The 144,179-nt window shown below is 41.4% G+C and overlaps 1 protein-coding gene and 1 long non-coding RNA gene across 5 annotated transcripts; one reads left to right on the top strand and one right to left on the bottom strand.

Annotated features, from left to right (window-relative positions):
• Nucleotides 1–43,829: 43,829 nt before the first annotated feature.
• LOC126272154 (uncharacterized) lies at nt 43,830–44,660 on the bottom strand. The gene is made up of 3 exons (XR_007549186.1): nt 44,449–44,660; nt 44,181–44,291; nt 43,830–44,002 (listed from the first exon to the last, which is right to left on the bottom strand). It is a non-coding gene; the product is annotated as an uncharacterized LOC126272154 (long non-coding RNA).
• A 1,080-nt stretch (nt 44,661–45,740) lies between these two features.
• On the top strand, nt 45,741–133,480 carry LOC126272153 (transcription factor MafB-like). 4 transcript variants are annotated; one of them, XM_049974779.1, is made up of 5 exons: nt 45,741–46,058; nt 48,224–48,316; nt 76,861–76,953; nt 101,918–102,010; nt 131,399–133,480. In XM_049974779.1, exons 2-5 carry the CDS (start codon nt 48,245–48,247, stop codon nt 132,506–132,508), a joined length of 1,368 nt encoding a protein of 455 aa, XP_049830736.1. In that variant the 5' UTR covers nt 45,741–46,058; nt 48,224–48,244; the 3' UTR covers nt 132,509–133,480. The 4 variants fall into 4 exon arrangements, with proteins under 4 accessions (XP_049830736.1, XP_049830739.1, XP_049830737.1 ...); XM_049974780.1 differs by lacking the exon at nt 45,741–46,058 and adding an exon at nt 46,141–46,357; XM_049974781.1 differs by lacking the exon at nt 45,741–46,058 and adding an exon at nt 46,364–46,447.
• The last annotated feature ends 10,699 nt before the right edge of the window (nt 133,481–144,179 follow it).

The raw sequence follows: 144,179 nt of genomic DNA, 5'->3' as shown, positions 1-144,179 counted from the left end.
GGAGATGAAGAAGCTTGCACAGGATAGAGTAGCATGGAGAGCTGCATCAAACCAGTCTCAGGACTGAAGACCACAACAACATTTCATTGAAGGAATTCTTAATGGTAGGATGTGCAACACATTCCGGCAAGAAACATTAAGTCTGTTATCGGAAGAAATACCTTTAGGAAAAAGGAACAGAATGTGGTATCAACACGATTGGTGTCCAGCACATTTTTCCCTGATGGCTAGAAATGAGTTGCAAGGACCATTCCCAAATCGTTGGATTGGACGCGGAGGAGATGTGTCGTGGCCGGCTCGTTCGCCAGACTTGACACCTCTGGATTTTTTCTTGTGGGGATTCGTAAAAGACATTGTTTATAAAGATGTTCCAACTACACCTGAAGATATGTGAGAGAGAGTTGTCAGAGCATGTGCTTCGATAAGTGCCGAAGTGATAAGGAATACCACTCAATCCATGATAAGAAGAATGCAGCACTGCATTGATACCAATGGTCATCACTTCGAACACCTTCTGTAAATCGACGTTCATGCCACTTTTGTGACCTTCGTTGACCTTCAAAGACCTTACTGTTACACATCATTGCGTTCGTCTCGATAGCTGCTATCGGAAAATAAGTACTACACTATAGAATCCCATTAAAAAAAAACAAAGTTGCCCTTCATATCTCTGAAGCGACCCGACCTAGCAACAAAAAACCAACGTCCTATTATGACCTCTGTTGCCCCAAGCAACTTTTGCCCCATAAACGTTTTAACTCCTATCGTACATTCGGAGTTATTCTTGGTGGCAATAGTTAGTGACTCATCCCGTATATTCAATGATGCTGATTTCACTGTCTCCACTGTCAATGACTGGAATACTTTTTGCAACATGAGGGCTATCAAAGCACCACCGCAGTCTCAGCTCTCGCAACATCTGAAGATGTCCAGAGGATTAAATTTGTTCCCCCTGTCACAGAAGTAGCTTACATAGAGGTTGTGGGAGGTCTTATATTTCAACACAAGTCACGCAATGCATTAAAGCATGTTACTATTCTAGATTTGAGCCTAACCAGTCTTATTCTATCAGATATATTGACACCCACTTCCCAAGATATGTGGTAAGTAGCTCCACTCATTGCACCCCACTCTACAAATAACAGCAATTCCTGAATGAGTGGGATGTATGCAGTTACACAGTTAATGGTGAGATACCAGCAGCAACTTTCTGGTCATTCATTAACTCGCCATCAAATGACTATAACATTATTACACAACTTTGGAATGTGCTGTCAACAACAGACAGGAGCAAGATGCAACATTTATCAGTCCAATCCTTTTCTCTCCAGCACTATGTAAGTCCCTGGCAATAACACACTTAACAACTAAACGCTTCTCACCCATTGGCTGTAGAAATCTCAATTAACAGCTGCAAGTAATTACTCCCTTAACAAACTGAAAATAGCCTCATTGTATAAACACGAGCTCAGTGAAGTTATCTTGCCTATTTGCATAAAAGAAGTGGACAGGAAATGCTAGAGAGGTTAGTCTGTCCATAAACTTAAAGGGAGCAGCACTTGTGGTGAAGGAAGTAGCCTTTCTCGGAAAAGCGCTACAGCTGCCGTACAAGGTGACTAAGAACCAATTTTCCCTCTAGCAGTGTAGAACAGTGTGTTGGGATTTGCGTAGCATCTGTCCATGTGCGTTTCTGGCGTCAGTAACATTAGTAACTCATATGTGTATTCCATGCAGCGTTCGCTCACTTCGTGGAAAACAGCACCCACCCCACATGTCTGCATACTATATCACCATTGACATAGTATGAGCTGCAGGACGGCCAGTATAACTTTTTGAAACATCCTGTAGTGGCTTTTTGTGACGTAGTGCGGCAGAGAAACTGGGGATTCGCATGCTCACTCTTCAATTCGCAGATCTATGAAGGAGGGAAGTGCATGACCACAATCTGGCGACCTACTTTGCCCATGACACATCTATCTTACGCCACCCCATTCCGTCCAACCCGTCACGCTCTCAGAACACAATTTATCCCTTAATAAGGTTCACCTACACTTACATGAGGACTACTAGGAAAGTAAGGTACGAAGTGGAAATCACAGTCAAAATCCGATGAAGCTTTGCACAGATGTATTTGCAGTGCCTCTAGCATGCCTGTCGATCGCGTCACATAGCTCTTTTCGGTTCTGAATGCACTGTGAGCATGTAAAGATGTCTAGAACAACAGTGTCTCCCGCCAAGTATGAGGGCCTGGTTAGATATTTCGCCTGATGCCATGCATCCCACATAACACAACTGTCATGCGCTTACTTCCTCATGACAATTCTCGACAGCATACTGCAGGGGCAACGAAGACACTTCCGCAGCGTTTTCGATGGGAAGTCTTTGCTTGACCACCATGCACCCCCGTCTTACCTCCCTCTGACGTTCGTCTCTACTCACATGAGCAGCTGGCTATGAAGACAACGTTCTGGCACAGACAACGAGCTGTAGATCAGCATAGAAAATTGGCAGAAAGCAAAGGTGGCGTCCTTCTGTGACAAGGGTATAGAAAAGTTGGTACAACTGTACGACAAATGTCTAAATCGGAGCGGCGACTACGTAGAGAAGTAGCTGGAAGGTGTAGCTGGTAGTTGCAAAGAAAACAGTGGTTTCCATTTTGCTATCGATCGGACCTTATTTTCCGAATAGCCGTTGTATGTGGTAGTAAACGCATGTTAGACTTGTTCTTAGCCCATTTAATTTAAAAACAAGCATTAATGTTATATTCTTAAAGCAATATTATCAATAACGCGATTTTTCCATCCCCTGCAACTGGGAAACTATTTGTCCTTGGAAAAAAATTATTTTATAGGAAATTTAATGCATTTTAATTTTGTACTGGGAAACATTTTAGCTAGGAGATTCGGCTTTCGAGTTATTCAAGAAACACGTAAGAAACTTACCTTTTAACGCCCCCAAGCCCCACGTTCACATCCAACTGGTGAGAATTTTTAGCATGTTCTTCGTGGCACTAGCCCTACATCTGCACAAAAATTTGCAGCTACACTAATTTTTGCCTTTTCGACCATTTTACGATTCTGTACCTCAGTTTCTAAAAACGGATCTCTTTAAAGGATCACTTTGTTATCTGTCTGCCTGTCTACTAGTCTGTACGTCCTACTGTTAAAAACCCTTTTTCTCAGGAACGCGGAGACGTATGAAGATGAGATTTAGTTGCATACTAAGGTCTATTATACTCCCTTGGCAGTGTGATAAAAGTAAGTTTCTAAGTCAATGAAATCAAAAGATACGATCATTTATGTTACATATTTTGATACTCGCAGACTCACTCACCAACGTCTAAAGGGTACTCCCTCTTACCTTAAAAAGAAAAAAAAAACACACTCCGTCTACAGGCCACAAGTGGCCCGTCGGGACCGTCCGACCGCCGTGTCATCCTCAGAGGAAGATGCGGATAGGAGGTCAGCACACCGCTCTCCCGGTCGTTATGATGGTATTCTTGACCGAAGCCGCTACTATTCTGTCGAGTAGCTCCTCAATTGGCATCACGAGGCTGAGTGCACCCCCTAAAATGGCAACAGCGCATGGAGGCCTGGATGATCGCCCGTCCAAATGCTGACCACGCCCGACAGCGCTTAACTTCGTTGATCTCACGGGAACCGGTGTGTCCATTGCGGCATGGACGTTGCCCCACTTACCTAGAACACTGAAATTATGTAAGAATCCAAATTTAACAGTACAAGTACAGGGAAAAATTCACAATTATAGTTGAAACATTCTCGAAAGTCTTAAGTCTTGGGATTCACGCGATCGGTGTATTGCCAGTACCCATGTCGATAACGCTAAAACTGTCGAGATTATCGATTTCGGGAATGGATGAACTGTCTGTATACATAACCAAGTTGGTATGGAACCCTGAGTGCCGGAGTCCTAGTGGAACCAGACCATTTGTTTGGTTAAAGAAAATGGTTCAAATGGCTCTGAGCACTATGGGACTTAACAATTTGTTTGGTATTCGTTGACTGGGCTAACAGAGCAGAAAGACACAAAACGCTTCTGTGGAGCGCAGATAGTTCAGAATGCAAAGCTACGTGGTAGGACAATGCAGAGACCCTTCCTTGAGCAGTCTACAAGGCTACCGACAGAGGGTAGCATGCGCAGTGACAGTTACGAATTTTTACGCACAGCACAAGAAAGACTCAGGCGCCAACAGCTGCTACTCGAGTCCTATGCAGGCTCTGCCCACGATTTGTTAAGCTTTATAACAATGATGAAAGAAAACAGCTTCTGTTACAAATCATTTTATTCTCTCACTAAATACCCACTTTTGCAAGTGTCCAAGCAAACTGTGGTAACGTATTGCCCACTCTCTTGTTGGTATACCAAAGGCATGATTTTTGAAAGGCTTCAGCAGCTTCTTGAGGTGATGAAAATCGAAGTCCACGGACATTTTTGGTTGACACAGGGAATCAAAAAGATGTCGTTAGGCTATAAAACAGGTGAATAGGGGCAATGAGACATTAATTTGCAATTTTTCCCGATCAAATAATCATTAGGTCGACGCACTGTCTGAGAATAGGCATTGCTGTGGTAAAGCATGATGCGACGTTTTCGATTATTTCTCCTGGTTTCATAGATGAATTGTGACAAATCCACTGTTTTATACCATGTAGTATGAACTGGGTTTGGCCCTCTTAGGCAATGGCCGTGATATATCCAGCGTAATCAAAGAAACTTTTGTTGGTTTCAGTTGAACTTGGAACATTCAAACAGTTGACTGCAGCTTCCTCTCTGTGTCTTAGGACTGCATTACAAGTTTTGTTTCCATTTACAGTGTTGTGTATGTATTTTGCATTTCCACAACTGAATTTTATGTCAACTGACACTTGTGACAGCAGCTCGTGGTGCACTACCGACACCACCTCGATAGAAGGCATTGCCACCATGCCGTGAAAACTTAAGAAAGCTCAGAGCACAACCTTTACATTCTTGTGTTTATATGGATATATCCATACAAGTATATAGTTCTGGCAATACCAGCCATGACTTTCTGCTTCTGTGTGGGTGCACACATATTACCCGAACTCTTACGGGACTTGGTAAGAATGTCTTCCACGAGTAATGAGTGTGTTGAGTGGGGACACTGCGAATGTAGTATGTGGACATATGTCAGAATGTGGGTCTTGCGAGGGGCGTGAGTAGGATACTTCCTGCAGTCGCACAATTGTCTGTGCCCTCGGTGGCTCAAATGGATAAAGCGTCTGCCATGTAAGCATGAGATCCTGGGTTCAGGTACCGTTCGGGGTACAAATTTTCACCTGTACCTGTTGAGATATATCAACGCCCGTCATCAGCTGAAGGTTGTCGTTGTTGTAGTCTTCAGTCCAAAGACTGGTTTGATGCAGCTCTCCATGCTACTCTATCCTGTGCAAACTTATTCATCTCCCAGTAAGTACTGCAACCTACATCCTTCTGAATCTGTTTAGTGTATTCATCTCTTGGTCTCCCTCTACGATTTTTACCCTCCACGAGGCCTCCAATGCTAAATTTGTGATCCCTTGATGCCTCAGAACATGTCCTACCAACCGGTCCCTTTTTCTTGTCAAGTTGTGCCACAAACTCCTCCCCAATTCTGTTCAGTACCTCCTCATTAGTTATGTGATCTACCCATACAATCTTCAGCATTCTTCTATAGCACCACATTTCGAAAGCTTCTATTCTCTTCTTGTCTAAACTATTTATCGTCCACTTCAATACATGGCTACACTCCTTACAAATATTTTCAGAAACGACTTCGTGACAATTAAATCTATACTCAATGGTAACAAATTTCTCTTCGTCAGAAACGCTTTCCTTGCCATTGCCAGTCTACATTTTATATCCTCTCTACTGCGACCATCATCATTTATTTTGCTCCCCAAATAGCAAAACTCATTTACTACTTTCAGCGTCTCATTTCCTAAACTAATTCCCGCAGCAACACCCGATTTAATTCGAATACATTCCATTATCCTCGTTTTGCTTTTTTGATGTCCATCTTATATCCTCCTTTCAAGACACTGTCCATTCCGTTAGTTACTCTTCCAGGTCCTTTGCTGTCTCTGACAGAATTACAATGTCATCGGCCAACCTCTAAGTTTTTATTTCTTCTCCGTGGATTTTAATTCCTACTCCGAATTTTTCTATTGTTTCCTTTACTGCTTGCTCAATATACAGATTGAATAACATCGGGGATAGGCTACAACCCTGTCTCACTCCCTTCCCAACCACTGCTTCCCTGTACAAATTGTAAATAGCCTTTCGCTCCTTGTATTTTACCCCTGCCACTTTCAGAATTTGAAAGAGAGTATTCCAGTCAACATTGTCAAAAGAATTCTCTAAGTCTACAAATGCTTAGAAACGTAGGTTTGCCTTTCCTTAATCTTTCTTCTAAGATAAGTCGTAAAGTCAGTATTGCCTCACGTGTTCCAATATTTCTAAGGAATCCCAACTGATCTTCCCCGAGGTCGCCTTCTACCAGTTTTTCCATTCGTCTGTAAAGAATTCGTGTTAGGTTTTTGCAGCCGTGGCTTATTAAACTGATAGTTCGGTAATTTTCACATCTGTCAACACCTGCTTTCTTTGCTGAAGGTATTAATATAAAATTCTAATACGTTTACATTTGGCCGAACTTGTCGGGCTGTAATCGCCCTTGTGTTCCGGGTTCCGGAATGCTTCCACTAGGACGATTGGGACTTGATACCCTGAACCCATGTTCCTCACCTGCCATGGCAAGTATCAGTAGTTCTCGGCTGCCCAGAATCTGGGAAATCTCGAACATGTTTATACTGAAAGAAGGGCAAGACGAAGTCCTAGCAGAACCGAAATCTTAACAGGCCGATTTATTTGCTGAATGATCTAGTCAGAGCACAGGAAAACCTTCTGTGCCGCCGGCTGAGGGACCACCGACAGGTAGTAAGCATGAGCCTCATGCAGTGTGGTTTCAGGAAGGGGAAATCCACAGAGGATGCGATAAATCGCGCAACGAATATTGTGAACATTTCAGACGACAGGTATGTTATAGGCATAATGATTGATATAGTTGGGACATTTGATAATTTGTGGTGCCCTGCCCTGTTTAAATGATAGAAAAAGACTGACAGTCCCAGGTTTCCCCATAATAATCTACGAGATTATTATACAAATAGGTAGGTGCTATTAGAATGTCCTGGAAATAAAATTGTGATAAACATCACCAAAGGCTGCCCGCAGGCTTCTGTTTGTGATCCAGAGCTCTGGGATGTAGGCGTAGAGCCATTAGTGAACCAGCTGCATAGTATAACAAACACTAGTACCGGCATCGCCTACGTGGATGATCTGCTACTTACAGTATTTGCCAACACAAGGGCTAAATTAGCGTAAAATATTAGGGCAGTTCTTGGAAGAGTAAGTAAGTCGTGTGTGGAAAGTAAACTAACGGTTTATATGAAGCTTCCTGGCAGATTAAAACTGTGTGCCGGACCGAGACTCGAACTCGGGACCTTTGCCTTTCGCGGGCAAGTGCTCTACCATCTGAGCTACCCAAGTACGACCACGCCCCGTCCTCGCAGCTTCACTTCTGCCGCTATCTCGTCTCCTACCTTCCAATCTTCACAGAAGCTCTTCTGCGAACCTTGCAGAACTAGCACTCCGGGAAGGTAGGAGACGAGCTACTGGCAGAACTGAAGCTGTGAGGACGGGGCTTGAGTCGTGCTTGGGTATCTCAGATGGTAGAGCACTTGCTCGCGAAAGGCAAAGGTCCCGAGTTCGAGTCTCGGTACGGCACACAGTTTTAATCTGCCAGGAAGCTTCATATCAGCTCACACTCCGCTGCAGAGTGAAAATCTCATTCTGGTACCGGTTTATATGTTACTAAAAGGAACATTACCAGGAACGAGAAATCCCACCATCAGAATTAATTACCAACCTTTAAAAAGAAAAGGCGTATAAAGATACTCTGGAATTAACATCAAAGAAAAGCAAAACTTTCATGCACATGTAGCAATATTTTTGTCAGAGAGACATTAAAATTCTAAATTAAATAGTAACAATTGGCCAAAGAAGTTTTTAGTTGTCACTAACTGCGACAAAAACGTACCACAACGCAACTTTCCTACCTACTATGGGCTGCGGCTCGAGCGTTTTGCCTCACCGAGCAGAAAGGTAAGGACAGCGCAGGCTCTACGGCGAGCACAGGGAAGTGTGGTCCTGTGGCTGACAGGCGCCTATAGAACAACATCGACTGAGGCGCTGATGGTGATATTAGGCTTCCTAATTCTAGACCTAGCAGTAAGGAAGAGAGGTGCACAATGTTGACGCGAAAAGCACCAATACGATAAGGTATTGGCACAAGATCCGTATTGAACAAGGAAATAAAGGCGTGGGTCGACGGAGATGCAATAAATCTGGGACAGGACAGAAACTGGGAGGAGAATCTACCAATTCTCTCCTAACATAAAAGAGGAAACAAGAATAACATACTTCCTTCCGACCAAGAGAGCTATACACTACCTGCCAGACATGGTCCATACCCCAGTTATTTGGTAAATGGTTCAAATGGCCCTGAGCACTATGGGACTTAACATCTGAGGTCACCAGTCCCCTAGAACTTAGAACTACTTAAAACTGACTAACCTAAGGACATCACACACATCCTGGCCTGAGGCAGGATTCGAACCTGCGACCGTAGCGGTCGCGCGGTTCCAGACTGTAACGCCTAGAACCGCTCGGCCACTTCGGCAGGCTAGTTATTGCTAAAAATACGATGTCGCCCCACAGAAAATTGTGAATGTGGACCAATCGGCACCCCAATTCATATCGTGTAGGAATGTTCCATTAGACAATCTGTTGCAAATCAGGACAGGAACGCATTTCGTAGTGCAATAGTCTATGGTACAATAAGGTATGAGGAACTTCGGCATGAGCTGAACTCTCTCACAACTAAAATATCAGTTCAAGAACTGCAAACCTTCATGGCTTTAAGACAACCAAGAAGAGACCATACATCATGATAACGAGACGCTCACGGCAGAACATCCACCTACAAGGACCGTCTGGAAGCAGTGAGGAGACGAGCCTCGGGGAGGACCAGGAAAGTTTTCCTGAAAATCTGATAGCCGTCTTCCAGTCCCCACACCTTGGGTGGAACAGCAGCGCAGCCCTGCGAATCCTGAGCGCACTGGGGGGTAGTAGCCAGACAAATTAGAAATCCATCTTGGTTATGATACCAAGTACAGCATTTCACTGTAGTGTTGTGTAGTGTAGTGCTGTGTAGAGTAGCGATGTATGGAAGTGTAGTTCAGAGTTATAAATTACAAAAATCTTTAATCTACCAAGGTTGCATAGTGTAACATATCGGTATTGTGTGCTTTCTGGGTTCCAAATGAAGAGGTATCTGTGGGCCGGGTGGCCAAACGCTAGATTGTAGACTATTTTGTTATTATTATTATTATTATTAGGTAGATTTGTCCCCCGTAAACAGGATAATGCTTAGTTATTAGTGATACATTTGAAATTATATTAAAATATTATATGCTATATTCCTGCCAATTCATATGCAACATTCTGTCTATTCTTTTATATAGATAACAGACTGGAAGAAAACAGCAAATAAATAAATAAAATATCAGTAGTTCAGAAGTTGATTTCATCTAGCGACTCCTAAGCAACTTCCATTTGCCACAGTTTTTGTTCCAAATTCAACAGTTTCGGAAACAATATTGTCGTCACACACTTCTTACGCAATAGATCCGAAAAAAATTGAAGGCACGAGGCAAGTGATACATACCAGTGTCATCAGCGATTTCTGTGGCTGTGCTTAGGTGATGGTTCGTAGTCATGTCTTCCGCTTTTTCTACTATTTCATCAGTTGATGACGTGCTGGAACGTCCAGGGAGCTCGTCACCTTGAGTGCCTTCACGGTCTTCTTACCAATTTTGATACCAGTCGTAAACATTCGTTTCACTCACAGTAGCCTCACCAAGACAAAATTTAACATTTCTCAAATTTGCTGCACTTCATTCCGTTTTTATACCGAAATTTAGTACACATTCTCTGGTCTGTTTTTATACTAAATGCATAGTCACTGATATTACCAAGACACACGTAACCCTTTCTAAAACTGTCAACAGAATAAACGTACTATATGAGTAACACTGTCTAGGTTGTCTTCGGACATGTTTATCAACACAACGAAAAACTAGCGCGAATCTGATTAATTCAGCACTGAAATTACAACATTACTGTTACTTTCTGAAAACATCTAGTTTTGGTCACTTTATGAGCTGCCATTCGTTTACCAGTAAGAAACGACAAATTTTCAAACAACACTGAAGCCACATCTCTGTAGCAGCTAATGGTAGCCTTCAAAAGCTTAAAATACGGTGTTGGTGTTTCTGATTGTGTTTACCATCTCTTTAAACATTCTGTTTACAGGCCTCAGGTCAACCAGAGGAAAAAGATGACAAATGGAAAAACGGAACGCCTCGAAACTGCTGCCCACAAGGGAGAAGCCAAACTGGTGGGTCAAATCGAACGGAGAGGGGACGCGCCATCTTGGGAAGGAGCCACAGTCGATTTTCCTGAATTACATATAAAAATTGTAATCAATTAAAAATAACAAGTGACTCATTTATAGTTATATTTCAGTGGTACAAACGCCGAATGAAAGGAAAAAAACTTGCAACACCTGACTACAACAGCTCAGCCTCTCTTTTGTGAACTCATAAATACATTACAATGGCAAGATTGAGACGGTTACAGGCTGTTCTCTAAATCTGTTTTGCATCACCTCGGTTCCGATAGTTTCGGAACCTGTACAAAAAATTGGGAATAGAGATCAACATCAACATCAATTCCGCCCTTTTTATTGCTCATTAAAACCACACATTGCATGTATTACCACCATACAGCGAGACCTTCAGAGGTGTTTGTCCGGATTGCTGTACACACTGGTACTTCTAATATCCAGTAGCACGTCCTCTCGCATTGATGCAAGCCTGTATTTGTCCTGGCGTACTATCCACAAGTTCATCAAGTCAGATTGTCCCTCTCCCCAACGGAGATTCGGAGTAGATCCCTCAGAGTGGTTGGTGGGTCACGTCGTACATAAACAGCCCTTTTCAATCTTTCCCAGGCATGTTCGATAGGGTTCATGTCTGGAGAACGTGCTGGCCACCCTAGTCGAGAGATCTCGTTCCCCTGAAGGAAGTCATTCACAAGATGTCCACGATGAGGGCGCGAATTGTCGTCCATGAAGATGAATGCCTCGCCAATATGATGCCGATATGCAGGAGGATGGCATTCACGTATCGTACAGCAGTTCCGGCGCCTTCCATGACCGCCAGTGACGTACGTCGGCCCCACATAATGCCACCCCAAAACAGCAGAGAACCTCCTCCTTGCTGCCCTCACTGAACAATGTGTCTAAGGCCTGACCGGGTTACCTCCAAACACGTTTCCGATGATTGTCTGGTTGAAGGCATATGCGACACTCGTTGGTGAAGAGAACGTGAAGCCAATCCTAAGCGGTGAATGCACGTTGTTGGGCCTATCTGTACCGCGCTGCATGGTGTCGTGGTTGCAAAGATGGACCTCGCCATGGACGTCGGAAGTGAAGTTGCGCATCGTGCAGCCTATTGTGCACAGTTTAAGTGGTAACACGACGTCCTGTGGCTGCACGAAAAGCATTATTCAACACGGTGCCGTTGCTGTCAGGGTTTCTCCGAGCCATAATCCGTAGGTAGCGCTCATCCACTACAGTAATAGCACTTGGGTGGCCTAAGCGAGGCATTTTATCGACAGTTCCCGTCTCTCTGTATCTCCTCCATGTCCGAACAACATCGCTTTGGTTCTCTCCGAGACGCCTGGACACTTCCCATGCTGAGACCCCTTCCTGGCACAAAGTAACTGCGGTAATGCCCGTCTAGGCATGGTTGAACTACAGACAACACGAGCCGTGTACCTCCTTCCTGGCGGAATGACGAACTGATCGACATCGGACCCCCTCCGTCTAATAGGCGCTGCTCATGCGTGGTTGTTTACATCTTTGGACGGTTTTAGTGACATCTCTGAACAGTCAAAGGGACTGTGCCTGTGATACTATATCCACAGTCAACGTATAACTTCAGGAGTTCTGGGAACTTGGGTGATGAAAAACTTTTTATATATCAAAAAATGTATTATTCCTTGGGGTCAAATTCCGTGATAAGTTAAAACTGAGTCAACACATAGATAAACTAGCCAAGAAGTTCAGTTCACCATGTTTTTCCCTGAGATGGATCCCTTACTGTGCTGACCTAAAGAAAAGTGTGTTGAATTATATGACTTATTTTACGTCCTCCACTTATGAAATTATGTTTTGAGGCAGAGCACCTCAAGTTCAATCAGCAGAAGCAAGCACTAATAATATTGTGTGTAGTGGATAAGTGTATGTCTTGTAAAATGTGTCGGCTGAACTGTGAATTACGGTCACAACAGAAGACGTCTGGTATGAACGTATTCAACAAGTTACGATCTAAAATTACCCATTTCAAAAGAATATTGAAAACATACCTCACTTGTCACTCCTTGTACAAATTACCTAGTCAAGTGCATAGTAAAGCTGTGTAACAATTAGTTATGTACTGTAAACAGGACTCAGTATTTACAATCATAGGTAATTACTTTCTCCGAAAATCATCAATGATTTCAACCACATACTGAGCTACCAGTAGGAGATAAATAGTATGTGTTTAATATAACTGAGGATGCAGTAGCTTTTTAAAAATGTCAGATTCTTTTCTAATTTACTTGATTAAATTTAACTGGCAGGAGCATGAATAATATAATACAGTATTTTTGTGTTACTTAATTGTTAATACAGTATATAGACTTAAATTTCTATGATTTGCGTATGTTTTGATAATGTACAAATACCTTGAGTCATTCCATATTCCTGAAGGTTCTCATTCTTGATGGTGTCTACAGAACATGATGAATGAATAAATGAATGAATGGGTAAACCAGTTGCATGCTAACTAACACAGACGGTTACAGTCACAGATTGGTACATGCTCTCAATATCTGATACCTGATCTTGTGTCAGTCTATTTGTGTTGCAATCAGCCGCCAAATGTCATCCAAGGAGGACTGCGTACATTGCTTGAGACATCATCTGCGGGGTATGAATGCGAATTCAGCAATTACCAACAGTAGTTGTTGGAGGACCACAGTGAACACATCGCTAGTCAGCTTTGTCTCATACATAATTGACGTCTAACATATGAGAAGGTAGTGGCACCCTTTGCTCATCAGAGATTTCATGCACATTCCTTACAGTGAGTGTCCTGTCAACATATGGCATCAGGAGATGCGGCAACAGGGCAGTATCTTGAGCTCTGGGACGTGCCTGATCGACATCTACATTTACACATTGAAGACCACTTTAAAAGTGTGTGGCAGAGGGTACTTCTGGTACCAATGTCATTTCCCCCATCCCCTGTTCCATTATTGAGAGGTACGTGGGAACAATTATAGTAGGTAAATCACCATATTAGCTCTTAATTCCTTGCATTTTCTCATTGTGACAATTTCACGAGACAGATGTGGAAAGAAGCAGTATGTTCCTCGATGATTCTTCTAACATACGCTCTCTGAATTTCATCAGTAAATGTCTCCATGTTGTAGTTGTCAAATAAGCTAGAATCTTTTCTGAAATTCCTCTTCCTGCCTGTTTGCAGCCCTTGAAATAACAAAGTCAGGCGTCTCCAGCTGAATCATCCATGCTTGGTGAGATGCTTGTGGAAGAGCTGGATATTCAGATAGATCCCACGAATGGGAAGTTAATGGAACTGGACTCTGGAATTCCATACACATAAAAGTTTCAGATCTCTTCATCTGACAGAGATAAGTGCAGCACTTTCCATATAAATTTATCCAGTACAATTTTACGCTCCTCTTCTCATTGTCCTAGAATGTACGAGTTATAATGCATATCAGTTGGGACTAGAATTAGTTACTGCTTAGCATTCATAACAACGGGATTACTGTCTTCAAAGGAACACATTAACATTTTGAGTAGAATGCTCACACTAAAGAAGTTATCTATCCATCCATCAATGAAGCATCCGGCGTTCTGTAGGGCATTCAGATGCGATGTTGATGCAGAGATGCATGTCTTGAGACTGGAGGTGATCCTAATGTTTCTGGTGCGGTCTATTTCAATACCATTAAGTTCGTATCCTTTTTTTGTATCAGAAAGGCGAATGAATTGTGTGTAAGGTGCGACTTCACTGTTGTTGCTGCTTCTAAACTCTTCTTAAATATAAATACCCATTCCCAATATAGGAAGCTCCTGCTTGGAAATGTCAGTCCATGTTGATGCTCAATAATAATTCACATCTCATCTTTATTATTAAACATTGCTGAGGCAATCGGTTCGTAGGAGTAATATTCCTGGCCTGTGACATGCTTGTCATACTGAAATGACGTGTTACATTGAGTGACATCAATGTAAAGCATCAATTCACGTATTTAATAAACTCGTAATTTTCTCTGTGCTGCCATGTTCTGCTTCCACTGAAAATCGGTCTTCTGATGATTGAGTATGCCATATTTATACTTAATATCCACAATGCTCCTCCAGATGGCGATGTACTATACTTTCCTCACCACAAAAATCGACTAGCTTCGCATTTTGATCTATGATGTTCAGTTCGAGATGGTGTAATGTCTCAACAGTCACAGGGAGATATGCTGGATTACTGGGAACATCTGTAGTTTTATAACATGAACTCACTGTAGGGAGAAAGGCCTATATAGTATTGACTAATCTGTCGTTAAAGTGTGAATCATATTAACTGGCAGTAAATCCACCGACTGATTCAACTCCACCACTTGACCGCTCAAGAAATCTAGCAGCGATCCCACTGAACCTTTGTAGTTAAGTCCTCTGTATCTCCTGCTGTTTCTTCTCTCTGTTTTTAATATGTTAACATTTGCACGTTACACTTGACTCTTGCTAATCCGGCAATTCCTGGCACGTATATGTGCCGGATTAGTGGAAGTGCCGAATTATTGAGTGTCTGAAATTTATTTTATTAATTTATTTTGTTTTTTATTTATTTTAAAAATATTGGGGATATGGTGTACTGTACTTTATTAAACCGATGGATACAATTTTAAAACACAGAGGATATACTTTATTAAATACAAAAATACATTGATTTTCAAAGAAGCCTTAGACCTTGAGTGTAAGTATACAGTCACTGGGGAAAGTCGCTCAGCTAACGATAAGGATGCTGATGAGTTTGTAAGCAAGATACAGAAGATAATAGAGGAAGAAGATTTAACTGCTGATGCCTTGTACAATGCTGGTGAAGCAGGACTCTTTTACAAGATGCTTCCTTCAAAAACGTTAGCTGCCAAGAAAGAGAAGAATGCTCCTGGTTACAAACAACAGAAACAGTGGGTAATATTAATGGCGTGTTGTACTGCAAATTGGACTCATAAACTAGCGCTTATGGTGATTGGTAAATAATATAGTCGTACCACTCACTATGAGACTGTTTCAATGATGTTACCCAACGGTGGCATGCTTTATCACGCGACCGCTTTACAAGCATTACATTGGTACTGCAAGTATCTGGTTGTTGCATAATATACTCCAGGAAGACCTCGGCAGCTTCAGCAGCAACAGTGTGAGAAATCTGCATGCTCTCTCCTCCTGTGTCCTCTTCTTCATCGCTTTCATCATTACTTTCAGCACGCTTTTTATTATTTGTTCATCTGTTAAAGTTTGGTCCGTATCACAGTTTTCCTCATTCAGCCGCTTGAGGCGTAGCGCCGTATAACGATCCTGCCTTGGAGGCGGTTAAGTGGGAGATATGTCTCAGAGCTGGATAGTGACAGATGGTAACGCGAGACTGGATGCGCACGTAGTTTCTGTATCAGCCGATAGAGGACAATACTGCGATTTTAGTTTCGATTGTGCCCACTAGAGTGCACTAAAGTAATAGAATGTTTTTCATAAACAGTATTTTCATAAAGTGTTATTACTTCTTTTTGTGTATGTAAAACGTTATAAATGTGTTTTAGCAGTATGAACGATGCGTGAGTGTGGTTTAACGTTAATATGAAGATAATTGTTTAACGAGTTATGTAATAGGATTCAGTGTGGGAACATTTCGAAGATGTATGGCTATGAACAAAGGGGATTTTTGTAGAACAGATTTGTAAAGTAAGTTTATGGTAAACGGAAAGTTAATTGAGGTATAAATAACAACAGTAAATAACTTTATGCATAAACAAAACTTTAGCATATTAGATAATTATGTCGGTAAAAAGTGCAGTCACTAGGTTTATTATTTTGCGATTGGTTGTTGATGAAAAACGCGGATTGACGCGGGAGAATGTTGTTTTGCTGTTGGCTGTTGAGTAAATTGACCAATGGTAAAGCAATATTCCTCGCGCGCCTTTCTCTACTGGTAGAGTATTCTAGAGAGAAGAGTGGGAGCCTAGCCATGAAACAGTTCGGACCTGTGTAGTGGTAGTTCCGATGGAAACGATAAGTTGCCGGATCTAGCAGTGTTTCATACATCAAAAGTGTTGGAAAGTGACGGCATAATTATTCCGATGTGTGTGTGGAAATTTCGGAATTTCTAAGTGAATTTTGAGACGAGAAAAGACATAAATTCCGCGTGGCGTATTGAGCAGATCTGTGGCTAAAAACTGTGACTGCATTTGGTACCGACAGACTTAACATTTGGCGAGCATTATCGATCTAAAACAATCAGTATTTTTGTAGCTATTACGTTTCCGGGAAATACAACACCATAAATCTGCTAATGTGAGTCAAAGGGATTGTGAGTGACTTTGTTACGACTAGCACTGGCTTGGCAGTGATACTTGTGCACCTAAGTTTCAGAATATATTAACTGAGGACAAAGTTTCCAACCTTTCATTTCATATGAAAACTTTCTCCCGAAACGTAGATTAGTGACTTTAATTGCAGCCAGGTTCACGTCGAAGTTCAGGACGTTTCACTCGGCTTCTCTACTGATGATCTGCTGAGACAATGTTCACAGGTCCGTCGTAAAGGGACGGAAAGAACCGGGGCGCCCCACACTTAGTAACAGTTTCATCATCAATTTCCTGTCCTCCTGGAAGGTTGTGGAACATGTCAGTGTACAAAGTAATTGATAATTCCGAATTGACTGGCTCGTCATTGTCACTCACTACTGGTTCCAACTCGGTGTCAATGGATGGCCACAATTTTCTCCAGCTCTTCATTGTGGTAGCGCTATCCACTTTATCCTATGCTTCGGTTGCTTGGAAAACAACATCACATATGTTCATTGCATTCCACGACTTCAGCATAGTCTCGATAGAGTCGTTTCCACTTTCGTTCAGAAAGGAGACTAGAAGCGAATGTCGATAATGGCATTTAATTGATTCCAATATACCCTGGTCCATGGACTGATTTAGGGCTGTCACAATGAATGGGAGAAAGAGTGATTGTACATGTATACCATCGGAATTTAAGAAACATCCGAAGGATGATTGGGAGCATTGTCAGTTATCATGATAGCTTTCAGTAGAAGCTTTTTCTTCTTTAGCCCTTTTCTCACTGCTGGTACAAACGTTTCATGGAACCATCCACGCTTTCTTCTGAGCGCAATACCCCACTGGTAGAGTATTTATGTCAGTGTGTTGAAAACAAGGTGGATGTTGAGGTTTTCCAATTACCATAAGCGCTAGTTTATGACTCCGATTTGCATTACAACACGCCATCAATGTTACGCACTGTTTCTGTTATTTGTAACCATGATCTTTCTTCTCGTTATTGGCAGCTAATGTTTTTGAAGGAAGCATCTTGTAAAAGAGTCTGTTTCATCAGCATTTTACAAGGCATCAGCAGTTAAATCTTCTTCCTCTATTATTTTCCGAATCTTGCTTACAAACTCATCAGCATCCTTATCGTTAGCTGAGCGACTTTCCCCAGTAACTGTCAGCTGCCGAATGCCACGTCGTTTTTTTTTTTCAGTTTGGTAGCCAACCTTCACTCACGGCAAACAAGTTACTAATGCCAAGTTGTTTGTTAAATGCAGCTGCTTTTTCCTATATAATCGGGCCACTGACTGGAATTCTTTTACTGTGGTATTGTATGAACCATCTATAAACAGCTATGTCCAGTTCTTCATTCTCACTCATTCGCGTTACCTTACGTTTTCCCAACTCACTATCCACTTGTTTTGAGTATTTCGAATGATATTTTCCTTCTATTTGATGTCATAAATAGCTATAGAGGACGCCGTTATCAGGAGAAAGAAAACTGGCGTCCTACGGATCGGAGCGTGGAATGTCAGGTCCCTTAAACGGGCAGGTAGGTTAGAAAATTTAAAAAGGGAAAAGGATAGGTTAAAGTTATATATAGTGGGAATTAGTGAAGTTCGGTCGCAGGAGGAACAAGACTTTTGGTCAGGTGAATACAGGGTTATAAATGCAAAATCAAATAGGGGTAATGCAGGAGTCGGTTTAATAATGAATAAAAAAACAGGAGTGCTGGTAAGCTACTGCAAACAGCATAGTGAACGTATTATTGTGGCCAAGATAGACACGAAGCCTACACCTACTACAGTAGTACAAGTTTATATGCCAACTAGCTCTGCAGATGATGAAGAAACTTGAAGAAATGTATGATGAGATAAATTATTGAGGTAGTGAAGATAGACGAAAATTTAACTCTCATGGGTGACTGGAATTCGAGAGTAGCAGAAGGGAGAGAAGGAAACATAGTAGGTGAATATGGATTGGGGATAAGAAATGAAAGAGGAAGCCGTCTGGTAGAATTTTGCACAGAGCATAACTTAATCATAGGTAACACTTGGTTCAAGAATCATAAAAGAAGGTTGTATACATGGAAGAATCCCGGAGATACTAAAAGGTATTAGATAGATTATATAATGGTAAGACAGAGATTTAGGAACCAGGTTTTAAATTGTAAGACATTTCCAGGGGCAGATGTGGACTCTGACCACAATCTATTGGTTATGAACTGTAGATTAAAACTGAAGAAACTGCAACAAAGTGGAAATTTAAGGAGATGGGACCTGGATAAACTGACTAAACCAGAGGTTGTACAGAGTTTCAGGGAGAGCATAAGGGAACAATTGACAGGAATGGGGGAAAGAAATACAGTAGAAGAAGAACGGGTAGCTCTGAGGGATGAAGTAGTGAAGGCAGCAAAGGATCAAGTAGGTAAAAAGACGAGGGCTAGTAGAAATCCTTGGGTAACAGAAGAAATATTGAATTTAATTGATGAAAGGAGAAAATATAAAAATGCAGTAAATGAAGCAGGCAAAAAGGAATACAAACGTCTCAAAAATGAGATCGACAGTAAGTGGAAAATGGCTAAGCAGGGATGGCTAGAGGACAAATGTAAGGATGTAGAGGCTTATCTCACTAGGGGTAAGATAGATACTGCCTACAGGAAAATTAAAGAGACCTTTGGAGTAAAGAGAACCACTTGTATGAAATTCAAGAGCTCAGATGGAAACCCAGTTCTAAGCAAAGAAGGGAAAGCAGAAAGGTGGAAGGAGTATATAGACAGTCTATACAAGGGCGATGTACTTGAGGAAAATATTATGGAAATGGAAGAGAACGTAGATGAAGATGAAATGGGAGATACGATACTGCGTGAAAAGTTTGACAGAGCACTGAAAGACCTGAGTCGAAACAGGGCCCCGGGAGTAGACAACATTCCATTAGAACTACTGACGGCCTTGGGAGAGCCAGTCCTGACAAAACTCTGCCATTTGGTGATCAAGATGTATGAGACAGGCGAAATACCCTCAGACTTCAAGAAGAATATAATAATGCCAATCCCAAAGAAAGCAGGTGTTGACAGGTGTGAAAATTACCGAACTATCAGTTTAAAAAGTCACAGTTGCAAAATACTAACCCGAATTCTTTACAGACGAATGGAAAAACTGGTAGAAGGCGACCTTGGGGAAGATCCCGTGGAAATATTGGAACACATGAGGAAATACTGACTTTACGACTTATCTTAGAAGAAAGATTAAGGAAAGGCCAACTTACGTTTCTAGCATTTGTACACTTAGATAAAGCTTTTGAAAATGTTGAGTGGAATACTGTCTTTCAAATTCTAAAGGGGACAGGGGTAAAATACAGGGAGCGAAAGGCTATTTACAATTGTACGGAAACCAGATGGCAGTTATAAGAGTCAGGGGGCACGAAAGGGAAGCAGTGGTTGGGAAGGGAGTGAGACAGAGTTGTAGCCTCTCCCCGATGTTATTCAATCTGTATATTGTGCAAGCTGTAAAGGAAACAAAAGAAACATTTGGAGTAGGTATTAAAATCCATGGAGAAGAAATAAAAACTTTGAAGTTCGCCGATGACATTGTAATTCTGTCAGAGAAAGCAAAGGACTTGGAAGAGCAGTTGAACGGAATGGACAGTGTCTTGAAAGGAGGATATAAGATGAACATCAACAAAAGCAAAACGAGGATAATGGAATGCAGTCGAATTAAATCGGGTGATGCTAAGGGAATTAGATTAGGAAATGAGACACTTAAAGTAGTAAAGGAATTTTGCTATTTGGGGAGCAAAATAACTGATGATGGTCGAAGTAGAGAAGATATAAAATGTAGACTGGCAATGGCAAGAAAAGCGTTTCTGAAGAAGAGAAATTTGTTAACATCGAGTATAGATTTAAGTGTCAGGAAGTCGTTTCTGAAAGTATTTGTATGGAGTGTAGCCATGTATGCAAGTGAAACATGGATGATAAATAGTTTGGACAAGAAGAGAATAGAAGCTTTCGAAATGTGGTGCTACAGAAGAATGCTGAAGATTGTATGGGTAGATCACATAACTAATGAGGAAGTATTGAACAGAATTGGGGAGAAGAGGAGTTTGTGGCACAACTTGACAAGAAGAACAAAATAGTTGCTCGTCCAACATTGAACTCAGCAGAAATGGCTTTCTGCAAAGAACCTCGATTTAACTTATCTAAAATTTCGAGTTTCTGCTTTAGAAGACGTGATTCCGAAATGTAAAGAAAGCTACAATTTCAAATACAGTATATAAAGTGTTGTGTAACTAACCATTTTTGCATACGATAATTCATTGTACGCGTGTTTTTTTAATGCTCGCCAGATTACTGAGAAGCCAGACTACTAAGGGCCGGATTATCGAGAGTCTAGTGTACTTAAATCCTTTTACAAACCATTTTATATACGCATTTAAATTGTCGATGTGGTAGGAGCCAGGAGGTATTACCACAAATTCCCCACTTCATAGATGCTGTTTAAAATTTGCCTCTGGGACATTCCTTATGCTGTTGTAAGTACCCAGACCAATGACTGCAAAACTCCATCCCCCCTTGTTGTGAATTTTCAGGTTTTGGCGGCGCAAAGGCTGTCCCATTAAGTTTCGGGTGTGCAGCCGCAAGAAAGAAGAAGAAGGAGATTTCTTGTGGCTGCACACCCGAAACTTGATGGGACAATCCATCCCCCATTGTTTGGATGTGTTGGAGAATAGTTCGATTTTAATGTTGACGAACGGTCTTTTAGATATAGAGTGTGTGACATCGCATCTTGACCTCAAATGATGCAATGATATGCATACTGTTATTTTTATCCAAAATTCAGGAGAAACATTAGACAGAAATGTACACAGACAGATGAAATCACCATTATGACTCAAAGTAGCAGATGTTATTTCAGTTTTTCAGCATATTCAAAAAATAATAAGTTCCACGCTCCCTCACAATATCTAAATTGACAATCCCACGTTTTTTGGACTTCCATATCGTCTTGGGCAATATATCCTGCATAAACACACTTCAAAATGGGCTTTCGAGTTTTCTGACGAGTTTAAGTAGATCATTTTTGTAAGCGGTCTACCTGGTAGTATCGCTATGAGCTTTTTCTATGCACAGCCCAAAGCCTTCGTGATCTTTTGGCCTCCTGTAGTTGTTTCTCTGCATTTAGAGCATGTTTTACTGCCCGAGTTGTGGCAGAGGCGTCCCTGAGTGATGAACCAATGGCTGACACTCCAGAAAATGCGGAGATTAAAAACTGAATTATTGCATCAGATGTCTTAAATGCCCAATGCCCTTTCCGTCACTCACACCTTTGATTGGATGCAATTTTTGAAACGTTCTACAGATTTTGTCTTCTTCTTTAGTGTGTGATGAGCTGCATCCAGAATTTGCTTGATGTTTATTTCAGCACCCAATTTAAGTTTGAGTTGCATTTCCTTATCGACCACGAATGTAGTGTCCTTTGTCTCATGTGTCTATCTTTGTCAGCTAATATTTGGTCTGCTGTGCGATGATTTTTATTTGTAGTGTAAGCGATATCATGTTCCTTCCATGCATCGCCTAGTGTATTAATTCCCTTACCGCCTCACGAGACACTTTTTCAACTTCGTGTCAGGTCCACAAAAACTGTATCTATGGATATGATGCTCTAGTGGTAGGCTCTCGAGAGTACAGTCCCCATCTCTGTTGATAAGGTTCCTAGCATTCATGTCACGCTACTGTGTAGTTTGAGGTTTGATTGTCCTATCATATACCAAACTGCGAACATTCACTCAGCGGTTACCTTTGGATGAGAAGCCAAGTCATTTCGCTAGTGTGTTACTCCATCGACGTCTTATGATCCACTCTACAACCAACACATCTGGTTCACAGTTTTTCTGTAGTTCCTTTGCGTAAAACCTCCCCGCAATTTCTTCGTCACCACTGTACTTTAAGAAGTAAGTTCTTGGCTATGTGTGCTGCACCTTGGAAACTTTCTGTCTGCTTGAATCCACCATCTTAACACCATTATATACTTTATTTAGAAGCCCATTATCATCAACATCAATAGGTTTCTTCTCAATTGTATGATGAGTAGTGTAATTATACTCATCCATGATTTGTAGTAGAAAGTTTAGACATTTTTAAGACCACACTGAAGATTAAATTTCTTCAACATCTCTCTGTTCAACCGTTAAACAATACTATCTTTCAAATGGGAGAATGTCAAGTAGTGGCTTAATCAATATTCTTCCATTATCACTTTGAAATGTTTATTGTAAAATTTATTTCCATGACTGGTTAGAAGGTTTTCAATACAGAAATTCATTCCAGTCTGCAGCAGCTGTTCAAAAACTTCTGCTATTTTCTTCCCCATCTTTACCTTTACAGGTAGAGCCCAAGTAAATTAGCAATATGTATCTATAACCACTAGAATGCATTTGAAACCTTTATTCGACTTAGAAATTCTCATATAGCTATGAGATCAGCCTGTCATAAATCATCGAATCCTCATATTATCACTTGTCTGCACGGGAATGGCGTGTGTGCTGGCCTGTAAAGCTCATGAACAACCATTTCCGAAATTAGTCAATCATTCATCTTTCTTGAAGCTCTAGTATGATTTATATAAATTGGTTCATGTGACCTGTATTCCCTGTTGCAGCTGACGTTGTAGGAAGTCGTAATCAGTCTATAATTTCTGTCGGCTCGATAGGTTATATATACTCCAGAGGTAGACTGTGCAGTCTTTTACACCGAACTTCAACACGTTTGCCTGTGCTTTGTAAAGCTATTCTTGAATTTGTCACTACTTCAGGTTTTCACTCGTCCTTTTGAGGTCCTAGGCACATTATTCTTGCGTAATATTTTTCCATACACTTTTCTCCTTTTTTCCTTCGACGTTTTTAAGAATGCTAGCCCTAATAAACCGCACATTCTTTCAAATTCCTTATTGCCAACTCATGTCGGATTCTCAGTTAAATATATTGGGTGTTTACCTAATATATATGGTTTTATCCTTTGGCCCCATACGTTTTGTCTAACTCAGCATTACTGTAACGATTAATGAAGTCGGTAATAGAATATACTTCTTTGCCTTCTTCTTCCTCTTCTTCTTGCCAGTTTCCAACCACAGTGTGTGACACCCTTTTCAGACTGTTGGTTACTGGCTTAAGGGTGTATAACTGAGTTCTGCTGCTCTCACAACTCCAGTCAAGTTGATCAATTACTTCCAAAACTGTTAAGCCTCAGCGATTATCAGTCGACTATTGTCTGCAAAAGTAAACAGAGACATATCTTAGTAACTAGTTACTGACATATTACTCATGGAATTCGTTGAAAAAAGTACTAGTAATAATGGTAAAATAATACAGGGTGTTACAAAAAGGTACGGCCAAACTTTCAGGAAACATTCCTCACACACTAAGAAAGAAAATATGTTATGTGGACATGAGTCCGGAAACGCTTACTTTCCATGTTAGAGCTCATTTTATTACTTCTCTTCAAATCACATTAATCATGGAATGGAAACACACAGCAACAGAACGTACCAGTGTGACTTCAAACACATTGTTACAGGAAATGTTCAAAATGTCCTCCATTAGCGAGGATACATGCATCCACCGTCCGTCGCATGGAATCCCTGATGAGATGATGCAGCCCTAGGGAATGGCGTATTGTATCACAGCCGTCCGCAATACGAGCACGAAGAGTGTCTACATTTGGTACCGGGGTTTCGTAGACAAGAGCTTTCAAATGCCCCCATAAATGAAAGTCAAGAGGGTTGAGGTCAGGAGAGCGTGGAGGCCATGGAATTGGTCCGCCTCTACCAATCCATCGGTCACCGAATCTGTTGTTGAGAAGCGTACGAACACTTCGACTGAAATGTGCAAGAGCTCCATCGTGCATGAACCACATGTTGTGTCGTACTTGTAAAGGGACATGTTCTAGCACCACAGGTAGAGTATACCATATGAAATCGTGATAACGTGCTCCCTTGGGCGTAGGTGGAAGAACGAAACTAAAATGAGCTCTAACATGGAAATTAAGCGTTCCTGGACACATGTCCATATAACATCTTTTCTTTATTTGTGTTTGAGCAATGTTTCCTGAAAGTTTGGCCGTACCTTTTTGTAACACTCTGTATATTTGCGTGATCAGCGGAATCTAAGCAGTTTGCAATACGACAATAACGAAAAGAATCCTCAGATACTTAACCTGTAGCGTAATTCAAATTTATATGAGAGAAAGATTTTATCCTGACAGAGTCACAAAATCCGTTTTGTGACATATTATTTTTATTTTTGCGAAGCATTAAGTACCTGTATTGCTTCTGCAAAAACGAACACCCATTTACAGAAGACAATTAGTTGCTAATAAAACAACTGCAATTTTTGTATTTCTCAGAGTGCACAGTTGCGGAGATAGCAATAATACAGTTGTGCAGGTGTAGCTTGTAAATTTCAGATGCTTGCTTTGAAAAAAGAGTCTTAGCGTTACACTGCATTCAAAACTATCATACAAGGGTATTTCGGAAAGTAAAGAGACACCATACGCCAGAGGAACAAAAGAGTTTTGGCGAGCAAGTTGGCAACACTGGTTTTAACCTTGAAGCGTTCGCTTTCTCCTCGCGGTCGTTCGGCAGTTGAACGTTCCTTCTGGTTGGAGTAGGTCGTGTTTAAAATGGCTGCGCCGATTCAGAATCCTGCCAAATGCGAAGTGCACTGCACCATACGTTTTCCTCATGCAAAAGGTCAGCGACCAGCGGATATTCACAAAGAAATTGTTTCTGTTTATGGGAACATTATGAATCGACAAAATGTAACGAAATGATGTCGTTATTTCTCTGTGGGTAGGACCGATGTTCAAGGCGAACAAAGAACAGGTCGGCCATCTGTGATCTCTGATGTCCTTCTTCGGAGAATGGATGAAGCAATTCGTGCGAATAGACGTCTCACATTGAAAGAATTGCATCAGATCATACTGGACGTGTCAATGACAACTCTTTATGACGTTGTGACTGTCAAGTTAGGGTACAGGAAATTGTGTGCACGCTGGATTCCAAAACTGTTAACGGAAGAACACAAAAAGAAAAGGATGGGCTTTGCACTCGACTTCCTCACACGCTATGCTGAAGTAGGTGATGAGATCCTTGATCGCATTGTGACAGGTGACGAGGTGTGGGTTTATCACCATACACTTGAATCCAAGCAACAATCAATGCAATGGCGCCATTAGAATTCACCAAAAGCCAAGAAATGCAAAACGTCAATTTCAGCGAAAAAAATCATGGTTTCGGTTTATTGGGACAGACAAGGCATTCTTCTGTTGGAATTTATGCCTCCTGGAACGACACTTAATGCTGCTGCATATTGCCAGACTTTGAAACGTCTTCGAAGGGTAATTCAAAACAAACGCAGGGGAATGGTGACAAGTGGAGTCCGCTTGCTTCATGACAACGCTCGGCCTCACACAGTGCTCATAATCAAAGCACTACTCAAAACAATTCAGATGGGACATATTGGATCATCCGCCATACAGCCCGGACCTTGCGACCACCAACTTCCATGTCTTCCGTTACCTGAAGTCACGTCTTGGTGGAAAATCATTCCATGATGATGAAGAGATCAAAGATGAAGTTGAAATGTGGTTCCAACAACAGGCTGAACCTTCTATGACTGTAGGATAAAAAAGCTTGTGCACCGACTTAACAAATGTTTGGATAACGGGGGTGATTATGTCGAAAAATAACAAATAATCCAGTTAATAAGATGTAACTGACGTTTTCTAAATAAATGTTCTATTTAAGGACTGCGAGCCCTTGTATCTTTACTTTTCGAAATGCCCTCGTAGTACGCTATATAAGATGCTTAATTCGTTGTAGGTGGTAAACGTAAGCCATGCAACTCATATTTTTTACAGATATTTTTAACATAGTTTGCTCACATGGTTCAATGCCAGCTTAGACAATCTCTTTTTTTTGTAGTATGGTTGTTAGTTACTGGTCACTGGCTTAATGCAAAAGTCAATGAATGATAAAAGCAGATGAAAGTAGCTCTTTATTCCCTTCCCCCCCCCCCCCCTCTCTCTCTCTCTCTCTCTCTCTCTCTCTCTCTCTCTCTCTCTCTCTGTCTGTCTGTGTGTGTGTGTGTGTGTGTGTGTGTGTGTGTGTGTGTGTGTGTGTGCGTGCGTGTGCATGTGTGTGTGTGTGTGTGTGTGTGTGTGTGTGTGTGCGTGTGTTTTTATACACTGCCTGACAAAAGAAAGTGAAGTACCCTGAAGATATGGTCAGATGTCAAAGTAACTTCGCCCATGTACACACCACCAATGGCTATATAAACGATTGAGAGTACCATTTCTCTGTAAAAGGCAGAAAAGCCACCAGAGTGCATTAGTGTTGCTTGTGTTTCGTGTTGTTACTAGCCTTAACAGGGTATATAAGGGGCATGAACAGAGTCAGACGTTGCGTGATTACTGTAAACAGCGCAGAGATCCTGAATACTTGTATGAGACAGAGTCATCAGCGTGTGAAGAAGTTTTGAAAGGAGCCTCATTGTGGATCTCCATTTGGCTAACTGATCAGGTCACGCATTATCCAGAATTGTAGCGCATTTGGATGTGACAGTGACCCGATTTTGCACTGAAAGGGAGCATGAGGCAGGCGCACTCGTTGTCAAGATTCTGGTTGACCATGTCTGACCACCACAAAGAAGGATCATCATACCGTGCACCAAGCACTTCGTACCCACTCCACATGTGCATCTGTCAGGTAATAGACTCCTTGCAACACTGTGTGTCGTCCTGTGGCGGTACGCCACATAACGTGATAAAAACGATACTGAATAACTTCGCAAATATACCTAAATTGACGTCGTAGCGAAATAAATACTATCACAGAAAAATAACAGACTCTATAATGAATTAATATGATCTGCGAATTTAATTGCAATCTCTGTTCTTTTTTCAAAAAGATCGCTCCCTCTTCCCTTTTGTCTCTTCGTAGTGTGAAAGCTATTTTGTGACGAGGCACGGAAACGTGTACGTTTCATGTAATATTTCGCCTAAATATAATCAAATATTGCTTAAAAGTGTGGTTAATGTTTTTCTGTACCAGCTCCTATATTCATGAAATGATAGATTTAAATACTTTATGCAAATTTTATAGGGGAACATTGGTGCAGAGGTCAGCGTTATTGTTCTAAATGATATAGGCCCAGAGTCGTAATAAATATCTTAGTATTCCCTAATTTTGCCAAGTAAAAATAACTACAAATGTAGGACATTTCTCTTGTTTAGCGGTTCTTCCTTTGAAACAGTAGAAGTAGACAGTTTTTTCCAATAATGAATCACATTTGAGTAAGGTAAGTTCGTTAAATTTGGATCCCGCTTAACGACATTGCGGTCTTCCAACATAACAACACCGTGTCGGATAACCTAACTGCGAGAATACTACAACTGAGTAACGGACGTAAATAAACTTCCAGTTATGAAGCAGGCATAATAACACTACTCCAACTTTTCATAATATATAAAAACCAAAACATAAAAAAACCAATACACAAAGAACCACCACAGTCCCATCCCATTTTTCAGAGACTGGCTGTAGTCAGACTATGTAATTACCACGCCAGGCATAGGCTGCTGTAAACAGCATACTGTAATATAAACGGTTCTGTTTGGAGTGATATCTTGTCTGGGAAGTATGGACTGTTGATGGGTGCCATCACATTGTGTTTTCTATCGATGAATGTAGACTGGGGAGAGGTCCCAATCTTACAATGTTTTGGGGAGACCCAGTGATGTTACTCGCATCATGATGTGGGGAGACATAGGGTATGACTTCATAACATGACTGTTAATTATTTCTTTCATTTCCTTAAATTTATTTTACCTTTCTTGTGACTTGTAAAATCTATTTTATCATCATATTTGAGATTCTTCAATAACTATGTATATCGCTACAGATACTTTCACAAACTCCTTTTTCAAAGAAAGTCAATCATTTGCAATGCAGTATAGAACTTCGGGAGTGTTGTGTTCTGTGCCTGGTAGCAGGGGTATTTTCCAGATAGCATGCTGCTCTGATTAATTCACCGTTGTTTTACAGAGCACCAAGTTGTTGAAAAGTATTTCATACACGCAAGATGTCTGGTAAGATCAATCCCATATATTTTCAGTTTTAAAATATGTTTTTTGTGTGAGGTTAGCCGAGTTTATCAGCATTGCTCTGCGTACTAGTAATCACTAGTCACACGCTTATGCACAGTAGAATAGGTCAGAAGAGATTGCAAACTTATAATTACCTGAATGCCGTTCACTGCACCATCTGTAACTTCGTTTCATTCTGTACTATCTTAAATTCTTCAGTGTTAACTGGTCAAGGAGCGTAAGGTTGCTTTTATACCGATGGTTTTGGATTACGTTTGCAACAAAACTGCGTTGGTTTTGTAATGGGAAGTGTGGGTTATATTGCCACTATGAGATTGCAAATAATGTCAGTTGCTTTTAAAAGCCAATAAATCATTAACCGAAATTAAGTATTGTGAACTTATTTACTAGAAATGAATTCTCCTGCATACAAACTTTACTTAAATGTGCCATGTTGCTGCGGCACCATCTTGGATTCCTTTGAAATACAAGGGTGGTCTTCCCAGTGACTTTCATGAACTGGAATTCAACTAAAGAAGGAGCACTGATTAGTATTATTAAGAAATACAACATCTTTGCACACTAGGTTTCAGTCATTGAATAAAGTAAGACTAAGCGTAATCCTGCTTCACTGAGCTCTGATATGAGAAATGGTAGCAATGTGTCACTGAATCGTTACCATAGATCATCTAATGAAAACTTAAGTTCCTATTAAATGATCTTTCAGACAGTTAACTGTTTGTTACTTACTGAATTTACGTGCACACAAACAGAGAGATGATCCAGTTGAATATGCGGACAGTAACCTACTGCGTTTGCTGAACTATTCATTCATGTACTATTTGATATTGTAAGATATGCAAGCCCTTGTTATTTTTCCATTGCAATCGATTTATGAAAGTGTGTGCTGTGTGATTGCTTCATACATGTTTCTTTCAGTCAGAGAGTGTTGTAAACTTATTCTTCAGGCATTATATTTTCATTCTGCATATCACTAAAAATGTCAGAGCGGATGTGTCACCATCTTGAGAGTATTGAATGCTTCTTTACAAATATGTGTGCAGATCTTTCATTATTTGGTCGACACTGCCTGGATATAAAATTTGGGTCTTTCTGGTTGTAGTCAACAACAATTTCTTTCGTTTACTGATTTGCATCAGGTGTCCCAACTTTCATTTTGGCGTATCATAACTAAAAAATTTAGTATTTTAGATCTTTCTGATCACTTACTAGCCACAAAGTTCTTCTTTCAGCATTTTCAGATCACTGTTGTCCATAAAAATTTTGGTTTACCTTCACAGTATTTCTTTTTCTTGTAAATTCAGATTCCTTTTACATATAGATTATTTCATGTATTTGAAATATCTAGTGACATTCATGTTTGGTATCTTGATTAGTGCAATAAGTAAATTGGTATCTTGACTAATGCAATAAGTAAAACTGAAGAGGTTGTACTAATACGGTTCACTGATGCCAAAGTTGATTTATTTGTTGATCTCATTGGAGAATACAGGTTATTCGTGGCCAGTTTTGATGTGGTTCGATATAGTGCAAAAGTCTGACAGAACCAACAGAAAAATGCTCCTATCAGAGCATAAAAAAGCCGAGCATTCTCCTATTCAAAAGACTCTAACCGAAAAGTGGGGTACTAGTTGTCTCATTCTACCTTCCTCAACACCTCTAAAAATTTTAACATGTCAACATATCCACACGCTGTTTAACATGCAACTCACCTCCCACTCGCAGAAGGTTCTCCAACTGCAACTCGCTCACACCCACTAGTCCATTGCTATAAGCCGCTCATACGCATCCACTCCTGTTTGCCAGTTCTCATTCACTCATTCTGCCCAACTCATTGTCATTATCTCTTTGTGTCTAATCATCACTGTCTCCTGCCTCACAGCCACAGTCTCCTTCTTTCTGTCCTACTGCAACCGTCTCCTCTCATTATCACTGGTTCCCTCTTGCTCTCTCTTAATGCTACTATCTCTTTCATTCCTTCCCACTGTTGCTCCGTCTTCTCGCTGTCAATATTTCTCTCCTCTTCGTTCTCATTGGCATAGACTCCGTCTCTCATTATCGCTGACTCTCAAAGATTTCCACTTTCTACTTCTCTTTACTCCCCTCTTGCTGGCATTATCTCCTTCACTCTTTTGCTAGTACTGTTATGTCACTGTGAACTATGTTCCACTGCCACTGTGCCCCTCTCTTTCTCTCACACCGTTATTATCTCCTTCGCCCTTTCTATACCACAACCACTGCCTACTATCTTCCACTATTTATTACTTTTCAATCTCTTTCTCACTGCCACTGTCGCCTCCCCTCTCAACATAAAATTGAGCGAATATGTCTGCATGCTAAACTTTTGCAAAAATTAGTAAAGGTGCTGAAGAAGGTGTAATGAGGAGGCTGGTACCCCATTTCTGAATCAGTCTTTTAGACAGCAGCGTTTCGCCTTTTTTGTGCTCCTAAAGGGGCATTTTTCCGCTGGCTTCCTTTCTTCCTTGCCATAGCAGGGCTTGTCATTCATATGAACAGACCTTTGTGTCAATAAAATTTTGGTACTTATATGAAATTGAAATAATGTAAAACTAATTTTACACCTCGGATCCGATTCTACGTGCACAAAAATTTTGCAACATGGGGTTCCAGAACACTTCTGATGACACACTTTACAGCATAGTTACGGCACTCTATAAGCTACGTTTTCGCCTCACTCCGGATTTTACGTGTGTGTTTCATGTGAACAAGGAGGGTAACTTTCCACCCCTGTACCTCGGTAACGGATAACGGTATCAAGAAAACTTTCAGGACGTTCGAGATCGGGATCTTAGGAATACATCGTAAGAATTTCAGCCATTTTTGTGCTTACTCGTGTTGGAAGCCACGGATCAGTTTGGTGCGAAAGAATGGTAAAAAGCGCTTTTTGGGCTTTCTAAGAAACTATCTATGAATTAATAAAGATTTTCGGTATTGGGGAGATGGTGCTTCTAGACAATTGCCTAAAGTATATACCGTTAAATTTGGAACAATTTCCTGCGGTTATTTATTATTTAGATTTTCCCTGATACCGGATTATATGTGCCTATTTTACATGTATAAGAAGGATAACTTTGAACCTCTTTGTCTAGTAAACAGAGAAATACATCAAGAAAAGTTTCAAGCTTATTCGAGATCGGGATCTTAGGAACATATCGTAAAGATTTCAACCATTTACTGTGCACAGCCGTCTTGGAATCTGCGACTCGGTTTTGGTAAGAAAAAACGGTAAGAAACTTTCTTAGGGGTTTTCTAAGGAACCGACCATGAATTAACGGTGCCCCCATAAGCCCCTTAAGGCGAACAATAGACATCAAATGCAAAAAGAACCAACCGGTTCGCTCCAGTTGCCTAAGCAGGATCAAGTGTGTAATACACATCCTTTGACCCTGTGCTGTAGAATAGTGATACTAAGACGATCCTTCTACTGAGTTTACAAATGGTCCGTAGCCCAAGAACACCTGCCCATACCTTTCTATCACCAACAGAAACCGATGTGTAAGACCTCGAATACCCTGTTTTTATGCGCGGCGTTTTGGACCATATCAGACGGTGCATGTTGTCGCATCAGTAGTGATAGTGTCAAGCATACAGTGTAAAGTTATCTTTTATTTCGAGAAACATTAAGGAAGATATTGTCTTATGAACAGGAAAATATTTTTTCAGTTTTGTGGAGTGAATTGATGACTTTTTTTAAAATTTTTAACGCTGCTGTTACATTTCCGCTGTAACTTGGGGGAAAAAAGGCATTGCCAATGAGGAAGCTGAAGGTGGATAGAATAACCTAGTGATACTTTGTCTAAGAATACCACACTTTATTGTCACTATTATGCACCGGTGAGATACAGAGCACGTTACCAGAAAACACACAACTCAGGAAGAGAGTGGTTCAAATGGCTCTGAGCACTATGCGACTTAACATCTCTGGTCATCAGTCGCCTAGAACTTAGAACTAATTAAACCTAACTAACCTAAGGACATCACACACATCCATGCCCGAGGCAGGACTCGAACCTGCGACAGGAAGAGAGTGGTAACAGCCATAACAGAGATCGTTATTTAGTTTAAAGATAAAAACATGTTCGTGGTTGCCACAGACGATATGTCAGACAAAGTTGACCCTGACAGTAGATGTCACCACACCGATGTAGGATTTCTTATACAGCGTTGATGGTTTTTTTTTCCTTTCTTTTACATATTTTATGTCATTTGGAAGCTGTGTTTTCATACTTTTGTGTTAAAACTCATACATGTGTCGTAATGGTGCAGTGTAACAGGACGTTGTATCAACTATCCTGTTCCACTGTTGGTATTTGTACCAGCTAAAGACGATCGTGACGGCGGATTTTGCTAACAGGCGTCCAAGAAGTATCTGGGATCCTTAAATCCAGTTCTATTATTTATAACACCAGTACATATTCATCTTCTAATTGCGGACGCATCGTCAAGCTGTTCGAGATCATCATCTAATTTAATAAGTTTTCCTAGTGGTTTAGTCATTATAATAACGCTGCATAAGAAATGCGTAGATATTGTGCGCCCCGGTCTGTGTTTGTTCAGAGGGTGCGTTCGCCACAGCATGAGGGGCAGTAGCGAGCAGTCGCATCATGTGCGGCCTTTACTTGCTCTACGAAGCTATACACCGATGAGCCAAAACAGTGTGTTTGATAGCGTGTTGTTCCACTTTTCAGACACAGTCCAACAGAGATACTGCTTGGCATGGATTCTACAAGTCCTCGATAGGATTCCAAAAGCATGTGGCACCAGATGTTCTACGCACAAGCTAAGCAATTCCCGCAAATTACGGGATGATGGTTTAAAGGCACGCAGCTCGCGCCCGACTTGTGTTCCAATGGGTACATATCAGGCACGTTTACTGGCCAAGACATCAATGTGAGTTCACTACAGTGCCCCTCAAACCACTGTAGACCTTGCAACACAGACACTGGAAGATGTCACCGCCGCAGCGGGAGACTGCAAGCACGAAGCGAAGCAGTTGGTCCACAATAATGTTCACATTGTTCACTGCTGTCATGCTGCCTTCGATTACCACAACAGATCCCTTGGAAGCCCAATTCAATGTAACTCATTGCACAGTTCTGCCCTCAACGACCTGCGTCTGTGATGTGGTGCATGTTCAGTAAAGCCATTCTCCTGAATGACGGTGTGTAAGGATCCAACCATCGGCCTAGCGTAAGAACAAATGCGATTCATTCGTCAGTCGACGTGTTTTTACTGATCTGCGGTGAAAACTTGAAGTGATGCTGAGCCCCTGTGCCCTCTGCAATCATGACTGACGATGTCGTTGAGTCAACACAGGAACACGTAGGGTCGTGTGATGCGGAGCTCCATGTTCAACAATGGCGCGTTCCGAAACACGTGTACCTGCACCATCATTGTACTCTGTCGTAAAAGATCTGCCACGAATTGCTGCCTGTCCTGGATTACACATTAGGGGATCCTCCGACCTCTACGTTTTGATGTGAGGTGGACGCCCAATATCGTACGGCCTATTCGGCATTTCACCATCCTTCAACCACTTTCCATAGGTGTTCAGGACAGCAGTACGCCAACGGGCACACAGCTTACCCGTTTCAGAGATTCTCGTTTCCAGCCGCAGCGTCGCAACAATGGCGTCACAACAATCCTTTGTCAGAACCGCTTATATCAGTGGATTTTCGCATTTGCGGCCCGAATCTCCAGTATAATTACTGCCCATTCGTCTCTCTTCCGCTTACGATCTTTCCTTACTGCGTCACGTGCCCGCAACACCATCAAGAAGTATTCAACCTCGCGGTGGACAGTGGTCGAAATGTTTTGGCTCATCAGTGTATGTATACTTTGACACTCCGAGTTGGCGATATCATGGACGGCTTAGGGTAAGAGGGCCGCCGACAATGTCAAAAGGGGGCCCAAAACAAATGAATCACTTTTATGTAATTAAGAACTTTGATGTACGACCAAAGTGTTAGACGTCATGAATCAGAATGTGTTAATGTTTGGTTAAACTATTTTGAGTTGCTATCACCGAAATCCGTCATTGTGAGACTGGAAGACTTTGAAAACAGAGAAGTCCAAACGAGAGTTCAGAATTTATTCAGAAACTCGAAGTAGTCGTCGTGATCTCACATTTCAGCATCAGCCAGCAAGGATCAAAGTCCAGAAAAAAGGAAATTCTCATACGGCAGTGGGACGGGTAGCTGGACCACCAGAACAATTTCTAAAGACGACCGCTCATCATCGAGATTTATAACAGGTAACTGACAGATCTCACATGGCGAGAACATACCAAGTGCAGACAGCAGCTGAAGAACAGCACAGCAAACCCATCATTTTCATTGTAATGTTGAAAAGGTGCTAGGAACTGTGGTGTAATTCATTCAGTTTCTAACGGAGAGATATCAGGAAAGGGAGACATGCCTGCAAACACCAGGCTTAACACAGAGATTTAGGCTCATATTGTTAGGAAGTAATTTGAGTGTAATTTTCCTGCGAAAACGAAAATTTTATTACTGAAATAGACTTAGAAAAATTTCAAAGCCTCCTCCCACCCCCCCGGTCGCCCAGCCTTCACTCTATAGTTACTTGTTGTGAAGGATTAGAGCTCCATCAACTGAGCAGGCATTTCCATATACACTGAAGAGCCAAATTAACTGATATAGGCAAACTTATTCAAATACAGAGATACATAAACAGGCAGAATGCCGCGCTGCGGCCGCAACGCATATATATAAGGTAAGTATCTGACGCAGTTGTTGGGCCGGTTACTTCTGCTACAATGGCAGGTTATCAACATTTAAGTGAGTTTGAATGCGGTTTATAGCCGGCGCACGAGCAATGGGACACAGCATCCCCGAAGTAGTGATGAGGTGGGGAATTTTTCCGTATCACCATTTCACGAGTGTACCGTGAATATAAGGAATCGGGCAAAACATCAAATCTTCCCGCTGCGCCCAGAAAAATATCCTGCAAGAACGGGACCAACGACGACGGAAGAGAATTGTTCAATGTGACAGAAGTGCAACCCTTCCGAAAATTGCTGCAGATTTCAAGGCTGGGCCATCAACAAGTGTCAGCGTGCGATCCATTCAACGAAACATCATCGATACAAGCTTTCGGAGCCGAAGGTCCAGTCGGCTATCCTTAATGACTTCACGACACAATACTTTAAGCCTCGCTTGGGCTCGTCAACAACGACATTGGACTGTTGATGACTGGAAACATGTTGTCTAGTCGGACGAGTTTCGCTTCAAATTGTATCGAGCGGATGTGCGCGCACGGGTTGGAGACTACCTCATGAATTCATGAGCCCTGCATTTCAGCAGGGAACTATTCAAGCTGGTGCAGGCTCTGTAATGGTATGGGGAGTGTGCAGCTGGAGTGAGATGGGACCCCTGATACGTCTAGATACGACTCTGACAGGTGACACGTACGTAAGCATCTTGTTTGATCACCTGCATCCATTTATGTCCATTGTGTATTCCGAAGGACTTGGGCAATTCCAGCAAGGCAATGCGACACCCCCCAAGTTCATAATTGCTACAGAGTGGCTGCAGGAACATTCTTCTGCGTTTAAACACTTCCGCTGGCCACCAAACTCCCCAGAAATGAACATTATTGAGTATATCTGAGATGCTTTGCAACTTGCTGTTCAAAATGGTTCAAATGGCTCTGAGCACTATGGGACTTAATATCTCAGGTCATCAGTCCCCTAGAACTTAGAACTACTTAAACCTAACTAACCTAAGGACATCACAAACATCCATGACCGAGGCAACCTGCGACCGTAGCAGTCGCGTGGTTCCGGACTGAAGCGCCTCAACTTGCTGTTCAGAAGAGATGTCCACACCTTTGTATTCTTACGGATTTGTGTACATCCCTGCAGGATCCATAGTGGCGGTTCTCTCCATCACTACTTCAGACATTAGTCAAGTCCATGCCACATCGTGTTGTGTCACTTCTGCGTAAGGTGTACCAGTCTCGTTGGCTCTTCAGTGTAAAAAGTACTACAAACAACGTACTTTGCAGTTATATATAAAGTCCCCATACTCTTCGTTCAGTTCCATTTAAGACAATTGGAACTCACAGTGAAATAATGCATGCGACATCAGAAATTTTACTATTCATACCAAAAATATCTTGACGTGCTGCATACTTCCAAATTTAGCACAAAGAGCTTCTTGATGTACTTAAAAATGAATTCTATCTGTCGATCGTTGTGATTATTTGGTCTTTCATTGTTAAGTAAATCTTTAAATTATTTCTGTAATATCGTTTTCTAGAAAATTTGCAGTACCTGTCACTTACGCGACAGTATATTATATACTGAGAATTCTCATCATTTCTTCTGTCATGCCCGTTAATTTTGAAGGGCTTGTGATTTTAGATCACTTGACTGCCTCTTTTCGTGCAAACATCAACTGGACCAGTTAACGTCCTTCATACAACCAACAAATAGCGAGGGGTAAACTGCGCTGACACCATGATTATGCCGAACTGAAGAACGTTGTGGCGACCGAAAAATGCCGCACCGCAATGCTAAATGAAATGTCGCATGTCGCGCTGTACCCAGCACTTCCGGGAAGGAACAAGCAAAAGCGATACAGGCGCCACGGCGGTTGCCCCCCCCCCCGTCGGGCATGGTTATGTGTGTTGTCCTTAGCGTAAATTAGTTTAAGTTAGATTCAGTAGTGTGTAAGCCGATGATACTAGTTTGTCAAATGTTCAGTAAGTTGAAGCAATCTCACATCATCAATAATAAAGAGAAAAATTGTCAGTTAACAAAGCAGTTTTATGAAGTTAAGAAATCAAACACCCAAAAGAAAGCGTGTGCTGCATTTATATTAGCTATAGCTTGCAAGCAACATAAAACAACGAAAAGAAAGAAATGGTTCCGGTAGTGGTTGAAACAGAGAAGCATCTACGTCTACATCTACATCCATACTCTGCAAATCACCTTACGTTGCATGGCAGAGGCTATATCCCTTTGTACCAGTTACTAGGATTTCTTCCCTTTCGATTTACATACGGGGCGCAGGAAGAATCATTATTTGCAGTAATTATTCTAATCATATCCCCACAATCCTTTGTGACCAATACATAGGGAGTTATAGTATATCACCAGAATAATCATTTAAAGCCAGTTCTTGAAAGTCTCCGGCCATCCTGATTTAGGTTTTCCGTGATTTCCCTAAATCGCTTCAGGCAAATGCCGGGATGGTTCCTTTGAAAGGGCACGGCCGATTTCCTTCCCAATCCTTCCCTAACCCGAGCTTGCGCTCTGTCTCTAATGACCTCGTTGTCGACGGGACGTTAAACACTAACCACCACCACCACCACCAGTTCTTGAAAATTTTTGAATAGACTTTATTCGGATAGTTTATATCTGTCTTCAAGAGTCTGCTAGTTCAATTCATTCAGCATCTTCGTGACACTCTCCCATGCATTTAACAAACATGTCACCATTCTTGCTGCCATTCTCTGTATACATTCAATATCCCCTCTTAGTCCTATCTGATAGGGTCCCACACACTTGAGCAATATTCTGCAACCGGTCACATGAGTGATTTGGAAGCAATCTCTTTTGTAGACTAATTGCACATCTCCAGTATTCTACCAATGCACTGAAGTCTACCACCTGCTTTACCCACGACTGAACCTATGTGATCATTCCATTCCATGTCCCTACAAAGTGTTACACCCAGGTATTTGTATAAGTTGATTACAACAGTGACTCAGCGATATTATCGTCGTAGGATACTACATTTTTTCGTTTTGTGAAGAGCACAATTTTACATTTCTGAACACTTAGAGCAAGTTGCAAATCTCTGCGCCACACTGAAGTCATATCACGATATGACGGAATATTTACGCACCTTCTCTCAGATAATACTTCATTGTAAATAACTGCGTCATCTGCAGAAGCCTGATTTTACTGTTAGGTCATTAATACACAACATGAGCAGCAAGGGTCCCAACACTTCCCTGGGACACACCCAAAGTTGCTTCTACACCTTACGATGACCTTCGTCCAAGATAATTGCTGTGTCCTCCCTACCAAAAGGCCGAGGCATAAATTTCACTTGATTCCCACGTAATCGCACTTTTGACAATAAGCATAGATGCGGTACTGAGTCAAATGTCTACGCAAATCAAGAATTACTGCATCTGTCCAGTGCCTTGATCCAAAACTTCCATTATGTCATGCAAGAAAAGTACGAGTAAGGTTTCACATGATCGATGTTTCCAAAATCTATGTTGGTAGGCATTGAGGAGGTCATTCTGTTCGAGATGCCATACTATGTTTGAGCTCAGAATGTTGTCTAAGATTCTATAACAAACTAATGTAAAGGATATTGGACGGTAGTTTTGCTGATCACGTGTACTGCCTTTCTTTTAATCAGGTGTGACCTGTGCTTTTTTCCAATCAATGGGCACGGTTTTTCGTCCTAGGAAGCTACAATAGATCAACGTTAGAAGAGGGTCTAACTCAGCCACAAATTCAGTATGGAATGTAACAGGGATTACATCGGGTCCTGGACCTTTGTTCAGATTTAACTATTTCATCTGTTTCTCAACACCACTGATACTAATACTTATTTTATCCATCTTTCCAGTGGTACAAGGATTAAACTGGGGCAGTTCTCCATGGTTTTCCTTTGTAAAGGAACATTTGAAAATGGAGTTAAGCATTTCAGCTTTTGCTTTGCTATCCTAAATTTCAGTTCCTGTCTCATTCGCTTGGGACTGTACACTAACTCTTATGGCACTAACACTCTTTACATACGACCAGAATTTCTTTTGATTTTGTGAAATGTCATTTGACAATATTCTGCTGCAGTAGTCATTGAAGACACCATGCATTGTTATCTTGACAGCCGAACACGTTTCATTCAGCATCTCTCTATCTATAGTCCTACGTTTCGTTTTACATCTATTATGCAGTAATCTCTATTTCTTTAAAAGTTTCTTTAGAGTGCCTGTATACCGCAGTGGTTCCTACCCATTATGAATTGTTCTCCTGGGTACATATCTATCCAGTGCATGATCATGTTCCTTGTTGAGATATGACACTATTCACTTTTTATGTAGTTTATTGAACATATACATCTTTCTGTTTGGTATAGATGGTCTTTGTACTTTGGTAATAATTGTTGCATTAATGACGTCATGGTCACTGATACCAGTTGTGATGTGGACATCCTCGCAGAGGTCAGGTCTGTTTGTTGCCATTAGATCCAATATCTCCCCACCAGAAGTGGGGTTCCTAACTATCTGCTCTAGGTAGCTTTCAGAGATGTCATTTAATACTGTTTCACAGGATGTCTTATCACTCTCACTACTAACAGAACTGTAATTCACTCAGTTCATTGTTGGAAGATTAAAGTCTCCACTAATGATTACAGTACGATTGGGGAATTTACGTACAATTGAAAGCTCTCTAAAGTTTTTGCTTACATCAGAAGATAAGTCAGGTGGGCAATAGAAGAATCCAATTATCATTTTATGCACACCCCTGATACTGAGTCTTGCCCAAATAGTCTCACAAGCAGCTTTACTTTCTGTCTCAGTGGATTTGAGTTCCTTGTCTACTCTGACAAATACACCACGTCTATTTCCTATTTGCCTATCTTTGGGATACACACTTAAATTTTCCCCAAAAATCTCACTGCTTTCAATCTCAGGTTTCAATCAGCTTTCTGTAGCGAGTATTATGTGAGCTTTACTGCTTTTCATGCGTCCTCCAAACTCTGGCACTTCGTTGCAAATGCTTCATAAGTTTACCATTAGGATTTTAATACTTTCGCCTGTGGGAGGCATTTCTTTCGATCTTACTCTGATACCTCTGGGTTTCCTACAGCTGTCGTTATCTGGATTGGGTGGAGAGTCATATAATCTAAAACGAACCCTTGTGTGCGCTGTGCCCACAGTCATCTACCTGAGTAGCAGCCTATGAGGTATAGTGCACATCTGGCCCATTTAAGGGGACCCTAAAATTCCCAACCCTATAGCGCAAGTACAGGAAGTCACAATTTAGCCTGTCACAGCCTCTTCGAAGTCTCTGGTTCAGTCCTTCCACTCGACTCAGAACCAAAGGGTCGCGATCAGTTCCAGGGAGAATGCTGCAAATTGTAAACTTTGTTGAAACTCCACACGCAAAGCTGGTCTCCTCAATCTTCTCTGCCAGTCACTGGAATGACCCAAGAGTGACCTCAGAGCCCAGGCGAGAGGCATCATTTGTTCCACTGTGAGCCACAATCTGCAGTTGGTTGCATCCTGCTCCCTCAATGGCTGGCAGAATATCATCTTCAACATGTTGAATCAAGCCCCCTCCCCCCCCCCCCCCCCCCCCGGCATACACACTGAGTGCACCTGGCATCCTTTCTTGACCCTTGCTGCCATTTCCCTAAGGCGTACCATCATTCGCCGTAAGTTTGAACTGTCAGCAATTAACAGACCCCTACCATTTTGCGTTTGTCTCCTCCTGACACCAGACAAAACATGTTTCCCCAAAACATGTGAGTGAGTCCCACTGGCTCTGTCTCAGTTAAAGACAGCTCCTCAGACTTGGTGGTTAGGGGGATCGGTACAACATCCTGAGTCATCCCTGGTCTCTGTTCAACCTGTACACGACACCTAGATCTACCATTGACATGCCCACAGTCAAATGTGTACTGACAGATCCTGTACTTTCTGCAGAGGAAATAGCATCCACAGGTACACAACTTTTGGGAACTCTTCCAACACACCAATTTGCAGCAGCACCCAATCATTTGATAGTAGTCTGGGGGATTTCCAGCTGCTTACAAACGTCAACCAACTCATCCCGCATTTGAGAATAGATTTCACAGTGGGTCTGCAGTTTGGCTGGTGCAATGTATTACAAAGCAGTGAACAAATAACTTTAAATTAAATCTACTGACTATCTTTTAATCTGTTGAGCTAAAAACTAGCTAATTTCCTATAAGAATTGAAGCAGATACACAAAACGAGATTTCTATTAAGTCAACCCAAAAACCTCGAACGTTTTTATGTTAATTGTAGCAAATTCGAAAAGAGAATTAATTTACGATGAATGCAGATAATACACTGAAGAACCAAAGAAACTGGTTCGCCTGCCTAATATCGTGTAGGGCCCCCGTGAGCACTCAGAAGTGCCGCAGCACAGCGTGACATGGATTCGACTAATGTCTGAAGTAGTGCTGAAGGAAACTGACACCATGAATCCTGCAGGGCTATCCATAAATCCGTTGTAGCAATAGTAATCGATCTAACAACTACACCAGACACTTGTCTTGGTGTGCTGGGCAGGAAATCGCTTATCTGTTAGAAATCACAGTGATTGAGAAGTCACAGATATCACAGTAACAAATTTACAAAATCTAACTGCGATTTCAGTCACAGTTAGCAGTCGCAAGTAGCATTTCACAATAAACGCCGTGAGCCATCTGTTGGCCGAATTCCATACTGCTTTCTGCGATTTCAGTGACAAATCGCAACTAAGAGTCGCAAGTAGCAACTAAAAAGCGCAGATAACAGTGCCATCTGTTGGCCAAAGTTCGTACTACGCTCATCTCTGCGACACGCTATCGAGTCTAACTGCGATTTCTGTGACAAGTCGCAACTAAGAGTCGCAAGTAGCAACTAAAAAGCGCAGTTAGCAGTGCCATCTGTTGAGCAAAGCTCATACTATGCTATTCGCTACCGAGTCAAACTGCTTTTTCCGTGACAAATCGCAACTAAGAGTCACAAGTAGCAACTAAAAAGCGCACTTAACGTTCTTTTCCTAGTGCCATCTGTTGAACGACGTACGTACTTCGTTATAAGAGCCTTGTGCCTCACGAGATCGGTGTGCTGTGTGTGCGTATGAAGGACTTATTTCATTAGTGCTACAAGTCCATTTTTGTTCATTTTGAGATACGGAGTCGTAAAGTTAAATGAGCGCTGAAAAATCTACAGTTGAGATACCAGAAATATTCAAGCATATGGCTTCTTCTAGAAATGAACCTTTATTAATGTTTGTTTGGATCATTAATTTCAGAGGCATTATAGACAGAAAAGTGGAGGTAATGGACTTGTACCACTATTGAAATAAGCCCTTCACATTATATGACGACATGCACATTCAGCATCAGTTATGATTGGTCAAACACAGCTGTGACTCTGAATGTATTATATTAATAAGAAGAAACATTGCCTTTTTCTCTTGAAAATATCAAGTAACGTAACAAATGTGATTCTGCTTCCAATATGACAATTTTGGTTAATACTCCGCAGGTCTACAGGACTTTGCAATGTTAACACAGCAGAACTCAGACATCTGTATAAGTGTAGTGAAATAAAAACAGCATTATTAAGTCATATGAATGCCTCACTTTTACTCCGGCACAGTTCAAGACTCGGGATAAAACTTTTGCCCCTGGTGTTCTACATGGCAACTTCACACACACGAACTATTTGCCGACACTACAACCACCTACATAAGTAAGCTTTTCCTGTGTTACTTTCAAGTACTGCACTTAAGCTATTCCTGATTTAACTGGAAGATCTGTACTTCCCACTTTCATATCAACAGCCTCAAAATGCATATTCTATACCTCGGGCTATGTTACAGGTCAGTGTCACACCAAGATTGCAGAGGAGGGGGGGGGGGGGGGGGGGGGGGGGGGGCGGCGGCATGTCACTCTTCAACTAGTGTTTAACAGTAAATATATGGCGATATGGCGGAAAATTACGGGTATAGGACGGCTTAAACATGTGGAAAATGAGATTTTCATTATTCAATCACTGTATTTAACATATATTATTCCTTTAAAATCGCATAACAACTTCAATAAAACACAGTTTAATCACTCATCTGCACACGTATTTCACAATTATGTCACTTATAAACTGCAAATCCTCTAAGAGCTGTCTTGAATCTTCACAAGTCTCTCTCAATAGCCTTGATGTGGATAGATACGTACAGCAACCAGTAATCAAGAGTCAGAACTGTGTCTGCAAAATCACAAGGATTATTAAACAATTTTTGCTGTCACTAATTACAAGCAACATAATTGACAGAGTAGATTGCTAATATTTGCTGTAATGAAAGCCACTCAATGGGGTATATTTCACATTTGCAAGAACGATCTCACTGAAGTAATTAAGTTCATCGAAACACTTAGAAACTAACCTCTCGTCTGACGAAAACGGTCTAAAGACGCAGTGGCAATTTCTCCAGATCTGTTGACAATGATATTTTGAGTTATCAATTTACTGAGTGACTGAAATGTAGTTCGGGTACCTGTGAACATAACAATATGTTAGAATTCATTTCTAAACACGAACTATTACGCTACTGTATGGCTACTTACGTATTAATTACACTATTAATATTTTCACAGTTGTTTCTTTAACACATAATTAAAGCCAACGGAAGAACAAACGTAAAACTTACTTACCAATGACAGATTTGTTGAGATGCAATTTTCTGTGTGGGCAGATGTAACTTTTTCACATGGTGGTAAGTCGCAGAAATCGCAGAAGTAGCAGAAGTCGCAGAAGTAGCAGAAATCGCAGAAGTAGCAGAAGTCACAAAAATCGCAGAAGTAGCAGAAGTCACAGAAATCGCGGAAGTAGCAGAAATCGCAGAAATAGCAGTGGCGGAGGGATACGTGACCTAGGTTCCTTAACTGCGACAAATCACAGTTAAGAATAGCAGATACTGAAAAGTAGCATTCACAGAAATCACTGATATCGGAAAATCGCAGTTTAGCCCATCACTATCGTCTTGTGTAGGCGTTGCCGACCGCCTCGCCGTTTTCGGCCTGTTTACATATCTCTGTATTTGAAATACGCATGCTTATACTACTTTCCTTGGCGCTTCAGTGTATATATGGTTACTCCTCTTCAAGGGAAAACTAGATGTGACACCATATGTTAGAAGATATGCTCCAGTAACTAAATCACAAACCCCGATTTATTACAGATTGTTCATAGATTATGCAAAGGACAATGGTAGATTCCGAGAATTCTCAAAAAAGCACGTTTATTTGCGCTGATATACAATGAAATTAAAGGGTGATGTACGCTTTTGGCGGAACACTCGAAGCGCTAACTTACGAAAATATAGTTTTGTAAGCGTCCAAAAATTCTGAAACTAACCTATTTCTCATGTAATTGTGCAACGAAATTAGCGAAAGATTGTTTTGAACGAGGATAGGTGTACTGACCTCAAAAATTTTGGAAGAGCACAATTTAGTTTAAGCTTAAAATTACGTTAATAGTACTAGATTGCCGTGGCAATCGCGAATGTTCAAAATACGGGTATTAATACAATCAATGAAAGATTATGCAGAAGAAGCGACGGGGACAGTAAAATATGCGAATCTAGAACTTGAAATCGGCACATGGTCTTTTACAAGCGGCCTCACACAAGTAAAATTCGTAAATTAGCTTTTATAAATAAATAATCGTGTGTATTTTACGGATTTTTCACGTGGTTGATTCTGTGCACATTTCTACACTGGCACGCCAAAGAAGAACACTGCAGCGTAAGTTTATCTCGATCAAAAACGTTAAAATGTGCAGCACCCATTTTACAGTGATATATACAGTGCTTACCCCTGTATAGATTATTAAAATTGAAAAATTCAATGTATAATACGAAACGCACCAAGGCGAATTTCATTTACTTTCCTTGGGCGAACTGAAAACATAGACAATGCACACTAACGCCGTTTGGTTCACTGTTGAAGTTCTGTCAACATATTGATGAATGATATTGTCAAACCGTCAATGCTTCATTGACGATAATGAGCATATTAAACGGCCATGAATACTACTCGTCAATATTTTTAGTATTGACAATACGAACCCCCAGACGGTTAATATATTGACGGTTTGACAATTATTATTGAACGTGTGAGGACCTCTTAAATTGGGCCGTGCATCTGTGGCATTATGATGTGTGGCTACTCGTATGACGCCTGTTCTGATTGGCTGCTCAGTAGAAGTCAAGCAGTTGTTATTGTGGCTTGTCACTTGTCAGCTTTTAAATTTCATCCTCTAGGTAATAAATATGCGAGAAAAAGTAACAAACATGTATGAAGGGAATACGGACATTAATTCTGTGACAAAATAAATGGCATGCTTTCATTATTGTAATTGGTTGGGGCTTACGAAGCAGTTCACCAACATCTTGTTATGATTATGTTCTTGTAATTTGTTTATGGCAGTGTTGCATTAATTTAATGTTATTTACTGACACTTTTAAAATGATTTAATTCCTTAGCGGAACGATTGAATCACAGCTGGCGGCTTTAATAATGATTTAGGATAACGGTGAATTATGTACGTAATGGTGTTAAGGTTAGTTTTCGAATTGCGACGAGGAAGTAATTAAGTTTTCCGTCTGTGATTTGGTCCACTTTATGTGCGTATACTGCACATCACTTACCGGTATGAAAAATACTATGTCCAACTGTATTTATATTATAAAGTGCTTACCAAATTCGCTCCGCCCGAGAAAATTTGTATTATATCTTCCGTGACACCTTGAAAGAAAAGGCTTGGTTGTGATGTATTACCTGTAGTTGATACAGCAGTTTACGCTTTTATCCCCAGTGAGACTAGAGGCGATTGTTTAATGCTTTGTGATGACGATAAAAGGAGGACAGTGAAGTGCAAACCGTCACAATTTGGTTATGTTGATTTGCTTACCCGTTGTGAAGCGATAACTTTTCTACAGGACGATAAGGGACAAGAAGAACGTTTGCTATGAACTAAAGTATCGCTACCCCTGATCGTACAATGGGAAGTTTTATCGTATTCCTTAATACTTCCGATTTATGTTACCACAGACACATCATTTTAGGGAATGTTTATGCGGGCATGAAATAAATAGCTGTAGAAAGTATTCACTCTGCTGTGTGTATTCAGAATCGTTTGAGTATTCGTATACAGTAGTTCACTCAGCTGCGTAGACCTGCAAATTGTGTGTAAACAAATTTCTATGTAGTTTTGTGGCACAGCTGTGGGTGTGGATGTAATTAAATTCTTTTTTAAAGAAAGGTAGTTTGCCTAGGATGTGCTGCTAGGGTGAGTGTAATGATCACTGAAAACGGGTACTTCATGACATCAGAACTTACAGAAAATTTAACAAGGGTATGCATTTAAGAGGGAGGCATTTCACTAAATCAGTTTTGTATGAAAGAAACGTGTAACAAATGTTTTTATGGCATTGCTGTTGTTGTGTTTCTGTGACATTGCAATGTGTGTGGACGGTTATATCTGGGTTTTTTTTAGTGGAAAGATTATGATTCAAGTATGGCAGTGGCGTCTTGATATTGAATGTAGATCTATAGATCTATAAATGTGGTCAAGGAATGTCTCAAAGAAATGGCTGCTAGTTGATCTTATAGCTTGTATGATTGTGTCCCATTAAACATTTCCATTCCTTTCCTTAGTTGCTGGCAAATGTGGTGAAAGCCTTTATTATATAATCTCAGAGAAACAGCTGTATGAAAAACACACGTTAAATTGTCTGATATAAATGTTCTTCGCAAACTGTTGAACAGTCCACAGGGTCAAATGTTCCTTTTATTTTTGAAGTGCTGCATGTGTGGTTAGGAAGTACAAATTCTGTTCTGTTATTATGTAAATCAATAAGAACATGATAGTAAACCTTTCAGTTTGTAGTATAATCCAAGATTCAGATGTGAGCCCCTCAGTTTATAGTTTCCACCAAGATATTCCTAAATTAAATCTACAAACACTAAACTTGCAAAAGATTGAAACATCCTTTTGTATCCTTTTCCTCATCTGTGAAGTTGAGGTTGCCTGTGGTAAGTGGTTTTAATTGGCAAATTCACTTTACACGTCAGTTGCTTAGAAGTGGTGAAGTTAAGTTCTTGGAGAAAAATGAATATACAGTTCTCACAATGCTCAGAGTTGGATAGTGTAACATAAGCATTTGCTAAAAAGAAACAGCAGTCTCTAATCATTTGTTTCCATTGCATCCAGTTTTGATTTTCTATAATTTTGAGATCACATGTTCTTTGTAACGTGGAAATTGTAAAACAGTTCATGTGTGTTCCTCTGCCAGAGTTAAATTTATTTCTTGTGTTGGCACATATGCTGCGGTCAGTAGTGTACTGAAAATACTACCTTTGAACTCTCTCACAGTAACAATGAAAATTGAAGAAGACTGTTTTTATATGGTCACATGTTTTTCAGGGCCTTAGAACTGCAACAAAGATGGAAGGCAAAAAACGTGTTTGGATAAAAAAAGAGGAAACAAATGACATATTGAGTGCGGCAGCCTCTGTGGTATGTAGTTTCCTTTTATTTGTTGCCATTTTTTTCAAAGATGGAATAACAATATGGAAAGGGTTGAGTGCTACTCACACCATGGAGGAAGCATTGAGTCACAGACAGGCACAATGAAAGAATACTAGAAATAGTTAAGCTCTTGGTTGGACAATGTCCTTCATAAGAAGTAGAAAATACACATGCCGCCCCCCCCCCCCCCCCCCACACACACACACACACACACACATTGAACTGACTGACAGATGAAGAAGTTAATATTCTCTCATATTATGTTAACCTTCCCTTCTCTCCATAGGACAACCACAGCACATACCAGTACAGAACAACCTTACTATTCATAAATGTTTTTATTTTGATAAATGTTTGTGCCAGGGTGTTTGGGTTTGTGAATTTTAGGAAGTAGGTAGGAGTGCAAGGTGTCGGTGGGGTCAGGAGTTTGATGGAGTCAGGTGAAAGGTTTTGTAGGGGGCCTAAGGTTCTGAGGATTCCTTGAAGCTCCGCCTGGACATCAGGAATGGGATTACCTTGGCAAACTGTATGTAGAGTCGTCTGAAAGCTGCCGCAGTCCCTCAGCCACATACTCCCGACGATCAAATACCACGGTCATGGAACCCTTGTCAGCCGGAAGAATGATGATGGTAATGAGGATCACCCTGTGGCTAAACATGCCTTGGTGCACGGCCAGCACATCTTGGCACAGTGTTACACCGTCCGAGTTATCTGGATACTTCCCACCAACACCAACCTATCCGAACTCTGGAGATGGGAACTTGCCCTTCAATATATCCTCTCTTCTCATTATCCACCAGGCCTCAATCTCCGCTAATTTCAAGTTGCCGTTACTCATACCTCACCTGTCTTTCAACAACATCTTTGCCCCCACACTTCCGCCTCGACATACATCTCTGCCCTCACTCTTTGCCTTTAAATATGTCTGCTTGTGTCTGTGTATGTATGTATGGATGGATGTGCGTGTGCACGCGCGGCATGTGCGTGCGTGTGTGCGCGTGCGTGAGAATATACCTATCCTTTTTTCCCCCTAAGGTAAGTCTTTCCGCTCCCGGGATTGGAATGCCTCCTTACCCTCTCCCTTAAAACCCACATCCTTTCGTCTTCCCTCTCCTTCCCTCTTTCCTGAAGAAGCAACCATCGGTTGCGAAAGCTAGTAATTCTGTGTGTGTGTTTGTGTGTTTTGTTCATTGTGCCTGTCTGCCAGTGCTTTCCCGCTTGGTAAGTCTTGGAATCTTTGTTTTTAATATATATATATATATATATATATATATATATATATATATATATATATATATATATATATATATATATAAAGGCAGACACATGTAAAGGCAAAGGTTAGGCAGAGATGTCAGTTGAGGTGGAAGTACAGAGGCAAAGATGTTGTTGAATGACAAGTGATGTACGAGGGGCGGCAACTTGAAATTAGCGGAGGTTGAGTCCTGGTGGGTAATGGGAAAAGAGAATATATTGAAGGGCAAGTTCCCATCTCCGGAGTTCTGATAGGTTGGTGTCAGTGGGAAGTGTCCATATAACCCGGACGGAGTAACACTGTGCCAAGATGTGCTGGCCATGCACCAATGTCTTCATGATCTGGACTCACAGTGAAGAACTACTCCAGAATTTCCTCTCCAACCTCAACTCCTTTGGTTCCATCAGATTCACCTGGTCCTACTCCAAATCCCATGTCACTTTCCTTGACGTTGACATCCATCTGTCCAATGGCCAGCTTCACACATCCATCCACATCAAACCCACCAACAAGCAACAGTACCTCCATTACGTCAGCTGTCACCCATTCCATATCAAACGGTCCCTTCCCTACAGCTTAGGTATTCGTGGCAAACGAATCTGCTCCAGTCCTGAATCCCTCGACCATTACACCAATAACCTGAAAACAACTTTCGCATCCCGAAGCTACCCTCCCAACCTGGTACAGAAGCAAATAACCAGAGCCACTTCCTCATCCCCTCAAACCCAGAACCTCCCAAAGAAGAACCCCAAAAGTGCCCCACTTGTGACAGGATACTTTCCGGGACTGAATCAGACTCTGAATGTGGCTCTCCAGCAGGGATATGACTTCCTCAAATCCTGGGTTCCATTCTTCATTAAATCCTCCGCACTCCACCAAGAGTGTCTTTCCGCCGTCCACCTAATCTTCGTAACCTCTTGGTTCATCTTTATGAAATCCCCAAACCACCTTCCCTACCCTCTGGCTCCTACCCTTGTAACTGCCCCGGTGCAGAACCTGTCCCATGCACCCTCCCACCACCACCTACTCCAGTCCTGTAACCTGGAAGGTGTACGCGATCAAAAGCAGATCCACGTGTGAAAGCACCCACATGATTTACCGACTGACCTGCCTACTCTGTGAAGCCTTCTATGTGGGGAATGACCAGCAGCAGACTGTCCATTTGCACGAACAGACACAGGCAGACAGTGTTTGTTGGTAATGAGGATCACCCTGTGGCTAAACATGCCTTGGTGCACGGCCAGCACATCTTGGCACAGTGTTACACCGTCCGGGTTATTTGGATACTTCCCACTGACACCAATCTATCAGAACTCTGGAGATGGGAACTTGCCCTTCAATATATTCTCTCTTCCCGTTACCCACCAGGCCTCAACCTCCAGTAATTTCAAGTTGCCGCCCCTCGTACATCACTAGTCATTCAACAACACCTTTGCCTCTGTACTTCCACCTCGACTGATGTCTCTGCCCAACCTCTTTGCCTTTCCGTATGTCTGCCTGTGTCTGTATATGTGCAGTTGGATATGTGTGTGTGTGCGTGCAAGTGTATATCTCCTTTTTTTTCCCCCCTAACGTAAGTCTTTCTGCTCCCGAGATTGGAATGACTCCTTACCCTCTCTCGCTTAAAACCCACATCCTTTCGTCTTTCCCTCTCCTTCCCTCATTCCTGATGACAATGATCCTTCAAGTTCTCTCTGGCGTGTTAACCGTGGATCAGTGCATCACTTTACCATTTACACTGTTCGGTTTTCATTGTACTTCACACACTTTCTGTTCTTGGCATATCTTAGCTTGATTCCATCGTGAATAATTTCTGGTACTGCTATCATAATTCAGTGTCCATTACCTCAAAATCACACAGGGAAAAATAAACATGAGAAACCTACATCAGTAAACACATACAGAGCAACTATCAAGTTACTTTGTTCTTCAGCTTAGTAGTTGTATACATATCTAAGAATAATATTTAATAAGTAATTCAGATATTATTTCAATAAAAATCACGTAACGACTCAATATGTATGTTTGAATAAGTGGGTGGAAGCTATAACTTGAGACATCAGTGGCCTCAGGATGAAAACAAATGATAAATTTTGAACATTCAGATATTTTTAATGTGGTGGAGTCATTAGGACAAACATAATGTCAATTGACATTACACAGGAGCTAAGGACAACACCACATTGAACAAATTCATTGTAGTATAATCATTATATTGCTGAAGTGTGTGGTACCCATACCAAGGGATATTGAACATACCTGTATACCGAGAAGGGCAGCGCGAATGGTCACAGCTTTGTTTGATCCATGGGAGAGTATCACAGAAGTACTGAAATAACTGAACTGGCAGACTCTTAAAGACAGATGTAAACTATGTGATATGTGGTTTATTCATCTCATTACATACAATTTTCAAATCATTTGATTTGATGTACAGGAGACATGTCAAGGTTTACAAAAGAAACTTTTTTTAAGAGAAATACAAAAGTTTGCATTATATTTTACATTTCTAAGTTACAGCTACACATATACATAAAATAATACATGTAATACAATCCCTGTGTTCAGGTTGTGAAGCTGCCAAGAGAGCGTATTAACTAAGCTTCAAGAACTGGCTTTAAATGATGATTCTAGGAAGATTCTACAACTCCCTATGTATCTTTCACATAGGGATCATGAAGATAAGATTAGAATAATTGTTACATGCCCAGAGGTGTTCAAACAATCATTCTTCCTTTGCTCCATATATAAAAGGAAGGGGAAGAAACCCTAATAACTGGTACAGTGGGAGGTACCCTCTGTCATGCACCTCACAGTGCTTTGCAGAGTATAGATGTCGATGTGGACACATTTTTATCATTTCGCTTGCAGTTTAAGGGTTTCCTTGTACTACTAAACTTTTCATTGCAGATTTGAAAAAATAACCTGAACAAACAAAATGTTGCTTCAAAATACATACCTGTTCATTTACTTCATTCACATTTATTGAACATTGTTATTTTGGTGGTGTCGTTGCTACTTTCTTGTTTACGTTACTAAAAATTTCTTTCCTGATGAAATGCTTCCACAACAATTAGTTACTGTAGAGACACTGTTCCATACCATGTAGCCTAACAATCTCTGCCTCACACAACCCACACTACTTCTCATCTTCATATTCCATTTCTAGCTTTATAAGTACTTCACTATTTTGTTATTACCACCTTACCCTATCATCATCATCGTCAGTCCCCTACTACATCATTACATCATTTTTAACCATTATGTCCCTACTTTATTCTTCAAAGCTTCACATTTACAAACACAAATAGCCAATACTGGTGAGCCATTATCCTTCTTTGCATCATGGATAATATAAAAGTTAACTGTAACATTTTAATCTTAGAATCTTATTTTGTGTTTGTTATAAGTGTGAAGGGGTACACTATGACTGAAGACTCAATGACTATTCCATACCAGTGGCACACATTTACTAAGACTGTTAAACATATTTCACTTTATTTGAACACACAACTTTAGAAGTATTGCAATGTCTTCTAAACAACAATAATGTCCAAATCCAAAGACAAGATTGTCAGTGAAGTTCAATGCTTAGTACTGAAAGCACTTTATTACTAACATCAATTTATGGCTAGAACAGAAATGATCTGGACTAAGAGTGCAGTTATTTGTACAAACATCAAATACTCCAGCTTGTTAGTATTTATACAACCACCGAATGTTACAGATATACAATTATGAACATGAGACATGTCAAGAATCTTCCAGAACTGATAAATACAAAATAAAAAGTAATTGCAATCTGTAATGTGCCCCCCAGTGATACTAACCATTTCACCACACTGCATGGCCCAGAGGTTGCCTCATTGCTCTCTTTCCTGGAAAAACAGCAAACTGTTGTTTCAGAAGCCATCATTTGAGCCACCCACAGCACCCTGGATGTCCTCTGTATCCTGGATGTCCTCTGTGGAACCTCACATTGTCAATCTGCAGCATTAGACTATAATAGGGCTTCATATGGAGGACATGGATGACGTCTCTGTGCATCTGTCTGTCTGATAAAGGGTCATAATCCTCAACTTCATATGTGACCTCTGACAAGCGATAAAGGATATGGTGCAGATGCAAGTAGTGCTTAAATAATATTTCCAATAGTTTCACTTTCTGCTCAGGCATAAAAATCATATCAAGTCTCCCAGGTGAATCTCTCTTTCTCCTGGACATCCAGGGTCTGTACGCAAGTCAACTGCCATGCTTTTTTGGTCCTGCTGATGTGTTTCACGTAGTTGCCTTGTCTATTTTATGGTTGAAACAGGAAAAGTGTATGCATTGTTGTTTTGGCCTCATGTCTGTGGAGCAGAAAGAACAATGTGAAGCTCGTAGTGTTTTGCTTTGCCATACTGTATTCCAGTCTTTGTCTTCAACATCAGTGTACATTGAGAGCAAATCTGCCATTGTCCCCCTAAAACATTCTGTGAGGTCATTCATCTGTGGATGGTAGGCAGTTACCATCCTGTGGTTGATGTTTCAACGTAAAATTACCTCTGGTACTAGCCTCAACCAGTGAGCTTTACCATGATCAGAGATCAATACATGGGGTGCTCCATGTTTCAGGATGATGCCTTCTACAAGGAACGTTGAAATTTGCAGAGCTTCAGCAGTCAGCACAGCTTTGGCTGCAGCATTGCAGGTGAGGTAGTCAGTGCAGTCTCTTGTCCATCAATTCCCATTTGCCGACTTTGGGAACCTTCCCAAAAGGCAGATTCCAATTCAATGGAAACATGCCGTTGCGGGTGGGAATGGTACCAAATGCCCCTTAGATAAGTGTGGCACATACTGTCATCATTAGCATTCTTTACAATGTTAGTTTGCCAGATTGATGCAAGCGGAACTTCTTGATGGCCCAGACAACTGCAAGGCACTCTTTCAAATTTGTAGAGTTGCTCTTCTCAGACTTTGAGAGTACTGTGGAAACAGATGCTATCACCTTTTCATTACCTTACTCAATTTGTACTAGAACTGCCCGCATCCTAAAACCACCAGTGTTGATGTGAAGTTCTACATCAGTATTCTCGTCATACAATGTTAGAACTGGGGAAGATGTTAGCACCTCCTTAATGGCAAGGAAGACCTTTCTTGCACCTCGTTTCAACTTTCGAGTTTCCGTGCAGTAGTTCTGGTGATGGATGTGCCTTGATTCAGCCCTGTATTAGTTGCCAGTGGTATGAACGAATTCAGCTGAGGAGTTGAAAAATTTGTGATTGCTCATATCTGGACTCACTCCAACATCATTCAGTAGGTTCCCCAAGATTTTTATTTCTTTGGTAATAAAAAGGCACTGTTTCGAAATCAGGCAGAGACCTGCAGTCTGAACATGCTTCAGCACTGTTGTCACTCAACTGAAATGTTCTTCAAATGTCTTAAAAAAATGACAGTGTTTTCCAGGTAACAAAGACACATAATCTGTTTAAGGTGTCAAAGCATGTCTGAAGGTGGCTGGAGCTTTAAAAAGTAAGGTGACATAACTTTGAATTCATAGAGGCCATCATGAGTTATGAGGGCAATCTTTTCCTGGTCAGCTTCGTCAGCTTCATTTTTCCAGTAGCCATTCTGCATATTCATACTTAAGAAATAATTTTCAGGCAATCCATGGTCTCATTAGTGCATGGTGATGGATAGAAGCATTTCTTTGTAATTTTGTTCAGTTGTCAGCAGTTGATGCAGAAATGTCATTTGCTGTCCTTCTTCACAAGGACCACCAGAGAAGACCAGGAACATTCTAAAGATTCAATGTAACCATCTTGCAGCATGTTCTCCACCTCCTCCACAATTATTCATTGTTCAGCTGTTGATACTCTTTATGAGTGGTGGCTAATTGGTGGATGATCCCCAGTGTTGGTACAGTGTTTTGTCATGGACCACTTGGTCTGTCTTACCTCCGGAGCCCTCAGGGGCTCAGCATTTGTTTGCTGATTACGGGCTTTCCAACTTCGAGATTCCTGAGCTAGGGACTGGAAAGTGCTGCCAGTCCCCCATCAACATAAACTCTGGACATACTTCAGTGACTGGTTTACAGCATGGCAGTAGAAGATTGCGTGTTACAGGGAATGGGGATCTCGGCTTGAGCACTCGGATCACGAGAATGGCAAAAACCTCTGTAAAAATCCCCTTAACCTCAAGGTGTGGCGCACACTGATGAGATGTGTGGCTGTTGAGTTGGAACAGTCATTAGCAGGCAATCTCTGGAGAACATGCTTCAGCTCAGTTGTGTAAGGCTTACTCAGGCGTGCAGAGCCCTGTCTGAGTAGACCCTTATTTTCCTAGCTGCTCTTGGGACTACTAACACCCAGTCAAATAGGAGGGCTCCTGTAGCCATCCCTCCCGACTCAAGTATTACACAGAGTTCTTCAGTATATAGCAACAGAATGCATGCTGCTGGCCAGAATGGATTTTTAATTGTGAAGTGAAAAACTTTGAGAAGGTTTCGCCTTTTTATATTCAGAAAGGTGTAGAGGGCGTCGCAGGTACTCTGAAATAAGTCAAGCGACTGTGTAATGTAGTGCTATTGGTTGAAACTGCTAGTTCCCAACAAATTACCAATTGCTGGAGAGCTAAGTGCCTTGGGGAATATGCCATAGAAACAGAGCTCCACAACACCTCGAACTACAGCAAAGATCTTGTGACCTGTAGGGATCTGGTCAATATTCTCAAGGAGGAATTGAAGTATGTGTGGGCTCAGGAAGAGATTGTTGATGTTCAAAATGTGTTGAAAAGGGTTTGATGCGCAAAATATACTGGAAAGGGTGGATGGGGGTTTCATAAAATATAATTCCTTCAAATTTACCTTCAATAGCACGAAACTCCCAGAGCATATCAAGGCAGGTTTCCTTCGTCAAATATACAGCCATATGTCCCCAACCCACAGTGCTGTTTTTAATGCCAGTGCCTTGGGCAAACCACCATAGGATGTAAGAGTGGAGCCACTTGTGGAAAATTTGGCAAGGCTGCCCATGATCGAGAGGGTTGTTCCTCCCCTCCGAAGTGTGTCAGTTGTTCTGGGGATCACCCTGTCTGGAGTAGGGATTACAGTGTCTTCTTTGAAGAAAGGAGGGTGCAGGAGATTAACCCAAATAGTCCTGAATTATTTGTTTTTCAAAATTGGTTTATATCTTATCTACATTCATTCACAAGGTTGTAAGGAGGAAAGTAAAAAAAATTTTGAGTATTTATTTTTATTTTGTATTTCCAAAAATGGGCGTCCTTCCAGAAGGACGTCAGGACAATAAGGGAACATGTTTTTAAAGTATGTGACATTGCACAATTAACTTGTTTCCGTTTTTATACATTCAAATAAACATAAGAGGTTTGAATTATGGGCTAAAACAGCTAATAAATACAAAAAACAAAGAAAATAACCTATACACATATTTTATGCACTAGTATGATAAGACAAAAAGCAACAAACATGAAGTGGTTCGTCACATTTTATGCACATAGTAGTAGTTTTTTTTGTGGCAACTTCAACATTTCAGCTGCTTCTTCTTTTTTGTTACCTTGTCCGTTGGTAATTTGGCAACATAATGTTCTCTTCCATCAAATCTAGAATCTAGTTTTGCCCTCTCACTAGGATGCCCTCTGCTGGTAGTGACTCTTTTGTGACTTTCAAGAATTGCAGGGACAATTTGAAGACGAAATGTCAGATGATCTATGGGTTCTTTGTTATGCTTGTAAAGATCCCAGGCATTTTGCTCTGCAATGTCTATAAAATGTGCAATGATCAGGAAATACCACTTTTTCCCTCTTATAGAGCATCTATATAGGGATACATTTTGGTCAGCTCGATCTATGCCTCCCATATGAGTATTGTAGGAGTGAAATCTTGCTACAGAGCGTAGTGGTTGCACTCTGTCAAAGTTGGTGGCTACAGTAACAACATTGTTGTCATTCCAACATACAATCGAAATCCCGAATGCTGAGTCAGAACAAACTTCATATGATCCTCTATTTTCTTTTATCATTTTATCTACAGATGATAGAGCACAGTTCTTAACTCTGTTTCCTCTTATTGTTCCTGTTGCTTCCACACCCCTCTTTTTTAGGTCATGTAGTAGTTCAATGCTTGTAAAGAGGTTATCAAAGTATATTCGACATGGAACATGTGGAAGTAACTGGTCAACATAAGTCATTACCACAGCATACCCCATACCTTTCGTTTCATAATCCTTACTACACGTGCCAGCTCCTTGGTAGGGTTCGAGCCAAATAATAAACCCACCACTTGTGCCTCCACACCAAAATTTGAACCCACATCGGATTGGTTTCCCTTTTGTGAATTGTTTTCACCCGTGACTTCCGAAGTACGGGACCATCGATTCATCGACAGAATGATGCCGCACGTGAGGCGCAAATTGTTTGAATCTATCATTCAGCATACACAGTAATGGGCAGATTTTCCCAAATCGGTGTGATTTATCTAAACTGTCATTGTTGCATACATTCAAATTGGAAAAGATAAAGTCAAATCGATCTCTGGACATGGCATTTGTTATGAGGTTGTTGTGGCTGTCTTTATCTGATTGCCAGTACATCTTTCTGCGTGACACTGTTACATATCCACTTAGCAGAAGTATTGCAATAAACACCAACATCTCATCTTCTGAACAATCACCTAGTCTATTTATCTTGGCTGCGTACTGATTTGTGTAAGTGACCATCATTAGAAGCACTTCGTTATCAAAAAACTGTTGGAAATATTCAAACGGTGTTCGCCCTTTCTTCATTCCAACTGTGAACATTACAGGCCATACATGTGTTGGATTAACTATTTCACCACTTTTCCACTTATATTTCTTGAGGTTTAGAACTTTATTCTTCAATAGCCTTGCTGGTTTGTTTGCAGTTGTTGTTGTTATTGTTGCTGTTTTTGGACTGCTGGAGGGTCCTGGAATAACGTCAGAGGTAAAGGATTGTTTTCTTGTTGCATTCACAGCATTACCATCGGTAGAAATGGCCAAATCACAAAGTGCAGTAGCATTGAGCTGACTTGCTGGTAATTTATCTACACTTGGATTTTCTTCAGCACCCGAATCTTTATCTGTTATGTCATCAGTTGAATTTAGAGGAGGGTGTAATGTTACATTCACACCAGTATTAGGTATTTCCTCATCTTTTGATCCTGACGTGTCCAAAAGTTCCATCAGTGTACATCGTTTTCTGTTATACAAAATGACAACATATTACCCTGGCGTCCTTCTGGAAGGACGGTTGAAAACATTATTGAATTACAACTGACGAAAACTTTTCAATGGTAATATGAACCTATAAATAATATAGGTTGATTCTTTAAGAAATTTTATGACAAGTTTCAGAATTATTGACGCAATATGAAAGAAAATATACATACACATTGATGACAAGGTCAGTCAGTTCGTCCATGGTAAAATCGGCTCTATTTTCAAGACACAGTTTCTCACTCACCATGAACGACACCGTCAAACTGACTGTCGCAGCACGCAACTGACTCTGCCTACTTCGTATAACAATGCGCCACAGTCCGTTGCAACAATGTGTTATTCGCAAAAATAAATAATTTCAACAGTGAGTGACGTCGTCCTTCCAGAAGAACGTCAGGGTTATCTGGGTTAAGACATTGAAACGCATCCCATATGTTGAGGCCGAGAAGATCCATAATGCCATGCAGCCTCCCACATTCACTACATCATTTGCTTCAGCCCTTAAAAAAACTCTTTCGACAGCCAACGCTCCTATGGAAATGGGGGTTGCTAGTGCGAGCGCACATGTCAAACAGTTGCTACTACTGTGGACCCCCTGGTACCTCCAAAGGAAGAGCCCAGTAAAATATCCGGCCCTGCTTCCACTGCTGCTGTGATAGTGCCTACAAAACCCTCCCAGAGAGCAAAAAAAGGAAAGCTTCCACCACTGGCAAAAATAGGTGCTAAGTCATCAGATCATGTTGATGTCATTCAACTTGATGGTTCTGTTATGAAAAGGAAAGTTGCCACTCACCATATATCGGAGATGGTGTTCCAAATAAAGGTTTTGGTCTGTATGATGGGCTCCCATACTACAGTGGAACATGAATGGTTTCAGGAATTGTGTGGAGGAACTGCAACTTCTGGCACAGGCGCAATCCTTGTGGTTGTGTTTACATGAAATACATTTCGAAGCCTCTGATGCCCTTGTACAGGGCTATGCCCTCCACCGAAAGGATGGCTTGACTGGGGAAAGAGCCAAGGGAAGGGTTGCTGTCTTTTCAGTAACACATGCCACTTCTCTGCTCTGAAATAACAGCCTATCTCACTGACAAGCAAGTGACTGCAGTTCACTACGTCATGAAAATGTTTGATAAAGAATTAGTGCCAACCCACACTCCATTCCTCATTTTTGACTGTGTGGCACTTCCAACAAAAATTAAGGCTGGATACAAAGCTATTACTGTCAGACCATATACCCTGATTCCATGTGTTGCAATAAATTCAGTGTTACAACCACAAATGTGAATCTTGTGAAAATGCAGCCAAATGTGTAACCTGCAGCATGGACGCTCATTAGGGTGTCCACCTCCCTCCCCTCACTGTATCAACTGCAAGGATGATTATGCTGCTTCCTCCCACGACTGTCCAATATACCTCAATGAGAGAGCTGTTCAGGAGATCCGTGTGAGGGAAAGGGTTCCTATTCACATTGTTATATCCCGACATATGAATGACATAGCTACACAGATTTGCAACTTCTACTTCATTGAGCCCCATGGTCACACCCTCATCTTCACTTGCTATGAGTGCACACCATACCAACAAATCTTTGCCTGCGCCAGCAAAATTACATGCCTCGCAAACAGAAGTGTGGAAAAGGAGTATTCCCTCAATGACTTTCCACACAAATCTAGCCAGCCAGTGTTTTCTGGGTCTGTACCTGACAAACACCAATGTTCTAAGCAGTCAAACAAAGGCAAACAATCTTCCCCATCTCCACCTCAGTGTTCTTTTTCAATGTGTCACCACACGATACACTCACTTGGCTGATCTCCGTTTCACTGGGACGCACCGCCAACAACCAGTCCGCTGGTCAAACAATGGCAAATATCGACCCTCTGTCTAACAAATGGACTAGGGTCTCCCAGCCTCTGTAACTGGTCATTGTGCACGTTTGAATTCTGACTCTTGGCGGTCACTGCACTGACTGCCCCCTTATTTGACACATCTCCTTTCTGTCATCAGATATGATTATTCTCCAGTGGAACATCCACGGCATAATAACCAATAGGGTTGAATTAGAGCTTCTCTTGCAATCCAGTTGTTTTCTGCCTCCAGGAAACAAAATTGCACCCTCACAGTCGCCTTCACCTCCACACTTCACGTTAGTAGAGTCACGCCATTTCCTTGCATCTCAGCTTCAAGCTGTTGCTGTCTGTTTTTCTCTTCCCAGTTTCATCTTCCCTCTTTGCAATGTCCACTCACCCTCATCTTCTGCTGTCACTAGGGCAGACATTTTGCAACTTATCACTCAACTTCCTCCTCCCTTTTTGCTGCTATGTGACTTCAGTGCCCACTGTCCCCTTTTGGGCTCCCCACACTCCTGTCTGAAAGGCTCTCTTCTAGTAGATATCTTTAGCCAGCTCAGTCTAATCTGTTTGCACACAAGTACACCCACACTTCTTTTCAATTCTGTGTACTCATTTTCCAACTTGGAAATTTCGATTTGTACTGCTTCGCTTGCTCGTCATCTAGAGTGGTCTGTTCTCTCAGACACACATTCATTTGACCATTTCCCGTACGTCATTCTTTTGCTAATGTCTGTCACATCTGTGCTTCCAACCAGTTGACAGCTTTCCAAAACTGAAAAACTGACTGGCGGCTCTACTCCTCACTGGCCACTTTTGATGAACACCATTTCCTCTGCATTGATGACCAGGTAGAATACCTAGCAAACACTATCCTTACCTATGTGGAATGTTCCATAGTCCGCACCTCTTCCTCGCTATGATGTAACAACCCCTCTCGTCCCCTGATGGACTGAGCCATGCTGTGATGCAGTCTGTGCATGGAAACAAGCTCTTCATGTTTTAAATACCATCCCAGGATGATGAACTATTCTTATATGTGCTTATGGTGCCTGCAAGAATTCTCATCTGAGAATAGCATCAAAACTACATTCTGTTGAAATAACAAATTCAAAGTTTTTTTCTGCCATTGGTAGTTATTCTTGCAGTACATGTTCCTCTTGGTTGGACATTTTTCATATTTGGGACCTTCAGCACAATCTATTTTGTATCACAGTCCATAGTCTTCTCCAGCTGACAATAATAAACATTCGACAATACAGAAGGAGCCGCCCTCGAGTCAGCCACTTACAGGACTGGTTGGCAGTTGATGATGATGATGATGATGATGATGATGATGATGTAATCTTGGTAACAGTCTTGAATGGAAGATTTTTGTCTATGGTAATGCCACCTGAGTAGATGGTCGCATCACTTAGAGGCTGGTAGCTCTGTACAGTGATGGGGAATGGCTGTTGTGGTATGGTACAGAGTGGCCTCATCAAGGGGACAGTAATGAGCTTTGCCCTACAATCATCTTCAGTAGACTGGCACAAATGGGATTGTTGTCACAGTTGATGTCTTGTGGTGCAACAGTCATCACTAGTCTTCTTTCTCTGTAGTAGTGCACAACTTGCCCAGTGTGTCCATAATTGAGTACAGATTGGCCTGTTGTCCTCGGCCCTCCAAATGTCTTTTCCTTTGCAGGGCACTAAATGTAACCTTCCTTCCGAATATGATGGAAAATGACAAAATCTCACATTGTACCAAGCAATGTACAATGTTGCAAAGGGCGAAAACATTCTGTGTGTACGAATATGTCATTTTGCTATGATGTTAGGCCCTGTTCTTCAATTGACCTTCTGCTAAGCTGACTTCCTGCAGATTGTTGACAAATGTTTTCCCAGTTCGACATGGAATTTGTACCAGCTATTGAGCTTTTCTTCATTGTTCTCAAATCGCTGCTGGCTGCGCTATCAAAGTAAAAGTACACATTTGCCATACACATGTCATCCCACCTCTTGTACTTTGTGATTTAGTCGAATCCTTTAGCCATTCCATTGGGTCATGACCAGCGTTTCCAGAAAACGCTGGTGGATGTGTGATGTGCAACTGACTTATTGCTGTTTTTGGAATTCATCTGTCTCCTGAATATATGGATCTTAGGAGTTAGATGTACTGCTTGTAGTCCTGTTCCTGATCATGTAGACAACGGTTTTTACATTGCCCGATTGGAGCCACGGTGATGTAGATATTTTGAAGCGCACACATCTCCTCCAAACAATGTCACATCCAAACCACAATGAAGTCCAAATCAGAAGGCATGTCCATCAGTGAAGTTCAACACTTAATACTAAAAGCACATTTATTACTAACACTAATGTATAACAGAGCAGAAATGATCTCCTAGACAGGAAGTGCAGTGATTTATACAAAAATCAAATATTCTAGAGTGCTTGGATATACAACCATCAAATATTCCAGATATACAAACATTACAAATGCAAAATACTTCAAGAATGTTCCAGAAATGATGAATATGAGAGGAGAAATAATTGTTATTGTTGTTGAACCCGCGACCTGCAGCATATCAGCCGGCAATGCTAACCACTACACTACACTGCGTACACCAGAGCTCGCTGTAATATATTGAAATGCTTACACAACTCTCACTGCAATCAACATTCGAAACATTTTTCTACCACTGGTGTAAAAAATTCTGGTAACAGGTCTCTTAATTGACCAATTATATTTTATGATAATTTTCACGTTCTTTGGTCTTTTATATTACCTGAAGTTATATTTATTTTACCTCAAAGAGATTGAGTATTTTGTGAAAATGTTAAGTTACTAGGTATGTAGGGGAAACATGAAGCATTTTTACCCATTAATTTAACTGATGTACCTTTAGCTTTAATTAGTGAATTTACTATTAATTACTCACCTTAATATTTACCTTGATTAGAGATAACAGAAAAAAAATTTCTGCTACAATCTGCAAATGGGATTCTGGAAGACTCAGGTAAACCAACAAATGAAGAAAGTGCTCGCCTAGCTGGGAAAAATCTATCAACAAGACAGTGTATTGAATAAAGAGCAGGGAACTTCCTTCTTGCCAGTTTTGCTTGTTCCGGAAAACATACAGGGTGTTTCAAAAAGAATGTACGTATTACAAAGTATTATTTTGTCCAAAGTATCGATCACTGTCCCTCGGCTCAGCTATTGGAGAAGCGAATACATAGTCTAGTTTGTATTAATAGCTGCCAGATGTCAGTTGCCTATGGATTTGCTCAGTAACTGTCATATGTTAAAGTGGCTACTCCCCAGCAGAAATCATTTTGTGTTCTCGAGTTTGCAAAGTGCAATTCTGTGATCACAGTGCAAAGATGTTTCAGGTTGAGGTACCAAATTGAGCCTCTAAATGGGTGGAATATTCACAGATGGTATCGACAGTTTCTAGATACAGGATGTGTATGTAAAGGAAAGAGTCTAGGCCGCCCTCGTATTCCTGAAGAAAATGTTGCATGAATTTAAACTGCTATCCAGCGTAGTACTTCAAAATCAACTCGTCATGCCAGTCGGGAGTTACAACTGCCCACAACAACAATTTGGCATGTTTTGAGATTTGTTATGAAGCTGTATAAGTTACAGCTGTTACAAGCTCTGTGTTCTGATGACAAACGCAAACGTATGGCATTTTTTAATGAGATTCTTGATGCTATTGACACTGTCGATACCTTCTGCAAATGTCCCACCCATTTGGAGGATCAATTTGGTATCTCAACCTGAAACGTCTTTGGACTGTAATCAAGGAATTGCACTTTGCGAACTCAAGAACACACAATGGTTTCTTCTGCGGAGTAGCCATTTTAAACATATGGTGGTTACCAAGCAAAACAGAAGACAACTGTGGCCATTAATACAAACTAGACTGTGTATTCGTTTCTCCAATAGCTGAGCCAAGGCGCAGCGATTGATAGTGTGGACAAAATAATACTTCGTAATACACACAATCTTTTTGAAACACCCTGTATTTCAGACACTAATGAAACATCCAGAATAAGATTTTCACTCTGCAGCAGAGTGTGCGCTATACTGAAACTTACTGGCAGATTAAAACTGTGTGCCGGCCCGAGACTCGAACTTGGGACCTTAGCATTTCGCGGGCAAGTGCTCTACCAACTGAGCCACCCAAGCACGACTCACGCCCCATCCTCACAGCCTTACTTCTGCCAGTACCTCGCCTCCAGTTCTGCAAAGTTCGCAGGAGAGCTTCTGTAAAAGTTTGGAAGGTAGGAGGTGAGGTACTGGCAGAAGTAAGGCTGTGAGGATGGGGCGTTAATCGTGCTTTGGTAGCTCAGTTCGGTAGAGCACTTCCCGTCGAAAGGCAAAGGTCCTGAGTTCGAGTCTCGGTCTGGCACACAGTTTTAATCTGCCAGGAAGTTGCTAATGAAATATGTCGCAAACCTTGAATTGACCACTTAAATTGCTATCTTATCAATTCACTCTTAAGTATTTTAAGTCAGTGATGCTTCTTAGCTGTATACCATATCATATTTTGTTATAATAATTCATTATAGGCAATCCTAACAACTTTAAATAACCATGACATAAATGTAAAAGCTTTTCGTGCATAGTGTAGTGGATCTCTTAATTTTTCAGAGGTTCAAATCTCCATTTTTAAAACAGTGGGGTTCCCTGAACTGTTGTCTTCTTTTATCCCTCCAAAGGCTTTATTTTCATTGCCTTATTTGATGTCTTTATCTCTTTTCTCTTGTTAGTTCGTTTAAAATAGTAAATTTAATTTCTTTGTCAATAATATTGATAGGTTTTTCACCAAATATTATTTGACATGGAGTGGCTAGCTGTATGGTATGCCCATGCAGAGTGTTGTTTACTGCAGTAAGTTTGACGCAATCCATTAATTTGCCTCTTACATTGTATTGTGTGTTCAATTTTGTGTGGCCCATGCATTGTATAAATCATTCTGAAACAAATTTTGCCCATTATCTGTTAACAATTAATAATAGTTTTAAGACACCCACTTTTACAAAATAGCCTTGCTCTAATTCCACAACCAGTTGGAACTATTTAGGCACATAAAAACTTCTGAGTGGTGGACAAAAGTAAGTAGGCTAAATGCTTTGCACAAACAAAGTACTCCTGGGTGTTGTAAGGCATGCTTGTGATGCGCCCTACTGCAAAAAGTGACCCACCACTGACTTCAGCTTTCTAGTGTTGCTTGTTTGTCCAAATCAATGGGAAGTAACAATTGTGGCACAGTGAAACTAAACCTGATAATTCATACATATGAGCTTAGCTTTTGCAAACATATAAAGAAGCACTAAAATTGAAAAGAAGTGCAGGTGGACATTAATAAAAGTTCACAAATTTTTCACTTAAGAGTTGGTAGCCCCATTCTGTAAGCAAGGGCCACTTAACCTTATCAGCCCATTGATAAGTTGGCAGAACACTCTGCTGCCTCTTATGCCCAGACTCTACTTAGCTGTCTGGGCTTAGTGGTCCATCCCGGCCCTCATACTTCATGCTCTTTTACTCTTCCTCCCCCTCTCTCACGTGGTCCGTTCACCTGTTGTCTACATATGCTTATCTTGCCCTGTTCGTGTTGCTGGTCTTTCCTAGGCAGTTTCTGAGCAGGGTACCTCTGGTAAGTGGGGAGGGGGCTGTATGTCCCTCATTGCACTGTGGTTTTGGGGGTTTCCGGCTGCTCCCTAGATGGCAACCTCATGTACCTTTCTTCCTATGTTCCGCTTTCTTCTATTTTTTGTCCATTATCTAGCCTTTGTTGAAACTTCATAGACCTTGGGGTTTTCTTCCCCTCATCTTGGTAGGCCATCTCCGATCTCCAGTCATGTAGACCTGTCTTTTCAAGGAAAAAGGAACTGATGATCCAGTAGTTTGGTCCCTTAAATCATCCACTCAACCAACCAACTACAAATGTTTGCTTAAAATAGGAAATGTGTAATAAAACAAATGAAATACTTTTTATGAACAAACTGCTGCAACTGCTAATACTGTCAAAAATTTTATGTCTGTATTGCACACACAATGGTCTGAAGATCTCTCATTTGCAAAGAATGCAGGGGCAGTTTCTCAGTTGTAGAACACAGAAAGTATTAAAGAATTTCAAAAAAATTAAGTTACACGTTATTAAGGCAGCACAAGTAAATTTTATTGAATGCTTTACAACACTTCAAAGTGCTCTCCAGGGGGCCCACAGTCCTTTTGTGGGCGCGTGTGTGTTGCACACTGGGCCCAGAGCTATTGCAGCCTCCTTTCCTTTCCTTTCCTTTGAAGGCTGCATTACCATCCTTGTTCCTCTTCCTCCCTCTCCTTGCTCCTTTGTCCCTGCCCCCTCTTTTCCCTCTTAGTGGACTTTTTTATGTCAACCTGGCTATCCTCCTGGCTTTGTTTTGGACTGTGCTATTGTTTAGTTTGCTGTTTCCATCTCCTTTTCGGTGTTTTGGATCCATTTCCAAAAATTTTCCGTTCAGCGTGAGCCATTTGGGGTAACTCCCTACCTAGCTTCCATGGTGCAGGCTCCCCTCCCCTCCCCTCCCCTCCCCCTTCCCCTACCCCTTTGCACCCCTGGCCCCCCTCCTGCCAGGCCACCAGCACGGTAGCCAGTCCATGTGGTGGGGCTGTTAAGTACCCACTTGGCTGTGCCCCTTAAACCACAGGGATCACACTGGTAGTACCTGAGCTGTTAGCGCCTCGTGTATGCCCAGCAGTCGATGCTCATCATTTTAGGCACCAGAACTCGCGGCAATGGCCGCCATGCCAGACGGCCCTCGCTGTGGCTGGGTGGCGCCTATGGGGTGAGCCCCTCATCGGAGTGGGTGATACTAGGGTGGACGCCTTGCGCATGAAGTGACAAAAGCTTCACCATCCTGGCCATTCTGTGGCTGTTTCTAAGCAAGCTTGCTGGCTTAGATTGAAACCTTTCCCTCAGTACCTGGTTTGTACCAGGACGGATGGCGGTAGTTTTACCACGACCAAGCCTTTGTTTTTCAGGGAGACGATTGAAGATAAATATGGCAAAGTTGAATCTATGAGTAAAATGCGGTCCGGTGATTTGCACATCAAGACATCTTCTGCTGCCCAATCTGACGCCCTGCGTGCTTGTGACCATCTCAGTGACGTCCCAGTCTCCATCACACCCCACCAAACTTTGAACTCAGTACAGGGCATTATTTTCCAACGAGATCTTCTTCTACAAACTGCTGAGGGCTCTGTGCTAACCCTGAGCGGCGAGGGGTTCATTTTATGCGCCATGGGCAGTGAGGTCCTCAAAACAATTGCATTGCTAGGGGCGCCTTTATCCTGGCCTTCGAGGGGGATGTCCTCCCAGAGAAGGTCAAGGTCATGGTGTATCGGTGTGATATAAAACCATATATTCCACCATTGATCAGATGTTTTAAATGCTTAAGATTTGGACACGTCTTCCCGCTGCACCACTGATCCCCTCTGTGGTGACTGTGGCCGCCACCTCCGTGAGGGGAGTGCCTGTGCTCCCCTGCCAATGTGTGTAAATTGTAATGGACAGCATTCTCCACGCTCGCCTACATGTCCGGTGTTTGTGACAGAAAAAAGGATTCAAGAGTACAAAACCTTAGTTCGGCTCACCTACACTGAGGCTCGTCAAAAATATGACCAGCTCCATCCCATGTCTATGACCTCTACTTTTGCTTCAATTACGTCCATTCCCCCTCGTACCCCCTCGTCTTCCCAGCTCCACCCCATTCACCTCATGCCTTCAGCCTCCTCCTCCTCCTCCTCCCCCTCCCCCTCCCCCTCCCCCCTCCCCTGCTCCTCGCATCCCCCTCCTACTCGCCCTGCCCCTCAGTACCAATCCCCACCCCTTCGGGTGCTGCCCCCCCTCCCCCGCTGGAGAAGTGCTCCCCACCTTCGGCAGCTGATGGCACTGGAGCTCCCTCCCAGGACTCCTCTTCCCAGCACCCCCCTGAAAGGCGATCTAGTGCCCCACATCGGCAACGTGATCCGCGGCCGATGGGCACCGAGATTGCCCGGTGTAATTCCGTACCTGTCCTCGTTTAAGTCATCCCTTCTCTTCCTTCTCAAGAGAAGAAGCAGAAATGCCGGATCAAGGGCAAGGCCCCTCTGGTACCCCCCTGAGGTGTGGCCTTCCCCTCTTGCAGCCAATGGACCAACAGAGTCTGATCCCACCTATATGGATAGAACCCCATCCTTATCGGTGACGGATAGTGACTCGGTGGTGTGACCAACTCCGGTCCAATCGCTTCCACTTTGGACTCCGGCTTGAGAATCCTCCAGTGGAATTGTAATGGATATTTGTGTCACCTTCCAGAGTTGCAGCCCCTTCTTTCCTTCTACTCTGCCACTTGTATTGGGCTCCAGGAGACCCATTTTGCCAGTAATTACTTACTGACCCTTTGTGGGTTCCACGCTTTCTGTCAGAACCGAATTGGCCCCTTGCAGGCTTCTGGTGGTGTTTGCACCTTGGTCCGCAAGGACATTGTTAGTAAATGGGTTCCCCTCCACACCACTCTGGAAGCCATTGCTGTCAGGGTCCATCTGGCCACTCCAATCACAATCTGTAATCTCTACCTCCCACCTCACAGGCCACCCACATCCCATGCCCTCACCACCCTTCTTCAACAACTCCCTTCTCCCTTCCTGCTATTAGGGGACTTTGACGCCCACAACCCTCTTTGCGGTAGTCATACAACTGCTGCTCTTGGCAGGACAGTTGAACCTGCTCTGGCAGGGCTTGACCTCTGTTTACTAAACACAGGTGCTCCCACACACTTTAGCGTGGTGCACAGAACTTTCTCAACCATTGACCTCTCCATCTGCAGTCCCGACCTTCTTCCCTCCATTCAGTGGGGTGTCCATGATGACTTATGTGACAGCGACCATCGCCCGATTGTTTTGACCTTCCTTCAGTCACCCTCCCAGGTGGGTCCTATCTAAGACTGATTGGCATGCCTTCTCCTCTGCTCCCATCCCCCCTGTATTGCCACACGACTGTGTTGATGAATCTACTCAGACCTTGAATTCCTCCATCCTTTCAGCAGCTGTTTCAGCAATCCTTTCTTCTTCAGGTTTCCCCCCGCTGGAAGATGGTCCCTTAGTGGATTCCAGAAATTGCTGCAGCCATAAAAGACCTCCATCGTGCTCTTCAACTCTTCAAGCGGCACCCTTCTACTGCTCTTCTTCTGATCCTTAAACGACTCCGGGGCCGGGCCCACTACCTAATCAAATTTCAGAAACTGATTTGCTGGGAATGATATGTAGCCGCCATAGGACCCCCACATCCCCTCTTTACAAGTCTGGGCGAAACTCCGGCAAATTTTTGGCCACTGTCCTCCCACCAGTGTTGCAGGAATTTCTGTAGATGGTGTTGTCACTCAACACTTTGCTCTAGCTTCGGCATCGGCTCAGTACCCACCCATGTTCCTTCTCCTGAAAGAGCATTCAGAACGACTGCCTTTGTCTTTTGTTTCTCACTGCTCAGAACCATATAATGCCCTATTTAGCGAGTGGGAATATGCCAGCGCCCTCGCCCTTTGTCCTGACACGGCTCCTGGACCAGATTGGATACATAACCAAATGCTCCAACACTTGCTGGCCACCATCGTATATTGACCCTCTTCAAACGTCTGTGAGGAAGTACTTCCTACCCAGTAGCAGGAAAGTATTGTTGTTCCAGTCTTGAAGCCAGGGAAGCCGCTTCTTCAGTTGGATAGCTACCATCCAATTAGCCTTACTAACACCCTCTGCAAGCTCCTTGAACGCATGGTGAGTTGGCGGCTGTTTTGGATCCTTTAATCCTGCGACCTTTTTTCATTGACTCAAACTGGTTTTCGCTGTGACCACTCTACGATGGATAACTTGGTGCACCTAGAGTCTGCTATCCGGTCAGCTTTTGCCCATTGGCAACACCTCCTTGCAATCTTCTTTGATCTGCATAAAGCCTATGACACCACCTGGAACCACCACATCCTCACCACCCTTCACGAATGGGGCCTTTGTGGCGCTCTGCCCATTTTTATCCGTAATTTTCTTTCTTATCGCTCTTTTCGGGTACAGGTTGGCTCCTCCTACAGCTCTCCCCACTGGCAAGAAAATGGGGTTCCACATGGTTCCGTGCTGAGCGTCCTTCTCTTTCTCGTAGCCATTAATGGTCTAGTGAGAGCTGTTGGGCCGACAGTGTCCCTCTCTTTGTATGCTGACAATTTTTGTATCTACCTCGCCTCCTCTGTAATGGGCGCTGCAGAACGCCGTCTAAAGGGGGCAATCTGTCGGGCCCACTCGTGGGCTCTCTCCTATGGCTTTCAGTTTTCGGTGACCATGACTTGTCATGCATTTCTGCCGTCGCCGTACAGTCCATCCCCATCCAAAATTATTCCTCAATGGCTAGCCCCTCGAGGTGGTGGACACCCATTGCTTCTTGGGTCTGGTCTTCGATGCCCGGTTGACATGGCTCCCTCATCTTCGTCAGCTGAAGAGGACGTGCTGGTCCCATGTCAGTGTTCTTAGGTGCATGTGCAATACCACCTGTGGTGCAGACCGCTCTTTTCTCCTGCGATTGTATCAAGTGTTGGTCCAGTCTCATTTAGACTATTTAAGTCCTGTCTATGGTTCTGGTTGCCTTCGACACTGCAGATACTACACCCCATCCACCACTGTGGAGTCCAACTTGTGACTGGTGCCTTCTGGACTAGCCCTGAACTTAGTCTTCTTGCACCAGCAACAGCTGATATATTATGTGCTCCGCATTCACTGCACCCCAAAGCACCCTAATTATGGTGTCCTTTATCCAGACGTGGAGATCACCCTGCCAGAGCAGCGGCCACGATGTAGGCTTAACATGGCTGTGTGCATTCAGTCGCTCTTTTCTGAGCTCCAGCAATTGCCTTTACCACCTCTCTTCTCTGCTCACGCACATACCCCTCCATGGTGTGTCTCTCGGCCGCAGCTCTGTCTTGTCTCTCAATCAATTCAAAGGATTCTGTCCCTCCGATGGCTTTTCACCACCAGTTCTCATGTCTCCTCAGTTCCTTTCAGGGTTCAGAAGTGATTTATATTGATGGCTCCATGGTTGCTGGCTGTACTGGTTTTGCTTACACCTATGAGTGACACATGTAACTTCGCTCCTTTCCAGGTGGCTGTAGTGTTTTCACTGCAGAATTGTTTCACAAAGTGCCTAGCGTCCAGTGCACGTTGGTCTATCGATTGTTCATATGATTTTGAAACGCATCCATGTTGGTTTTTGAACATTTTTGAAAACATTTTAACTTGCTTTCTGATGAGTCATAAGTTGATTTTTGAATGTGTGCTTAGTGTTCGTGATATCTCTGTCAGGAGAATCCTAGTCACAGCTAGAAATAAACTTTCCACAGACATAAGGGGACTGGGCTATACGAGCTGAGCGGAGTAAAGCCGAACGGATGAATGCCAAGTGCCATCTGATTATGTGGATGATTGGGTTTGCGAATGATCAGCGTTGTTATAATTACTAGTGAAATCCATAGTTTCAGACTACCAGAATAGAAATAAACGAATAACATGAATAACAGGTGAGAAAGATTACGTACTATCTTCTCGGTGTACCCAGTAAATGAAATTTTCACAGAAAATTTTTGGCCAGGTTGTTGCACTAGTAAGGACCAGTTGTACAGTCTCCGGCTAGCAGCCGCTTAAGTTCTATTCTGGAAGTAACGCATAAAACGTGTTGTACGAACATGTAGAAACACCTAACTGGAGAATAATCGCGGGATAACTAAACCTGTGAGTCTGGCTGGGTTAGTGAAGTTAATCGGCGAACAAATTTTGACAACTGCAGGAATAGCTACAGAATTTGCGATGACAATATTGTTTGTTAGAACGAGGAAGGAGGAGAAACGGGGGCATCACACAAATTATGGAAGAATAAGACGATTCCAAATTTATACAAAAGGTTTTTAATACTACTTTTCAATCTCATGCTTGAGGAACTGATGCGTATGAATGAAATGTGAAACTGTTTCCTAACATAAAGCTTTTTGCTTGTAGTAAGCCTAATAGGCATTTGATATTGGTACTTCGTGAGTTATATTCTGTCATGCTATAAAAATGACCATTTGTGCCAAAACAGTCTCATTTTCTTGGTGTGGGTTACGAAATTGCTGCAAAGTTAGAAAGGCCAATTTTGTTTTATCTAGCAGACAGTGACAAAATAGACGTAATCAGATTGAGAAACCACACCAGTCTTGGGTATTATTTGTATTAACAGCTTTGTCAGTATTAGATAGCGATATTTCGATTTTTCATGAAGCAAAACATTTGATGAACTTTTGATGAGGTAATAGATTCTTTCACAGAAAGAAAACCACACCGTGTAAAGCCTGAGCAAGATTAGAGAGGAAAAAAATGCTAGGAGCTAAGGGTTGAAGAAATGTGTGCTTTCTTGCTTGTATCTTATATTTATTGGTTGTGTTATTAGCTAATAGGCAATAAAGAGTGCAAATTTTCTGAAGAGTTCTTGTTCTCCCGATTACAAACAATCCCATCCGCTATTAATACTGAGATTTTTTTTTTATTAAGAGGGGCAGGCTGTCAAACCGGCCGACTGGGAGCAGGAGAGGCACCACAGGACATTTCAGTTTCCACTGTCCTGAATATAGTTTGATGGCATCCACTACAAAATATGTACGTTTAAGTTTCACAGAGCAAAATACAGTGACGTGCGACAGAAGAATGCTGTAGGAAGAGACGTGGCACTGCACTTTGGCACACATAAGACAAAATATAGTGGCAACTATTTATTCACAACTGATACAAAAGAGTTACATGTTTGCAGCTGTCCTTCAGACTAGTCACCAGCGTTGTGTAGAACCCGTTGCCAGCGATGTGGAAGGCGTAGTACACCTTTAGCAGACCCTGTGCTGTTGATAGTGCGAATGGAGAGGTCTATTGCCTGTCAAATCCCTCCAACAGTTCTGAAGCGAATGCCACAAAGTAGTTCCTTCATCTTTGGAATCAAATCAAAGTCTCAAGCACTGAAGTCATATTACTGTTCGTTTTTGGAGCATCACCTGCAACCAGCTTTGAGAAAGAAGCAGTGACACTTTCTGCGCAACCCACACATTATTTTGCACAACTATTGAGTGGCTGCTCTGTTCGGTCGATGGGACTGGGAAGTACTGTACCATCCATCATACTCCCCAGACTTAAGTCCTTGTGACTTTGATTTGATTCTGAAAATGAAGGAACCACTTCGTGGCATTCGCTTCCGAGCTGTTCCAGAGATTCGACAGGCAGTAGACCGCTCCATTCACACCATCAACAGAGCAGGCTCTGCTAACGGTATACTATGCCTTCCATGTCACTGGCAACGGGTTCTACACAAAACATGGTGACTACTTTAAAGGACAGTAACAGGTGCAAAGATGTAACTCTTTTGCACCTGTTGTGAATAAATAGTTGCCACTATTCAAGTTCCAACCCTCGTAACATGTCTTACATTTCCTCGAACACATATGATTTATGTTTCAGACTTTTCAGAAAGATCTGCTCTACAAAATTAACATATTTTTGAATTTTTTTTTTTTTTTACCCGGTTCGCAAAAATATCGTAGATCTGGGGCTGATGTGCAGAGCAGTCTGAGTTATAGTGGGTAGTCTCCATGTGACCCATGTTTACATTTAGTGATTTTGCTGTTTCCCCTTTGTTTACTCTCACATCAAATGAAAACAAAACTGATATCTGTGGCAGGGAGCTATCAATTAAATTAAAATACATTCACATAATAACGGAAGGCTGAAATACGTTATTAGTTTCAGATTTTATTTCCACCTTTCTGACAGCCAAGCATTAATTGCCTTGCAGAACAATGAAGTTATTTTTGTCTGTTTGCTAAATAAATTTGACTTTTATTAACCTTTTCCACAGAGGCAGTCAATATATTCGAAGCGAGATGTTGAAATCCACAGAACTGGCTAGTTTGAAGTGTTCACTGCATTTCTAGTGCACATTTTCATCTTTTAGCACATATGGGATTGGGATGCCACAATAAAGAACCAAACATGATATACATGAGTACTGGTGCTGCAAGAAAATTTACATCCCGAAAACCTCACTGAAAAGCGTAATATTAGGTCGAGGCCTACTTCATTAGGAATCTGGACTTTAAGCCAAATTACACATTTTAGTATGGTTTATGAAATTCCGATGCTCTCGCAGTATCCTCTGATGTCTTGTTTCTTTTATCACATAATGAATGATCTTTTAATGTTTTACACGTACATACATGTGGGCTTCCTACGTCATGTTAGCTGTGCAAGTGCAATGACACCTGTTACCTGTGCTCTCTGGCAAATGCTGAAACGAACCTGTTTTTAACAGGTCACGTGACATGAGCTATGACTGGCTTACATGAACTATGACTGGCTTACAAGAGCACAACGCAGTCTCGATTTCAATTATTCGGAAAGTAGCACGTGATGTTTGGTGGAATTCCAACGAATACTTTCGTAATACGAAAATACGCAGCGTACATGTTGCTGCACAGCAAAGATATTTCCAAAACGTGTCTTTTTTCCCCCTGAATTTTGTTTTCTAAAATGCCAGGAAATTCAGCACCCGTGTATAAAACCATATCTATTCAAAGAATTGATAAGTTTTGCAGGGAAAATATACTGTCACTTAAAATGGAAAAAGTGTGTTTTCACCCGGGAGAAAGTGTATTTTTAACTGGGAAATCCGGGAAAAAACCCAGAAATTTGTTTCCTTGTCCGCGTATATACCCTGTCCTCCTCCTCCACTACCTCCTGCGGGTACAGACATGGTCTTCAAGTCGCCGTCACTGCCCCCAGTTGCTGCCTCACCGCGGGCGTGCCGCCGGCCCTCCCTGCCCCTGGGTGGATCGGCGACTCCCTCCGCTGCCCTGTTGGCTGTCATGGACACCTCGGACATCCCTTCCTCCCCACCAACGGTGGTTGACGATCCCAGGTCTTCTCCCATCTGCACCATCGGCACCATTCGGGGCATTTCCGCACCTACACGCAAGTTTCAGGGGGGAGGGACCTGGTACCACAGGTTTCGTATCCGCGCCAGATGGCACGGACCTCAATTACCGGTAGAGGTCTCTGCAGCCGTCGCGCCGTAAGCCGTGGCTGCGTGCTTCTGGCCTGCGTTTAATGTGAGGGTGCCACAGTGGATCACATAGTCCCAGTGACCAATAGCGATGTACCCTATTGTGTATTTAAGTGCCTGCCTCTTTCTCAGCGAGACAGTCTGATATTCGCATGAGTCTGTCAACACTTCGCTTACTACAGACAGCATGTTTACTTTACTTTGTTTCCGTGTACAAGTGGATGTTGTGGGTTTGTGAAGTTTTGCTTGCTTCTTGAATGTTGTTGTTTGTAAGGTCTTGCTCGGTCGTCCATCGTTGTTCGTGTTTGTTGGTTTGTTTGCGTTTGGTCCCACCGCGCTTCGTTCTCAGCAACCCAGTGACCGTTCTGGTCGCAGTTACGATGATGGTGATTGGTGCCGAGATATAATTTATATGAGCTGTCTTCTATGACTAATTAAACCATCCAAGTGGTGCTACCAAAGTGTGTTTATTTTTCACAACAGAAATTTTTGATTTCATAATTTGTTTAATGTCAGTACATTGTATCATAGTTAAAACTCCCATAATTTTCACCATTTCAGTGCCATGATAGTGGTATTTGTTAGATGTAGAAAGTTTTCATGATGTGTGTGTGTGTGTGTGTGTGTGTGTGTGTGTGTGTGTGTGTGTGTGTGTGTGTGGGGAGGGGGGGAGGGGCTGTTATTCACTGTAACAAGTCTCTTTTGCAATATTAAGGGCAACATACAGTCTCTGTGTTATATAGTGTATGTTTTGTGTATACCACTTGCTGCTTGGTGAGAAGAAATGTATGCTCTGGATATTTGATGGAAGGTGTCGCCTCACTTGACAGGTTCCAGAGTAAATGAAACTTCGATATCAGATGCATGTATATTGTCTCCAGTTTTCCTGCTCTTTAGGACTAATGTGTTAATTATAAGATCATTGGTCTGTCAGCTGCCTTATCTTTTATGTAAACTGTGTTTGAAAACATAAATGTTTTCCCCCTCCACAAACCGTCTTCTGCGCCCGGCAAGCAATTAAATAGAAAAGTATATGTGCAAGCTTTAAATCAGTAAATATTTTCTTTTCTCAGTTTCCTCAAGATCCATTATCAGTTCACAACCCCTGTTTTGATAAAAAGGAGGAACCAGAGCTACACTTGGATATGGATGACGCTGAGCATCATGTAAGTTTTCACATTATTGTTATATTATGCTTGAGGTGCAGTAGTTAAATAATCTAAGATAATGAGCCATTATAACCATTATCAGCAATTAACAGAATTTTTTAAAATTTCAGCGACTTTAGTTATCTTTTCTGTTACTTGTTGCTTGTTGTGGACAGTATTTGAACAACAAGTATTACATTATTTTCAAAACCCTTCGTGTGTAATGAAGTACTTTAATTTAAACTCCACACAAATATGTATTCTGCGTAGGAAGCTAGGCAGGAGGGACCTCTCCTTGGAATAACTGTTGATCTGCATGTGTACCTCAACCTCTTAGTACTATAATGGAAAATATATCATAAAGAGTATATCTTTGAGTCTGTTTATTGTGACATCAAAGTGAAGGTAAGTAGCACCCCTTACAGGTGTTGTCAGAGGACAGGACAGGGATAAAATATTACGGGCTATTATGCTGTTCTTGGATGGATATTCCATGAAAACCCAATGTTTTGCCCCCCACCCCCCTCCCCCCCACCGCCACCTGCAGAGGCGATTTTCAATGTGGATAATAGTTTCCTTGATAAGATTTCAAAGCGGTGCAGAGATTGGCAGCTTGCTTTAAAAATCCAAACATGTAAATTTGAGCATTTCATAAAATGTAAAAACGTAGTATCCTATGACTACAGTGTGAACAAGACACAATTGGAATTGGTCAACTTGTACAAATACATGGGTGTAACACTTTAGTAGGGATATTACACTGAACAATCACATAGGATCAGTTGTAGGTAAATCAAACAGACTTTGGTTTATTGTTAGAATACCAGGGAAACACAATTGGTCCACAAAGGAAACTGCATACAAATCACTTGTGCAACCCAGCCTAGATTATAGCTCAAGTGCGTGTCAACTGTATCAAATAGGATGAAAGGGCAGCACAAATTGACACAAGTTTGTTTGACCCAGGGCAAAGTGTGGCAGAGAAGATGAAGAAACTGAACTGGCAGACACTTGAAGAAAGAGACAAACTATCCCGAGAAAGCCTGCTAAAAAAGATTCAAGAAATATGAAACTTTCTGGCAAATTAAAATTATGTACCAGAATGAGACTTGCTCAGGACCTTTGCCTTTCACGGGCAAGTGCTCTACCTATTGAGCCACCCAACCACGACTCATAACCCTCCCTCCAGCTTTACTACTGCCAGTACCTCACCTCCTATCTTTCAAACTTCACAGAAGCTCGCCTGTGAAACTTGCAGAACTGTTCCACCCATTCTCCGTCTCTTGGGCGAGGACACCTTCCTGGGTGGGTTTTCCTCCATCCACTATGGAGTGTCCGTTTCTGCACCGACTGTGACCATGGACTTCTTTGCACCTCATATCCAGCACGGTAGCCAGTCCATTGTGGTGTGGCCGCCATGTACCCTGTTGGTTGTAGCCCACTGACTACACAGGGATTGCTCTGTTGATGTGTGCGCTGTTAACTCCTCACATGTGCCAAGGAGTAGATGCCCGTCACCCTGGGGCATTGGGACTCCTGGCAATGGCCATCTTGCCAGGTGGCCTTTGCTGCGGGTTGGTGGTGCCCGTGGGGTGTGCCCCTGGTTGGAGTGGGTGGCATCAGGGCAGATGACACTCCATGAACCATACTATGTCATCTATTGCTGGTGGCCCAATGCCAGCATTCTCTAAGGAGTCGAGGTCTAACTACAATGTGAAGACGTATGACTCCAAATTGTTCCCTTCCCTGGCCACGCTATGGGAGGAATGCCAGGCTAAGGATGTCAGCAAATATTCGATCCAGTACCTCATATGTACGAGAGCTGATGGGGCTTCCTTCATGTCGATGAAGCCTCATTTTTTTGTGGATCATTTAGAGGACGAGTTTGGGGAGGTGGAGGGATTGTCCAAAATGTGATCCAGGTCAGTCTTGATAAAAACAGGATCCACTGCCCAGTCACGGGCACTACTCACCTGTGACAAGCTGGGGGATGTTTGTTTCCATCGAACCCCATAACAGCTTAAATATGATCCATGGTATTGTATTTCACAGGGATCTTCTTTTGCAGTCTGATGATGAGCTGCATGCCAACTTAAGAGTGATGAGGCACATACATAGGAGTCCAAAGGATAATCAGGTAGTCACCGGTGCCTTCATCTTGGCTTTAAGTGCTGCCTTCTCACTGTACTTCCAGCGTCATATGTTACGACTGTGGACGTCTATCACATCCCAGTACTTCATGTGCCTTGCCTCCCATCTGTGTCAACTGCAGAGAGCACCATTCCCCTTGTTCACCTGACTACAGGTTCTCCAGAAAGAATGGAAAGTCATGGAATACAAGACCATAGACTGACTCCCCTACATTGAGGCTACGAGGAAATTTGAACACATACTTCCTTCTTACACTGCCGCTACGAGAACAGTTCTAGCCCCGTCAGTTCCACCAATTTCAGTCCACTCTCAGAGCTGTAAGACTGCACCTGCCTCCTTGATGGTTGGTGGCACTTACATCCCTGTTGCTCCCTCACGAGAGCAATGCCCCTCCCTCCCCCCTTTCCCACCCTCACCCCACCCCAAACCATCAGGGACATCAGTCCCCTCTTTTCAGCCGGAGAAGCGTAAGTCTTCTTCAGCTCCTCTCGCAAGTAAGGCGTCCCTTAGGTCCCTCCCCTCACAGGTTTCCACTAGTGGGAAAGATGACTCGTGCCAGTGGCTGAAGTGCCCAAAAGCAGCTGGTCATAGGGCTTCACAATCCTCCAGTCCCGGAGACTGAATCAGTGAAGCCCTCCCAGCCAGAGAAACCCAAGGAGCAGTGAGAGAAATCCAAAAAGAAGACTCCCAGGAACAAGGAATTTTGGTGGCACCGACATCACTACTACCTACAATCTCTGCATCTGAGGACGAGGTGGAGATTCTGGTGTCCGCTGAGAACCTAGATCTTGCCGAACTGTCATGACACAACGGTTATGGACTGCCCAGGAACTAAGTCTGTGGCAGCAGGTGACCCTGAGGCATGAACTGCCTCCTCGAGAGTTCATGCCTTCCCAGCCTTACAATCAAGTCATCCTCCAGTGGAATTGTGATGGTTATTCCCACTGCCTGGCAGAGCTATGGAACTGTTAAGTCTTACACCTGCTTTCTGCATTGCCCTCCAGGAAACCTGGTTCCTGGCAATGCAGACCTAAGCCCACCGCGGCTATAGGAGATGTTACAAGAACCATAGCAACTATAATAGAATGTCAGGTGGAGTTCATGTCTATGTCCTGAACTCGGTATGTAGTGAAACTTTACCCGTTTAAACCCCTCTTGACGCTGTGGCTGTCAGGACAAGGACAACGCAGGAAATAACTGTCTGCAACAAATCTTCCTTCAGATGGTGCAGTACCCCTGAATGAATTGGCTACGCTGATTGATCAACTCCCTAAACATTTCGTACTTTAGGAGATTTTTATGCCCATAGCCCCTTGTGGAGTGGCACCGTGCTTACTGGCCGAGGTAGAGATGTCGAAAATTTACTGTCTCAGCTCGACTTTTGCCTCCTAAATACTGGGGCCCCCACACAAATCATAGTACTTCCTCAGCCATTAATTTATCCATTTGCAGCCCAGGACTTCTCCCATCTGTCCACTAGAGAGCCCATGATGACTTGTGGGGTAGTGACCACTTTCACATCTTCCTGTCACTCTCCCAGTGCCATTGCCCAAACGTCTACCCAGATGGGCTAACATGGCAGACTGGGAAGCTTTTACCTCTGCTGTCAGAGCTGAATCTCCTGCTCATGGTACCATCAGTGTGGTGGTTGAGCGGATCACTAGAACGATCGTTTCTGTGGCGGAAAATGCGATCCATTGTTCTTAAGGGTGCCCCCGGCGAAATACTGTACCTTGGTGGTCACCGGGAATTGCTGAGGCCATTAAATAGCATAGGCAGGCTCTACAATGGCACCTTTCCATGGTGCACCTAATAACTTTCAAACAGCTCTGTGCCCCCGTTCGTCAGCTTATAAAAAGACGGAAACAGGAGTGTTGGGATAGGTATGTCTTGATCATTGGCTGCCATACATCATCTTTCCAAGTCTGGGTGAAGATTAGATGAGTTTTTGGGTACCAGACCCCAACAGGTGTCCCTGGCATTAATATAAATGGTGTGTTATCTACAGGTGCAAACGCGATTGCCGAGCACTTTGCTGAGCACTATGCTCGAGCCTCTGTGTCGGAGAATTACCCCCAGCCTTTCGCACCCTCAAACGGCAGATGGAAGAGAAGGTCCCATCATTCAGTACTCGCCACAGTGAACCCTATAACACCCCATTTACAGAGTGGGAGCTTCCCAGCGCCCTTGCAGATTGCCCCGATACAGCTCTTGGGCCAGTTCAGATCCACAGTCAGATGATTTAACATCTCTTGTCCAACTACAAGCGACATCTCCTCATCATCTTCAGTCGGATCTGGTGCAATGATGCCTTTCCATTGCAACGGCGGGAGAGCACCATCATTTCAGCGCTCAAAGCTGGTAAAATTCCACTTGACGTGGATAGCTGTCGGCCCATCAGCCTCACCAACGTTCTACGTAAGCTGTTAGAACATGTGGTAAGTCGGCGGTTGTGCTGACTCCTGGAGTCACCCGGCATATTGGCTCTCCGTGCGAGGGCAGTTACCGCCAGGGTAATTCTACCACTGATGATCTTGTGTCCCCCGAGTCTGCCATCCAAACAGCTTTTTCCAGGTCCCAGCACCTGGTTGCCGTCTTTTTTGATATATGGAAAGTGTATGAAACAACCTGGCAACATCATATCCATTGCACTTTATATGGGTGGGGTCTCTGGGACCCCCTCCCAATTTTTATCCAAAACTTCCTGTCACTCCATACTTTCCACATCCAAGTTGGTGTCTCCCATAGTTTCCCCTATACCCAGGAGAATGGAGTGCCACGGGGCTCTCTATTGAGTGTCTCTCTGTGTTTAGTTGCCATTAACGGTCTAGCAGCAGCTGTAGGGCCGTCTGTCTCACCATCTCTGTATGCAGACGGCTTCTGCATTTTGTACTGCTGCTCCAGTACTGGTGTTGCTGAATGCGGTGCCTACAGGGAGCCATCCACAAGGCGCAGTCATGGGCTCTAGCCCACGACTTCCAGTTTTCAGCCACGAAGTCGTGTGTCATGCACTTCTGCCGGTGTCATACCATTCATCCAGAACCAGAACTTTACCTTAAAGATAGTTCCACTCCCTGTAGTGGAAGCATATCAATTCTTATGACTGGTTTTTGTTGCTCGATTGACTTGGCTTCCTTGCCTTTGTCAGCTTAAACGGAAGTGTTGGCAGCACCTCAATGCCCTCTGCTGCCTGAGCAACACCAGCTAGAGTGCAGACCATTCCGTGCTGCTGCAGTCCTACAGAGCTCTTGTTCAGTCCCTCCTCGAGTGTGGTTTATGGTTCGGCGGTGTCCTCAGGGTTGCATTTACTCAACCCAGTGCACCACTGCGGAGTTCGACTAGTGACAGGAGCTTTTAGGATGAATTCGGTGACCAGCATACTGGTGGAGGCTGGAGTCCCTCCATTGCAGGTCAGACGTGCTCGTCAGTTACATTGCACACATTCGCAACTCTCTTGAGCATGCTAATTAATCTCTCCTTTTCCCAACCACAGCGGTTCATCTCCCGCATCGGCCGCTCAAGTCTGGGCTTCCAATTGTGGTTCGCATCTGGTCCCTTCTGTCTGAACTGGAGTCCTTCCCTTTACCACCTCTACTCGATGTCCATTTATGTACACTTCCATGTTGTAAACTTATGCCACAGCTTCACCTGGACCTAAGGACTCAGTTAACCCTGCAGCTCTTCGCTGTCACTTCCTCTCAATTCTTGACATGTACCGGGGCCATGAAGTGCTTTACACCGACGGCTCTATGGCTGATGGTCACGTTGGCTTCGCATATGTTCATGGGAGACATATTGAATAGTGCTCCTTGCTAGATGGCTGCAGTGTTTTCACTGCAGAGCTGGTGGCCATATCTCGTCCTCTTGAGCACATCTGCTCATGCCCTGGCAAATAATTTCTCCTGTGTACTGACTCATTGAGTAGCCTCCAAGCTATCGACCTGTGTTATCCTCAACATCCTTTGGTAGCAACCATCCAGGAGTCCATCTATGCCCTGGAACGGTTCAGTTGTGTGTGTTTGGACCCTACGTCACGTCAGAATTCCAGAAAATGAACTTGCCGACAGGCTGGCCAAACAGGCTACATGGAAACTGCTTCTGGAGATCGGCACCCCTCGTAACTGACTTGCGTTCGTTATAACACTGCAAGGATTTTTAGCTTTGGGAAACGGAATGGCATAATCTCAGTGTGCACAACAAACTGCGAGCCATGAAGGAGACTACGAATGTGTGGAAGTTGTCAATGAGGGCCTCTCGCAGGGACTTAGTGATTCTCTGCCGGCTCTGCTTTGGCCACACATGGGTGACCCACAGCTACCTTCTGCACCTCAGTGTTGGTGCAGTGGGCCCATATTTTTCTGCACTGTCCTTCTTTGGTTGCCCTGCGACATCATCTTCAGTTGCCGGACTTGCTATCCTCGATTTTAGCAGACACTGCCTCATCGGCAGATTTGGTTTTACGTTTTATGTGTGAGGGTGAGTTTTATCATTTGATCTAAGTTTTAGCACATGTCCTTTGTCTGTCTGTGTCATCCACCCTAGTACTTTTAGGCTGGAGGTTTTAATGTGTTGCAAATTCACTGGCTTCTCCTTTTTATTCTTGTGGTCAGCCAGCCAGGTAATCTGCTTTCTTGTTTTAATCTCTTCTACCTGTTTCTTGGGTCTCTCTGTGATTTTCTTGTCCTCTTTTGTCTATTATAGTGTTTGTTGCCCTTCTGTCGTTTTGTGATCTTTTCTTCCTCCCCTATGTGTTATGAGTGTCATTTTCTTTTTACTCTCACTCTTGTGGCATTGTTTTAATCGGAACAAGGGACTGATGACCTAGCAGTTTGATCCCCCACCCCCTTCTTTTAACCCAACCAACTAACCCACCAACCTTGCAGAACTAGCACTCCTGGCAGGTAGGAGGCGAGGTACTGGCGAAAGTAAAGATGTGAGGGCGGGTCATGAGTCATGCTTGGGTAGCTCAGTTGGTAGAGCACTTGCCCACGAAAGGCAAAGGTCCAGAGTTCGAGTCTCGGTCTAACGCACAGTTTTAATCTGCTAGAAAATTTCATGTCAGAGCACATTCCGCTGTAGAGTGAAAATCTCATTCAAGAAATAGCTTTAAATAATTATACTAGGGGTATGATGCGACCCTTTTTGTATTGCTCCTGTAGAAATCATGAGGACAAGATTAAATTAATTACAGCATAGGCAGAGGTATTTAAACAGGCATCCTTCCCATATTCCAGTTGTGGATGGAACAGGAAGAAGCCTCAATAGTAAGTACCATGAAAAGCACCCTCTGCCTTGCACTTCATTGTGGTTTACATGATATGGATGTAGCTGTAGACAGAATGGTATGACATTGCCAGATACATGAACCAGTTTGTATATAGGAGTGTCAATCACTGTATGCAGCAGATCCTAGTGGCTCTGAAATCAGAATTGATGTTCTGACAGTAGCAGAACATGCAAGTATGCTAATAAAGTTAGGGATACAAAAATAGATACGAAAATAATGGTAAAGGAAACCTGCACAAATATCTGTTGGAAGATCTAAAAGGTGAGTTTAAGATGCCTTTTTTGCTTATTGCAAATCTTAAGCACTGTGCCCATCAAAATAATCCCCTCTACTGCCAATAATGTGATGTTTTGCTAGATAGCTCTGGATCAGGAGTGATGCGTGAGCTGGCGCTTTGTCATGAGGCAATATCCAGGTACAGTTTTCTCACAATTCAGGCATGTTCCTGCACACAGCATCGCTCCTCCATGCTAGGATTCCATGTTAGACTTCCTTGTTTAACATCTGAGTGCATGGTACAAATCCCTGATGGACAATGGCTTTGTAATCAAAAAAACACAGCCTGCATCATAACTTTGACAGACTCATAGAGGCTTTTTTTTTGTACAAGGAGAACCTTTGCCCACCCACTGAGACAACTGCACCTTTGTTTCAGTAAGCCACAGTGTGCTCCCTCTATTTGAAAAGTTCGGTTTCTTTTCGAACACAGCTTGTATATGTGATGATACATCAGAAATATGAAGCATTGTCTAGTTTGTTTTACAGATGGTTGTCACGAAATAAATTACTAACTACAAACGTTTCTTTTTTCGTAAATATTGCCAGATTTTGTTAAACAGTACCAGATGAATGAAGTAAGTTACAAGCAGAATTTATAACTGGTTAGTGCCCCAGATAATATTATAAAACATATTAAAAGCAATTATGCAGTGGCTGAGGGGATCTTGTGGCTTAGCATCAAACAGGTATATGAAGACACTACACTGATCAGTACTGATTGTGAACTCCTTTCCTTTTTTTACCCTGTAGAATTGACTAGGGAGCTACATTCATACACAAACAATCTGATCGGTATGCATAATAGAACAAATATTAGTTTGTCCTATTGGTCAACTCAAGGAGAATGTGACTTTGCTGTGGATAAATAGAAAAATGAAATATTTTCATGACAGACAATATCTCATGGTGAAGACTTATGCTGAATACTGCCATTATTTACATTTGTCTTGTTGCAAGTGGTAGGTGGAAACAAAAACAATTTTTTCCCCCTCATTTTTGGGCTACAGAGTGCGAAGGCCAGCATATGATTCCATTAAGTATTCTGTTAAACTGACTTGTTTCAACAAGTGGCTACATCAAGTTAAACAGTTTATAGATTATTTGCAGCAGATGAAAATGACGTAAACATCAGCACCATAGTGGGGGTTTCATCATAATTCCAAAACAAATATAAAATAAACATCTCATCTACTATTAGGCCACAGCTATCAAATAATCTTACCTGCCGTATTCTAAAAAAAAGGAAATACGTCTCTTGCTTGACATTAGCATTAACTAACCCATATACCCACTAACACACAAATAGTAATAAACTCTCAGCTCAGCAAAAATTTGTATTTCTCTGCTTGTAGAAATAAGTTGCCAAGAAATTATTCAAATAAAATGACAGATTTACTTTCCGTCATATTCAATATGAACATGTCTGCTCCTTAGTTGTCTAAATCGCAAACTGGGATAAACTAGAAGCACCTGTCACTACCACTACAATTACTATACATTACATTACATTAATTTTACTAAATCTACTGAAACTATACTATAAGGTTTCTGCTACTGGAAATATTTGTCCCAAACCATGTTGGTGTATTCTGAGCAACCTACATCATTCTGTGTGTGGCATCCGTTTGCAGGATTAGGTGTAACGACTGACCATTGTTGACACTATACTCTCCCAGCATACTCAATTTTTAACATCGAAAATCCATCAACATACCATAACATTTACGAATGTATGTTAGGTGTATAATTCTTAACTAAGTAAATAAAATTACTCATCTTGTTCATGCTGCACTTATTACTATCTGTGAAACACCTCCTTTGGCAATAGATATTTGTGTTTTAATGTTTTGATAAAGTTAGAGAAATATAGCCTTACAAGTTTGTCTCTCTCTCTGTCTGTTTGTCTGTTTGTCTGTCTGTCTGTCTGTGTGTGTGTGTGTGTGTGTGTGTGTGTGTGTGTGTGTGTCCAAAGCAAAATTATATTATTCTGAAGTCATGCACACAAAGGAACTGATAGATATTCACACTGATTGTATTGTTCATATGTGAATGTAGCTCTTTCACCAGTCATACAGAGTAAAACACTGGCAAGGATCCTCACAAATTATAGTTGAAGTATGGTGAAATAAGAAGTCCACTTTCTTGCAGCGCTGTTGCCAGACACTAACCACACCTTATTGTTCATTCTTAAGCCAGATGATGATTTTTCAATGAACAACAAATGACACTGTTACCAATCCAGTGTAGCACTTTTGGTGGACCTATTCGAAACTTTATAGTGTACTTGAGACTGTAGTATTGTAACAGATTGTAATAGATAGTGTGAATCTTGTTCAAAATACTCCTAACTTTCCCAGTGTCAGTCCAAAGGTTGAAACAAAAAGTGATCTTACCCCAGCAATAAATTACACAAGTTATAAAATTAACAATATTAGAGAAGGAAAGTTGACACACACCATATAGTGGAGAGGGTGAGTCATGATAGGCACAACAAAAAGATTCACATAATTATAGCTTTCGGCCATTAAGGTATTTGTCAGCAATACACACACACACACACACACACACACACACACACACACACACAAGCAAACGCAACTTGCACACATGTCTGCAGTCTCAGACAACTGAAACCAAACTGTGAGTTGCAGCACCAGTGCATGATGGTAGTGGCGCCTGGGTGGGGGTAAGGAGAAGGCTGGGGCGGGGAGGGGTAGGGATAGTATGGTTGGGGTGGTGGACAGTGAAGCACTGCAGTTTAGACAGAGTCCAGGAGAGAAGGTGGGGGGGGGGGGGGGGTGGAGGTAAGTAGTGGAAAGGAGAGAAATTAAAAGATTGAATGTGGCAGTGAAACGACAGCTGTGTAGTGCTTGAATGGGAACTTGGAGGGGGCCGGATGGGTGAGGACAGTGACTAACAAAGGTTGAGGCCAGGGGGTTATGGGAATGTAGGATGTATTATAGGGAAAGCTCCCACCTGCACAGTTCAGAAAAGCTGGTGTTGGTGGGAAGGATCCATATGGCACAGGCTGTGAAGCAGTCATTGAGATGAGGGATATCATGTTTGACAGCGTGTTCAGCAACAGGGTAGTCCACTTATTTTTTGGCCGCAGTTTGCCAGTAGCCATTCATGCAGACAGACAGATTGTTGGTTGTCACGCCTACATAGAATGAAGCACAGTGGTTGCAGCTTAGCTTGTAAATCGCATGACTGGTTTCACAGGTAGCCCTGCCTTTGATGGGATAGGTGATGTTAGTGACTGGATTGGAGTAGGTGGTGATAAGAAGATGTATGGTACAGGTCTTGCATCTAAGTCTGTTACAGGGGTATAAACCATGAGGTAAGAGATTGGGAGCAGGGTTGTGTAAGAATGGATAAGTATATAGTGTAAATTTGGTGGACGGTGGAATACCACTGTCAGATACTTCCACCTACAAACCTTGCCACAGTAACGTTTCAGTAATCCAGCAGGATCTCCAGTCACTATTCAAATCCGTAGGCCCATCCCAGAACCTCTCCCCAGAGTCCATCTCTCTACTTACCCCTATCATTCCCCACACTCCCACCTTCTACATGTTTCGGTAAAATCTATAAACCCAACCACCAGGACGACCCATTGTGGCCGGTTACTGTGCCTCTACTGAGAGAATCTCTGCTCTCATAGACCAACACCTTCAACCTATTATCCAGAACCTATCCTCCTATATAAAAGATACCAACCATTTCCTCCACCGACTTTCCACTGTCCCTTAACCACACAGCACCCTGCTCGTCACTATTGATGCCACCTCCCTGTACACTAACTTTCCTAATGCCCATGGCCTTACTGCTGTTGAACACTACCTTTCCAGACACCCTATGGATTCGAAAACAACCACCTCCTCCCTAGTTGCCATGACCAACTATATCCTCATCCACAATTACTTCTCCTTTGACGGCATTACCTACAAACAAATCCGAGGTACGGCTATAGGCACCTGCATGGCACCATCCTATGCCAACCTATTCATGGGCCGTCTAGAGGAATCCTTGCTTAAAACCCAGAATCCTAAACCCTTCACCCGGTTCAGATACATTGATGACATCTTTGCTTTCTGTATTGAAGGTGAGGACACCCAATCCACAGTCTTCCAGAACCTCAACAACTTCTCCCCCATTCGGTTCACCTGGTCATACTCAACCCAACAAGCCACCTTCCTAGATGTTTACCTCCACCTCAGAGATGGCACATCAGTACCTCCCGACAGTTGCCACCCATTCCGTACCAAGAAGTCCCCTCTGTGCAGTCTAGCCACCCATGGTCATCACATCTGCAGTGACGAGCAGTCTCCCTCAAAATATACTGAGGGTCTCACTGAAGCCTTCACTGTTCGTAATTATCCTCCCAACCTTGTACAAAAGCAAATCTACTGTGCCTGTCCCACAACCTGGCCACAGAGGAGCAATCCCCTCGTAATTCAGTACAATACGGGATTGGAGCAACTGAATTACATTCTCCGCCAGGGTTTTGATTACCTCTCATCCTGCCATGAAATGAGAAATGTCCTCTCCACTATTCTTCCCACCCCTTCTCCACTGGTATTCCGCCATCCACTGAACTTACACTATATACTTGTCCATCCTTACACAACCTATGCTCCCAAAGCCTTACCTCATGGCTGATAACCCTGTAGTAGACCTAAATGCAAGACCTGTCCCATACATCCTCCTATCACCACCTACTCCAGTCCCGTCACTAACATCACCTATCCCATCAAAGCCAGGGCTACCTGTGAAACCAGTCATGTGATTTACAAGTTAAGCTGCAACTACTGTGCTGCATTCTATGTAGGCATGACAACCAACAAGCTGCCTGTCCGCATGAATGGCCACTGACAAACTGTGGCCAAAAAACAAGTGGACTACCCTGTTGCTGAACACGCTACCAAATATGACATCCCTCATCTAAATGACTACTTCACAGCCTGTGCCATGTGGATCCTTCCCACCAACACCAGCTTTTCTGAATTGTGCAGGTGGCAGCTTTCCCTGCAATACATCCTACATTCCCATAAACCTCCTGGCCTCAACCTGCGTTAGTCACTGTCCTCACCCATCCAGCCCCCTCCCAGTTCCCATTCCAGCACTACACAGGCGTCATTTGACTGCTACATCCAGTTTTTTTTTTTAATTTCTTTTGATTTCTCTCCTTTCCGCTACTTCCCCCACCTTCTCTCCTGCTCCTGCCCTCCATGTAACTGCAGCACTTCACTGTCCACTACCCCCACCATATTATCCCTACGGCCCCCCGCACCAGCCTCCTCCTTACCCCCACCCAGGCGCCACTCCCACCCTGCACTGGTGCTGCAACTCACAGTTTGGTTTCAGTTGTCTGAGACTGCAGACATGTGTGCAAGTTGCGTTTGCTTGTGTGTGTATGTGTGTGTGTGTGTGTGTGTGTGTGTGTGTGGGTATTGCTGACAAAGGCCTTAATGGCAAAAAGCTATAATTGTGCGAATCTTTTCTGTTGTGCCTGTCGCGACTCAGCGTCTCCACTATACGATGAATGGCAACTTTCCTTCTCTAATATTGTTACATTCCATCCTGGATTTTCCATTGTTTGATTTAAGTAAAAAATTAAATTATGTTCAGAAACAAAACAAAACAAAAAAATCAGTTTTCTGCCTATCAGAAGAAGTAATAGAGGGCTACTTCGTATAGTTAACTGAAATTGAATCAGTAGCTTTACTGGAGCTGCACAAATTGCTATATTTTTTTCCTCCTCATTATTTTACATTATCTATTCCAGTCTCGTCACTAACACCACCTATCCCATCAAAGGCAGGGCCACCTGTGAAACCAGTCATGTGGGCTAGTGTTGATTCTTCTTGTGGCTGAGTGGCGTGATTGTTGTGGCCCACTGCTGAATTTATCACTGCCTGTGATGAGACGGTTAAACTGATCCTATCATTAGTGTCAACTTCCATAGGTAGGAAGGCTACTAAATCACTCCTCCACAAGTACAGCTGATAGATCCACTGTGTGCTGTGTGATCTCAGAGAGAAACTAGCTGGCTCTCTAAAGACATTTCTTGACATCTGCACTGCTACCAATGTTGTGTCTTCATGTAGCGTAGAGGTTGCTCTAAGGACCAGAGAGCTGGCCATCTCCATCCCTGCGTCTTTCACTGGTAATGGGTTGTTTGTGTCTAGTCTGGCATTGGTCACTGATAGTTCATGTACTGTGCTGGAAGTACATGTGGCTCTGGAACTTTGGAGAATTAGTGGGAGCTCATCTGTTTCATGTGCTCCAATACAATGCCTGCCTGCATATTGATTGTTGCCTTGGCTGCTTCTTTTAGATTGGTCGCAGATGCAGGAAACCAGCAAAGTTCATACCCAAACCCCAGTTCAAGGACTGGGTTTCCAGTATGTAACACTTTGAGAGTTCCCGATTGTTCTCTAACTGTAAGATGCGGTGCAATGTGGTTTTTGCACAAGTGACTTTTGCAGTATGTACTTGATCATGAGGACATCAGTTGAGTTTGCCTCCTGCATTGTGCAGCCCCCTTTGTCCCTTGAGTGTGTGCACCAGACATTCTTGATGTCTGTTGGATGCTGGGTAGAATGGGACATCTGCTGTTCATTATGCAGAATTTCTGGAACTTTTCTGAACAGAATTGAGGCCCATTATCTGAAACAAGTGTGTTAGGTAAACCTCCAATACACAGTGGTGATTTTTCTGGAAAATCTGGAATTCTCAGGGTCAAAATTTTACCTGGAAAAATTAGGAGCTTCTCGGGGAATTTCATATAATTTATGAAACTCTGTGTTTTTAACCTAGCACTGTAATTTCAATTTGGCGAGTTCTATAAATCACAAATTTTAAAAGTAATTAATAATTTGAGGTGTTTTATGGGAATATTATCCCATATAAATTATTGTTGTTCAAAAACCGCCCTTAAACTACTGCTTATTGGATAGCACACGAGTATCTCAGCCCCCCTCCCCCCCACACCAATAATTATTCAGGAGCTTCTTATGACATTACGTGGAGGATTTGGAAAATAAGTTTCCCCTGTTGACTGTGGTCAGAGTTGTGTGTGAAAGGGAAAAAAAGAGAATGAGACATTAAAGATATGATTTTTTTTTTGCTACGTAATTTAAGTACATTGAGACATTTGTCATACTGCTTTATAAGCTTCAAAAAGCCTTCCAGGAAAGAATCAGGGCTTTGCATACAGAAGAAGTGTTGAACGGCTTGTTTGACGTCAAAATTGCTGCCAAAGTGCCTTCCGCCAAGAGTTTTCTTCAAAGGAGGAAACAGATGGAAGTCACTTGGTGTGAGATCCGGACTGTAAGGCGGATGGTGTAGGCACTCCCAGCCAAAAGCTGCAATATGGTTTTGCGCTGCCGTCGCCGTTTGTGGTTTTGCATTGCCATCCAACAGCAGAATACCAGATCTGAGAAGGCCAGGCTGCTTTTTCCGAATCACCTCTTTCAGTTTCGACAGACTGGCACAGTACTGTGCAGCATTGATGGTTGTAATCCTCCAGAAAGTCCTTTACCATCCCAGAAAACAGTGAGTTGCACTTTACCTGCAGCAGAGTTATTTTGAACTTCTTTGGGACAGGTGATGATGGATGTTTCCACTCCATGGATGCGGCCTTCGATTCGGGCATATAATGGTGAACCCACGTTTCACCCCTTATCACAATCTGAAACAGGTCATTGCAGGATTCATGATAAAGTACAAGCTGTTCCAGGCTGAACGCCATGTGTTATTCCATGTGTGTCGGGATCAGTTGACAGGGCACCCATCTTGCTAACAGCTTCCTGTATCAAAGAATGTCGTAGATGATCTTGTGAGCTCGCTCATGTCCGATTCCAAGTTCTGCCGCTACTTCATCGATGGTGATACACCAGTTCCCTTTAACCATGTCATCCACCTTCCTGACATTTGCATCTGCAGTGGCCCTGCGCGTCCGTCCAGGTCTCGGTATGTCCTGCACTTGCTGACGTCTATCACTGAATTGCTGGCACTATCTCTGCACCATTTGCCTTGACATCACACTTGATCCATACACCTCAACAAGGTGGTTGTGAATTTCTGTGCCTGATACTCCACGTGCCCATTCATAGCGGATAACAGCTCTCACTTCCGCCTCTGACCACGACTCCAAAACGCACCTTCTCTCCATAGCTCCGGGAAAAGACCGAACGGCTGGCCTCCGCTTTGCGTAGGCACTAAGACAGCGCCATCTTCTTGATTGCGGTCGACCTCTACCCAATGGTGTATCGGTGTCTTGCACATGCGCATTCACCTGCCCTGTCATCTTTCTCCCGTATCACACAACTCTGCCTACAGTCAACAGGGGAAACTTATTTTCCAACTCCCCCTCATATCTTCCTCACCATATTGCTTCCAGATTGAATGATTTACGTTTGACAGTAGATTACATCATCGCTTATAGGCGTAAGAGAAGGTATCTATACATACATATATTAAAAACAAAGATTCCAAGACTTACCAAGTGGGAAAGCGCCGATAGATAGGCACAATGAATAAGACACACAAACACACACACAGAATTTCTAGCTTTCGCAACCGACGGTTGCTTCTTCAGGAAAGAGGGAAGGAGAGGGAAAGACGAAAGGATGTGGGTTTTAAGGGAGAGGGTAAGGAGTCATTCCAATCCTGGGAGCGGAAAGACTTACCTTAGGGGGAAAGGAGGACAGGTGTACACTCGCGCACACACACACATATCCATCCGCACATACACAGACTGTGTATGTGCGGATGGATATCTCCTCTCCTTCCCTCTTTCCTGAAGAAGCAACCGTCGGTTGCGAAAGCTAGAAATTCTGTGTGTGTGTTTGTGTGTTTTATTCATTGTGCCTATCTACCGGTGCTTTCCCGCTTGGTAAGTCTTGGAATCTTTGTTTTTAATATATTTTTCCCATGTGGAAGTCTCTTTCTATTTTATTTATATCTATACATACACATTTTCTTGTCTATTATATGCTGTGACAGAAAAGTCTTAATTTCTTTAGCATTCATGACTGTTGTGCTGTTGATGCTGTGTGTAATGGAGATTTGGATTGCAATATTGTTTGAAGTGTAACAAGTGTATTGTTAAATAATAATGCCTCTTAACTTGCTACAATGATTAAAACTCGTTTTCACATTTGGAATGTTATTAGACAATATTTTTAGAGTAACATTTACTATATGTTTACAAGACATTTTCACAGACAACTTCTGCTAGTGTGTGTTTTCAGCATCAGATCGGAAGTCAACATAAACATGTATTACGCATCTTTTGTAAACTGAAATTGATGAAACTGGTTACTGTATACAAATGCAAAACTAGGTAGATATACGTTCACATGATGATTCGAATTTCATTCATGTTGATTTGAACCTATTTCACATATGTTGGTTTTTTTCTATCAACCTGCAGTTTGTTATCCCCCAGTCTGTAGTCTACCTGTAATTAAATGTTTTCATTTTTCAGAAAGTTTGTTTCAGTCATTTGTAGTAAAACATTATTATTGTTCTGCATTAATGAAAGGGAGATAGGTAAGGTTAAATGCTTCTTCAGAAAAGAGGGAAGGAAAGGGAAAGATGAAAGGATGTGGGTTTTAAGGGATAGGGTAAGGAGTCATTCCTATCCGGGGAGCGGAAAGACTTACCTTAGAGGGAAAAAAGGACAGGTATACACTCGCCTTTACAAATGTCTGCTTGTGTCTGTGTATGTGCGGATGGATGTGTGTGTGTGTGTGTGTGTGTGTGTGTGTGTGTGTGTGTGTGTGTGTGTGCGTGTGTGTGCGCGAGTGTATACCTGTCCTTTTTTCCCCCTAAGGTAAGTCTTTCAGCTCCCGGGATTGGAATGACTCCTTACCCTCTCCCTTAAAACCCACATCCTTTCGTCTGTCCCTCTCCTTCCCTCTTTCCTGAAGAAGCAACCATTGGTTGCGAAAGCTTGAATTTTGTGTGTATGTTTGTGTGTCTATCGACCTGCCAGCACTTTTGTTTGGTAAGTCACATCATCTTTGTTACATTCTGGATTTGTGCATTCTACATGCTCATACCCTCCACCAGTCGGTAGCAGGGTGAAAAATAGCACTCGCAGAGTTTCACCTTTTTCTCGGAAGGGAGATTGTAGAAAAATGTGCTATAGAACAGAGAAAAGCTGGTAGGGGAAGGCACTATGATGACGAGAATCCTCTGTGATTGACAGGGAGACTTTTTCTGGCTGTTATTGTGAGTGAACATCTGAAGAAAAGTACACTAATGTGGAAATGCTTGGTTTGCAGGAAACAGAAAGTACGCCAGGAAACTAGATACCAATGCAATACTTGCAACGTTCCATTATGTGTTACACCCTGCTTTGAGACTTATCATACAAAGAAACATTACTAATCATTGGGAATTAAATCTGAGAAAATTTATTGACACTTCTGAATGAATTACTTTAAAAAAAGGCAAAAATGTTAAAAATATATAAATCTATTTTTAACTTTGCCAATGCCGGTCCAAAACCCGCATCGAAAAGAAGGATGTGAAATAGATGCAACAAGTGTAAAATTATTCAAATGAAGCCCGACTTCTTTATATGTAGCAGTTTACTGGCAAGTGACCGGACTTGGCGATTGAGATGGCACAATATCTGTACTGTGGCAAATGTAATTACAGAAGTATAACAAAACCCATACATTAATCTGCGTGAGATACATTTAAATTATTAACGCATAACATGGACAGTTATATTCCTTTATCCTTAGTAATACAAATGTAGATCACACTCGGTCTACTTGTACAAAACATTGTAGCCATAACTGATTTAAAGTCGTTTAATCAACAAGAAACAATGTGCCAAAGTTAAAACTCATTTCTCATTGTGATTTTTCTTGCTACTTTGCCTCTGTTGTTAGCCAATATTGAAAATTAATCTCATTGTTCTGGGGAGAGTGGGGGGCTTAAAATTTGTTGTTAGAATGAGACTGGCTTTGAAGCATTAATAGGAAACGGTATTTGAAAAAGAAGTATCGAATACATGCTGCTTTCATCTTTTCATAAAAATCAACATCTTTTCAACTAATTTGTAGATTGTTGGAAAATAGTAGAGGAATAAAATTTTTTATTCCTTATCATTGTGCAGTCAATCTAATGCACTCTAAATTTCATTTTCATCATGCGTTCACACTACTAGACATGCTAACCCAAAGTTTACATGTTTTCGGGCCCGATTTTCGCACCCAACTTTCACGGAATGAAAATACCGCATTTTTTATGTTTTTACAAAATCTTCAATTTTGTGCTTAATTCATTCAGCACTGAAAAGTGCTGTGAAAATGAAACATTATATTTAAGAACCTTGTGTTAGGTTACTACATGGCAAGTTTCACATTCGTCATAGCATTAGTTCATGAGATGCAAGAAGCCAAACTTCAAAATTTTTTCAGCCGCCTTATTTTTGGCCAATTAACCAACAATTTTCTGGCTCAATATCGCTCATAAATGTATTTTCATTGTTATTCTTAAGAGAACGCATAAAGTTGTACAAGATGGCCAAATTTTATTTCTTTACAAAAACTATTGCCGGAGATATTACAGCTCAAAGTCGCCAAAATTTCATGCTGGCACTGCACAAGTCATATTCAGGGCGGGTTGAGCAGTGCGGGCTGATCCGGTCCCAGCGGCGGCTCCAAGAGAGAGGCACGCAGCGCAGGTAGACGGATTACGTCACAGGCTGTGGTGCCCGAGCAGTCAAAGGGTTAATGGTTTTGCACATATATTTTTAAGTGATATATGACATTGGGTACTTCTTAAACATATGAAGGGGAAAAAAGGCAAACAAAATTTGCTGTAAGTTAGAGAACATAATCCCAGATTGAAGATAATTTTTCCCCAACCAACAAATTCAGTTGCTGCCCTGTCACTTACTATTGAGTCACACACTTCAGTATCATCTGCTTTAGAATAGAAAATATCTGTATGACCTTCAACAGCAAATTGTCCATGTGGACTTGGAGAATTTGTGTTAAAAGTTGATGTAATGACTGCAGAAACTGTCAGATGTGTTGAAACAGTAATGCCACACAGATCCCTTTAGGAGGCTGTAAAGGTTATTGCTGTAATCTCAAGAATGTGTGAAGATAGTGATATAGCTAACAGGCTGCAACTTAAGTGAAATAAAATAGGCAGTGTTCCCATGTGGCTTATTTCAGTCAATAGTCGCTTGGTTGCTGATGAAACCCAGTTATTTTTTCTTGATTTTGATGAGTCACTGAATAAAAGTGTGAGATGCTTACAGATGGAAGTAAATAGAAGATTTTGGAATGAAGGTAAAAATAGAGGTAACAACAAGATACCCCATGTCCTCTTTTCTCAGTTGCTCCAGAGCTGCCAGCTTTTTATCTTGATTTATTGGTGTGACAAGAGAAATACCCAACGGTAAGATTCTCCAGATTTTAATGAACGAGCCAAGAGTTAATTGTCTGTTTCTGAAAGAATATAAAATGTATTCAGCAGGGTTGAAACTGCTCGATATTGGTTGCTGTGGGCTTACATTCGTAATGCTTTCAGAGATGTGATCAAGGTAATATATTGGGACATTGCATTATCAGATGACTGGAGAAGTCTTCAGTTGCTCAAAGGGTAGTCGATGTAACACCAAACATGAATAAATCCATCGAGGGTATGGAGAAAGATAGACTGAACGAAAGAGTGAAAGTTTCATGTTGATGAGTAAGTGTCCCATACTGGATTTTTTCAGGTCATTATCCTGTAATATAGAACCTTTCCAAACAGAGTTCCAGGCAGATGCTCCATTAACCCTGTTTCTCTACGTGGCTTTGGTATGTACAGTGACGACAGTATTAGAATATTTTGTGACACTGAAAATTAGAGAAAAACATGATGCTGATGGCAAGGAAGGAAAAAAAAAATCTGCTGCCTGCAAAAAAAAACCAATATTCTATGGTTTGATACCTATAAGGAATTGGAGAAAACCAGTTCCGATTTAAAAACTACAGATATTCTTAAGTTTTCACAAGAATGTATGATGAGACTTCAAACATTTGTCATCAAACTTAATAACACATCACCCTTAACCTACTCACTTACATTCACCATTACATGTCTTGACCCAGATTTGAGAGTGTCAAACATCAGTTTGGCAAAATCACGTCTTGATAAGCTGCTTTGTATTCTTGCAGAGTGTAGTCAACTAAGGGGAACTGCAACAGATAATTAATGCATAAATTAAAAGACCTGACTTCTTTACCACGTGTTATCCATTCTTTTAAAGAATATAGTCATTCTGAAAAGGAGTTATCATTTTTAGTGTGATAGCATTAGTGAGAAACACCAAAGTTTAGTGGTAGGTGTGAAATTAGCTTGCAATTGTAACACCAAAAGTGGCTTTTATAATAATGGTGATTGCCTCTTTGAAAACATGGGGGAGAAATCTGTTACAATATAGTCAGATAAATAATGCTGTCTCTGGTATTTGAGGCATTGACAGTTTCGATATTCCAAACTCCCTTATTCACAAGGAGTGCACACTTATGGTGTGTAGAATACTGTAATTGACTCAAAGAATTAACAGCATACATAGGAACAGAATATTTTAGAAAAATAGAAAACACATTCAAGTGAAAGAGATGGGAGCAAACTTGTTCGAAAGGTTAGGAAAGTGCAACAAAAGAAGTGTTGGCAGTTGAAGAAGAACAAATAATTGCTTTAAAAATTAGATAATTGCTTTGAAAATTAGCTACTTCATTCTGGTCATCCCACAAGGCCCTTGTGTAATGTAGATAGTCATCCAGTCAGAGAACCTGTGGAACATTCACCATCATAAGCTGATAACTGGGGTACGGCTCCTTGACATATCTACAGTTGGTGATCCGTTGGACCAAAATATTCGAGGCTAGCTATTTTAAGTGTACTGTCAGGTATGCCAGAGGCATCTTTTGTCACATCTGTCATCTGCGCCACTGTCAGTGGTAGATCTTTGAGAGCCGATGGAGGCTGATTGGTGTAGAAGAAAATCTTCAGTCCTCCACATATCACGTGCACCTGTTGCTCATAGAAACTTCTCAATTTGTGTGATAGCCCTTATAAGCCAAGTTCTGCAGGTTCCTGTAGCAGGAAGAGTTTTCTGATGAATTGATGTACTTCCAGCCCACACAGTGCCAGGAAGTACTCACAGCATTAGTCTACGTCATTGATGTTGCTCCCCTCAAAGTGATGACACAGGCTGGCTGCATACATACATTAATCCTTGCACATGCTGTCAAATACTGTAATTTGTGCCAGTGTGACTGCATTGTGACGGATGATATTTACTCGCTAGGGAAGTGATGCTGTTCTTGTTTTCAGTTGCAGCTGATCTTGTTGGTTTTGCTGGAGCTGTAGAATTTCAAAAACTACTTGATCCATTACTTAATTGCCAACAGATTGCTATCCTAAATTGTGCATAAACTATGTTATGCATCACATCAAGATTGCTGTATTTACAACAAGTAACACAAGTTAAAATGAAATTTGGTCTGTTAACAAAAAGACAATTTTTACAACCCAACAAAACAAGTAAAAAAGTTGCTACGTAATTGAAATTGAATTGGCGACTTAGATGGAAATTCCTGGTCATATGATTTTACATTACCTAGAATGTGGAGGGTTGGAGCTCTGTGGTGTGTCAGTGGCCAGTGGCTTAGTCTGTATACTTGTGGCATTGACTGTCGAGTTTAGGGTGAGCTGGCTGGTCGGGATGCTTCGTTGAAGTGTAGTGAAATTGTGGAGCATTCTGAACTGCCTGTGGCTGAATGGCATGTCTGTTGGCATACTGCCAAGTTAATGCCGTTTTATGTGGCAGCAAGGTTAATTCGAAATACTTTCATGCTCAGCTATAATGCTCCAAGGGATAGTTTCACTCACCTCAACAAGCTCCACATGTTATGCTGCGTGGTGTACACACAATGTAACTCAGACAAGAGAAGCTGTTAAAATCTGTTGCTGCATTACATGTACTCCTTGACTGCATCATAATTTGAATTAGTTGAAAATCCGATTGATGTTAATTTTCAGTTTCAGGATTTCATTTTCAACTACTTGAAATAAGTGTTTTAAAGAATAAATTATGTACATTATCAGAATATCAAAATCACAAAACTGTTTCAAAGTCCATACTTCAATGTCAAATACAAATCTCTAGTACATTATTGAAGACCTTCAGTTTAAAGTTGAGCTGTAATGTCTCATACTGCACGTGCTAACAGTCAATAGTTGCATTGGACTCATGATATTGTGTCACTAAATCCTGTTATAGTCAGTTTATGAATAGTCTTAATTTTACCCAATACTCAGTTTGTTGTTATGCTTGCCAAAAATACTTGCTTGACCATATTTAGATGACAAGTGACTGTTGCATAATATATTGTGCAGAGTTAAGACTTGTAGTAAGAAAAGGCATCTTTTAATTCATCAAACTGTCTTAAATGAACTTACATTAAAATTCGATATTATAAACAAATCTATCCACTTTTGACTCTCTGTGATCTTTTTATTCTCAACAAAATGCTGTTTAGCAAAATTTTCATAAAATCGTTTTAGTCCCTGCCTATGCAAATTTACACACTTATGATTCGGTTATGATTCCCTGACTGCAGCTTATGCAGTACATGTCCTTGCTCCACAACACAGGAGCACACACTTCTCCGATTAGCCGGTGAGACTAATCGACCTCTTAAATGGCATTTAAGTTAAATTGTCAGACATCTTGTGGATCGTCATAAAGCTGTTTTCACATGGCTCATTTCACTGTTGCACAGTGCCATTTCAAACACTCATTCGTAATTGCACACAAATTGAAGATTCATTCTTCACACACATTCCACAGTCACACACACTCCACATGCATTTTAGTAATATGTAAGCTGTAATTTGTCTTTAAGTATACTACTGAAAATTTTGTGTTTCAAAGAAATTTTTATGTTTACAAAACTATTAAAGATGTTTACTTGAAATTTATGTGATGAATTCATAATTATATATTATTGCATATTACAAAGTTTCATTAATGTTGGACCATGTAAATGAATAAAAGTGGAATAACAGTCCAGTGTATGATTTAGCTTTTTGCTATATTTTCACATGCTGCAACATGAAAGATGATACATTGCATAGTGTGGGACCAGCCACTTTGTCTCCTCTCTGTATAGCAGAGGCTCAAAATTGCCATTAATGCTGAACTACATATTGCTCTACCACATGTGATGAGTGGTTTTGAGTTCCGTAGATGGACAGGATTCTAAATAAAAGGTGAGAACTGTCAGATGTATGAGAAAAATTTAACAACCTGCACACAGGTAGAAGTATTACATAACAGTACCCTAGGGCATGGTAACCAGTTCTTGCACAAAGCTTTCAAAGGATTGACGGGACGAAATTGTCAGATGTAAAAGTAACATGTCTGAAAACTACAACTTAAATCTGAATGTAAAAAATGAATTTTTGATCAACCCATGGATTCTTAATTCAATATTAAGAAGACTGATTTTGCACATTATCTCCTAAATTCCTAAAATCAGGGCTTGTAATACAGTTATAGTTTCAGTGGTAGTGGACAAAACTGAGAGCAGGATTATGTCAAAGGCATATGATGAGAGCTGTTGCTTCATTAGCATAATATCTTGCTGAAGCACATTGCTCCAATGCAAGATAATAATTTGTGGAAAAGAAGGAAGAACCAAGTACCAAGAATTGTCAGAATGGCATAATGGCGTAACAACCTATTATTTCCCAGGAAGTGAAGACTATAAGACTTCAGCGGGAAGGACACTTGACATACATGCTGCACACATTAAAACCAAAGCTTTGAACATGAGAAGGCCTGAGGAAATTCACCTAGTTGAGGGATCCCAGAAGTAATGGGTTAATGAAATCTTTAAACAAGGGATACTGTATGGAACATACACAACACTGTTGCTGGAGGCAAATTGTGAGTCAGCACATGAAGTTAAGTGTCTGTAAAAAGTATGATGTACAGTACATAAGAGAGAGGCAGTTTTCAGAAAAGACCCTTCAGTAGTATAGTATAGGGATGACATCATTCAAGTTTATGTAGGTAAAATAGGTAGCCGGAAAGTTTGCTTTATTCGATTTCCCTGAGAATAAGAGATGAGAATCATTGAAAAGTGTGTTAATAATGGTAGGCACACTATGTGTGCAGAAGTGTATAGACAGTTTTAATTCAAAGATTTTATTTTACTTTTTCAGTATCTTGAAGATCCATCAGTAATATCGAGGTCCACTGAATCTATCAAGGAGGATCCATCACTAAATTTGGAAGCAGAAGAAACTGAGAATTCTGTAAGCATTTACTTTACAGATGTATTGCATGTGGAGCAAAAATACCTCATTGGCCAATTGTAGAATGCAAAGGATGTGTTACAGTGAAATAAGTATGAATTAACTCTTTGCAGTTTTCTGGTATTTTTTTATTATTCTTCAGTTTTTGCAGACAGTCAAGAGTAGAATCCAAATGGGCCTGTACTATATATTTAATTACATTTTCTCTGGCCTGTCATGATATCAATCATTTTGTATAATGTATGTGTGTAATGGATACCTTGAATTCACATTTAGTATAATTGTAGTCCATTTAGGTTTTGAAAGACTCTGGCCTTTAGTAAGTGTGATTAATGTACTGCAGAAGAATACATTGGGCTCTCTTATATTTTAAGTGACTCAGTTATCGTTGTGAATTCATCCCAAAAATTTTCAAGAGTGCAAAAGTTATTAATTTTTGAAAATATTTACACAGCTGTAAGTGTACTGCCTTAACGAAACACAGTGACTATCTTATTTTTATCACTTCAGTGCAGGTGAAAACCAAGCTTGAACTCTTACGAGAAGTGGCGAGATGCTGCGAGTAATGAGGCTAATGAGTAAGGGACTACATAAGTAGTGTGTGGTATATAAGTTGAGAATGTGGGTGTGACAAGAGGCATGCTAGGGTAGTCTGTGCGTTTATGGTGACCACTGTGTCCAGATGCATCTGCTTGGTAAGCAGGAGACCCAGGTTCGAATCTTGGTGTGGCACAAATTTTCAACTTGCCCTGTTGATATAAATCAGTGCCCATTGGCAGCTAATATCTTTAATTTCTTTTTTTGTAAAGTACAAATGTAACTAACTTCTATACAAAACTGTACTGGGTTATTCACAAGTGCTTGTGGGGTTTCAGAAAACAACTGCGTGAAAAAAACTGCAAGAACGAAAGAAAATGGACACCAATCAGCGGGTAGACAATTTCACCAAGGTTTTAATTTACGTTACAGTTACTCAATATGGACACTATGTATGATGCAGCAAATGTTAATGCATGCATGAAGTTAATTGAAGTCACTGACATGAACTGCAAGGGAAGGTGCAACAATAGCCCACTTTGAAAATATGTTCATTTGTTTGCCTGCCTGCAGGGGCAAACCAATTCATTGCAAGAATGTGGAGTGGATGATGGTCTACATGTTACAACGCACCCATCCTCTTGTGCAACTATGCCACAGAGCATATTATGACTCTGAAACAGAGAGATTCTGTATCCGCTGCTGTCTTGTAGACATCGTCTGAAATGCTGAAGGTACTTATGAATAACACTGAACACATCTGGCTATGTTACGTAGAAACTCTTAAACTGAACAGGCCCAGAGAGATGTACTCACATTACAAATTTATCTGTACTGTTTTTTTAAACTGAAGCCATACTCTTGACTACATAACGGTATAAAGTTGGTAACTTTTAAACCACAAATAAAGCGTCGTAATATTCATAATAAAAAAATTAAGTGGGCATATTTCCATTCTGTGGTGCACAAATTACACAGTGTACATATGAATCAGATGAGTAGAATCATGAACTTTATTTATTGAAACAAGTAGCTGAGATTAACAATTGTAAATTGAAGAACATGATTAACTTGCATAATAAATTAATTAAATCTGATGATCTAAGCTTACTAACATTTTCACCTATTTATTTAAAGTTTAATTCTAATTGCATATTACTCAAAATAACAATTATGTTGCAATGTTCAAGAAATACAGTAAGAAAAACATATTTTTACTGATCTTTTGTATCAATGGTTCATGGTAGGGTGTACATGGCTGTAAGGGCACTTGCGACATGAAATGTAACAAGGATGGGGGACTGTAAGGGAGTCCTGGCCTGTTGGTAGCTACACCTCCAATGGCAGAGCATGCAGCAGAGGACAGAAAAGTCCAGGAAAAAGAGGCATGTGGTTGGATTGTGGGATGAGAAAGTGTTTGACTGCTGAGGTAACTCAATGATGTTGACAGTGAACATCGGGCATGAAAGCAGCAATGACAATAGCTTATTGATGAGTGTCACCGGAAGGTCTCCATATCTGATGAAGTGCAGGTGTAAACCTGGGGCCGAGAGGTACCATGCAGCCAACATTGAACAGAAGAGGCAGACTGCAGCAGAGCACCTGCAGTCCATGGACCACAGATGTGTTTTGGGGAAGGTTGCTGGGTTCCTCTGAGGTTTCAGTGATACCAGATATAATCTCCAACCACATTGATTGTTGCATCTGCTGCATATGTGGGGAGCCATGCCAGTGATGAACTTACTGCAAAGAAAACCAGAAGTCAGTGCACAGATATTGTGGAAAAGCAGAATAGTTCACATCTAACTGGGGAGTAGCATGAAAGTTCAGAACAAGTTCACAAAAATTTCATTGCTAATGAAAGTGAGACCAGACACTAGGGAGCCGTCACCACAGACAGGGGCAAAACTGTGAAATCCAAGAACCAATTGCCAACAGCAAACCGAAACTTGAAGGCTGTCACCAATTGACATTGGACGAACAATTTTGAAGCAATCGCCAGGAATTGGGATGAAACTAGAAGCAGTCACCATTGGTGGGACAAAAAAATGTTCATCCTCATTGTGAGCTGATGGCACAAGACTCTGGAAGCCATTACCAAGGACTGGAATGAACTATAACAAATTTGTTTTATCATAGTTGCCAATTGTTAAGACCCACATACAGTTACACAGAGGAAAAGTTGACGAACAATTAAGACTGTGAGTAATAAGTTTATTTATGAAAATATGAAACCTTCTATGTCTTTGGTGCATAATTACACAAACACAATAAAGAGTTCTTAATCAAATCCTGTTTTTAAATGGATGAGAGCCAGGAAGTCCGTTGTACTGTCAGTAACAGAAGACTTAATCCCAATTACTAAAGTCTCAGTTAATGTCTTATTCAGTGTACTAATTGCCACTGATTGCCTGAACACTGACACGCTATAATACCGAAGTCTTGGCAATCTGTCATGCAGAGGCCCAGTATCTGTGTAACACAATGGCTGCTGGCAACTACACTTAGCGCCACAAATGATTTGAGGTCAGTGAACTCACTGGCATCATACAGCAGGCCACTGGAGGTTTCAAGAGAGACTCTGATAGATGGAACTTGGCAGTGGTCATCATAAAGCCCAGAGACCACGTCTGTGGAGAGCTCAGTATGAACTGGTATTGTGTTGTTGTATGCTGGTGTAATTATGGTCGTGGCACATGAGTACAGTACAACCTGCTTGCAGGAACACAACACATGTAGGTGAAATAGTGCCCGCAATAGCTGCACCATGGTTGTGAATTTGCACTGTTGGCAGGCCTAGGACCTCTCGTGGTAGCTGCCGAATATTCTGTGGACAATGAAACAACTTATTTGGATGCTCTCTGGGATATTTATTAACACACAATGCAAGCATTGGTCAGTGATAGGCTTGCTGACATACAAGATGGCTGCAGCGGATGATGCCAGACACTTGGACACCCACAGGAGATGGGAGTGTGGCCAACTGCTATATTGCAGGTGCATAGCTTCAGACATGCCAGGGTTGACCACTACTATCTCTTTAAGTCCCTTCAGAAACACAGAGTGCTCATATAATGAACTCAGACAGCAAGATGGAGTTACCACAAATGTCCAAAATCTATCCGTACTTGCGCTCACACTGCAGATGACGCTGCAGGCTGTGAGTGGCCACTACAAGACAAATGCCAGAAAGAAGCCCCGCCCTCGAGATGATTGCTGTGTCACTTGGCAGAGTCCTATGGCCAACCAACTTGATACAAAAAGGTCCTCTGCCAGGAACACAGCTCTCGTTGCTGCTCCATATGATCCACCCATTATGCCAGCCACCTTGTGATGACCGCTGTTGCCTCAGGCCCGGACTACTGTTGGACTGTATGATCCTGTACTTCTCGTTCATCATTTGTCTATCCAATGAATACAGAATCATGAGTGTTAGTACACATAAACTTCAACAGATGCATAAAATCTTTGTTTCATTGTGGTAGTCTTGTTCTTCGACAAGTTTCGAATATTCTTGATATATTTTTGTCTCCTACTGGCCATAGTTAAAAACAGTTTCATGAAGCACCTCTTGAGTCCGAAGTGCCCACAGCTGAAGTTTGTATAAAAGGCCTGGTTCAGTATGGGTCAAGCCATTCCCCTCCAGCGCCGTCTTCCCACTCCAACTATACTCATATGGCAATGTCATAGCCCCACCACAGCCTATGGTTCGCTTGTTTACCAGCTACCTCTTATTGTTAGACTGACTCGTCAAAACATAGGCTCTTGCACATTCACTGGCTGTCCATCATCGAAGAGGAATCTCTGTTTCCACTTGCTCTCTGCTTTTTGTTTAGATTTATTCTCATAAATATTGTGCTATTGTTTAGGTTGTCACCTCGGTTATTGCCATGGCTTTTATTTTGACTTTGTTTGTGGTTATTACTGTAACTGTTTTTCTATTACTGTTCTTAAGAATGTCAAAACGAAAGAACACTGAAAAATCGTGTTTTCAATGAATGGTATGAAGTACTTCTTCATACACAGTTCTGATGAAAAGCCCCAATGCTTAATGTTTAAAAATGCTTAAGTCAGAACAAAGGTAGTAATCTTGCTCGGCATTTCTGTTCGCTCAATGAAGCAACATACAGAAATTATTCTCTTCATGAATGATGCACATTAATGGATAAGTTGAAGAGAAAGGTAATACAACAGTTGCCTAAATGATCAGGTCATAGAGAAAAGAATCTAACTGCATAGTATGTGTATGTATGTGTTTAAAATTAGCAAATGCTCAAAGATATTTCAGCAATGTCATACTCATGAAGGAATGTGGAATAGAAACTGGAAAAGCGCTTGATTACATTGATGCTACTAAGTACGTTAAAACAGCTGCTTTGTCACATAACCCAGTAAAAGTAGAATTCTTGATATGTGACATGGCATAAAAAAGAGACTAAACAATTCAGTTCCAAACTGTCGGTATTATTCTCGGTGTGGGGATGACAGTACTGGTTGGCCAGATCGTAGGCAACTAATAATTTTTATTTGTCTAATGGAAGAAGACTTTTCTGTACATGGAGACTTGCACACTTTAGTTCCATTACTCAGAACATCAGATTTGGATATTTTTAATGTTGCTAAAAAGTGTGTTCACAAAATTGGTCATTTTAAAAAATTCTCTGCAATTTTCACTGATGGTGCACAGCTATGGACAGAGGTAAAAATGACTGTTGGTCAGTTAAGAAAAAATTGAATAATTGTATAACTGTTTGCTGCATTATAAATCAGGAAGCACAGTGTGGAAAAGTGTCATGATGAAAATTACGAATATAATAAGAAGAGGAAATCGATCATTGTCTCATCCAAAATTTAAACAATTTTTGGAAGAAGATGACATGAAATATGGAGATAGACTTTGTCATTCCAAAGTTGATTGGATGAGTGTAGGAAAATTCTTATCCCAGTTTTTGCTCTCTGTAAAGAACTTTTCAAGCTCCTCAATGAATAAGTAAAATAGAATATTGCAGGATATGAAAATAAGCCAAAGGATTCTTTTTTTTTTTTTTTTTTACCAGAACTGGCATTTCTAATAGATTTTACCAATCATTTAAATAATTTGTATTTGCAATGAAAGGAATGCACTATTTGTGATACGCTTAGAAGTAGTAATGGATTCCGGCCAAAACTTATTATGTTGTTTATATTCCAACAAAACAAGGAAAATTTGTGTCATTTGCCGAGTCGATGTGAAACAAAACAAGATTTAATTAACAGTCCAGTGATTTTCCAGAAGTAGGTTGCAGTTTTCAAAATGATCTGTCCATGCTATCCAGAACAGAAAGAGAGGCAGCTATTTTTGAAATTGTGCCTCAAGTATGGTATCCAAAACTCGCAAATTTTGCTCTTGAAACAAACTCTTCTTTCATATCAACACACATTTGTGAAAGTGCATTTGCTTCAATGAAGTACATTAAATCTGCTCAGCATACTGTAGTGATGATTTGGGTTGTTGAAACATCAGCTTCATTTTTGTACAACACAAATTGAAATACAGGACTTATCAGGATTAGGTTAAATAAATCCAACCTAAGTATTGTTGTTGTTGTTGTTGTTGTTGTTGTTGTTGTTGTGGTCTTCAGTCCTGAGACTGGTTTGATGTAGCTCTCCATGCTACTCTATCCTGTGCAAGCTTCTTCATCTCCCAGTACCTACTGCAACCTACATCCTTCTGAATCTGCTTGGTGTATTCATCTCTTGGTCTCCCTCTACGATTTTTACCCTCCACGCTGCCCTCCGATACTAAATTGGTGATCCCTTGATGCCTCAGAACATGTCCTACCAACCGATCCCTTCTTCTGCTCAAGTTGTGCCACAAACTTCTCTTCTCCCCAATCCTATTCAATACTTCATTAGTTATGCGATCTACCCATCTAATCTTCAGCATTCTTCTGTAGCACCACATTTCGAAAGCTTCTATTCTCTTCTTGTCCAAACTCTTTATCGTCATGTTTCACTTCAATACATGGCTGCACTCCATACAAATACTTTCAGAAAAGACTACCTGACACGCTAATCTATACACGATGTTAACAAATTTCTCTTCTTCAGAAACGCTTTCCTTGCCATTGTCAGTCTACATTTTATATCCTCTCTACTTCAACCATCATCAGTTATTTTGCTCCCCAAATAGCAAAACTCCTTGACTACTTTACGTGGCTCATTTCCTAATCTAATTCCCTCAGCATCACCCGACTTAATTCGACTACATTCCATTATCCTCGTTTTGCTTTTGTTGATGTTCATCTTATCTACTCCTCTCAAGACACTGTCCATTCAATTCAACTGCTCTTCCAAGTCCTTTGCTGTGTCTGACAGAATTACAATGTCATCGGCGAACCTCAAAGTTTTTATTTCTTCTCCATGGATTTTAATACCTACTCCAAATTTTTCTTTTGTTTCCTTTACTGCTTGCTCAATATACAGATTGAATAACATTGGGGAGAGGCTGCTACCCTGTCTTACTCCCTTCCCAACCACTGCTTCCCTTTCATGTCCCTCGACTCTTACAACTGCCATCTGGTTTCTGTACAAATTGTAAATAGCCTTTCGCTCCCTGTATTTTACCCCTGCCACCTTTAGAATTTGAAAGAGAGTATTCCAATCAACATTGTCAAAAGCTTTCTCAAAGTCTACAAATGCTAGAAACATAGGTTTGCCTTTCCTTAATCTTTCTTCTAAGATGAGTCGTAAGGTCAGTATTGCCTCATGTGTTCCAGTATTTCTGCGGAATCCAAACTGATCTTCCCCGAGGTCAGCTTCTACTAGAATTTCCATTCGTCTGTAAAGAATTCGTGTTAGTATGTATTTTGCAGCTGTGGCTTATTAAACTGATAGTTCAGTAATTTTCACATCTGTCAACGCCTGCTTTCTTTGGGATTGGAATTATTATATTCTTCTTGAAGTCTGAGGGTATTTTGCCTGTTTCATACATCTTGCTCACCAGATGGTAGAGTTTTGTCAGGACTGGCTCTCCCAAGGCCGTCAGTAGTTCCAATGGAATGTTGTCTACTCCGGGGGCCTTGTTTCGACTCAGGTCTTTCAGTGCTCTGTCAAACTCTACACGCAGTATCGTATCTCCCATTTCGTCTTCATCTACATCCTGTTCCATTTCCATAATATTGTCCTCAAGTACATCGCCCTTGTATAGACCCTCTATATACTCCTTCCACCTTTCTGCTTTCCCTTCTTTGCTTAGAACTGGGTTTCCATCTGAGCTCTTGATTTTCATACAAGTGGTTCTCTTTTCTCCAAAGGTCTCTTTAATTTTCCTGTAGGCAGTATCTATCTTACACCTAGTGAGATAAGCCTCTACATCCTTACATTTGTCCTCTAGCCATCCCTGCTTAACCATTTTGCACTTTCTGTCGATCTCATTTTTGAGACGTTTGTATTCCTTTTTGCCTGCTTCATTTACTGCATTTTTATATTTTCTCCTTTCATCAATTAAATTCAATATTTCTTCTGTTACCCAAGGATTTCTACTAGCCCTCGTCTTTTTACCTACGTGATCCTCTGCTGCCTTCACTACTTCATCCCTCAAAGCTACCCATTCTTCTTCTATTGTATTTATTTCCCCCATTCCTGTCAGTTGTTCCCTTATGCTCTCCCTGAAACTCTGTACAACCTCTGGTTCTTTTAGTTTATCCAGGTCCCATGTCCTTAAATTCCCACCTTTTTGCAGTTTCTTCAGTTTTAATCTACAGGTCATAACCAATAGATTGTGGTCAGAGTCCACATCTGCCCCTGGATATGTCTTACAATTTAAAACCTGGTTCCTAAATCCCTGTCTTACCATTATATAATCTATCTGATACCTTTTAGTATCTCCAGGGTTCTTCCATGTATACAACCTTCTTTCATGATTCTTAAACCAAGTGTTAGCTATGATTAAGTTGTGCTCTGTGCAAAATTCTACCAGGCGGCTTCCCCTTTCATTTCTTAGCCTCAATCCATATCCACCTACTACGTTTCCTTCTCTCCCTTTTCCTACACTCGAATTCCAGTCACCCATGACTCCCTTCACTATCTGAATAATTTCTTTTATTTCATCATACATTTCTTCAATTTCTTCGTCATCTGCAGAGCTAGTTGGCATATAAACTTGTTCTACTATAGTAGGTGTGGGCTTCATATTTATCTTGGCCACAAGAAACACACTATGCTGTTTGTAGTAGCTTACCCGCATACCTATTTTCCTACTCATTATTAAACCTACTCCTGCATTAACCCTATTTGATTTTGTGTTTATAACCCTGTAGGCACCTGACCAAAAGTCTTGTCCCTCCTACCACCGAACTTCACTAATTCCCACTATATCTAACTTTAACCTATCCATTTCCATTTTTAAATTTTCTAACCTACCTGCCCGATTAAGGGATCTGACATTCCACACTCCGATCCGTAGAACACCAGTTTTCTTTCTCCTGATAACGACATCCTCTTGAGTAGTCCCCGCCCAGAGATCCGAATGGGGGACTAGTTTACTTCCGGAATATTTTACCCAAGAGGACACCATCATCATTTAATCATACAGTAAAGCTGTATGCCCTCGGGAAAAATTACAGCCTTAGTTTCCCCTTGCTTTCAGCCTTTCGCAGTACCAGCACAGGAAGACTTTTGGTTATTGTTACAAGGCCAGATCAGTCAATCATCCAGACTGTTGCCCTTGCAACTACTGAAAAGGCTGCTGCCCCTCTTCAGGAACCACACTTTTGTCTGGCCTCTCAACAGATACCACTCCGTTGTGGTTGTACCTACGGTACAGCTATCTGTATCACAGAGACACGCAAGCCTCCCCACCAACGGCAAGGTCCATGGACCTAAGTATTAAACAGTGGAATCCCCAGGTAGGAATATCAAAAATATAGGAAAAGATAGATTGCTATTTACCGTAAAAAAGACATGTCAAATTGCAGACAGGCACGATTAAAAGACACTCAGGTGTAGCTTTCGACCACAGCCTGTGTCAGTAAAGTGACACAAACACACACACACACACACACACACACACACACACACACACACACACACACACACAAAAAAAAAAACACCGACTCCAGCATCTCAGGCTGGCATACGACATCATGTGGGATATGCAAGCAGCAATCTGGAGGGGGTGGGGGAAGGCGAAGGGATAGTAGTGTTTGGGTGGGGTGAGAGATGAATGCTATCTAGTCGGATGTGCAGTGACAAGACTGCCAACAGATGCAGCATCCGGAGGTTGTGGGGCAAGGAGGTGTAGAAAACAGAGGGTGTAGTGGGCAAAGATGGGAAAAGGGCTGCAAATAAACAGAGTGGGTGACAAGAATGGGGAGGAGGCGATTGCACAGAGGGAGTGGAAACGGTAGATTGGAAGGTGTGGGGGCAGTATGTGACCATAGTTTGAGGCCGGGATAATTACAGAGGGGGGAATGTGTTGTAAGGATCACTCCCACCTGTGCAGTTAAGAAAAGCTGGTGGTGAAGTCGAAGGATCCAGATGGCTCAGGTAGTGAAGCATGCATTGAAATCAAGCATGTTATGTTCGGGTGCATGTTGTGCCTCAGGGTGGTCTACCTTGCTCTTGGCCACAGTTCGGCAGTGGCCATACATACTGGTGGACAGCTGCTTGGTAGTCACACCAATATAAAAAGCAGAGCTGGTAAATGACATGGCTGCTTTCAAAGATTGCCTGGCCCCTGATGGGGTAGGATAATCCTGTGACAGGACTGGAATAGGAAGTGATGAGTGGGTGGATGTGCCAGGTTTTGCACCTGGGTCTTCCACAGGGATGTGATACTTGTGGCAAGGGGTTGGGATTGGGAGTGGCATAGGGATAGACTAGAATGTTGTGGAGGTTGGGTGGGTGACAAAACACCATTTTAGAAGGGGTGGGAAGTATCTTGGGTAGGATGGCCCTCATTTTGGTGCACGAAGATAGGTAATCAAAGCCCTAGTAAAGGATGTGATTCAGTTGTTCCAGTCCAGGTTGGTACTGGGTGACAGAGAGGACACTCATTTGTTTCTGGTTTTGGGGGGCAATGGGAGGTTGTGGTTGTGAGGGGGGAAATGGCATGGGAGCTCTATTTTCGGACTAGGTAATGCCTGTCTGTGAAGGCCTAGACCCTCAGTATACTGAGCAAGGGAGTTTTTGTCACAAAAATATTGAAATATCTCTTTAATATAAGTACAAGAATGTGAGACAACCAAATAAAAATCATAGTTTTAGGAGCCTATGTCTTAAAAAACTTTTTCGTATTGGGGCTATGTAGGTCTCACGACCCATACTAGCTGCAATTGGCTGGTGTGCCTTTGTTGGGGCCACAATGGCTCCTCACAATTCAAGATGAGAGGGAAGTACTTGCCAGATCAGAATGTCTTGCGAGCCACACTTTTTCAGGCCTGGCATATACCATAAGGGGTCATCTGTGGCATGGAGATTTCCTCTCCACATTGTCAGTGTTCTTTGTTTGGTTCAACACCCCTTCATGCACTGGATAATATGTTCGGATTTTCTCTTTTGCACTGCACTCGTAATTTCTTTTCACTAATGATAAGACATTCATCAGTGTTTTGTTTGTGACATAAATTTTTCATTATTCTATGGACTGTGCAACCAAATTGTGTTTTATTGGTACTACTGCACCTCAAAATAAAATTCTTGCAGTGTTAAGGTCCACCTTACCAACCTCCAATGTTATAGTTTACGTGTTAACAAGAATGTCAAAGCCCAATGATTAGTTACCACTACAGATATCCAATTGGCTAGATAATAGTGGAATTTTATGAATCTGAATAGCATTTCCAGTGCTTCCTTCTCTGTTACTGGATAATTTTGTTCACAGCTCGTCAACACACTGCTTCTGAAAGCAATTGTCTTTATGTTGTCATGCTCCTCTTCTTTACCTGTTCAGTACATGTGCCATCACACCATAATCATATCCCTCATAGGCTAAATAAAAGGTTTTGTCAAAATCTGGGTGGGACAATATCGGCACATTTATTAACTCTATTTCAACCAATCGGAATGCTTCCTCACAATCTTCTGCTCGGGACCACAAACTGTTTTTCCTAAGTAATTTACAAGGATTTATTGTTAAGCACATTATTGTCTCTGAAACGGCCATAAAATGCGCACAAGCCATAAAAGCTGCTAAGTTGCTTCTTACAACTAGGCATCAGGAAACTACATGTGAGTACTGCCTCCAGTTTCTCCTCATCTATTTAAGAATTTTGTTTTTTGGCTATAGAAGTCTGATTTTCTGAATTTCGGTTCTAATTCGTGAAAAATTTTTTCTAGCACTGCCAGTTGCTCTCTCCATGTATTTCTCACAGTGTGAATATCATTTACATACAAGGTAATGCTTGTCAGTAGATCTTCACAACTCCGTGCAGTGTTTGAGTTAATGCTGATGTGCTTATATTTAGTCCAAAGGGAAGCATTCAATATTGGTACCACTTTACTGAAGTCAGCCCCAGGTTCATAAACACTTCAGAGCCATTAAATTTCTGCAGAAACTGTTTGATATTTTCTGGTTGATCTTTTTCAGGTTCAGAAATCTGGTTTACCTTCTCTAGCCTAGTACAACTCGTGCTTCTCCACTCTTCCTATCTACAGTGAAAAACAGACTGGTGTATTGGTTATGACCACATTCTGTGATTACTGCTGCGAGCATCTCGTTCAGTTCCTTTTCCAGTGGCGCCTTCTTTTCCTTGTCGAAATGGATTTGGAGGCACAAAGTATGGTGTTTGTGGCTTTATTTAGTAATGCGGTCCATTTATTGCTCATGGAATTTGTGAAAACTATTGTTTACAATTTAATAATAAGCTGGTGAGCTCCAGTGCTGTGTCTTTTGATATTTCTTCTACTGATGCTATGTTCAATTTTATTTCATCTTCTGACAGCTCTGCTGCTTCTTTCTCCTCTGATTCTAAGTTAATCCCTGTTTGTTTGTGATCATTTCATTCCCCTCTTCATGTCCTTCAAATACTGCATACTGAATCCCCTTTCATTGGTGTCAGGTGCCTTCCCACAAAACTGTGCTGTCCTCTGTATATTTGTGTTTCAGCTCAGTTCATTTTGTGGTACTCTATCCACCTTATGTTCTGTTAACCAGTTAGATTCAATTATCAACTCTGTGTGCAAATTATGCATTACTATGGTATACATCATAAACATTTGTCAATCTTTTTTTACTTTTAAAACCACTACAGAAAGGCCATGTATTTTATATATACCTCAATAACACTGTACATATTCTTAGAAATGAAACATACTGAGACCCTTTGTCCATCAGCATTTTATTCCTTTTAGTGCATATCTCTGCTATGATGATAGAAGTCACTACCTGGCATCCACCATTGCCGTCTTCATTTATTAGTTCTTGATTTTCTTCTTTCAGTACATCCACCCGTATCACACTTTCTTCCTCGTCAGGTCAGTCTCTATTGGCCCTTTGTTATTGGTTTCAGTCAAAGATTTGTCCAGAACTAAGTGAAGTTTTCAACGATGTTATTGGCTGGTATTTTTTTGCTGCTATTTTGCCTCAATTCATTGCAATATTTGGATTAAAATGTGCCCCTTTGACTCTGTCACATTTTACAGTGTCCCTTAAGCATACAGTTGACATAAGTCATGTCCTCTGCGATAATCCCACATTGTTTTATGTCACTGTCTGTGATTTTGTCATTATCTTGTGTGTGTTCATGGTTATAATTTTCTCATTTCTTGCTTCCTCCAACGGGTATTCCTTGGTTTCCCTGTGTTTCTCCTCCCTTCATGCCTGGTCTACAGTTTCTATTGTAGTACCAATCAGATAACTACATACTTCACGTGGTAGGTGTTGCGACACCCGGCGAACAATGTGGTGTTCTTCTTTTCCAAAACTTCAGAGCATGTTCCATCATATTTCCAGTTGTATGGACAATTGCAAATCAAATTTAAAGTCTCATCTTGTTTAATTGTACACTAGTATTATGGCACAAACATCACCTCAAAGTCTGAGTGCTACAAACTTTCCTCCTTTGGCCATGTTCTGAATTACAGGCTACGTTGTTCATCTGATTTGCTATGGTCATGTCATTCCACATTTCTTGCAGTAGACTTGTGTATGAAGATGACTGGGTGTAGTTTGCCGCTTGGACTGAACTTTTTTACTTCTTGTGAATTTCTTTTCGCCCTCATTTCAGCGTGATTTGTAACACGCCTCACTTTGTTCTTTAGCTTCATGCTAATCATTTGCACAGCATAGCTATATTTAGCATATTTACCTTTCTTGTCACATCTTCTGCCTGCAGAATTAATCCTTCTTCCCTCTATGTATGTATCTCTCTCTCAGGTAGTTTAATGGTGTCCTTACCCACATTTTGCTCTATATTACTTAAATGTGTATTATGGATTCCTTTGACCTCAGTGACCTTTTCCCATATGACAGAGTTTTTCTTTTTTTGTTCCTGTTTGACATCCATGATTTAATTTCTCTTGTCTTTCTGTAAATAGTCCAAATTGTATTTCAGTTTTTTCCTGACTCTCCTTTGCGTACTTCAGTTTTCTCTTGAGTTTTCTTAAGGTCTTTTATCATATTCCGTAGCAACACTGTAATAAACTTTCTGATGTCTGGTAATGACTCTTGCTTGGATTTACTAAGTCGGGTTGTATATAGCTCTCTACATTTTTGTTGGTTGGTTGATTGGTTTGTTTGTTTGAGGGTGGGGACCAACCTACATTTTTGTACATGTCGCATTGAGGTTTTACCCACATTTGAATTCCGTTGTCAGTTCCACTTCTATAGATTCTTTCTTATTCACTTGCTCAAAACCAAAATCTTTGAATCATGTAGTATTGCATTCGCCTTTGTTACCAAAATGAGCTCCCATAAATTATCTAAAGTTATTTCCACTTCGATCAATGATATTTAATTAACTGGAAATCGAAAGTACAGGACACAGTGCTAACCATCTTCCTACACACAGATTTCATCACACACCAAATGATTCAGAATTTTGCCTATAGGAGCAATGTTAAATTGTGTGCAATTTGGAATTTTTTTGACATTTACTTTTCTTGTTGTGACTGCTGATTTCTGTATAGTGATGTGGTCCTGAAATTGTGCTCCTCCCTGTCCGTTGCCATGTTGATCATCTTGAACTACTGTAATCTAAGATGCTGTAGGTTGCCATCTATTACACAATTTTTTTTGGCAATGACACATTTTCTTATTGCTTCTGCACATGGACTCATCTCTGTATTGTTCATGACACTTCCTCATTATTGCATTCTGAAGTTTACTCCTTTGACAGTTTTTCACCAAAAAGCAGATGCTTTCACCATAAGCCAACTGTGACTTCCCTCCCAGTCAAAGTTTTCTTTATAATGACTGGGCATGGGTAAGGATTGATTAACAGAGAAAATATGCTTGGGGAACCTGACTGTATTGCCTTAAACTAAAACATTTTTCTTTTCTTTGCGAACATTTAAGTTACTTAATTTTGAGTGAGAATTACAGTTAGTACCATTTACTTTCTGCATTGAGTTCACAACTAAGGCCCGCCACACACGTTCCGGTATACCTGTCAGGTAAGCCTGTAAGGTCACCTGTACAGGTGAACTGGAATGTGTGTGCCAGTTGGTTCGGGTCAAACTGTACAGGCATATCGACCTGTGAAGGCAACCGGAGAAGAATCAAAATTCAATTCTTTCTACCTGTGCAGGCATGTAGACCTGAGGTTGTGTGCGAGTCACTCCGGCACGCCTGTACAGGTGTATGGTTGGCTGGGGCTAGCTCCTTGAGTAGAGAACGCCCGTTTTCTTTGTATTTACATGCACAACAGTGTTAACTAGTGACTACGTGCGTGGTACTGCTCAACTCTTCTACTCAACATGTCAAATTGGAAACGGAACCAAGTGATGGAAGAGTTTATCGAAATGTATTGGTTGGAGCCTTGTCTGTGGGAGGTGAAAAGTAAAGAGTACCACGATGTGAAAAGAGAGATGCAGCCTATGAACGACTTGTTATTAAGTTGAAGGAGTTAGAACCCGACACTACACAGCAATCTCTAGTGAAACAAATAAATAATTTAAGAAGTAATGTACGTAAAGAAAAGAAGAAACATTATATGTCAATGAAATCTGGAGCTTCAACAGACATCTACACATCAAAATTGTGGTACTTAGATTTGTTTGATTTTATTGGCAATCAAGATACTCCTTGTGGGTCTATGTCAAACTTGGATGACGAGGATGGATGCGAGATCGATGAAGTAAGTACTCAAATTATTTAGAATACTCATACTATTTATTTAATTAAACTACATTTTGTATTTACAAATGGAAAGGTTATATTCAGAGTCCACATTTTTTATTATACTTTTACTGTGTTAATTAATAACATACTGTGGCCAAACTACTTCTTTTAGTCTATTTTTTGTTTCAATGAACCCCATTGTCTTGCCCTGGAACTTTGCCTTCATTCATGAAGTATGAAGTGAGCCCATTTCTAAGCTGTTTAGCAGCAGAAATTATGTTCCCGTGGTTCTTTTGTTTCAGTGCGATTATATTTGTTTCCGAAGTATCCAAATCTGTAATGGCAATAGTTCCATCGTACGTCTCCTGATAGGTACTGTTTGGAGGAGCGTAAAACCCTGGATGTTGTTCCATCAAAAAATTATGCAATGCACAAGTTGCCATCACCATTTTCATTATGTTCTCTGGTTCCAAATTTATTTGAGTATATAATATACGAAATCTGGATGCAAGTATTCCAAAACAATTTTCGACAATGTGTCTTGCTCTTGAAATGCGGTAGTTGTAAATTTCCTTACTAGCTGAATCTAGTTGCGCTTGTCGAAAAGGCTTCATAATATTAAGTGTAAGAGGAAAGGTGTCATCAGCTACAAAAACATAAGAGACATTTTCGAAATTTTCTGTAACATTGCACGGCTCTGGAAGTTTGAGCTCATTACTCTCTTTTCATAAAATTTAGTAATCTTGAGAACGCCTCCATAAGAAACACATCCATTAGTTCCAAAATTAACGAGAAGAAACCAGTTGTTAGCATCCACTATTGCAAGAAGTACCATACTGTGTCTGCCTTTGTAGTTGAAGTAAAAAAATCCGGAATTTGCTGGGGTAACTATGCCTATATGTTTACCGTCCATGGCACCAAGACACTGTGGAAAATTCCACCTGTATTCAGATGTTTTAGCAATAATTTTCCATTCCTTAGCCAAGTCAGGAAACTGAAACAACAGCAAATTAATAATATTTTTTTACAATGTGGATGTATAGCGGTGTTGATTACAATAGGCTTTATAAATTTACTGTTATTATCAAAATGAAAATAACATTTAAAATAACACAAAACCAACGCTTGTTTAAAAAGTTTGGTTATAAAGAAAATAAGAAACAGAATTTTAAAATACTACAGTGAAACTATCTGTTTAATAGTTTTTAAAGAAGGTTTGTATTGCTTTTATCTTATAGTTTTGTTTATTTTAAATTATATTCCTGATATAAAAAATAAAACCAGAGTAAACGACTTTTAGGGTCTAATAATATGCTTCTTTCAGGATGAAATTGATGATGTTGCTCCACAGAGACCCAGCAGTGAAGAACCCTCAGAGACAAACGAGAGTCCTCAAAATCTCAAAGAACTCCCGATATCATGACCAAACTGGGCAAAAAAGAAAAAAAAAAAGGAAAAGTGTGGAACTGACCAATGACGTTCTGCTATCAGTGAGAGATCATTTTAAAAAGCCTTCGCCCCAAGATGACAGGTACAGGGTGTCCAGAAAAGGACTCCCTGATTTCAAAATTAAATATCTCAAAAACAAAGATCGATAGAGGAATGCAGTAAACAGTATGTTTATTGTGAAAGCTCTAAGAAGTTTATACAGCAGTGTAAAATAATAGTTACAAAAGCTCCTAAAACAGATGGCACTGTAATCGCCATACGTAATGCCTAGTATAAATAGTGATCCAAAGCCCAGAGCTATCAGTTCCATTATTGAAATGTGAAAGGAGGTTAGCGACTAAAGGACGAGAGTAAAACCATGTACTCCATTGAACAACACATTTTTATGGTGCTAGAGAACCACAGGTTAGAAGAGAGTCCTACGGCAACAAGGCGAAGTTTTCAAGCACGATTTAATGTTCCAAAAGGACCCAATGCAAAAGCCATTCGTATGCTCTTCACAAAATTTTAACGAACAGGCAGTGTAACTGATGATCTAGTGGGACATGCTGGCCGCAAGCAAACCGCAGTTATGCCTGAAAATATCGCCACAGTTTCTGGAATTATTCAGCGAAATCCAATGTCATCCTTCCATAGAATTGCATCTGAGACTGGTTTGAAGCGTTCCAGCATTCAGAAAATACTGAGAAAGAGCCTACACATGTTTCCATTCAAAATTCAAACACACCAGGCCATACCCGTACGAGCTGTGCAACAAAGGGTTGCCATTACTAATCAGATGCTCACAATGATTGATAGTGAAAGATTTGATGTTGGCTGCATCTGGTTTACATATGAAGCACACTTCCACCTGAATGGATATGTGAATAAGCAGAACTGGTGATTTTGGGGTTCCAAAAAGCCATATTGGTGTGAAGCGAAACCCCTGTATTCTCCTAAAGTTACTGTGTGGGCTGCAGTATGCAGCAGAGGTATTATTGGCCCTTTTTTCATTCGAGAAATGGTCACTGGTGCACGTTACGTTGCAATTTTGGAACAATTTGTTGCCACACAGCAAGTGTTAGAGGATCGACCAGGTACTGAATAGTTTATGCAAGATGGAGCCCGAACACATGAGGCCGAACAAGTGTTTTGCTTTCTTGAGGAATACTTTGGGAATCGATCATTGCTTTGGAATATCCCAAATTTACTGGCACAGGCATGGATTGGCCTCCATATTTGCCGGATTTGACTCCCTGTGACTTTTTTTTGTGGGGCACACTGAAAGACATGGTCTACCCAAAGCATCCCGCCATGCTGGACGAGCTTGAATCGGCAATCTCTGTGGCATGTGAATCCATTTCGATTGAGACACTACGAAATGTGATGGCGAATTTCATTCTTCGTTTGCGCCACCTCTGTAGTGCCAATGGTGAACATTTTGAAAACATTGTGATGTGATTGTTTGCAAAGATTGTTTTCATACGATTATTTCACTTAGGTATGCTGATATGAGCTGTACAGCATACAGCGCCATCTGTTAGCAGCTTTTGTAACTATTATTTCAAACTGCTGTATAAACTTCTTACAGCTTTCACAATAAACATACCGTTTACTGAATTCCTCTATCGATCTTTGTTTTCGAGATATTTAATTTTGAAGTCAGGGAGTCCTTTTCTGGACACCCTGTATGATCTACTGGGAAAATCTATTGCAATGAGAATGAGGACACTGGAAAAACGCCAGCGTCTGATTGTTGAAAAAGAGTCAATGATCTCCTATATGAAGCTGAAATGGGAATGCTTAATGTGCCAATGAGTTCATACAGCTCCGAATATCTAACCAGTCCCAGCTCAAGTACGAGCTCACCAAGTCCTACCGCAGATACTTCATATGATCAGTTTATGCAACAAACAGCGCCTGCAGAATTCGTAACCAATCAAGAGGTTCCACTTCCACACTCAGCAGCTACTTAGAATAATATTTGATTTTTGGGCATTTTTAATTTTTCTGTGGTTTTAATTGACAAATAATACCAAATTTTCACTTATTTTCGAATTTCATGTATTATTCATTATTATGCTTCAGTTGAAATTTTGTCTGAATTGTAAAAAGAGTTACTAAGAATAAAAGAATTAAAAAAATGTGTGTATTTATTATACGTACCTGAAGATACACTCCTTTCAGCACATTGTAGATGGCATCACATGTCTGGAATTATTTTGCCAAGAGGTTGGGGTGATATTATAGTAGAATATTTGAGACATTCATACAATCAACCTGTTGAGAGAAATCTCAGAGTAGCTGTCAGTCTTTCATGGGCAGAAATAGAAGTCCTCATAACTGTATTTGTCCAAAGGAGTCACAAGCGACAATAGTTTTTGGTAGACGTCTTCAGTCATCCGCAAATAATTACGATAATCTGAAGGTTCTGAACATAACTCTTTTACTAATTTTGTATGAGTGTATTAATTTCTCTTTGTAAACAACTCTTTATACCACGTTTTTTGTTTTTGGTTCCTTTTACACTTCGTGGCCACTAACAAACCGACTAACGCGATCGCGTCGTCTTCTTGTCTGCTCGCCATTTCTCAACTGACTGAGTTAAAATCTTCCGCTTTACTGCAGCGTGTGTGTGCTCCAGCCTGCACAGGTATACCTTTCCGGTATACCTGTGCAGGTTTACCTGACAGGTGTACCGGATTGTGTGTGGCGGGCTCACGCCCTAATGAGGCCTAGACCCAGCCATGCTCATACTAGCAGTTAAAGTTAGCTTCAGTTTCATACTGAAGTTTGCCATTACTGTTTCGCTTTCCCGAATTAAAGTGCTAGGCTATAAAAGTTTGCAGGAACCCTAATAATTGTTTAACCAATAATATTGCCCTCCAGTGGATGTAACTGCTTAAGAATAGCAATAATGATTTATCCGCTAATTTGTGTGTCAAGTGTAGCAGCCATCTTGAAGACACGCTTGACGGTGCCACTCATGGGAACAGGTTGAACTAAGTTTGGAAACAAGTGGGAAGGATGTATCTACACAATGTAAAACTTTCACACATGCAGAATGGAAACCGTATTTTTACAAAAATAGTGTGCATCGCTTTTGGAGTGACTCTCGTATATCCCCAGTAATAAAGGAATGAATCAGCCCAAAGAAATGTTGCAAAATAAAGCCGACAAAATTACTTTGAAATTAAGTGAAACATTCTTTCAGAGAGAAAGGGGTGATAATCAGAAAATATGTGGCCCTGTAATGATACACAAGCACAAATGACTGACCAGTTTAAAGACAAGTTTCACATTTCTAGTAAAAGTGAAAAATTTTTGGTTCTAACTCTCCTAACCAAAGTTGCCTGTGCACTTATACAGAAAGAGTTTGGAGTAAGCAACTACAAGGCAAGGGGAAAAAATAGTGGAAGTAAACTACTCCTGACCTTAAGCGTGGACAGTCCTTGTCTGCTAAAACAGTTCTGTTAGTGAAAGAGTTTTATTGCAATAATAAAATTAGCAGGTGAATGCCTGACAAACATTATTAGATTTCTATGAACAAAGATAGTGATGGCAAGCCAATGATTGTTCAAACCACATCAATTTTAGGAAACCTAGGAGAATTGTACAAACTTTTCAAATTAAATTGCATTCTCAAAATTTGCTGTATTAAGGCCAGAAATTGTATTATAAATGGAGCTAGTGGGACTCATATTGTTTCCACTTATACAGCTCATCAAAATGTGAAAGTAATACAGGAACTACAGGATTGTTTGTTGTTGTGGTCTTCAGTCCTGAGACTGGTTTGAGGCAGCTCTCCATGCTACTCTATCCTGTGCTAGCTTCTTCATCTCCCAGTACTTACTGCAACTTACATCCTTCTGAATCTGCTTAGTGTATTCGTCTCTTGATCTCCCTCTACGACTTTTACCCTCCACGCTGCCCTCCAATGCTAAATTTGTGATCCCGTGATGCCTCAGACCATGTCCTACCAACTGATCCCTTCTTCTTGTCAAGTTGTGCCACAAACTCCTTTTCTCCCCAATTCTATTCAATACCTCCTCATTAGTTATGTGATCTACCCATCTAATCTTCAGCATTCTTCTGTAGCACCACATTTCAAAAGCTTATATTCTCTTCTTGTCCAAACTATTTGTCGTCCATGTTTCACTTCCATACTTGGCTATACTCCATTCAAATACTTTCAGAAACAACTTCCTGACACTTAAATCTATACTCTATGTTAACAAATTTCTCTTCTTCAGAAACGCTTTCCTTGCCATTGCCAGTCTACATTTGATGTCCTCTCTACTTCGACCTTCATCAGTTATTTTGCTCCCCAAATAGCAAAACTCCTTGACTACATTACATGCCTCATTTCCTAATCTAATTCCCTCAGCATCACCCGGCTCAATTCGACTACATTCCATTATCCTCGTTTTGCTTTTGTTGATGTTCATCTTATATCCTCCTTTCAAGACACTGTCCATTCTGTTCAACTGCTCTTCCAAGTCCTTTGCAGTCTCTGACAGAATTACAATGTCATCGGCGAACCTCAAAGTTTTTATTTCTTCTCCATGGATTTTAATACCTACTCCAAATTTTTCTTTTGTTTCCTTTACTGCTTGCTCAATATACAGATTGAATAACATTGGGGAGAGGCTATAACCCTATCTCACTCCCTTCCCAACCGCTGCTTCCCTTTCATGTCCCTCGACTCTTATAACTGCCATCTGGTTTCTGTACAAGTTGTAAATAGCCTTTCGCTCCCTGTGTTTTACCCATGCCACCTTTACTATTTGAAAGAGAGTATTCCAGTCAACATTGTCAAAAGTTTTCTCTAAGTTTACAAATGCTAGAAATGTAGGTTTGCCTTTCCTTAATCTTTCTTCTAAGATAAGTTGTAAGGTCAGTATTGTCTCATGTGTTCCAATATTCCTACGGAATCCAAACTGATCTTCCCCGAGGTCGGCTTCTACTAGTTTTTCCATTCGTCTGTAAAGAATTCGCGTTAGTATTTTGCAGCTGTGGGCTATTAAACTGATTGTTCAGTAATTTTCACATCTGTCAACACCTGCTTTCTTTGGGATTGGAATTATTATATTTTTCTTGAAGTCTGAGGGTTTTTCGCCTGTCTCATACATCTTGCTCACCAGATGGTAGTGTTTTGTCAGGACTGGCTCTCCCAAGGCCGTCAGTAGTTCTAATGGAATGTTGTCTACTCCCGGGGCCTTGTTTCGACTGAGGTCTTTCAGTGTTCTGTCAAACTCTTCACGCAGTATTGTATCTCCCATTTCATCTTAATCTACATTCTCTTCCATTTCCATAATATTGTCCTCAAGTACGTTACCCTTGAATAGACCCTCTATATACTCCTTCCACCTTTCTGCTTTCTCTTCTTTGCTTAGAACTACAGGATAGTAATAAATAATAATATTATTAGAACTTATATGTATAGTATGTATTGCAAAAATGTTACACCACAAAATTTTGCACGATGTATAAAATGAAAGCTCAGTTCAGGCTTCACTTACTATTGTTAAATATGTTTTTCTTTCTAGGGTTGGTATCCTTCAAAATGCTTTGATTTTTCTTTCTGGTGAAATTGTTAAGAAAAACATTTGTAGAAATCCATGTTACGTTTTTGCAAGATCTTGAGCACTGTGACTTCCATATTCTTTCCCAAGGCAGGCCATTCATTAAAACTGTATTCCAAGCCAGATTTAAAACCAGTTCTTTTTGGTTCGGTACTTTAAAAAAACTCAGTTTCAAATTTATCATTCAATTACGTAATTGCCAGGCAAATAGTGACAACCACACTGAACTTGAGAGCAAGGAATGAGTAGTTTGCCTCTAATCACATTCTATATTAGGAAATATGTTTTTTGTTCATCTAAAATGTCATCTAACTCTAGAAATCTTTACAAAACTCCATTTTGTATGTTTCAACAGGCAAATCTTCACTGCAATTTTCACTAATTTCTGATGGATTAACTACTATTCTGTCATACAGGCAAGGAATCTCGATGTCTGTATTTGCTACCTCTCAGTGTCTGTATTTGCTACCTCAAAGAAAATATCCTGTATGGATTGTATGCTGATCTCCCCAAAAATAGTTAATTTTAAATTTAGCCTAATTACAGACAGCAAGCAAAGCTTCTTTTCTACCTCATACACCTGCCTGACCCTGACGTTGTACTGACCTCTACATAATTGCCTATACTTTCCAAATCTCTCTTCAAGTAAGTCAGTCTGAAAATTTGCAGGCAAAAAGTAATTAAACTGCAACTCACGAAAATATTCAGACAATTCAGTAAAAGCCTGTGTTGCTTTCATTAATGCTGAACATATTTCTTCTGTTAGTGAGCCCTCAGGATATTGAATGTTTATTTTTTCTCATAGTCTTAGCCATTCTAACGTTCTGTTAACATACGCATACTTGGGGTCAGCTACTGTACATTGTTTTAAAGGGCACGTGGAAACCTGTGACCAATAACTGGTGTTTTTACATTAGCTATTTCTCATCAACAAGGCAATGTAATTGCTGTTTCTACACAGTGAAGTAAGGAGTGTTTTGGACCCAGAATTTGAAGGGCATTAGTTGTGCTATACTGAAAAGTTACAGAGCTACTGTAGCATTTTGTTTTTCAAAGTTAATTTGCTATAGCAAGAACAAACACGATTTATGGGATATAGTACTTTATAGAGCAACACGAAAGGTACAGATTGAACATAGTAGTGAACATGATGACGCACTGATCTCACAAGGCATTAAGATTACGAGTTACAGAAAACACCAGTGAAGGCGCTGATGTCCATTTCATCACCCAATGAGCACGCAGCTGCAGCATTTGGCAATCAGACACCAGCTAGTAGGTGTAGAAGAGATGAGGGGGCAGGTTGCTGTATATTCCTCCCACTCGTGAGAGGCTGTATGGCAGGACTGGAGATGACATCTCCATAGCGAAGACCTTTGTTGTCAAGGTATCAGTTGGCGCCAGATGAATCAGTGGGGCGTCAGAGATGACAGCTGCACAGGACGCAGCAACGGAGGTGGTATCAGGGGCTGTGGCATCAGGGGTAGTGGAGGCTGCACTGGCTATGGAAGTCAAGGAGTGGGGACAGAGGCATGAACCCCAGGCAGTGATCTGCCAGGCAGTGTGGCGCGAACTGAGCCTTCTGACACAGGACATTGGTGAGAGTGGGACCGGGGGAAGCTGTGTGGGCACTCCAGAGTCAGCCCCACTGTGCAGTACTGTAGATTGTCGCAAGGACAGGTAGGGACCCAGTTCGGCCAACAGCCAAAACCACGAGCCCAAACATGTGCAGCCAGCTGGAACCATCACAGAGTCAGTGATGCCAAATGCAGCAGATAATGGAGGATCTGTAGTTGGTCCTTCCCCCCCCCCCCCTCCCCCATCCCCATCCCCACCCCCACCCGTCCCGTCCCAGAGGTGAAACTATACAAACTCAAAAAAACCATCTACAGCAGCTTCAGGGGACATGCAGATACATACTTTCAGCGTTTTAAACATATAAATGATGCTTTTGGCCTCACCATTAGATTGAACATAAAACAGGGGAGCTGAGAGATGGAGAACGCCACTAGTCTGATATAAAGATGCAAAACCTCTAGAAACAAACAGGGAGCCTACAGAAGTCCCTCAATTGCAAAAATCTTAGACAGGACCAAAATAGTTTCTGTCATGGACATGGATGAGCAAATTGCCACATGGGGCAACTTGGATAGGTGTCCATTACAATGATCCAATACTGATTTAGGAAGGGCCCAGCAAAATCAACATGTAGACATTCTCTCGGGCGCTGCAGCATTGGCCAGGGGAAAAACAAAGCTCACATGCATGAGTAAGTGGCATAATGTCTTCATTTATTCCCAGCCAATACACATGCTGACGGGCCAAAGCTTTGGTGCGAGAGGTCCGGCAATGACCGACAAGGGAATTGGTAATCACACGCCAGGGAGCTGTGTCCTCCGTCACTAACAAAAGAACCCATGAAACACAGAAAGATGGTGCTGGATAGCAAAATAATTATGCAAGGGATCCGAGATACGGCCCTGGGTTTTTCCAGCCAATTGTGCGGCACAAAAAAAGAGGATCCAGCTAAGTATAGGATCCGTAGTAACAGGTGATGCTATCATGGCACTAGTAATGGGAAAACCATAGACTGTGTTCTGGTTCTCAAAATCGAAATGGAAATAAAGCAACTCGTTCTGCTCGAAAGCTGGATCTGGCCCATCAAAATCCGAGTTAAGTTATTGGCGTTGGTGTGTTGTGATGTCAGCCGGTAATGAATATGTTAATTATAACGGGAGAGGAAAGAGAGCCCACTGCTCCAAATGGTGCACTGACTTGGGTGGCACAACAACCAATGGCCTGTGATCCGTGACTAAATGGTACTTAGAACCATACAAGAAGACATGAAACATTTTGAGGACAAACACAATTGGTAAAGCCTCCTTTTCAATCCGAGAATACCACAGCTGCACTGGAGTGAGTCTTAGGGGCGTAAGCAATAGATCTTCACACATGTCTGCATATTTGTTCATCAAGACCATGTTAGAGGCATCTGTAGCCAACCTGAGTGCTGACCCAGCTGAAAAGTGACCAGACACACGGCAGATTGAAGCGTAGATTTAAACAAATTGAATGCTTGGTCACAAGCTGGGTACCAGAAAAGGCACATTTTTACACATAAGCATGTGAAGGGACTGAGCAACAATGGATGCATCTGGTACAAACTTATGGTAATATGCAACTTTACCTAGAAATGTATGCAGCTCCTTGACAGAGGTCAGCTGTGCCAAAGTCGCAGTTGCGTCAACATGCTGTTGCTGTGCAAGAAACCTCAAAATCTAGATACACAATTGATAGGTGAAAAAAATTGAGATTTGGCAAGATTGCACTTGAGAACCACAGACTACAAAACAGAAAACAACAATCAGAGATTTCTAAGGTGGTCTTCAGTGGAAGAACCTTAAACAACAATATCATCGAGGTAATTGATTCAGCCAGGCACAAAGGCTGTCAACTGTTCTAAGAAGCACAGAAAAATTGCAGGTGCACTCGTGACACCAAAGGCAAGTGTTGATATTGATATAGGCTGAAAGGTGTATTGACAGTGAGAAGGCGCCTAGTGACCTTGTCCAAGGGGAGCTGGAGGTACCCTTCTGACAAATCAGTCTTGGAAAAATACTGGCCACATCATAATTTTACAAGCAGCTCATCAGGCCTGGGGAAAGGGTACATATCTGCCATGGACTGTGTTAGATACACACACTGAAGCATCCACAGAAGCGAATCTTACCTCTCGGCTTCATAACGATGACCTTTGTTGTAGTCCATTCACTTTAATATATAGGCCGAATAACACTTGATCGGTGTTAAACAGCATAATTCAGCCTTGACACAGTTGCATAATGCAACAGGCACCTGGTGCCCCCCCCCCCCTCCCCCCAAGAAAAGGAGAGCAAGTGGACTCCTTCATGGTAATATGGGCCCAAAAGCTGGTAGCACAACCAAGCCCAGGGGAAAACAGAGACGAACTTGATCTGACACTAAATATACTTCATTGATAATAGAGAAACCAAAAGTGTTAAATCCATTCAACCAACTGTTTCCCACCCTGCACTCCTCCTCTCTATTTCCATTCACACATACTAATTCACCTAACTAGTCACATCTGACAACTCTCCTTCTTCACCCTTATCCATCTACAACCTTCATTACAATTCTTTTTATTTATTTTTTTCTTTGACATCATTGTGTCTTCACACCAGTTCCAGTTGGTTGTCATCTTTCACTATTGCCCTACTCTCTCAGTAACAAGACTTGTGGTGCCCTAGGAGGCACAATGTGTGATCTTATGGATGAAATGTTGTGGTGATTTGCGTACATAGTAATTTTAACTTGTGGCGATTTGTGTACATCATAATTTTAACTTTTACTTTTGATGTGCCAACACATCATTCATGTCAAAGGTTGTGCATGTGGAGATTTAATGGAAAGATTTTGTGTGCATCTGGCACAAGATGTTTACAATAATCTGTGCAAAGGTCTCATGATGGCAACATAAGTTTTACAGAAACCAGTCATCCACTATACAATGTGTTGTTGTTGTTGTTGTCGTCCTCCTTTTTTTATTTGTTTTTTGTTTTTTTTAAGAAGTTTTCTTCTCCTAAGAGAGTAAATGCAGATCACCTCTTCATACTCAGGATGAGTAAACTTGAATATATTTTATGAGAATGTTGACTATAAATGCTTTTATATGTTATAATCAATCAGAATAACAACAATCAGAATCATATTTTTAAGATAGGAAAACAGCCTATTTGAATATTTGGTGTAATGGAGACCCATAGTGAGGTTCCTTTCAAATTTTTTCAAGTACTAATTATGCTGTCTCTCATGAGTATACAGTATTGTTGTGTCCTTCACAGTGATCACTTATCATCCGATGCTGTTCACATCCCTTATATATCCTGCCAGGTCTGGTAGCAACTTTTAACATGAACAACTGTAATGTACTCTGGTTGCCATTCTACCTATCACAGGGAACTGCAGCTCTAGAATCATTTACATACCCATCATTGGTATGTACATGTAGCACATGTACGAAGTTACATTGACATCCAACCATGTCTTCCATGTGCTTCACTCTCTCTCTCTCTCTCTCTCTCTCTCTCTCTCTCTCTCTCTCTCTCTCTCTCTCTCTCTCTCTGTCTCAATGCACTGTATATTTTCTTCATCCACTAGTACTCCTATGTTCAGAATTCTGGTACATCTCCTGGATTCTGCGTGGAGGATAACTTCTGCAGTTATTTTCTCTACCACACTGTGTAGTTCCTGTTTGGATGTCAACCCCTCAGATGTTAGTTTCTGGAGGTTTGAAAATGCTTAATTTATGTTTTAAGGTACTGTCCAACATTTCAAGATGGTAAAAAACCTGCTCCTTTGACTGATTAAATGTATTTACTGAGTTCCACTGCAAGCTCTTGGGCAGATGTCTTCTCAGAGTGGTAATTTCGGTTAACATTCCGAGAGGCCTTTCGACATGTAGAAGCTTTTTTATCTGATTTTTGCAGAAATCTTTCATGCTACTTTTTCCTTGCTGATAAGGTGGTCCATTCAGAAAAGCATTTTGGATTTTAACCTCTTTAGTTTCAGACCATAAATTGCTAAGAAAACTGTTTCAAACTACTGGTAACTTAAATTTTGTAAGTTACTTTGATTTCCCCATGTCACAACATCTGGTTGTAAAAGTATTTCAACAAATTTAATTTTCTGTGTGTCAGTCATATCAGGTACAAAATTATCCCTACAATAGTGAGTGCAGTGTACTGGATGGGATTTCCCATCCTCAGAAAAAGATTCCACTTGTACACGCCCCCATGCAACATTACTGTGAAAATGTCTTGAAAAACCAAATTCATGCAAATTCTTTAATTTGACACAAAAATTTACCCGTTATTGGTTTGGTTAAGATTATATTATTTCTAATTTACTTATATTTTGCATTGCAGAGCTACTCCTAAATGTAACTTCATTAAATACTTCACCTATTTGTCCTTAGGTGCTGTCACTGACACACGCTATGTGCATCTCTAAATTTGACTCAACTGTGGAGAGTTCTGATTTTAAATTGTGGTCTTTGTCTCAATGTGAACTCATTTGAATTTCTGTTCATTACTGAACTGTACAGAAGAGCATCCTTTTCTTATAGGACCACTGTCAGCTTTTAAACAAGTTTCCACGTCAGCCATCCTGTTCCTTTAATTTCTGCATTTCAGTTGCTAGTGTCAACTTTCTCACAAAGCTCTGCCCTCAATGCAGCATTTGACGATATTATTCCCACTTTAACACCACCAATCTTTTCAATCATTTTGCTGTTCATCACATTTAACATGTTTGACTAGCACTCATTATTAGCCTTCAATTGACTGAGAGATGCCATAATCTGAATTAAAGCATCAGAAAGGTTCTTATATTATGAACAGCAGTACTTTGTTCACTTGACACCAAACTCATGTGGCTCACCATTACTTTCAGTGTTGTTTTTATGTCAATGTTAGCACTTGTCTTGGTTTTACACTGAATGTATCATTCATTTTCAAAAGAAAAAAAATACAAAAAGTACTTATCTTGTGTCCATAGACAGACACACACCTCAAGCAGTTCGAGCTGGACCAGCTGGAGGGTGCCATGAAACTTGAAGAGGGTGTGGTTGTCGAGACACCGCCTTCGCAACAGAAGCACCCCCTGCTGTCGATGCTGCTGCTTCAGCCATCACGAACACGTCACCAACCAACGCCACCGGGTGAGGATGCACAATTACTGCACAGCCCAGGCCAGCGGCAAACCAGTGTGCTTCTCGAAGCAGTTCCACAGCATGATGCGGAACCAGGGTTGGTGGGGTTGCAAAACCTGGGCACACCACCCAACACACAGTCAGTGTGCATGTCACCCCTGCACGTCTCGGGCACTGCCACTGTGCTCTCTGATGAATTGGAGTGGTTCCCACAGTCAGCTAAGCACTGTCTGGTGCCAGAGCAGCTGGACCTGCGGCCCAGCTGCACACCGGACAATATGATTGAGCCACAGGACGTGCCTGTGCTGGCCTCTGCCAGTGGGGTACTGGGGGCCACGTCCGCCTCCAGGGGCGACTGCTGCGGACTGCCGACTGAGCGTGCACCACACAACCAGCTCCGTGCCGAGGAGAAAGTGCCAGTGCCGCAGCTGTGTGATGGCTCCATCTCACCCACAGTACAACAATACCACAACCAGCAACGCCATGAGCTGGTGTCGCTGCTGTCGCGGCAGAATCCCGCATCAGATACCGCCTCCTCCAGGGACATCCTCAATGATGAGGCATTAATGTCACTGTCAGCACTTGAGCTCAACAAGAAGCTGCATGGCTACCCACGTGAAGAAGTGGTCAGAATCAAGCAGAAGCGGCGTGCACTCAAGAACCGTAGCTACTCACAGAAATGCCGCAGCAAGTGGCTGCAGCAGCGCCAGGAGCTCAGGGTCACTAACCGCGCACTCATTGCTGAGCTCAGGCGTCTCAGGGGGGAGCTGCTGCGCATCACACAGCAGCGCGACCTGTACAAACAATACCTCGAACAGCAGATGGATGATACTGTCTCTGCACCACCTTCGTGCCATGACACTGCCTCCGCCACCTTGCCTACTGCTGCCAGCTTAGACACGTGTGATGTTAGCATGAGGTATGAGCTGCCTGATCCTGAAGTGCCACCGCCATGACACTACCATCCAACACGTCTCTCTGTTAGCAGTGCAGGACACAGTAAAACATGGACTCTGGAATATGGCACCTATCTCTCTGTAACCTGCCCTGACATTCCCCCCTTACGGAAGGCATGAGTGGACACAATCAGATCACCCCCTCATCTCTGCCACTTCCCTGTCTACTACCACACAATTCATGTACCAACACTTGTAATGCGCAAGGGGTTGGAACTCGAGATCTAGCTCAAAACGACAAGGGATCGTACTGTACCAATGTCGCCATGTATGGCTTTCAGCCACTCAAAATTGCTTGAGCAAACCATTCGGCCTATACAGCAAGAACTAGGTACAGTTTTTGTATTGACGGTTGGTATTATGACTGTGGATTACTATCTGATCACAGAAGATTCCAATAGTAGCCGAGCGCATGGCAAACACTTGAAGCCTAGCTTATACAGTAGTTGCACTCTTAGACAATCAATTGGGGACACATCAGCCCTTTCATGATTAGCAACTGTGACGATAATAAACACTCAGGATACAGCTTACTCAAATGCTGGATAATAACAAATATCATTTTCACTTTACGCAGAATTTGAGGTCATACCGCAATGCTACTACACCACAAATAGATACCACTGATATATCCAAATGACACTGACAATCGCTATCTACCAGCAATGATGAGACTAGCAGAATACAGTGACAACACCCGTTATCTCCATATCATCCTAAACAAGACACCAAAATTATTTCAATACATTACCTGTTTATAATATGTCAAGCTAAATCATAAATCCAGATTGCAATTGTCCTCACAAGCATCGACTTCCTTCCAGTGCAGAACAATCTCTCTGGAACTGCCTTGTAATCTTTTAATAACTTTTAATGTTCATCTCAGATATTGAGTGCAGAGGCTGATTTATATTAAACTCGTATTTGGACAATGTTTATACTGGTATAAAGATAACTGAAGTGATTATTCTATTTCTTTGTGTGTAGTCTATCATTTCTACATAAATAATGATATGTAATGTATTTCACAGATTAATCACCACACCTCTGTGACTATGATTGCTGACTTTTTATAACAACTTCAGCTAACTTCAGTTCTCATTTGTACTCACTTAGAACTTTTCTTCCTTAAATGTAATCTTGTTAGCTTTTATTAGTATCGGACTCTTGTGTAATTTGCGTATACCAATGCAATTAAGTGATTTTCACTGAAACCAAAGCTTCCTAATACCAACTCGAGATTATGTTGCGCAGGAAGCTAGTAATATCTCTGAAACTTAAATCTTTGCTTTCATCGGTATGCAAGAGTTTCTACTGATTCACCTTTACGTAGTAAAATTGTTTTCAGAAATCGTTCATCATTCAATTTCAAATAAAATAGGTTTCCATTGGACTTTGAAATTAAATATCCTTCAAACACATCATTTTTAGATTGACACTTAAACTTGCAGTTACAACACAATGAATTACATGCAACAGCCACTAAGGGCACAGCCACATAAAGATTTCTTTTGACCCAAGAAAAACTTGTCTTTATTTGGGCTAGATATCAACCCAAGCTCAAATCTCGTAAATGAACGAGTGACAGCAAAGACTACACACTCTCCACAGGACAACACTCAAGTGGTTGCACAAAAACACAACTTCGCCAAACCTGTGTATAATCCACGACCAGCTCAAAGTCCCGGAACCTACATATATTGCATAGCTCGGCCTTGGGAGGAAAACTACAGTTGCAGCTATGTCTATCAACAGGGGCCTAAATGACAAAGTTGCCACACTGTCTCTGTAAATTGCACAAAATACTAGACTGGCATCACCAGCCCAACTCCTTCACCTCTCCCAAGCTTTAAACACCAATTGCAGTGCCTCTATACAACGCACTGTGGCTCGGTACTACCCACAGATTAACTTCATCAGTAAGAGGTCTACTGGGGAACTATTTTCTGATGTCATACAATGGGAACCATATACATGAACAAACACGCAATGCCACACCAGCTTTTGACAGTTAAATTATTATTCCTTTTGGCCATCAGGTAACGTTGATAGCAGCCGTCTGCTCATGTTGCTGATGCAGCATCTCTGGAATCAGCAATGGCGAGTTGTTACTTCACTGAAACTGCAGGTGTTCACCACCTGTTTTCTCTGCGGTACGCTTGTGTTGTCTAGAACATGTTTTATCGTATTTTAATACATCGTACACATATGATTATTGTATTCACCTGGTGTTATTGGCCATTTACTAGATTGGATGCACACCAATTTTGATGGCAAATTAAATCTGTGCTTTTGTCACAGCACACCCTGTCTGTCTATGTAAGCAATAGTTTTTCGTCCCTCTAAAACTATAGTTTTGGTCAGCCATGACATCAAAGTGATTGACGAGAATCCCTTGGGGCTATTAATTAGTAGCTGCTTGAGCTGAGGTCTGCATTTCTACATACAATGCTTCAGAATCAGACTTAGCCATCATCTCAACGTGACAGTCTTGTTGGAGTCCAGGCAACGAGAAAATGTGGCCAGTCCTTGCACCACCCAATGAAGATAGCTAGTGCTGTTGTTGCAACACTGTATGCTGAATGTGGGGTTGTCAAATTGGATGAGTCTTAAAAAACATACCACCTACTTATATAAAAAAACAAAGATTCCAAGACTTACCAGGCAGGAAAGCGCCGGTAGACAGGCACAATAAATAAAACACACAAACACACACACAGAATTTCTAGCTTTCACAAACGACGGTTGCTTCTTCCGGTAAGAGGGAAGGAGAGGGAAAGACGATAGGATGTGGGTTTTAAGGCAGAGGGTAAGGAGTCATTCCAATCCCGGGAGCGGAAAGACTTACCTTAGGGGGGAAAAAAGACAGGTGTACACTTGCGCACACACACACACACACATATCCATCCGCACATACACAGACACAAGCAGACATTTGTAAAGGCAAAGATTGATTATGATTCACAGTATCCATGAACTGTAAACTTGTAATCTTTTTCTCTGGACCTCAGCTAGCCATGACTTCCTCTCTTCCCTGTCCTGATTGGTCTCGAACTTTGTTCTACTGTCATATGACACATGCCATGACCATCCTGATGGCTGATGGTCTGTTCAGCCCCAGAGGCCACGCAGTTTTACTCCATACATTGGAATAGGATGAAAATATTTTAACACTTAATCTTTCATTTCAAATGCTTGCTTTGGATTCTCACTCTTGTGTAAAGTTATAATGGTACCACTCCACATCTGTATAAATGGTAATGATATGGATGGGTGTGGACAAGTGGTTGTCTGGTGAAGGTGGAGCAGAGATGCAGAAGATGTAGGCAGCCAATGCTTGATCAAACAGTTTATTTATTTTGTAGGAAACGTGTAGAAACTATGTGCCCACTGAAACATTAGTGTCAGCACTTCTCATCTATGAGGCCTTGCTGTGGCTTTTCTAGCAGTGTATTCCAAGCTGCCTCACACTGCTGAGTTGGGCATTGGTGCCTCAGCCACTGTGGCTGTGTGTGGAGTGATCCCACATTCAACATCAGTGATAGTCAGCAGTGTCACCCAGGATCAGACCCCTAACTGATGAAGGACAGTGTTGGCTGGCATCGGTGGACCCCAATGTCTCAGACCTTGGAGAACCTCAGTTCAACCCTCAGCCTACCCAATTTGCCACTAGACCGATGGCCTGTGGTCTGCTTGAGATGGTGATAGAAAGTTGGCAGCCTGACCGCAGAAACCGATACACAGTGGTAGACAACTCAATGTTCTGAAAATGTTCCAGTAATCTGCCTAGTTGGATTGGGCCAAATTCTGAAGGGCTTCTAGTGACAGTAACAGCTGGGTGGCAGTGGTGGCTGAGTTTCATAGTGCAAAATCAGTAAGCTGTTACAAGTAGCCCGCTTACAGCATGATGATTTGTCCTACTTTACCTGTGCCACTTCAGTCTCTCCCAAGTTGCACTTTTCATGTTCCCCACCAATCTGGTGTAAAAACTCTAGGTTAGCTGCTGCCTGCCTGTACTCTTTAGTTTCCTTTTCATATGTATACTATTTACAACATTTCACATTCCTGAAACTCACTATCTTGGTCCTTGGTTCCTGATTTTTATACCATTTCACTTCAACTTTTAAAGGCCATGCTGTTTCTTCATTCATTCTGAATGATTGATGTGGACCCACAGGCTGAAGGATGGTGAGGGTAAAATCTGTGCAACCCTACACTCAAGATAGTAATAAACAAGGCCTACACCAAGTTTATGAATCTAACCAATATGATAATTCATACTGCATTGAATTCTTGCCAATGTTAGGTATGGTATTATTTCACATGAATAGCAAGATGTTCCATTGATATACAGCCATTCTGAGCTACCAGCTTCTGGTCCAGGGAGTCTAGAAGGGTTGAGTCAAAGGTGTGATTTTCAATAGGTCAGTTTTTCCTTCGGCAAAATATGTAAAGGTATGTCCAATAAGTAAATGAGAAAGTAGGTTCAGGGTTGTGGTTCTGGTGATGGGTGGCTGGAATATAGGTCCAGAAATATCACAACAGTGCTATTGACCAACAAACTTTATCTCTGCAGCTCTAAATGTTATGTGTTGCTTAAGTAAACTTGGTGACAATTATCATATCTGCTACTGAAAAGAGCCACTGCGACCCTACATTTTGAAAGAATTCAGTCTATCTTACAATCACCTTCTTAGGATACACTTATGTAGACTCCTCAAGGTGGAACAAGCTGAGCTTGCATTACCCAGATACCATATACATTATCTTTGTGAGGCAGACTGTGTCACTCAGCCCAGCACTGTGAATTGTGAATTGTAGTTTATTAGTCTCATAACATACATAATGTAAATCATTTGATTCAGGTAGAGGAGACACGTCAAAATTTTGGTAAAGTTTTACCATATACATACAACACCTGATTTTAACAAATGGTACCATAACAATAATACAATATAAAAATACACATACAATAAAACAAACTAACAATTAATTACAACAAATGGTATCATAATAATAATACAATTTTGTTACACATACAATAAAAGACTATAACAATTAATTACCCCTTGCTCAAATTATCCTGTCATCCTCTATGAATTCTTCTACTGAATAGTAGCATTTATCCCACAGAATCTGCTGTAGCCTAATTTTTAGACTCTCTGGCTTCATATTAAATATTTTTTTTGCCCATTAGCTTGTTATATATTGTCATCCCAATATACTGTGGAGTTCCTGCATATAATTTCAAATGGTGTGTGGGTAACATAAAATTATTTTTATTTCTTGTGTTGTATGTGTGGTTAAAATGATTTTCCTCAAATAATTTTTGTCTGCTGTGTACAAAGATTATAATTTCATAAATGTATATGGAGGGAACTGTTAGAATTTGCAGGTTCCGAAATAATGAGTGACAAGATTCTGTTCATCAAAATATCCACGGGTGTACTGCCGGTCTATGGTGTCCAACGGGCACAATATTTCGGCGATCAAACATGTCGCCATCATCAGGTGAACTGACGGACTGAGCACAGGAGCTCAGTCCGTCAGTTCACCTGATGATGGCGACATGTTTGATCGCCGAAATATTGTGCCCGTTGGACACTATAGACCGGCAGTACACCCGTGGATATTTTGATTATCAAATACGCCGGGAGAAACTCAAGAATCACAAGATTCTGTTTGTTGTGCACTACACATTTACCTTATAATTTTCTTTTCCCTTTTCAGTATTTGAGATACACTACTTGAATTTCCCCAGAAAATGATACCATACCTAATGACAGATTCAAAATAACTATGATATGCTATTTTTCGTGTACTCATGTCAGTAGAGTTTGCTAGTATTTGCATTGCAAATGCAAAGCTGCTTAGTTTATTTGATAGGAACTCAATATGTGTACTCCAGTTTAAGTTGTCCACATTTAGTCCTAGGAATTTGACTGTGTTAACTTCTTCCATAGGATGATTGTGATGATGTATTTTAAGATCCACACATTTCTAATGTTTGGTTTTGAAATGTACCATATTGGTTTTTGCAATGTTCATTTTCAAGCCATTTAACTGGAACCAGTTTTCTAGAGTACTCATTGTGCTCACAATGGAGATCTGAATTTTTTCTACATCATCTTCAATTAAAACAGAAGTATCAGCTGCAAACAGAACTGATGGGGAATTTATATTTATGGGCAAGTCATTTACATAGAATAGGAACAGGATTGGCCCCAAAATGGAGCCTTGAGGCACACCTTGTGATACTGTACTCCATTTAGAATAATAATTCACTGCATTTGATGTGACACTTACCCTTTGCTTTCTGTTGTGCAAGTATGATGTGAGCCATTTCAGAGCTTTGTCCTTAATCCCATATTTGTTTAATTTGTAGATAAGCAAGTCATGGTTCACCGAGTCAAATGCTTTTGAAAGATCGCGGAAGATACCTGCGACTTTACTCCTCTGATCCAATGATTTGCAAATCTTCTCAATAAAGTTATTTACTGCATCCAGTGTGTTTTTTCCTTGTTGGAATCCAAATTGGTTACTTACAATAATATCATTTCTTACGATGAAGTTTTTGATCTGATTTGCAGCTGCTTTCTCTAACACTTTTGACAGGATTGGGAGAATAGAAATACTGTGATAGTTTCCCATATCTTCCCTCGACCCTTTCTTGAACAGAGGTCTCACTTGGGCAAATTTTGACACATCATTAAAGCACCCCTGTTCAAAAGATTGGTTGATTTTTTTAGCTAGTGGGGCTGCTATTATGTCATATACTGCTTTAATCACTTTACTTAGTGTCCCATCCCACCCAGCAGAATTTTTATTTTTTAATGACAATATAACATTTTTCACATCCTTTATTGTGACTTTTTTTAAAATATGTGAGATACTCAGCTTCTTGTTCGAGTCCAAAGTGATTTACTTTACTCTGATATGCTGCTACATCAACTTCTTTCTGACTTTGCTACATCTATGAAGAATTCATTTAAACACTGATACTTGAGCTGGGTTTACAACAACATTATCATCTACTTTAATCTTAGTTATTTCATTACTACTGACTTTATCACCTAACTCTGATTTGACAACAGACCACACTGCCTTTGTCTTACTATTATGTTGTAAAATAAACTTATTGTTTGCTATTTGTTTGCTGCCTTTACAACGTTTTTGAATATGGCTTTATAATTTTTCACATACACAGCAAAATGTCTGATTTGTTATATTTCAGTTCATTATGTAGTTGCCTCTTTCTGGCACTAGAAATTTTTATACCCTGAATTATCCATTTAATCTTCCTAATCGTTTTGTTACATTTGATTTTAAGTGGAAAAGTTTCATTAAATATTTCAAGAAAGCTACCAAGAAATTTGTTAAAGTTAGTACTACTTGAGATACAACTGTCATAAGGCCATTCAACCTCTCTTAACTTATTGCTAAATATAGTTAGGTTTTTTTTATTGAAGTTCCTTTTCATGTGGCTTTGTTACATGAAATTTCTTTATAGAGTTTTGTTAGTTCAATGAATAATGCGGAGTGGTCAGAGATTCCTAAATCTAAGCAACATTTATTAACATCTTCAAACACATAATTTGTTAAAATATTATCAATAGAGGTTACTGACTGTGCATTTATTCTAGTGGGTTGCATGAAGTTTGCTTTGAAGCCAAGGTTTTTGTAACTTGAAGGTGGGGGACTAGTGCATGGGGCTTCCTTAGATCCCACTACCATCTTAAACTGACGTGGCAAATGACCTACTTCAGAACAGAATCTCTATCCTTAAAGCTGAACACCAAAGATTGACATACACGGAGGGTGAGCAGATGCAGACATATAAGAAAGAGGACAAACAGTTTCAAAAAGGACGACAAAGTTAGGAAAAAGGAGTACACATGGAAATATGCGTTCAAATTTAGTAAGTGAATTAAGTAATAGACATAACATACATTCCTTAACTTTTATTGGTGCTTCTCTGAAGATCTAATTTTCTGTAGAAGTGTAGGGTTGTTTAGCACATACTTGAAAAAGATACTTAAGGAAATTCTTTTAAATTATATTCAACCATAAACATACCTTTAACAGATTCAAGGTTAAACTTGTTCCTGTCATCGGTGCACTGGATTGTAATGAGCGAAAATACTCTTCCTGCAGTTGCATTGTGGCTTGATATACTGAAAAAGTATTTGGTAAGTTATAAATATTGCGAATGACAATCAACAGACTTACTTTCACAGGAATATTTGGCCCATTTTTTACTACAAGATAACCCACAAAATTCAGGATCATTATTATTCTCTTTCAGAAATAGTCTAAAATTACAGAGTTGGTCAAAACATTTTACATCTTCAGTTTCAAAAGTTTTACATTTATCTTGTTAATGCAGAAGGCTTTTTCAACACCACTGCAGTTAACATCTTTTTTAAGAGACATCCATTTCAAACAGGAAAATTTGTCAGACATACAAAGCCATCATTTTAAATATTCATGGCATGATCGATACAGCAACATAGCTTCCTCCATAAAAAGTTTAACTTCTTTATCAGTGCCTTCTTTTGTTGCAATTTTCAGCTCTTGTTCAACCTTTAGCAAATGCATTTTTCATTTAATCGGTACTCAAGTAGGATATTTCTAAGAAGGAACGTCTGAGAATGTTCACTTGAATTTAGGCATTGCCAGATACTTAACAAAACTCACTGGGTTACTATAAACAGCAAATCACATGAGTACTTACAACGTGACATGAAACCTGTAATGCGAAGGCAAGACAGTGTGAATCTGGAACTAAAAATTTTAAATAATCGGACTTGTACTTGCTTATGGATTGAAAATGATCAGTAGCGAAAAATCTGTAAAATCAGTGTACCTGCTGTCACCTGTAGATAAGTATTTATGAAAAGAGCAATAGAATGGGAATAATTCAAATATAATTTTATTGTGGTCAACTTTGCAAAAAAGGAAGACAATGTAAAAATCCACCTAGACCTCAGACAAAGAGATAAAATGGAGGACATGCCAAGATTTATTCGGACATCTGGTCACTCTACGTTTGTGTGTCTACACATTATCGTTCAGTAGCAACTTACATGCTGTACAAGCTTGCGCAACTACATTGGTGTCCAGAATTAAAGAAACAAACTGCTGTTTCTCCATCCTGTGTTTAATTCATGATATAATCATACAAACTGTCAAATGACCATATGATCATGTTCTGCACAGAATATGGCATTCCAGTCAATGGACAACCTCACCAATTGATGATGTCAAGGCACCTATTGGTAATGTTTGGCATGTAGTCCCACATCCACAATTGATGTTTACACAGTCACAGACACACTCTGCAGTGGAGGGTCATAAGAAGAATGGAAGCAGGACACTCGCAAACTGATGTGGCATCATCACTAAATGTGAAGTGGTCTGTTATTTCTCGGACATGGCGACAGTTTATTGAGACTGGAATCGTATCCCAAAGGCCAGGGCAGGGCTGACCATGTGTAACATCAGAAAGCAAGGAGAACCACCCCAAACGTGGGTTTTGCCTGGGATTGACCGACACAGTTTTTAAGAAGGGGCTTAGCTGGTTGACCACAGTGAGAGGGAGACTTTGAAGTGACTAAGCTGCTGGAATACCTAGTGTGAAGGGAACAAGCTCTGCAGAATTGTTATTAACTTGAAGTGTATTCAGATTTAGACAAGACAGCCTAACTGCTGTAGCTGAGTGGCTTAGTCTGATATAGAGACAGTGGCTAATGAAAACTGTTCTGTCTGTTGTAATGAAAGCCTGTCACGACCCATACCATAAATAGAGAGTCCCACAGTTACTGCCTAAAAGCCCATCAGCTCCTAGTGGTTCTCCAGAAGCCGAGTGGAGGGGTAGAGATGCCCCTCTCAATATGGTTACACACTGCATCCTGTGCCCTTCATTGGTTTCTCGTGAAGTAGTGCTGTTCCCGCTAGAAGGCCTTCTCACTTTCTCCCTTGCATTCCACACTCTCTCTCTAACCAGAAGTGCTGTATGCCTATTAGTTTCAGTTCCAATCCTTATCAAGAACCCCATTGTCAGAAGTACACACAGCCCTCTTTGTGTGTTTAGCTTGTAGCTTTTAGCTTGTTATCAAGTACAGTTGCCCATGGCTAGTTGATGGGCACCCTGCTCCCAAGACTGTAGCTCCTCTCGTCACACTTAAGATCTTACTGTTGCCTCATTTCTTACTAACAGCTGCCCATTTGGTAAATAGCAATGTATTTCAGGCTTGGCTCTTCTCAGCCTCATCACTAAATGTGAGCTGGTCTGTTGTTTCTCGGAAGTGGCAACAGTTTATTGAGACTGAAACTGTATCCCAAAAACCAGGGCTTGCACAGCTCGGAGCATCTTGCTGGTGAGTTTTGTATCCTTTTCCCCTTCAACCCCGCCTGCTATTGCCATGACGTAATGTCGAGGGCTACTTGAGCACCTCACGTCAGAGCCCCGTCTCGTCTCCTGACTGCCCTAGACTGCTTGCTGCCTACTTTCCTCAACGCTTGCACAACTCGGAGCATCTGGCTACCAAGTTTTGTAATGCCACTTTCACAGTAGCATCAATTATGAATCTTTTTATGTACATTTGACAAAATTATATTACAGAATTTCTTCATTTCTTACATTCCTATGGCATACTTTTTTTAACATTGAAATGCATTTTATATATTAATATTAATACATTGGCAATAAAATACTTGACACTGTGTAGTGTCCCAAGCATGTGTTTTATTTGAAATTGAGTGACGTGGTTCGTAACCACAGATTAGCTGGTTGGCATTTGTGAGAGGGAAACTTTCACATAGCTGAGAAGTTATGGTCTCTGGGGTGAACGTAGAAAAAGGCTGGGAGGTAATTGAAGTACTCTCCAGGAACGTTTAACTACCTGAAGTTTATTCAAAATGTATAGAGAGACTTCCTAGCTGCTCTTGCTCAAACATTTCCAATGAGTGGCCAAGTCTGATACAGAGACGGCGTAAGACAACTGCTGTTCTGTCTACTCTTTGAATGTGACCCACACGACTAACTCGGATCCCACAGCTGCTGCCTATGTGTTCGTTAGCTCCAGATGCTAACTCCACAACAAGCCCTGGCTCTCCCTGCAGCACCTTGTGTCTGACCCACATCTCGTCTCCTGATTGCCCTTGACTGCTTATTGCCTACTTTCTTCACCACTTGTTCAACTAAGAGCGTCGTGCAGATGAGTTTTGTATCCTTTTCCCATCAATCCCACTGGCTACTGCCATGACGTAATGTTGAGGGCTACTTGCCTCCTTAATGGCTGTCAATGTGTGCTATTATTAAGTGGTTTTTCAGAGGCTGGGTGGAGGAGCAGAGATGCCTGTCTTAATATGGTCACACTGCGTCCTAAGCCCTGTATTGGCTTCTGATGACATAGTGCTGTCCCCACGAGTAGGCCCTCTCTCTCTGTAACGAGAAGAACAGTTTTCTTATTAACTTTAATTCCAAGCCTTATCACGGATCTCGTTGTCAAAAGTACACAGGGCCCTATTTGTGTCATATGGCTTATAACTCTTTGCTTATTATGAAGCACAACTGCCCATCTGACTGGCATTGGCCAACAAGCGCGCTCCCAGGCCTGTTGTTCCTCTCGCCATGCCAAAATACAGTACATTACTCGTGTCTCTTTTA

This window comes from Schistocerca gregaria, chromosome 5, assembly GCF_023897955.1.
Source record: "Schistocerca gregaria isolate iqSchGreg1 chromosome 5, iqSchGreg1.2, whole genome shotgun sequence".
Lineage (NCBI taxonomy): Eukaryota > Metazoa > Arthropoda > Insecta > Orthoptera > Acrididae > Schistocerca > Schistocerca gregaria.
This window is presented reverse-complemented; position numbering and strand designations above follow the sequence as displayed.

What these genes read in the sequence shown, in the direction of transcription:
- LOC126272153 (XM_049974779.1), top strand. Translation starts at nt 48,245, where the DNA reads ATGGAAGGCAAAAAACGTGTTTGGATAAAAAAAGAGGAAACAAATGAC. An exon ending in TGAGTGCGGCAGCCTCTGTG is followed by an intron (nt 48,317 to 76,860) that starts GTATGTAGTTTC and finishes TTCTTTTCTCAG; the next exon opens with TTTCCTCAAGATCCATTATC. An exon ending in TGGATGACGCTGAGCATCAT is followed by an intron (nt 76,954 to 101,917) that starts GTAAGTTTTCAC and finishes TTACTTTTTCAG; the next exon opens with TATCTTGAAGATCCATCAGT.